The following is a 144,179-nucleotide window of genomic DNA, read 5'->3' as shown; positions in this document are numbered from 1 at the left end:
CAGCCAGCCACAGAGGACATGGGAACCAGCTAGCCACAGAGGATGTGGGAGCCAGCCAGCCACAGAGGACGTGGGAGCCAGCCAGCCACAGAGGATGTGGACGCCAGCCAGCCACAGAGGACGTGGGAGCCAGGCAGCCACAAAGGACGCAGGAGCCTGCCAGCCACAGAGGACGCAGGAGCCAGCCAGCCATAGAGGACACGGAAGCCAGCCACAGAGGACGCGGGAGCCAGACAGCCACAAAGGACACAGGAAAACAAGCCAGCCACAAAGGACACGGGAACCAGCCACAGAGGATGTTGGAGCCAGCCAGCCACAGAGGACGCAGGAGCCAGCCAGCCACAGATGACAGGGGAGCCAGCCACAGAGGATGTGGGAGCCAGCCACAGAGGACGCAGGAGCCAGCCAGCCACAGAGGACACGGAAGCCAGCCACAGAGGACGCGGAAGCCAGCCAGCCACAAAGGACATGGGAGCCAGCCATCTACAGAGGACGTGGGAGCCAGCCATTTACAGAGGACGTGGGAGCCAGCCAGCTACAGAGGACGTGGGAGCCAGCCAGCTACAGAGGACGTGGGAGCCAGCCAGCCACAGATGACGCGGGAGCCAGCCAGCCACAGAGAACGTGGGAGCCAGCCACAGCTACAGTACCCATAGTTAAGGTAAGAGGAGTGCTACACAGTGCCATTTATTTCTACTTTGTGAGAGGTTGGGGCAAGGGTGAGAGTCATGGCACAAGGAGGGGGTCCCATGAGGACCAGAGTGAATAAAGGTGTTCACTGTACACTCTGTAAGAAAGAGGCCCCCTCCAGGTCCCATTGCAGTCCTTTTCAGTCTCTAATGGGACCTGGAGGGGACTCTTTCTAACAGATTCTATAATGGACACTGAATGGGCCTCTGTTAGAGAGACTCCCCTCCAGGTCCCATTAGACTCCTTTGAAGCCTCCAATGGGTCCTGGAGGGGGTGTCTCTCTCTAACGGAGACTTTCTTATGGATACTGTTAGAGAGAGACCCCCCTCTTGGTCCCATTAGACTCTGTTGTAGTCTCTAATGGGGCCTGGAGGGGACACTTTCTAACAGACTGTCCAATGAACACTGTTAGAGAAAGACCTCCCTTCAGGTCCCATTAGATTCTGTTGTTAAACAGTGTTTTTTTTTTTAAAAAAGGCAAAAGTTGCACTTTTTGCAAATGAAGGAGCGGGGCCAGGGTGGGTCATGGGCAGGGCCAGGTGTGGGTTATGGGCGGGTCATGGGCAGGGCCTGACAGGGGGCCCTTGCTCTATTTGGTCCAGTGACCCTGGGTGTTGTCAGTTTGCCCCTAAGTGGCATGCATTGCTCAGGTGTGATTTTGGCCCATTCTTCCACACAGTCTTCAAATCTTGAAGGTTCTGTGGGCCTCTTCTATGAACTCTGATCTTTAGCTCTTTTCATAGATTTTCTATTGGATTTAAGTCAGGCGATTGGCTGGGCCATTCTAGCAGCCTTATTTTCTTTCTTGCTGAAATGTCCACCCTCGTTTCATCTCCATCATCCTTTTTATCAAGAATGTCTTGGTATATTTTTCCATTCATCCTTCTGTAACGCACCCCCTTAAGGGCCGCAGATCAACCCAAGATCCCCCACCCTGCACACCAAATTTTCACAAGCACTCCAGAGTCAGAGAACAGTGCGTGACTTTGTTTTTGTTATTTATTGAGGGATAATAACTTGGATAGGAATGGGAGGTAATGGGATGCCCACTTGACTTCAACAACAAACCTCAGGGACACTCTTCCTATATACAGTTTCTACATACAGCTGGGCTTCTTCCTCTAGCACTCACTTGCTTGCAGAACCTAGCTGCATCACTGTGTGTGGATCTGACAGTCAGATTAAAAGCAATGGCCCATTACAGCAGGAAACACCTGACAAGTGCTCAAGTCCCTGCTGCAAAGAAACATCCCCATAACAGGATATTACCACATCCATGCTTTACTGTAGGAATGGTGTTATTTGGATGGTGAGCTGTATTGGATTTCCACCAGACATATTGTTTGGTGTTGAGGCTAAATAATTAAATTTTAGTCTCATCTGATCATAACACCTTTTTATATGTGGCCTCGGAATCTTCAAGGTGGGTTTAAAGTCGTCAGATGAAACCAAAATTGAATTATTTGGCCTCAACACCAAACGATATGTCTGGCTGAAATCCAATACAGATCACCATCCAAATAACACCATTCCAGGGACTGTAGCACTTGTCAGGATAGTAGGAAAAATGGATGGGGCAAAATACCATCAAATTCTTGAGGAAAATCTGCTACCCTCTGCCGGATAGTTGTCAATGGGAAGAAGGTTTATCTTCCAACATGACAATGACCCAAAGCACACAGCAAGAATGACCACACAGCAGTCAAAGGAAAAAAATGAATGTCCTTGCATGGCCTAGTCAGAGCCCAGACTTAAACCCCATTTGAAATCTGAGGAATGACTCAAAGACTGCAGTCCACAAACGGTCACCATTAAATTTAACTGAACTTGAGCAGTTCTGCAAAAAAAAGGTGGGCAAATATTGCAAAGTCTAGATATGCAAAGTTAGTAGAGACATATCCCAACAGACTAAAGACTGTAATTAAAGCAAAATACTGACATTATGGGGGGCTTGGGATTCTTTTTTTAAACTAAGTGATTCTGTTTTTGATTTATTTTTTTCTTCTGACATGTTGGTGTTATATCTTTCACTTGGATGTTTTAAGTTGCACTGAGTAAATACAGCTGGATAAAACAAAAACCAGGTCTGTCTTCATTTCAGGCTGCAAAGCAACAAAATGTGATTATTTTAAAGGGGGTGATTATTTTCTATATCCACTGTATATTGCACACCCTGCACACCTGCACACTCAGTAGCGGAGTGTGCAGGACCCCCTGGATTGGTCACAGCAAAGTGGAAAAGGCACAGACAGACAGCAGGATCTTTGTGAAATAAAACTGTGTATTTACAAGTCTGTGGTTACAAAGTGCAGGTATTAAAACAGGAAAAAGTGAAACAAAACAGAAAATAAACCCTAGCCACCTTGGGCATCTAACTACAAAAAACTGGAACCTACCTACTTGATCTGGAACAACCTGTCGCTGCCCCAGACACCTGACTATCACACAGAATGAACTTTAGTTCTTTAGAGTCTTTAGTCACATAGACTTAAAGTGGCTGTAAAGGCAGAAGGTTTTTATCCTAATGCATTTTATGCATTAACATAAAAAACCTTCTGTGTTCATAACATAAAAAACCTTCTCCCCTCAGACCCCCTAATACTTACCTGATCCCATCTTGATCCAGCGAAGTTGCACGAGTGCCTCGGCCATCCGGGACTCTCCCTCCTGACTGTCTGAGACACAGCAGCGGCGCCATTAGCTCTCGCTGCTGTCAATCAAAGTCAGTTAGCCAATGAGGAGAGAGAGGGGGAGGGACAAAAGGTGGCTCCGTGTCTGAATGCTTGCTGTGGGGGCACTCGCAGGAGGGAGGGGCTAGGAGCGCCAGCGGGGGACCCAAGAAGAGGAGGATCTGGGCTGCTCTGTGCAAAAACCATTACACAGAGCAGGTAAGTATGACATGTTTGAAAAAGAAAAAAGACTTTACAATCACTTTAATCTCACCACTCAGAGAAGCAAACAGGCTCATACAGCACAAAAAGGAAAGTGATTAGTGTATAGCATGAACCTGGGACAAATATATCTCCCATCCTGGATACAACCCATAGTTTTTCCTGGCTTCCTGCCACCCACAATATACAGTCAGGTCCATAAATATTGGGATATCGACACAATTCTAATCTTTTTGGCTCTATACACCGACCACAATGGATTTGAAATGAAATGAACAAGATGTGCTTTAACTGCAGACTTTCAGCTTTAATTTGAGGATGTTTGCATCCAAATCAGGTGAATGGTGTAGGAATTACTATAGTTTGTATATGTGCCTCCCACTTTTTAAGGGACCAAAAGTAATGGGACAATTGGCTGCTCAGCTGTTCCATGGCCAGGTGTGTGTTATTCCCTCATTATCCCATTTACAAGGAGCAGATAAAAGGTCCAGGGGTTCATTTCAAGTGTGCTATTTGCATTTGGAATCTGTTGCTGTCAACTCAATATGAGATCCAAAGAGCTGTCACTATCAGTGAAGCAAGCCATCATTAGGCTGAAAAAACAAAACAAACCCATCAGAAAGATAACAAAAACATTAGGTGTGGCCAAATCAACCGTTTGGAACATCCTTAAAAAGAAAGAACTCACCGGTGAGCTCAGCAACATCAAAAGACCCGGAAGACCACGGAAAACAACTGTGGTGGATGACTGAAGAATTCTTTCCCTGGTGAAGGAAACACCCTTCACAACAGTTGGCCAAATCAAGAACACTCTCCAGGAGGTAGGTGTATATGTGTCAAAATCAACAATCAAGAGAAGACTTCACCAGAGTGAATACAGAGGGTTCATCACAAGATATAAACCATTGGTGAGCCTCAAAAACAGGAAAGCCAGATAAGAGTTTGCCAAACAACATCTAAAAAAGCCTTCACAGTTCTGGAACAATATCCTATGGACAGATGAGACCAAGATCAACTTGTACCAGAGTGATGGGAAGAGAAGAGTATGGAGAAGGAAAGGAACTGCTCATGATCCAAAGCATACCACCTCATCAGTGAAGCATGGTGGTGGTAGTGTCATGGCATGGGCATGTATGGCTGCCAATGGAACTGGTTCTCTTGTATTTATTGATGATGTGACTGCTGACAAAAGCAGCAGGATGAATTCTGAAGTGTTTTGGGCAATATTATCTGCTCATATTCAGCAAAATGCTTCAGAACTCATTGGACGGTGCTTCACAGTGCAGATGGACAATGACCCGAAGCATACAGCAAAAGCAACCAAAGAGTTTTTTAAGGGAAAAAGTGGAATGTTATGCAATGGCCAAGTCAATCACCTGACCTGAATCCGATTGAGCACGCATTTTACTTGCTGAAGACAAAACTGAAAGGAAAATGCCCCAAGAACAAGCAGGAACTGAAGACAGTATGCAGTAGAGGCCTGGCAGAGCATCACCAGGGATGAAACCCAGCCTCTGGTGATATCTATGCGTTCCAGACTTCAGGCTGTAATTGACTGCAAAGGATTTGCAACCAAGTATTAAAATTGAAAGTTTGATGGATGATTGTTAATCGGTCCCATTACTTTTGGTCCCTTAAAAAGTGGGAGGCACCTATACAAACTGTTGTAATTCCTACACTGTTCACCTGATTTGGATGTAAATACCCTTAAATTAAAGTTGAAAGTCTGCAGTTAAAGCACATCTTGTTCGTTTCATTTCAAATCCATTGTGGTGGTATACAGAGCCAAAAAGATTAGAATTGTGTTGATGTCCCAATATTTATGGACCTGACTGTATACATATATCATATATAGTGTATATATGAGGCTGTCACAGTACAGAGACAGAGAGCACTAAGCATCAATCAGCTCACAAAACAAAAGCCTGTGCACAACTGAGGCTAATAGTCTGGCTACCAGGTAAGGTCTGAACCTGAGATGGAGGCTTTATCCAAAGCTCTACAAAGTCTCCAGGACCCGGAAGTGGACTTATTAAGAAAAAAAAATTATCTGAAAACATTTATTTTCTCCATATCAAACATAAACACTGGAGCCCCTCACCATGTGTAGATACAGTATTACAGTATACAGTAATATATATACTGTATATGTAGGCAGGCCAGTCAAGTTCCTCAAACCCAAATTTGCTCATCCATGTCTTTATGGACCTTGCTTTGTGCACTGGTGCGAATCATTTGGTGGAGGGGGGGGGGGGGGTTATGGTGTGGGGTTGTTTTTCAGAGAGTATAGTTTGGGGTTGGCCCCTTCCTGTTCCAACATGACTGCGCACCAGTGCACAAAGCAAGGCCCATAAAGACATGGATGAGCGAGTTTGGGGTGGAGGAACTTGACTGGTCAAACATACCCATAGACAAACTCCTAAACCTTGTGGACAGCCTTCCCAGGAGAATTGAAGCTGTTGTAGCTGCAAAGGGTGGACCAACTCAATATTGAACCCTACAGACTAAGAATGGGATGCCATTAAAGTTCATGTGCGTGTAAAGGCAGGTGTCCCAATCCTTTTGGTAATATAGTGTTTATACATTGTATCAAAAAACAGGATTGGTCAGGTAAAAGTCTGACCAAAATAGAGCTTTTCCTGTTCATATCAGACTTCCTGTCAGCTTTGGCACTGATACACCTAACAATATACTGACGAAGTCTAAAATGGCTAATAACTGAGGGAAATACAGAGTGAGGGTTATAACATGGTCAAATCTAATTGTAAAAACTTTAAAGTATAACTATACCCTAAAATGGCAATGTACGTTAATAACTTCACTCTTTTAAAAGAATGTGTGTCGCTGTTTTAAAACTAACTTTCTTTAAAAAAAAAAAAAATATATATCTCTATCTGCATGGATTTCCTTCTTTGTGCTCCACCTCCTGCTATAGATGTATTATTATTGTTATTATACAGGATTTATATAGCGCCAACAGTTTGCACAGGTGCAGCACTTTACAACATTAGGGGAAACAATACAGTTACAATACAATTCAGTGCAGGAGGAATCAGAGGGCCCTGCTCAAGCTTACAATCTAAAAGGGAGGGTCAAGTGATACAAAAGGTAATAACTTTGGGGGATGAGCTGATGGAGAAAGTAAAAGTACAGTTGTTAGGTGGAGGCAGGATAGGCTTCTCTGAACAGAAAAGTTTTCAGGGATCATCTAAAAGTGGATAGAAGGAGGCAGTTGGACAGGTTTGGGTAGGAAATTCCAAAAGATGAGAGAGGCTCGGGAGAAGTCCTGGAGGCAAGCGTGGGAGGAGATGACCAGGGAACTAAAGAACAGGAAGTCTTGAGAGGAACGAAGAGAACAATTAGGTTGGTATTTACACAAAATATAATAATTCATGACTATAAATAGTCACGACTATAAATATCTTGACAACTTTACTCACAGTTAGGGATGGGCCGAACAGACCTCTGTTCTGTTCGCACCAAAACTTCCAAACACCTTGAAAGTTCGGACCCGAATAACGTACCCCATTAAAGTCAATGAGACCCGAACAACAAAAATCAAAAGTGCCCATTTTGAAGGCTCATATGCAAGTAATTGGGCATACAATGATTATAGGGGTCCGGCGCCTGCCCTGGGGGACATGTATCAATAAAAAAAAAATTTGTAAAAAACTTAATTTTTAAATGAGCAGTGATTTTTTGATTTTTAAAGTGAAAGCCTAAAAATAAAAAATACCTTCCAGTATAGTGCCTGGGGAGACCCCTTAGTCTACCTGTAAAGTGGCAGATCTGCTGCAGAAATAATTGCATTTATAAAGCCAAAAAAATGACATTTTCCCTACAAGCTGCCTTTATTTTGCTCAGCAACAGCTGGGGAGCCAGTGTGTATGATGAGGCCACAATGTAGTGCACTGGGAACAAGATTAGAAATTTTTTGGATACATTCTGGTGTCACTTTGACTTTGTATAGAAGTAATGGGTGCGTAAAAATTGGTCTTTGGGTGTCGGTGGCGCCTTCCCACCGTAACCCTATAGAGGTACTCTTGTTGAAAGCAAGAATTGGCCTTGCTGTAAAAAATTGCAATGAAATGCACCTGTTAAACAGGTGCAGAAAATTACTCTTTGGGTGTTGGTGGCGCTCTTGATGAAGGCAAAAAAAAAAATTGCAATGATATGCATAAGGTTGGTGTTTTTGCCACGTTTGATGTGCCTGAGACACAGTTTGTAGATGGCAACAGTGCGATCTGTTGCAGATGTGCTGAAAAAGGCCCAGACAGCTGAGGTTTGGGGAGTGGGCCGGGAGATAACAGTTGCAGAATGTGATGGAATAGGGTGGCTGCTCTCTACTCTTTCTTGATGTCGGCCTCCTTGGGGTTGTGCCACCTCACCTTCAGTTTCCTCCTCTGCTCTATCTGGCACGCAAGTCACGTCAGTGACCTCATCATCATCTCCATCTCCTCCATCTTCATCATTACCACTGGAGACAACTTGGCAATATGCTGTGGTTTGGGGAACATGAATGCAAATTTGTCTACCAGTGTTCCTCCCTCTCTCTAGGCTCATGTTCCTGTCATCCTCAACCTCAAAACCAACTTCTGAATCCAGTAATGGCTGGGCATCATCAAGGAGCAAGTGGCTGACGCTGTGGTCAAATAACTCCTGACTCCTCAATGGCTGATGTTGGGGCTATGGCAGAAATGTGGCTTGCATGACAGAGGATTAGGAGGATGAGGAAGGTTTAGTAAGCCAGTCCACCACCTCCTCTGTATGCTGTGGCCGAATAGCACAGGCAAACTCACTAAACAGAGGAAATTATGCCCTGCCTGAGGACTGAACACCACGTCCACCTTTGCCTGTGGACACATTTGTTGCTGGCCCCCTTACAGTGCCATTGGAACGTCTGCCTCTCCTTGTTGTCCTCCCAGATATTATTGGGAGGGAGGGGGCAGTGCTTATAAGCAAATGTTAAGAAGAAATTGAAATCGGTACGTGGATGTGCTTTAATCGATGTAAAGAGGTGCACTTTAATTTAATATAATTTAATTTAATACACTATAATATACTGCAATATAATGCGCCAAACATACAGTGATGCACAGAACTATATGGTGTTAAACTGGCAGTAATGCACACAAAAGTAAATGGCGGTAAACTGGAAGTAACGCACAAAACTATATGGCGTTAAACTGGCAGTAAAGCACACAGAACTATATGGAGGTAAACTGTCAGTAACGCACACAAAACTATATGGCATTAAACTGGCAGTAACGTACACAAAACTATATGGTGTTAAACTGGCAGTAATGAACACAGAACTATATGGCGTTAAACTTGCAGTAACACACACAGAAGTAAATGGCATTAAACTGGCAGTAACGCACAAAACGATATGGCGTTGAACTAGCAGTAACGCACACAGAACTATATGGTGTTAAACTGGCAGTAACGCACACAGAACTATATGGCATTAAACTGGCAGTAACGCACACAGAAGTAAATGGTGTTAAACTGGCAGTAACGCACAAACTATATGGCGTTAAACTGGCAGTAACGCACACAGAACTATTTGGCGTTAAACTGGCAGTAACGCATACAAAACTATATGCCATTAAACTGGCAGTAACGCAATCAAATAGATGGTGTTCAACCGTCACTACACTAACGCTATCTAAACTGTCCCTACTCTAGCTATACACTAATGTAAAGATTACTGACATGGTCTCACTACACTACACTGAAACTATGTGAGCTGTCCCTACTTTAGCTGCACACTATGCAAAGCTGAATGATGGTCCTCCTCACTACACTCACACTATCCCTACACTGACACTAAACTAATATTCTACACTACACTGACAATTGAAGCAAAATAGCACAGTATAGCACACTAACTAACTAATAGCACTGAACAGAGCCCTGTTCTATCTCTCTCCATGCCAAAATCACACTGAGAATGGCTGCCATTGAAAGAATACTTTAATACTGTGGAGCGGGAATGAGCCATGATTGGATAAAGTCATGATGACAGTGTCCAATCATGACTCTGAGAGTGCTCTGTGCCCTGATTGGCTGAAGCTTTCACTGCTTCAGCCAATCGGGGCTTGCAATGCACTGTTTAGCGCCGCAATGCATTGTGGTCGGTTCTGGGGGGCCGAACAAACGGTCGAACGACACATTTGTTCGGCTGTTCGGCGAACGTCCGAACAGCTAAAGTTCGGCCCGAACTTATGCTCTGGCTGAACCGTTCACCCATCCCTACTCACAATACTGCATGTGTTTAAAAAAACACTAATGCCGCGTACACGCGGTCGGACTTTTCGACCGGACTAGGCCGACGGACCAAATCCGGCGGACAATCCGATCGTGTGTGGGCTTCACCGGACCTTCAGCGGACTTTTCCAGTCGCAAATCTGATGGACTTTAGATTTGGAACATGCTCCAAATCTTTACGTCGTAACTCTGCCGGACCCAGAAATCCACTCGTCTGTATGCTAGTCCGACGGACAAAAAACCACACTAGGGCAGCTATTGGCTACTGGCTATCAACTTCCTTATTTTAGTCCGGTGTACGTCATCACGTACGAATCCGTCTGACTTTTGTGTGATCGTGTGTAGGCAAGTCCGGTCGTTAGAAAGTCTGTTGAAAGTCCGCCAAAAGTCCGTTGAAAGTCTTTCGAAAGTCTGTCGGACGGGCTGTCGGACTTTTGTAGCTGAAAAGTCCGACCGTGTATACGCGGCATAAGAAGTAGTGCTATGAAGACAGACAAGAAACAGGAAAAACACATAATAATACAAACACAAATTCAAAAGCAAAGTCCGGACACCAACTACCATTCACAGAAGAGCTGTCTTGCGACAATAATCACATTAGTTCAAAAATATAGAAAAAATTATTTAATAGTATTCATTTCAGCAGCTTCTTTGTGAATGGCCCCCAAGGGATATAGGTCACTTCCTAATCTCCCTAGAACTGATAACCTGCTAAGCAGTTACTGAATAACTTAATTGGAAGTAGTTGCTATATAGAGAGATGAGCGATGATCTGGTCCTGTTAGGTAAAATTGGTTAGATCATTAAGTTTGATGTCAGTCCACTGGTGCTATAAGTTGGAGTATAATTGGTAACCAAGATTTTTTGAACAGTACTCCTTAGGCTCATTTCACACTGCAGCGCTATTTGGCCACTAGCGGGGCGCTGTTACCCCCCGCTAGCGGGCAAGAAAGGGTTAAATCCAGCCGCGAAAGGGTTAAAACTACACGCAAAGCGCTGCTGCAGCAGCGCTTTGCCGTTGGTATAGCCGCGCTGCCCATTGATTTCAATGGGCAGGAGTGGTGAAGGAGCGGTGTACACACCGCTCCTTCACCGCTCCAAAGATGCTGCTAGCAGGACTTTTTTTAGTGTCCTGCCAGCGCACTGCTCCAGTGTGAAAGCCCTCGGGGCTTTCGCATTGGAGAGACAGGAGCGGCTCTTTCAGAGCGATTTGCAGGCGCTCTTTTTAGTGCTGTAGCGCCTGCAAAGCACCCTAGTGTGAAAGGGGTTTTAAACAAACTCAGTCCCACTTGCATTCACTGCGAACAATGCAAATCAAAAGATAGGGACATATCATCCCATTATAGACATGGTGAAAATGGCACAGTGGTTAGAAAGTGGTATTGATCAGGTACCAAGAACATTTAGCATATATTCCTATATGTTGTCCAATCCACTAGTAGAATCCTCAGCAATATACCTGCTAAATTGCTTATGCCCAGCTGAAGGCAGCAAGAAATCGAGAAATATAATTGTTCATTTCTTGCAGGTAATCACTGAGAAAATAAAGCATAACCCGCTCTGTCATTGGCAGGAAAATCAAAATTAGCTGTAATGTGGATGGACATAGGAAAGAACTACTGCACAGTCCTCACTAGAGATCAAGGCATTTCACATAACATGCTTCTGGCAGTCAGAATCAGCTGTCTCAGGGAGAGTTACATCCATACATTACCATCCCATGGAGTCAGCTGGTTAGCTTATCACGCTGAATCATTGCTGAGCCGAGGTTCGGTTTTCACCGTACCTGTAGTCCACGGGCTCTTTAGTAAAGGTGGGTAATCAGATGAGAAGCTGCTTGGTCAGTGGCAATCGCCGCTTGAAATGTACTGCAGGGATGGATGCCAGTTTGAACGGGGCATTCCGTAGCTGGCATCACATGACTGTGGTGATGTCAACGCGTTTCGCTAGGGGAGTAGCTTCGTCTGGACGGGGAGGTGCTAAGGGTTACCAGTCCCTTATAACAGCAAGTTCATTTTGGCAACGCCGCCCCTCTAAATACTTTTTTTTCTTCTAAAAGGGGACAGATGTGATTTTCCATCTTCTTTTTACCCGGAATACTCTTCTTAAGAACTGGATAGAACGACTCCTCCTCTAGGCTACCTCATCTGTTTAATTAATAAACAGAATACTGTATCTCTCTGAAATCCCTTCTTCCTATAGTTGAGTATCAAAATAAACTTTTTTAATTTTAAAGCCTTTAAACTAAAAAACTAACAAACTAAACATTGATAATACAGAGATGCAGATAAATTCAGCATTTCTCACATACAATCACAATATTTACTACATAGGAGTCATATCAATGCCAGTGAAAGGAATGGGGAGAAAGAAGGCAGAGAGGGAGAGGGTAGGTAGGGGAGAAGGTAGGGCGGTTGATACACCGTTACGCAACGATATTCACGGTGTGGGAGGCAGGAGGAGAGGTATTAAAATTGAAAATAAGAGATTCACGAGTACAGAGGAAAGAAGGAAGGAAAGGTAGAGAGGAAGAGAAGGAGGAATACACTCAGGGGACCAAGGGTAGACGAAGGGAAAAGGGAAAAGGGAAGGGGGATTGAATGTGAGCCTATAAATGGAAAGGGAATATGAGCAAAAGTTGATAGATGCGCCCAGGGTTCATGGCTATATATATGTGTGGTATAGCGTAAATAAATATTTTTTCAAGTTTCAAGGAAAACCTGGAGATTTAATTCAGTATTGAGTCCCAGGGGGATGAGGGACCCCAACTGATATATCCACCACTTCTCCTACTAATGAAGTATACAGTTGAAGTCCCCCCTCCTCACTGGCAATTTAAGCACATATATCCCCTTAACCCTTATGCCATCAGTTTTTCCTTCATGACACAAGGCAAAATGCTTCGCCAATGGTTTCTCTTGATCTTTCTCTGGGTCTCTTTAATTTTCCCTTTTAATGTCCCGTAAATGCTCACTGACTTTAAGGGGTCTTTTTGTTTTACCTATATAAATTTTAGGGCACGGGCAGGTGAGCATATATATCACTCTACTTGTGGAACAATTAATAAGATCTCATAGGATTTATGCCCCCTGCATCAGTAAAGGTAGCTGTCCTGTCTATGAAGGGGCAAACTTGGCATTTATTACAAGGGAACATTCCTTTGCTCCGGGGGTATTCAGATAACCAATTTGAACTCAGCTCTTTAACAAACTCTGAGCGTATCAGAGTATCCCCCAGGTTTTTGGCCTTCTGGGCAACCAGCTTGGGTGACATTCCTACAATGTCAGATAGTCCTGGGCTATTCATCAATATTCCCAAATGCTTTTTGAGTATTCCTCGAACCAAGTCCCACTGAGCACCGTAAGCTGTAATTATTCTCACCGGGCCTGGTTCAAGTTGTTTTTTGTTTTTTATGTTGGAGTACAGAGAGAGAAGGCTTTCTCTACTTTGGAGTGCTGCTCTACCTTTAGCCTTGCGGATTTGCTTATGGGAGTACCCACGTTCACGAAATCTAGTGTAAAGCTCATCTCCCTCCTTTCTCAGATAGTCTTTTTTGGTACAGTTCCTTTTGATCCTCGGGAATTGGCCCAATGAGTCGGCCCTCAGCAGGTTATTAGCCGCAGTTTCTTTGCGAAAGGTATGGGTACATAATCTACCATCCTCAATCGAAATCCAGAGATCGAGGAAGGAGATTTGTCTGTCATCGAATGTGTATGTCAAACAAATGTTGCGATCATTGTTGCTCAAATGATCAATGAATGTATGCAATTCTGCTGTATCGCCCTTCCATAATTCAAGCACGTCATCAATATATCTTAACCACGTGTGCACATGATCCGCCTACATTGTAGATGTGAATACATCCTCTTCCTCCCATAGGCCAAAATGTAGACAAGCGTATGTTGGTGCCCACGCTGCCCCCATGGAAGTTCCTCTAATTTGCTGATAGTAGTGTGAAGAGAATTTAAAAAAGTTATTAAGGCGAACAGTTCTATAAGGAATTCGTTCTGTGGGCCAAATTCAGGATAGTTTAGTTGGAAACGCTTTACTGCCTTTATACCACAATTGTATGGGATTGAGGTATATAAAGATTCTTCTACACATCTTTATAAACTGTAAACTCGTCCATGTTATTGACGGGTGAAAAGGACATTCCTTTTTGTAACAGCTTAATGTGTCTTGGGGCTAAGGGGAAGGCTGACAGGTAAACAACTTTCATGTCGGTTTTTGGTGGTTCCTGATCCTTAAAGATTATCTCTTTTGACTTTGTGTACGTGACCCCCCGCTCTACGTTTTTAGAACCTTCTCCTTGTTCTTGGTATTTGGCTTTGGATTTTGTGCCATCCTTTTATACAGGAGGCGGTCTTCTTGATCTTACACCCCCTCCTTCTCTAAAAAAGTCACAATTTCGGGGGCTCCTTCATCATCAAGATCACATGGTGATCTTTCCTGTCTGTTCTAGAATGAAAGTAGGAGAGGTCCAAAAACAGAACCTTGGGGGAGCCCGATGGAGAGGAGAAGAGGAGAGGAGGAAGTAGAATTGTAAGTGACACCGAAGGTGTGGGGAGATAGGTCAGATGAGAGCCAGTGACCAAAGGAGTAAAGTTTTTTGAAGAGGAGAGGGCTGTCGATCCCCTCATCGTATGCCTAATAGTGGTGGGCATTACAGAAACTGAAAGCTTGAATGCTGTGCAACAAGCTGGTCTCCCTCTCATGCCAACACACATATTCTAAATCTTACTGACACCAACGATGGGACACTATTCCTCCCAATGACAGCAGGATGAAACACTATTCCTCCCAATGACATCAAGCTGGAATTTTTTTACTTCCAATGACCACCTAGGACAGGGAGGTTTTTTTACTCCCACTAACCACCAACACAGGGGCATATATTATCCACTCTAGCTGTTGATGTTGGGGCATTTTTCGCTCTCAGTGACTATCAATGGTAGGGCATTTTTTTAAAAGAATAAAGATTTATTAGATTTGGAAGGAGGAAAAATACAGCTGACAGATCCAGAGAAGACATAGCCCCATATCAGGACAAAAGTGAATATACATTTGTTTCATCAGTTCAGTCACTTTTTTCAAAGGAAAAAACAGACAAAGTTTACATCCATTTGTCATCCTTTTTCCATTAGTTTTTTTTACATCTGCCAGCTAGAGTCTTTAACCACTTGAGTCCCAGAGCTATCCCTTCATGCAAAAGCAGACCGTTTGTCAGTTTACATCCGATCTGTTTTTTTTAATGGAAGAGGAATAGGGCTTTGATCCGTTCCAAAAGGCAGATGTAAACGGATGTAAATGGATAATCATCCATTTACATCTGTTTTTCCATTGCGATGCATTAATGTCCATTTTTTATCTGTCAATGGATGGATGATAAACGGACAAACAGTCCGCATGTGTGAAATGGGCCTAAGGGTATTAGGTGGACATAAGCATCCAGAAAGAGCTTTCATGATGGCACTAGGAAATTCATGTGCCCAGCCAAGGAATGTGGTAGGCTGAAGAAGAGATAGCCCAAGTTTTTTTTTTTTTACAAATAAAAAGAACTTTATTGAATTATTCACATGTCAGTAACATAACTTGGTTGCATGGTATAAGGAGATGTACAGACATATACGTTCACAGCACTAAGGAATACCATGTAAGGGGAGACCAGTCATACAAATGTAACAGGGCAAACTACAGAGTTGGAGCACCTGACAAGAAAACCAGGAGCACTGCAGCACCCAAACCAGTGAGTCCTGGACAGACAATAAAGGATCCCCAAAAAAGGAATGAACAGGCAGGGGAATAAGACAAGGGAAGAAGAGCAGCTGGAAAGAAAAGAGGGGGGGGGGTAAAAGTAAAAGAGAGTAAAGGCAGGGTAGCAGGGTGGGGGGGGGGGTGAAGGGGGAGAGGATAAAGAAAAAACGACAAAAGGAGATAGGGGGGGGGGGTTTGTAACCAGGCCAGGGGAGATCCAGTCAAGTAGCCCATGCAATTCTAAGAGTCCACTTCTGGACTAGGTGGAGAAATCTCCGTCTGTAGGGAGCCCCAAGGGACTATCCAGGATGACCAAATCTTGTCAAACTTACTCGGGCAGTTCCTGTTGATGTACGTTATTCTATACTAAGGTAAGACAGTATTCAGGGTATTTATCCAGAAGGCAATAGTGGGTGGCAATGCAGTCTTCCATTTCAGCAATATCTCTCTATGAGCATAGTATGTAGAGTATATTATGAACAGTTTGGTATATTTCCTCACAGCGGGGTCTGCAATCACATTCAACAAGGTGACTTCAGGAGTTAGTGTAAGGGTAGTCTCTGCAACTTGATTAATATCCTCTAGGGCCTTTTTCCAAAATTTCTGCAGAAGGGGATATGACCAAATCATATGCATAAAAGAAGCCTCCAGATCCCCACAACATGGATATGCAGAGGACCTATCCAGGTAGATGGCAGCTAGTCTCTGAGATGTGTAGTAGACTCTATGCAGAAGCTTTAACTGAATAAAGCGATCCCTAGCAGAGATCAAGTTTGTGACATATGAAGAGACACAGCCCTCCCAGTGCTCCTCAGTAAGGGAAGGAATGTCTTGTTGCCACTTGAAAAAAACTTTAGTCAGTCTAGAGGACGGGGCTATCGTAAGGTGTAGTACAGTGAGGACAAGGGAGCATTCAGGACTTTTGATGTTAACAGGCGTTCTATTGGCTCTGACTCGAGTGTGATTCCACCGGGAAATTGGTGTTGAAAGGCATGCCGCACCTCCAAGTACCCGAAGAACATCCAATTAGGAAGGTTATAAGTTATCTTGCGCTCTGGAAAGGTACTCAGCCTACCCCCTGTCACCAAGTGTTTCAGTCCTACCACACCTCTAGAGACCCATATTTGAGGGTCGGGTATACTGCGCAGATGTGGGAGGTTGGGGTTGCCCCAAGATAGCCCAAGTTTTAACTGCCTAATCTCAGATTCACAGAACAGCAGGAATACAGACAGGAACACGGGAAAGTGATGGACGTTCTTGAGGATGGACTCTTAAAAAGGGAACAATGGGGGAAAGCACGTTAGCAATGTCAACCAAGAGTTATTTTTGCTTTTGAAGATCCAATCGAAATTATAGGCTGGAAGGGCAGACCTATAGTAAAGGGAAACATGTAAGAGACCCAAGCCCCCCGATTGTTTCCTTTTCATCAGTACTTAATAACAAAAATGTGGGTGTTGTCTCAATGCTGTATCTTGGCATACATCAACAAGGCCCAGGCCTAGGGTGGCACTTTGCAGGGGGGCAGCATGAAAATAGTCACCGTCTGCTTGCGCTTCGCATTTAGTGTAGCGCCAGTCTCATTGGGTGGACTGGGCCGTGAGGCAAATCATTCTGGAGCCCCCATAAAGCAGCAGCAGTGCTGCAGGCAGCCGTCGTTCCACAACTGTGGGGGTCACTTCTAATTTTGACTGTCCCATCATTACAGCAGACCTCTCACCTGAGTTCTCAGCTACAGAGAGACAGATGCCATGTCGGGAGGATGAAACTGTCTGGAGGAGAAAGTGAGCTGAAGGGCAAGGGGCCAGTAGAGTGAAGGGGAGAAGCTCTCCACTGTGTGAGGTGACCCCATGTTGGGAGAGGTGCAGTGGAGACACGTGAAGGGAGCCAGGCAGGCTGAAAGTGTACCCAGGCTGAAAGGAAAACCGCACCAGTTGAGTGGAAATTGCAGGACAACTTCCTAGCTGCCACAGGGCTTCTAATCTGGGTAGTAGGGATGGTGCAGATGCATGGGAGACTGAGATGATCAGCTACACTTAGGAGGTAGGTAGTAAGACTTTCCTGCAAACCTTTGGGTGATCACAATCTAATATATATATATATATATATATATATATATATATATATATTATATAATGTACAGTATATACCAGAAACCCCTGAGGGCTTTCAAGCTTGTAATTATGCATGTGGCAGTTGAATATTAGGAATTCATCTTCTTATTTATTTGCCTTTGGCAGAGGAGTTTCTATATATTATAACAACTTACCATAGATATCAGCTACTGGTAATATATATGGGAGGTAGGTGTTAATGTTTATACAGTAGCTGACTAGATTATATAGTATGGAGTACCCAGGGTAGGAGGAAAGCTACACTATTTGGAGATAAACTTGCACCTTTACCTGGGCAGGTAGATAGTAGTACTGTTGATTGCTGAGCGACGAGGAAAATAAACAGAGGGATTTAGGTGTTCCTGTGTCAGGGCTGGGCTCAGCCCTTCCTTCTCTGAGATGGCCGCTCAGCTGTCGGCTAATTGCCAGCTCCTTTCTCTCCACAGTGACTCAGCTGTTGATGATCTGCTCGTCAATCCTGGCTACTTAACCACTTCTGGACCGCCGCACGCCGATGTACATACAAACTTTGAAGGGGTATATCGTTGTTATGGTAGTAGCTAGCTACCATAACCCCGGTATCCCTGTTTTCGTGCGGCGGTCCTCTTTCTGATAAAAGTGGTCCCTGCGGCGGATTCGCGCAAGATCACTTTTATCGGTGGCGGGAGAGGGCCCACCCCCCCTGCGCCGCTTACTGGAGCCGTCGGTAGCAGCGGAGGCGATCACGTCCTACTCCGTGCTATGCCTGGAGACGAGTGAGGCTAAGATGGCACCCACTCGTCTCCATGACACTGCTGGGCGGAAGCCACGTCAAAATGTCACTTCCGCCCACGCCTCTTAAAGGCATATTTTTTTCAATGTCATTTTTTTAAATGACTTTTTTTTTATTGCATTTTAGTGTAAATATGAGATCTGAGGGTTGTTTACATTCCTTGTAATAGGAATAAAAGTGACACAATTTTTTTTTTAAACAGTGTAAAAATAAACAAAATAATGTAAAATAAATAATAAAAATTAAAAAAAAAATTGTTTAAAACCCCCCCTTGTTGTGGAATCTCATATTAGCCAATGTATTTCATATTAGTCATATTGATTTGCATATATTTTATTGATAATTATTATTATTATTATTATATAGTAGTGGTTTTATCAATATCATTATTCAATAAGTAAAGCAACAATTATTAATTTTTAATAATGTATACTGTGTTTTCCATAGATTTAGAAAGTCTTCATTTTTAAATGCTGAACTTTGGATGACCTCTCTGCTTCTTTCTTATACTTTTATAGTTTACTGGGTGAAAGTTCATTAGAATAGATTCAAGTTATATAGAATTGTCTCAAGTCTGAAATGCATATAAATCAGACAGATAAGATAAGAAAACAGGTGGTTAAAATAATTAGGTGGAATACAGAGAAAATTGAGTACTGTCCGTGATACTTTTTTTATTTGCACTAACATACAATTTTTCAGGACAAGCTTTCGGGGTATGTCCCCTTCTTCAAGGTCCAAGCAGTACTGATTCACAAATTTTTAAGCAGAATGTTAAAGAAAAAAAAAAAAAAGGAAGAGAAAACCAAACACATACAAATCAATGGTAATAAAGATAGCAGCAGAGTTAGTGAGATAAGACAGAGGGAGAGCTAGGGGGGAATGCAGGGGGGGGGGATACTAATCACAGAGCGGTCGTAAAACTTTAGCATAATGTGTAAGGAAACCAATATCTAAATTCAGGCCATTATTCTTGTCAAAAAGAAGTATCATTCTTAGTTCAAACGTTTTCCTTTCCTGGATAGTTCTGAAATTCCCTTAAGGCTGGGTTCACACTGGTGCGACACGACAGCCGTCCTACTTTGGATCCGACTTTGCCCTGCGACATGAAGCCGGCATGTGTCCGATTTTCAATGAACGGGGATCCGACTTGGATCCCCGTCAATGCCCGGCACTGTGTTTGGTATGAATCTTTAGGGGGAACTCCGCGCCAAATTTTAAATAAAAAACCGGCATGGGTTCCCCCTCCAAGAGCATACCAGGCCCTTGGGTCTGGTATGGACCTTGAGGGGAACCCCCTACGCCCGATGACCACGCCCCCTTATGCCGTCACAGTCCCCCTCCCCCAAGGCACCAACCCCCCATGTTGAGGGCATGCGGCCTGGTACGGTTCAGGAGGGGGGCGCTCGCTCGTCCCCACCCCCATTCCTGTCCGGCCGGGCTGCGTGCTCGGATAAGGGTCTGGTATGGATTGGGGGCGACCCCCCACGCCGTTTTTTTCGGCGTAGGGGGTTCCCCTCAAGGTCCATACCAGACCCAAGGGCCTGGTATGCTCTTGGAGGGGGAACCCATGCCGGTTTTTTATTTAAAATTTGGCGCGGAGTTCCCCCTCAAGAACATCTGAGCACAAGTCGCGTGCCGAAGTCGGATCATGCAAGACGGCAATCCAACTTTGATCCGACTTCAATGATAGTCAATAGGCTGAAGTAGGATCAAAGTCGGACCAAAGTAGTACAGGGAGCATTTCTAAAGTCGGAACGACTTGTGTCGGACCAGTTAGGACGGCTCCCATAGGGAAACATTAAATTTCACACGTCATGCGACATGAGCTCTCAATGTCGGAGCGTTTGTCAGACCAGTGTGAACCCAGCCTTAAGAACTAAGACATTGAGGTCTTCTATAGTGTGGTCCGATTGTGAGAAATGATGTCCCACAGGTGTGCATAAACTGTCTTCTTTATGTTCTTTGATGGTATGTCTGTGCAAATTCATCCTCGCTTGCAACTTCTGTCCTGTTTCACCAACATAAGATCCTTTGCTGCACCTTTTGCATTGGATGAGGTACACATTACTTGAGGTACAACTGTAAGATCCCATGATATTGAAGGTCCCATTTGTGTGTGTAACACTTTTGGATAGATTTATCTGGTTGCATAGTTTGCAGCGTTTTTTATTGCAGGGTTTGCTACCATTATTTTTGACTTCATAATCAGAGTGAAGTTTCCTGCTGATTAGTTTGTGTCTGAGGTTGGGTGGTTGTCTGAAAGCCAATAATGGGGGTTGTTGGAATATTCCTTTCAGAGTTTCATCCTCTGTTATAATGGGTTGTAAATCTTTGATTATCTTTTTGATCCCTTCAAGTGCTGGGTTGTATGTGGTGACTAGAGGTACTCGGTTATTTGTTTTTTTCTCTGTGTATTGGAGGAGATTTTCTCTTTGGGTTTTCAGGGCTGTGTTTATGCTGTTGTTGATGGTTTTGTCTTTGTAACCTTTCTTATGGAAGGAGTCTGCCAGTGTTCTAAGATGTTTATCTCTGTCTTCTGGGTCTGAACAAATTCGGTGGTATCTGATGGCCCTTGGACACAGCCAGTCACAGATCGCTGAAAACGGCCAATCCTAGCGGCCGTTTTCAGCGCGATCGGCGGTGCCAATGAGAGACGATCTCATATGTAAACATGAGATCATCTCTCATCGCCGGCTCTCCCTCCTCACACAGAGACAGCGTGTGAGGAGGGAGAGCGAACCGCTGCGGCGGTAAGTGAAAAAAAAAAAAAAAGAAAAAAAGTGTCCCCACAGCCATCTGTCCCTGCTGTCATGTCCCTGCCATCTGTCCCTGCTGTCATGTCCCTGCCATCTGTCCCCAGTGCCACGTCTAAGTGCCATCTGTCATCAGTGCCACCTGTCATGCGTGCCACCTGTCAGTGTCACATGCCATCTGTCATCAGTGTCACGTGTCATCAGTGCCACGTATCAGTGCCATCTGTCATCAGTGTCATCAGTGCCATCTGTCATCACGTATTAGTGCCATCTGTCATCAGTGCCACTTATTAGTGCCAACTGTCATCAGTGCCATGTGTCATCAGTGCCACATATTAGTGCCATCTGTCATCAGTGCCACGTGTCATAAGTGCCACATATTAGTGCCATTTGTCATCAGTGTCACGTGTCATCAGTGCCACGTATTAGTGGCATCTGTCAGTGCCACGTATTAGTGCCATCTGTTTTCAGTGCCACGTATTAGTGCCATCTGTCATCAGTGCCACATATTAGTGCCATCTGTCATCAGTGCCACATCAGTGTTAGTGCCACGTATCAGTGCCATCTGTCATCAGTGCCACATCAGTGCCACGCATCAGTGCCATTTGTCATCAGTGCCACGTCAGTGTCACATGTCATTGTCCTGGTGCTCCAGGGCCTTCAAAAGTGTAATAGGTAGTCAACAAGTTAGATGTGTAATTTATGCTCCTAGAACACCTGATGGTGCTCCCTGCATGTTGGGCCTCTCTATGTGGCCAGGCTGTGAAAAAGTCCCACACATGTGGTATCGTAATACTCAGGAGTAGCAGAATGTATTTTGGGGTGTTATTTGTGGTATATACATGCCATGTGAGAGAAATAACCTATTACAATGACAATTTTGTGGAAAAAAACAATTTTCATTTTCAAAGAATTGTGGGAAAAAATGACAACATCAAAAACCTCACCATGCATCTTACTAAATACCTTGGATTGTCTACTTTCAAAAAAGGGGTCATTTGGGGGGTATTTGTACTTTCCTGGCATGTTAGGGTCTCAAGAAATGAGATAGGCCACCAGTATATCAGGTGTGATCAATTTTTTTATGATTTGCACCATAGTTTGTAGATTCTCTAACTTTCACAAAGACCAAATAATATACACTAATTTGGGTTATTTTTACCAGAGATATGTAGCAGTATAAATTGTGGCCAAAATTTATGAAGAAAAATTACTAATTTGCAAAATTTTATCACAGAAACTAAGAAAAATGTGTTTTTTTTTTCAAAATTTTTTCATTTATAGCGCAAAAAATAAAAAACCCAGAGGTGATCAAATACCACCAAAAGAAAGCTCTATTTGTACGAAAAAAAGGACAAAAAATTCATTTGGGTACAGTATTACGTGGCTGAGTAATTGTCATTCAAAGTGTGAGAGTGCTGAAAGCCGAAAATTGGTCTGGGCAGGAGGGGGGTTTAAGTGCCCAGTTGTCAAGTGGTTAAGTGGTTAAAGCCGTCCAGCTCACTTCATCTCTGCCTTCGCCTTTGGTCACATCTCAGAGACTTCTCCTGCGTTCCTGTTGAAGACTTGCTCGGCTGACGTCCATTCTGGCTCCTGATCCTGCTTGCTGTACTATTACGTTGCTCTCTGACATTGGCATTGGCTGACTACCCGATCTGGTTACTGAAATCTGGCTATGTATTGACTACGCTTACTCTGTTTACCTTTTTATTATTATTAAACAAGTGTGATAAACTGTACTTTTGTCTCAGTCTGATTCATGGTTTCTGACAACCTGCCCCCAATCCTTCCTTTGCTCAATGCCTGGACCGCATACCTTCATCACTGTCCTATATGTTTTTTGCTGCACCACTGGCATGGTTATATCCTCTTAGTCCTCTCCATAAATTTAGCATCAATTAGTGCTTAACCAGTAGCTGCCCGCCCACTGTCATATGACGGCGGGACGAGGCAGCTCTCGTTCTGGGCGGACGTCATATGACGTGACCGCCTTTCCGAGCCACTAGGCGGCGCGCGCCCGCCCGCCACGTCACTCGGGACCGGATGCGCGTGCCCGGCGGCCGCGATGTCCGCCAGGCACCCGCGATTGCCCAGCAACCGAGCAGGACCGTGGATCTGTGTATGTAAACACAGATCCACGTCCTGTCAGAGAGGAGAGGAGAACGATGTGTGTCCCTTGTACATAGGGACAGCGATCGGTCACCTCCCCCAGTCAGTCCCCTCCCCCCACAGTTAGAATCACCTCCCTAGGACACACATTAACCCCTCGATCACCCCCTAGTGTTAACCCCTTCCGTTCCAGTCACATTTATACAGTAATCAATGCATTTTTATAGCACGGATCGCTGTATAAATGTGAATGGTCCCAAAAATGTGTCAAAAGTGTCCGATATGTCCGCCGCAATATCGCAGTCATGATAAAAATCGCAGATCGCCGCCATGACTAGTAAAAAAAAAAAAATAAAAATGCTATAAATCAATCCCCTATTTTGTAGACGCTATAACTTTTGCGCAAACCAATCAATATACGCTTATTGCGATTTTTTTTTACCAAAAGTATGTAGAAGAATACGTATCGGCCTAAACTGAGGAAAAAAATTATTAAAAAAAAAAAAAAAATTGGATATTTATTATAGCAAAAAGTAAAAAATATTGTGTTTTTTCAAACTTGTCCCTCTTCTTTTGTTTATAGCGCAATAAATAAAAAACGCAGAGGTGATCAAATACCACTAAAAGAAAACTCTATTTGTGGGGAAAAAATTATAAAAATTTAATTTGGGTACAGTGTAACATGACCGCGCAATTGTCATTCAAAATGCGACAGTGCTGAAAGGTGAAAATTGGTTTGGGCAGGAAGGGGGTGAAACAGAGGCGTAACTAGAATCTTCAGGGCCCCGATGCAAGAAACCATGGAGGGCCCCCCTGACCCCCGGACAGGGCTCTTTTCTCCGAGCCCGATGGCGGAACACCAGGGTCCGGTCGCAAGTGGGTGGCTGCATGTAAAGGAATAGATTCCCCCCCCCCCCCCGCTTCTCCTCCTCTCCCTCCCACATGCATTCAGCGGCTGCAGGAGGAAAATGGAGAGATGGGTTCCTCTATGAGGAACCCATCGGTGTTTCTCAATCTTTTTCCAGTCAGGGCACCCTTGAAGTGGCTGCACTGCAACCACCCTGCAACTGTGTGCATTGCATGCAGTTGCAGCATAGTGATGATGCATTTAAGGGGTTAAAACAGGCGGTCAGGAGGCAACATATTGCTGTCAAATGCCTCTGAAAAGCGATCTGAGCATGGATCACTTTTCAGAGGAACAGCATTTTTTTTTTGCTGGTACTATGAACAAGCAAAAAAAAAAAAAAATTGGTTCCAATGGGACACATATAGGGGGTCAGGATTAAAAGCGCATACATAAAATGTGCATATATACATGTAAACACACACACACACATAAATAAATACACACACATATAAACCAGTGGCAGATGGTGCTCAAAATTTTTTGGGGGGCGCAAGCAAACTGAAAAATTCTTTAAAAAACGCATCAATTGCAGCCTCACTGTGCTCATCAAACGCAGCCACTGTGCACATCAATTGCCACCACTGTGCCCCTCATATGCAGCCACTGTGCTCATCAAATGCAGCCACTGTGCCCATCAAACGCAGCCACTGTGCTCATCAAACGCAGCCACTGTGCCCATCAAACGCAGCCACTGTGCCCATCAATTGCCACCACTGTGCCCATCAAACGCAGCCACTGTGCCCATCAAACGCAGCCACTGTGCCCATCAAACGCAGCCACTGTGCCCATCAATTGCCACCACTGTGCCCATCAAACGCAGCCACTGTGCCCATCAAACGCAGCCACTGTGCCCATCAAACGCAGCCACTGTGCCCATCAAACGCAGCCACTGTGCCCCCCCTGCCCGTTCACAGTCTGCCCGGCACTTACCCTGTCTCGGTGGGGCAGCGGGTGACGTCGACGAGCGGGGTCCTCCATGCGTCTCCTCCCATCCTCTCCTCCTGATAGGCATCCAATAGCGGCGCCTGTCGTTTCAGCCAATCAGGTGACGTGTAACAGACCCGAGCACCTGATTGGTGGAGAGGCGGTTCAGTGTTAGGAAAGCGAATATTTATTCGCTTTTCTAACACACCTGGGTGGACTGTGAGTGCCAAGCATGGCACTCGCAGTTCACCTATTTTGAAGCCTATTAGTGCTTTAAAAACACCCCTGCCGGTGTAATTCAGGCGCCCGGCGTCCAAAAAGGGGCCAGGCGTCTGAATAGGGGGGGCAGTGGCGGCCATAGATAGATTCACACTATGCATGAATCTATCTATTTGTGATAGAGGGGTGCCTGGAGGGAGGGGGCGGCGCATACACACACATGCACATATACATAGATGCACACACACTCACACATACATGCACATACATGCACATATACATAGATGCACACACACATACACACACACATGCACATACACACACATGCACATACAGTAGATAAAAAACGGCAGAACTTTACCTTAGCTCTTCCTGTCGGGTACTGCACTGTAGGGGGAGACAAAGAGCACAGCACACACTGCTTTCACTTTGTAATCAATGTGAGCAGCTCCCTGCACAGTGCCGAATACAGTTCGGCTTAGAATCGGGGAGCTTGTCTCCGCTCCCCTATCAAAGTAGTGTATACAGGGGGCCCTCAAGGGCCCCCTGCAGCAAGGGGCCCGGTCGCCATGGCAACCTCAGCGACCCCTATAATTCCGCCACTGCATCACTATCAGGACAGGAAGTGGTGAAAAATCTCCCTTCAACAGGGACACAGACAAAAACACATAGAGCCTCAGTGAAGTCTGTCTGTGTCCCTGTTGGAGATGCTTTCCCTTACTTTCTGTCAGAATACCTGGAAACTTTCTGCCTTTAAAGCGGTAGTAAACCACTGTGTTTTTTTTTGCAACCTGCAAGGTAAAGCCATAATGTGCTAGTATGTGAATTTACTTTAGAACAAAGCCTTCTAGCGGTGTACTGTCAATGCTGACAAGGCTTTCATCTCCACCCAGTCTTTCCAGGCTTCGCACAGCTGGAGCCGCGATGACATCACTCCTGTGCATGCACGATATTTACAGTACCTATAGGTAAGCCTTTTTATAGGCTTACATATAGTCCAAGTTATGCATGGGCATTTACTCCCACTTTAATTATTCTGGAGGACATGCCAGCTTTGTACTTTAGTAGATTACTAGATCTCCATGTTCCAGGGCTCAGTTCTCCTGTTTATTGCCAGTAGTGTCGGCCCTTGCATAGGTGCAACTGTGCAGGTGCAGGTGAATGGCCCCAAACGCATAGTGTCTGTGTTCTGGACTGTGCACCTGCATGGCTAAAAAAATTGGGAGCAGCGGCTGTGTCCTGACACGAATGGGACTGCCTGCACAAGGATACATGTGTAACACCTGTGCATCCCCATTAGAGTAAACAAGGTCCTTGCATGGGTGTACGCTGTAGTACACCCATGTGAACACTGAACAAGGCCTTAGCCCCACATTTTGCTGGGACAAAATGTGCTCCTCTATTAAACACTTTCATTTGATGCAGTGCACACAGTGTATCACAACTAATATTTCAATCTATTTTGGAGTGGTGTGTGCCGCTATTGGCACCACCTCTCTCCCCATCCCCACCTCAAGCCCTTTGACAGGGGGCAAACAATAATTAATTTTTAGGCTTTGTTCACGTGAGCGCATCAATATGTAGCCCTTGCAAGGGCTGTGTTTACCGGCATCCCCAGGCTGCATGGACACGGCATTGAACACCTGTACATCCCTGTGTGGTTGGGTAAACATGGCCCTCGCACCGGGTATTGTTACACCCAGGGCTTTTTTTCTCAAACAATAGGTGCTGGAACTTAACCACGGCCCCACAAAACCCCTCCCCCTACACACCCCCCAAATCACATCAAATAGTAGGTGTGTTCAGTCAAATTTCACGAAAACAGTAGGAGGGTCTGAAAGGGGGATTAAATACCAGGATTGCATTACACACAGAGTGCAGAGCTGTCACTTGTAAACACAGAAACCAGACTTCTGTGTTTACAAGTGATTGTGGTGAGCAGGCACCAAAGGGTCTGGGCCAGAGGTGGTGGAACTGAGTTCCACCAAGTTCCCCCTGAAAAAAAGCCCTGGTTACACCCCTTGTGAATGAAGCCATAGAGCATACCTCCCAAGTTTTTGAGATGGGAACGAGGGACACCTATTAGCAAATTATGTGGGAATAGGACACACCCCCTTAAAGGAGAATTATTTTAAAAAAATGATTATCTAAAGTGATTGTAAAGGTAAAAAAATAAATAAAAAATAAAAAATGTGTTTATACTTACTTGCTTTGTGCAATGGAATTGCACAGACAGGTCGCGAACCTCCTCTTTTCGGGTCCCCTGATTCTCCTGGCCACTCCCCTTTGTCCAGTGCCCCCATGGGAAGCACTTGTGTGTGCTCGCACATGAACCTCGCTGCAGCGTCCATTGACACACACAGTGGCCCTGCCCCCTCTTCACTGGCTTTGATTGACAGCACTGGGAGCCAATGGCTTCTGGTGCCCCAGCAAAACCAACGAGACCCAGAGGTGAGAGGAGAGAAGAGCTGCAGATGTGCACAGTGCTGGTTCGAATAAGAGCCCAGGTAAATAAAAAGGAGGGGGAGGGGTGCTGACACCTTTTTTACCTCAATGCAAGGAATGCATTAGGGTAAAAAATGTTTAGGCTTGACAACCACTTTAACCACTTGCCGCCCGCCCACCATGAAATGATGGAGGAGCAGTGCCGCTCTTATTCTGGGATAACATCATAAGATGTCGCCGCAGAATGGCTGCTCTCCTAGGACACGGCGTGACCCCAATCTCGGTAAAGAGCCGTGGGCGCGGCTCTTTAACCATGGGATGAACTGTGTCCAATCACAGCCTGTCAAATGTAAATGCGGAAGTGCCGTTTATTGCCTCTCCTCGCCTCACACTGACAGAGTGTGTGGCAAGGAGTGCCGATCAGCGGCATCTTCTCGCAGGGAGACCAGGACAGGTAATCAGGGCACTGATCATCAGTGCCCTGATTACAGTAAAGCCCCATCAGTGCCCATCAGTGACACCAATTAGTGCCCATTAGTGCCACCAATCAGTGCCCATCAGTGACACCATTCAGTGCCCATTAGTGATGCCAGTCAGTGCCGCCTATCAGTGCCACCTATCAGTGCCCACCAGTGCCACCTATTAGTGCTCATCAGTACTGCATATCAGTGCCACCCATCAGTGCTCATCAGTGCTGCATATCATTGCCACCTAATCAGTGCCCATCAGTGCAGCCTATCAGTGCCCATCAGTGAAGGAGAAAAAATACTTATTTACAAACAGAAACTAAGAAAACTTTTTTTTTTCAAAATGTTCTGTCTTTTTTGTAAAGAATAAAAAAAACAGCAGTGATTAAATACCACCAAACGAAAGCTCTATTTGTGTGAACAAAATGGTAAAAAAAAAATTTGGGCACAGTGTAGCACGACCGTGCAATTGTCATTCAAAGTGTGACAGCGCTGAAAGCTGAAAATTGGCCTGGGCAGGCGGGGGGGGTGAAAGTGCCCGCTAAGCAAGTGGTTAAACCCACAAGTGCTTTTTTACCACTACTATTCCTTTATACTTTCTTTTGAAAATTTACAAATGCTTTAGAAGTTGGATGAAAGGTTTAGCACTGGGAACAACTTTTTGAAAGATAAATAGATAATTTTTATATACAACTATATAGATCAGACCAAAATGAGGGACAAATGAGGAGGAAAGAGAGACAGTGGCGGCTGGTGGTTTTGAGTTGGGGGGGGGCGGCAAACAACCACCTCAAATCCCCCCTCACTGTCTGCCGGTCCACCAGCACTTACCCCATCTAGGCGGCTGGCACATCAAGCAGCGCCAGGAATCGGGGCATTGGCGGACATCAGACTGCGGTGGGCATCGGGCAGCGGCTCCTGTGTCTTCTACTCCTTGCTTCCGCTGGGCGTCTCCTCCCCTCCTCCCAGGGGTCCAATAGGATCATCTGTCCTTTCAGGCAATTGGGTGATGGGTATCAGACCCGCTTCCCGATTGCCCAGGAGGAGGATCAGTGTTGAAACAGCAAATATTCATTCGCTGTTGTAACACACCTGGGTGGGCTCATGGTGCAATGCTCTTTGACCCGGGCCCACCCTATTTTGAAGCCTATTAGAGCCCGTGGCTCTAATCAGGTGCTTTAAAAAAACACCCCCGCCGTTGTAATTCATGCGCCCGGTGTCCTGAAAGGGGCTGGATGCATGAATAGGGGGTAGCGGCATGTGGACCATAGAGCATTAATTAGGATGTGGTGGCCGTGGATAGAGGGGACAGGGCCCAGGCGCCCCTAATATACGGGCCGCCGCCTGGGCGCCCCTAATGGCCGCCACTGCTGGACAGAGGGACTTTGTTCCAAATCAGGCACAGTCATTCAAAATCAGGGTCAGTTGGGAGCTACGCATAGAGGAGTGTGGAAGGGTTAGAAATTGTACAAATGTTTTTTATTGTTCCTTTCTGTCCCAGTGACAATTGTACACCCCCATTTCCCCTATAGACATCACAAGCACAGGAAATGAGGGACAAACTCCTCAATGGGGTCACAGGCAGAAATAAACACCTGACAGAAATGCTATTCCTTCTTTATTCCATCCATCCTAACAAGCACACAAAAAATAGCAGGAACTAAAGTGTCAGGGAGCCATTTCCGGGGTGGGGGCAGAATTCCTGACGCACAAAGCGGTCCGGTTGCCATGGGGCCAGTCCGGAAGTGACGAGGGAATTTGTTGACAGCGGAGGCTGCAGGATGCCCTGTGAGGGGTTGGAGGAGGAGGAGGATCGGCTGTGAACTCGGCCCGGAACGGAGCGCTGCTGCACATCCCAGCTCTACCGACCGAGCTGGAGGGGGGAAGCCGGGCCCGGGGAGGAGGACAGGAAGTGCTGCACCGTCTTCTGCTGGGTAAGGTTATGTCCGTGCACAGTTCCTGGGGACTCTCTTCACAGCCATAGGTCCCTGCTGGCACTGATTTCCAGGGTCAGATTCGGGTTCTCACACATGTGGCCCGGAAAGCTCCACTATTGGTTAATCTTTAATAAAATGAGTTTTATTATATGAAGAGTAATAATCAGCTGCCTTGACTGATGTCCCCGGAAATGTCCCTGCTCTTCAGGACTGGAAAGTCACATTTTTTTTTTCTTCTTCAATGTTTTAACTCCTAATAAGGCAATTTCTAGTCTCTCATCAATGTAAAGATCCCTGTGTGCAGCTTGATCACAGCATTGAAATGCTCGTCTGCCTTTATGGTGTCGCTCCTCCGCTGGTCAGACTGCCACAGGATTGGCTCGCCAAGCGACAGAGTTAAGCAGGGGAGGGGTTTTGTTTTTCTTCTAGTGATCCTGACCCCCTGTAACCCATACAGCATGCTAGCTATAAACATAACGTAAGCCGCCTGAATGAACGATCTATTTCTTCCTGTCATTGGCGGCATGATGGCAAAATAGGACTCTTGCCGGCTTGTATGGTGACACCGGACAAAATGCTGCAAAAAAGGGGGTGACACCAAATAAACAGGCGTGATCCCATTTGTGGTAGCTCCTATAGACAGAAGATCACCACCTGAAAGATCTCCCAACCCTCTTCACGGCCACCGTCGTTTTGGGATTTTTTTTTTTGTTTACGTATTTAAAAAAATTGTGTGAATATTACATACACCCCCCCCCGAAATGTTATATATTTTCTGACAGCACAAAGAATACATTTTTTATGTCACACGATTTTAGTGCAGCAGTTTAGGAAACACAACATTTCAGTAAAAAATACACTAAGGTTTATTTTAGGGCACACCAACATAATAAATTAGCCTTCATTTTTTTTTTTTTGTGATAAAATATGCGGTTGTGCTGAGTAAATAGATACCCAACATGTCAAATCCAAAAAATGCATATGCCTGTGAAACCGCAAAAAAATGTCAGTACCCTATATTTTTCATAGGTGAAGCTTTAAAAGCCCCTACAGGTCATCAGTTTAGAGTTAACTATGAGTAATGGGCCTGGAATAATTGATCTCGCTGCAGCGTGCGCATCAATATGTTTGTGTAGCGCAATCCACAATTCTGTGCATAGGCGCCCCCGACATGTGCATTTACATTTGTACATGTATGTATGTATGTGCGGGTGGGGTTCCACATTTTTTTTTTTTTTTTTTTTTTAGGGGGGGTGGGGGTAACCTTAAGTGCTTGGGTGAAACTTTAATTTTTTACACTTTTTTTTTTTACTACTCACAAAGAGAACAAAAAATCCCCTACTGATGTTTTTTTTTTTTTTTTTTGGTCACACTTGCACCTTAATCTTGTGTCATTCCCAAGAGGCGGATCCCCTGCCACGGAGTCCACCTCTGGCCACCAGCTCAGTGGGAAATATCTCCGTTGATCTCTGCTGAGCCGGCGGATGACAGGTCCCTCTCTGCTCACTGAGTGGGGAAGGGCTTGTCGAGCGCCGCTGGTTGCTATGGAAAGATCGGACGAAAACGGACAGCATGTCCGTTTTCATCAGATCTCACCCGCTCCGATCCGCCAGGGACGGATGCAAACGTAGGGCCATCCGTCTAATTTTAGCGGATCGGACCGGGTCAGATGTCAGCGGACATGTCACCGCTGACATCCGTCGCTCCATAGGCTAACATGGAGCGCCCGTTCAGGTCCGCCGACAAAACTGACAAACCCGAGTGTATTCACACTGGGGCGGTGCGCTTGTGGGACAGGAAAAAAAAAAAAGTCCTGCAAGCAACATCTTTGGGGCGGAGTAGGAGCGCTGTATACACCGCCCCTGTCAATTGGAATGAATGGGCAGCTTTTCCGAAGCGCCGCAACACGGGCAGTTTTAACCCTTCTTTTCTTCGGCCGCTAGAAGGGGTTAAAAGTGCCCACGCTAACAGACCCGCCGCCCCAGTGTGATAGCAGCCAATAGACCCCTGATGTCTCATCTGTCCTCCAGTGAAGCTGAAGCAATGCAGATTATGTTCCATCAGCTTCTTCCCCATTAAAAATGACTGGGGACAGTGACGTGGGGACGCTAAAGTGACATTTTACACCTTGCTTCCAGATCAGTAAGGCTGCATTCACTCCTGAGTGTTTCGTTTTTTAGGCAGAAAGTTCCGCAATTTTTTTTACCGTGTTTTTGCCGTAATTTTGCACAGGTCAATGTAAAAAGCAGAAAAACGCCTGCCCAAAAAGAAGCTCATGTACTTTTTTGAGCTTCAGGCATTTTGCTTCAGGTGGCAAAATGCTCAGATGTGAACAGGTGCCATCGAAATGAAGGGGATTTTGCTTTTTGGGCATTTTATGAGCTGAAAACGCTCAGGTGTGAATGCAGCCTAAAGCCTCGTACACGCGCTTAGATTTTCTGATCACCGTCCGTCCGTTTTTTGTGGCATGCTAGTCTCATGTCGAAAGTAAGGAGGTTACTCACAATACGAAAATTTTCGTACAACAGAGTAAAACGTCAGAAGTGACGTAATGCGTTGAATAGTTTTGTATGTATTCTTTCGTTTCTGAGCATGCGTAGTCTTGCTCTTCTGATTTTTTTCTCATATGAAAACCATACTAATTATACATAAATGAACGTTGAGTTCACATCCGACAAAAATGTTAGTCTGCAAATCCAGCTTTTGTCTGACGAAAAAGCAAAATCGGCTGTTGAAAATCACCGTACTAATGGTCCGAAAATCGGACGCCAGCTCGTCGTACAAATTTTTCCATCCGATTTTCGTATTGTGTGTATGGTTAAGTCCTCGAAGAGGAGTGACAGGTTTGCTGGTTTGGTCAGTGAGGAAGCAGCAACACAGGTGAGCAGTTTATTTGCTCTTCAGGTGAACCTGCCACTGGCGAGAGCCCACCAGCAACAGAATCACTTGTGTGGCCTTAAAAGGTGGTCTATATAGGGGCAATTTCTTAATGATCAAACAGAAAAAGTTGATCTGTGAAGATGGAATTTTTCAGCTGCTGTTCTTCAGATGAATGAGCATTTCTCATATCCTCTCATGTTCTTCTGTTGTCAGATAATCCCCCACACAGGGTATGTATATTTGTTGTACAGGCGGTCCCCGGGTTACGTACAAGATAGGGACTGTAGGTTTGTTCTTAAGTCAAACTTGTTTGTAAGTCGGAACAGGTACGTTTTTAAGTGTAACTCTAGCCTGTGCAGTGATGTGGGATGTTCCGGTCGCTGCTGGGCATGCAGTCGTGTTATTTGGGGCTCTTGTGGCCATGCAGTACTGCATTGTGGGATGTGTCCGGCGCTGCAAGATGGCTGCTCTGCGGTATTCGGGACCAGTGTGGAGCGCAAGCAGACGGCAGTGACGTCGGATGTTCGTAACTCAGGGACTGCCTGTACCCGGTTGGAACATTTTGCCGTTGGTTGGTAACCTTGCGTGTGTATTTAGTGAACATATATTTTTTGATTACCACTAGTACTGATTTAGGAAAAATCGCTCTTATTTTGTTCCCAAGTCAGATGGATGGTGTGTTCCATCTATAGATGGACATAAACCGCTTGTTGTTACCCTTAATTGGATGCCAGGCAAGGTACAGGTCATTTATGGGTACACTTTGGGATGAATTTGGTCACTTCTGACATCTGAAACAATGGTTTTCATTCAGAGAGATTTTCGATTTTCTTACGACTGCCTATGATCCTTCATGGAGGAGAGAGAAGGAAGTAGTGAACCTCTTTCATGGTTTGATTCCAGAGAAGGGTGTTGTTGCAGTTGTGTAGGGGGCTGATGTTTCCCCCCCCTCTAGTTCACAGAGGGACATCTGCCTTGTCTATAGCTAGTCCTAAGCTGCTTACTAACATTAGACGCCCAGCCAAAGATCCTTTTAGAAGCAGGTTCATATAGCATGTTAGTGCCTATAGAGGGGGAAGCACTGCGAGTACCAGACTGTTTCGGTGGAAACAAAAGTGATTTAGCTGGGATTCTGGGAATATCCTTCCCAGCCACTCAACACCCAATAAAATGAATGCATCATAAGCCTGCATTCACATCGGGCCGTTTTGACATGCGATTTGACATGTTAAATCGCCGCCCATTGCCGGTGTTTTATTGAATAGTGCCCTCCGTCGAAAAGTGTCCACGCATACGCAGTACGGAAGGCCACTCCAGCTGATTTCCTGATCGGCTGGTGTGACGTCACCATAGCACATGCGCACATTGTAGGAGGCATTTTTCAACGGGAGATATCGTTTGACGGGCAGAATTTAAACCTATGCAAACAGCAGAGGGAGACTGTAGTTGTCAGATTGGGCCTCGCTGTTGCAGGGCGGGTTTTGTCTGTGTTGCAACCCGCCCTTACACTTAGGCAAAACCCGCCATTCAGCATACCAAACCCGCTGTGCAACACAGACAAAACCCTACCTTGAGCACACTGTAAACCCACCGCGCAACTGGGAGGCACAATATGACAACTATGGTCTCCCTCCGCTGTTTGCAAAGGTTTAAATTCTGCCCATCGAAAAATGGCTCCTATGCTGTGCGCATGCGCTATGGTGACGTCACGCCAGCTGATCGGGAAATCGGCGGGAGTGACCTTACGTACTGCGCATGCGTGAGCACTTTTCAACGGAGGGCACTATTCAATAGAGAAACGGCACCATCCGAATTGGTGCAACGTTGACTTTGCGGAGCTGCACCGATTCCCAAAAGTAGTTCCTGCACTATTTTTGGTGACATCGGGGGTGATTTGAATAGAAATCTGTGCATGAACCCGCACAAAAGTCTGTCTGTCTTTCAGTCCGACTTCGCCCCCGAAGTCGGACTGAAATGCTGGTTTAAAATCTTGCGAATTCAAACCGGCCCTCATGCCCCATACACACGATCGGACTTTCCGACAACAAAACCGTGGAATTTTGTTTGAAGGTTGTTGGCTCCAACTTGTCTTGCATACACACGGTCACACAAATGTTGGCCAACAATTACGAACGTAGTGACATACAAGACGTAAGACCAGCCAATAAAAAGGAAGTTCAAAAGTCATGTGATATCTCCATTACGAACGCTAGTTTTACAAGACTGAGCGCTTCTGGCTCGTACTTGATTCCGAGCATGCGTGGACTTTTGTGCAACGGACTTGTGTACACACGATCGGAAAGTCCAACAACAAAAATTTGTTAGCAGAAAATTTGAGAACCTGCTAGCCAACATTTTTTGGCGGAAAGTCTGACAACAAATGCCCGATGGAGCACACACACGGTTGGACTTTCCGCCAACAAGCTCACATCCAACATTTGTTGTCGGTTAATCCAATCGTGTGTACGCGGCATAAAGCCCCATACACACTATCAGATTTTTTGCTGATTTTTGTCTTCGGATTTACCAAAACCATGCAGTGCAAGGGCCTGCCTAATTGCATACAAATTGAAACTCCTAAGGTTTGACCTCATATTATATGGTTTTGGTAAATCTGAAGACAAAAATCAGCAGAAAATCTGATAGTGTGTATGGGGCTTAAGTGTGAACCTGGGCGAAGGCTTCATGCAGACAGGTACATGCAATGAAAATCCTGGTGTAGCTCCCCCACACAGAAAACCCTAGTGCTGTGTACGCTGTTTGTAAACACTTCTATTTCGCTAAATAAAGAATTAGAAGGAAAAAAAAAACCCTAGTACTGCATACAGCCACCCATAGACATCAATGGCTGTGCACAGTTGCACTCGGGTATATGCCAGGGCTCGCATAAATATAAGTATAGCATACATGCGAAAAGTTTCTATTTTTTTGCATACGCCTGTGGGCTATACTCATCAAGCACTAGCATATACCTGTGCAGTCACCCACATCCAGTCTGTGGGCGGCTGTACACAGCACCTGAGCTTCCCGGACAGGGGACGTTATGGCGGTATTTATGTTCCATGGGCTCAGATCTGTGTGCAAGAGGCCTTAGGCTGGGTTCACACTAGTGGGAATTGGATGTGTCTTTCCCCGCATCCAATTTGCATGACAGATGATTGTGACCGGTTCTCTATGGAGCCAGTTCACACATCTCCGTGGCGGTTGCGGTGCGGATTGCACAGGGGGTCCTGTGCGTCTTTGGCCCTGTTTCAGGGCCTAATTCAGGCAAAAATTCATCCCTTTTTCGTCCCTGAAACAGAGAACAGGGACACACCAGACCCCCTACTGCGAGCCACCTCTGGCATCAGTGTGAACCCAGCTTTACACTATACATTTGTACAATGTTTTAATGTCCTTGGGAGATAATGCACTGTTTGTTCTAATGCTGACTAACTTTAGCTATTGCAGCATTCCTTTGGAACATATCAGGGCTGTCTCTGGCTGTAGTACTTTTTGAGCCACTGACCTGGAACAAATCCGCCCCAGGTTTTAGATTTGCATACCTATTTTGGGTCCGGCTCCATTCACATTTGTGTGACTCCAAAGTCGTGTGATTTCCTTTGCAACTTTACATCTTTTGAATGGGTGTGACTTGGATACGACTTTGGCTGTTGACCTTGGCTTTGACTGTTGCACACCTGTCGCATTGATAATATTAAGATGTGACTTTCATGCAACTTTTGAGAGTTTACATTGCAGGCTATGGCATTCAAATCCCATGAAAGTTGCATCAAAATTGTGCAGGAACCTTTTTAACGTCACTGCGACTTTAAGGCGTATAGATTTGAATGGTTTCCATTGAAATATGGGCTGCAACTTGTCAGGCAATGTTGTGTCCAAAGTCGCAGGAGCTTTAGTGTTTCGAACATAATAAACCCACAGGGTTGCTATGACTGCCAAATGGCAGTCAGGCAACTAGCATTTTTAAAAAGGGGTTAGCAATGACAGTCCCCATATTTGCCTCTTTAAGATCCTATTTAATTTAAGTGTGTGTAGAGGTTAATTTTTATTTTTTTGTAGCGTTAGGTAGGTAAATTGCCATGCATCAACGCGTGTTTCCTTTGTGTGTTGACATGCGTTTTGATGTGCGTTGATTCGTTTACTTAGGTGTGATTTGTAGCTCTAATTTGAACTTGTTTTTACTTAGTACAGATCCGGTATCGCGGTACAGATAGTGTTCATTCCCTATCAATTATACATGGAGAGAGTGTTTCCCTATTCTGGCATAAATAATGAATCCCGGGTACAATTTGTGCTACTGCTTGTTTGCTTTTCGTTTTACTTTGTATTTTTTTTTTTTATCTATACTTTTAGGGAGATGTGATCTTTTAATTGTAAGTTAACTATACATATGAAAGCCACCTAAACTCCAAGCCAATAGCTGAATATGCAGATGAAATGTATATACGCTGTTTTACCTGCCAAGGGATTTGTTTTTCTGTCCATCAAGTCCTGAGACTCACACCTCTGCCACATAGCACAGCCCTGTCTTGCAGGGGACGAGACCTGATTTTTCCCTGATGCTTGACTGGACAGCGAAAGGAGAAGCAGCAGACTGATGTTCTATGCTTTTAAAATGATATTAAAGTCTTTGTTTTTTAATTACATGTTATACTTACCTGCTCTGTACAATGATTTTCCATGGAGCAGCCCAGATTATCCTCTTTTTGGGTCCCCCACCGACGTTCTTGACTCCCCCCAACCCCCTCCCGTGCATACCTTCATACATAGAATGCATGAGGGTAAAAAACCATGAGCCTTTAGAACCACTTTAAGGCACATGGCTGCCGGGGGCTTTATGACATAAAACTTGAGTGTATTTCCCCATCTGGGGCCTCCAGTTCCCATGATTTTGTGGAGAGGAAGTGGAAACTAAGGTAAACAGTGCAACTATGCACAAAAACATAGGAATTGGGGTTCAGAAAAATGGCAGCGGGTGCTCTGGACTGATGAGTCAAAATGTGAAATATTTGGCTGTATCAGGAGGCAGTTTGCTGGTAAAGGGCTGGAGAGCCGTACAATAATGAGTGTCTGCAGGCAACAGGGAAGCATGGTGGAGGTTCCATGCAAGTTTGGGGCTGCATTCCTGCAAATGGAGTTGGAGATTTGGGCAGGATCAATGGTGTCCTCGGTGCTGAGAAATACAAGCAGGTACTTATCCATCATGCCATACTATCAAGGCTGTGTGGTATTGGCCCTAAATTTATTCTGTAGCAGCACAATGGCCCCAAACATACAGCCAGTGTGATTAACCACTTCTGGACCGCCACACGCCGATATACATCCTAACTTTGCAGAGGAATAACGTTTTTATGGCAGCAGCTAGCTGCCATAACCCTGGTATCTTCTTCTTCGGCCAGCGGTCCGGTTTCCGATAATGGTGCTCCCTGCAGCGCATTCGCCGCAAGATCACTTTTATCGGCGGTGGGAGAAGGCCCCCCCCTCCCACCGCGCTCTGGTGCCCTCCGCCGCTTACCGGAGCCGTCGGCAGCGGCGGAGGCGATCAAATCCTCTTCATTGCTGGATATGGAGACAAGTGAGGGGAAGATGGCCCCCACCCGTCTCCATACCATTGCAGAGCGGAAGCGATGTCAAAACGTCACTTCCACCCATAGCTCTTAAAGGGCCATTTTTTATTTATTTATTTATTTTTTTTAATTGCATTTTAGTGTAAATATGAGATTTGAGGTCTTTTTGACCCCAGATCTCATATTAAAGAGGTCCTGTCATGCTTTTTTTTTTCTATTACAAGGGATTTTTACATTCCTTGCAATAGGAATAAATGTGACAATTTTTTTTTTTTTTTTTAAGAACTGTGTAAAAATAAAAGGTAAAATAAATAAGAGAAAATTTTTTTTTTTTTTTTTAAACACGCCCCATCCCGAAGAGCATGCGTGCAGAAGCGAACGCATACTTGAGCAGCGCCCACATATGAAAACTGTGTTCAAACCACACGTGAAGTATCGCCCCGATTGGTAGAGCGAGAGCAATAATTCTACCCCCAGATCTCCTCTGTAACTCAAAACATGCAACCTGTAGAATTTTTTAAATGTTGCCTATGGAGATTTTTAAGGGTAAAAGTTTATCGCCATTTCACGAGCGGGCGCAATTTTGACGTGTGACATGTTGAGTAATATTTTACTCGGCGTAACGTTATCTTTCACAATATAAAAAAAAAATTGGGCTCACTTTACTGTTGTCTTAAAAAGTGCATTTTTTCCCAAAAAAGTGCGCTTGTAAGACTGCTGCGCAAATACAGTGTGACAGAAAGTATTGCAACGACCGCCATTTTATTCTCTGGGGTGTTATAAAAAAAATGTATAATGTTTGGAGGTTCTAAGTAATTTTCTAGCAAAAAAAAACAAAACAGTTTTTAACTTGTAAACAACAAATCTCAGAGGCCCGGTCCTTAGGTGGTTAAGCGTAAAGAAGAACAAGGAGTCCTGGAAATGATGGTTTGGACCCCACAGAGCCCTGATCTCAACATCATCATAGTCTGTCTGGGATTATGAAGAGACCAAGGGATTTGAGGCAACCTACATCCACAGATCTGTGGTTAGTTCTCCAAGATGTTTGGAACAATCTACCTGCCGAGTTCCTTCAGAAACTGTGCACAAGTGTACCTAGAAGAATTGATGCCGTTTTGAAGGCAAAGGGTGGTCACATTTGCCTTTAATCTTTTGCACAGTAGTGTAATAAAAATGACAGGCTATCTGTTTAAACCTTTTGGGGGGTTTCTCCGACTGGAGCAACAATTGGCAATGCATCTTTTTACGGCAACCAAACTCACCATAGTGAGAGCCTGGAAATCCCCACACATTGTTTCGAGGTAGTAAAATGCAAGAATGAATGCCAAATGAGAAATTAACGGCCAAATTGCTAGATACTCGTGAAAAGAATTCCAATAACCCCCCCAATGCATGCAGAATGGTACCATCGTATTCGTCAGATGGCAGAGATGGAACCAATCGGTGTGGCGTGCGATGATCCCTCCAAAATTACACACACGTGGGCATGCTGGCTCAATTTCTAAGAATCGCTACTTGTTGATCACTCACAATCTACTCCCGGGGCCGGCACCAGACAGGTCCTCTAAAACATGCTACCCAGAGACAGAAACCGTGAGACGTTCCTCCTAGTGCCCACACTTTTACATAGCAATTGCTATATCCTGGACTATCCTGGAGAGTGTTGGGCTCTTCCTTTCCAGTTTTTTGTTCGCAACCCAAGCACATCTGTACTTCACAACCAAGCTCCCACTTTCCTCTCCCCTCGTTCCATAATGAGACATTCTATCACATCTCTTTAGAATAACGTTTTTTTCTTGTGATCAGTGAACATCGAAGTACAAGCCCAGTTACATAAGTACAAATTTAATATCATTTGCGCAAGATAAATATAACATTTCGTCTACATATTTGATAGACACGCTGGGGGTTATTTACTAAAGGCAAATTCACTTTGCACTAAAAGTGCACTTGGAATTGCAGTCGCTGTAGAACCGAGGGGGACATGCAAAGAAAATAAAAAACAGCATTTTAGCTTGCACATGATTGGATGATAAAATCAGCAGAGCTTCTCCTCATTTCAGATCTTCCCCTCAGATCTATAGCGACTGCACTTCCAACAAGTGCACTTGTAGTGCAAAGGGGATTTGCCTTTAGTAAATAACCCCCAGTGTTTCATTTGTTCATTTTGTTTTATTTGACAATACTCAAATATCCTGATATTGTTGATTTGCTATAAGTTACCTGTTCTCCTAAATATGTATGACTGTATACTTTGAGGGCCAGTTCACATTAGAGGCAGTTCCGTGCGCTTTTTTTCTGCACTAAAAATGCATGCAGTGTTTTCCATGTATTCCAATGGCTCTAGTTCACACCAGTGCAGTCAGTTTCCGGTCAGTTTCTGCACCAGAAACTGACTGCACTGGTGTGAACTAGAGCCATTGGAATACATGAAAAACACTGCATGCATTTTTAGGGCCAGTTCACACCAAAGAAATGCACTCATATGTTCCGGATCAGTTTTTGCTTACAGTTCACACAACACGCAGTTCCAGTACATTTTTGATACAATTTGCTATGTTCTGTGCAGAAAAAATGCAGCGCGCTCTACTTTGTTTCTTTTTCTGCATCGGAAACTGACTGCACTGGTGTGAACTAGAGCCATTAGAATACATGGAAAACACTGTGCATGCATTTTTAGTGCAGAAAAAAAACTAGCACTAAAGTATGCCCCATTTATGCCCCATTGGAATTTTTGTTGTAAACTTTGAAATTCTGAGAAAATTATAATAACATTCTTGACAACCAACGCCCATAGCTACTAATGCCCCGTACACACGATCCGAAAATCGTACGTAAAATGCCGCATTCGAAACGATCGTACGATAATCGGATCGTTAGTACAGAGCTTTCGAGAGCCGATCAGGACAGTTCATCCGATATTATTCTATCGGACATGCACGGAAATTTTTTCCGTACGATGCCAGATCGTACGATTTTCGTTTAATCGGTACAGCTATCGTTCGAAAATGCAATACAAATGCATTGCAACACATGACATCGCTTCCGAATTTTTATTCTGTCATACGGGAATTTTCGGGACTTTAGTAAACTCATCAGATTCGATGTGAGATTAGTATGCAAACAAAAACGGACGATCATTCGTCCGATATTCGGATCGTGTGTATGGGGCTTAAGTCAGTGCAGCAAGAGCAGAGCACAAGCTTGTGGAACCAGCAGACCTACAGCAGCAAAAGAAGCTGGTGGGTTGAACCTCCTCAATGTTACCGGCACCTGGCAAGGTCAGATTTACCATAAATAGCGGAAATTACAAGAGAGACCGCTGCAGGAGAATGGACACTCCATTAATCAGCTTCTTTCAGGCTTTCTCAGGGGACCTCAAGCAAGTACCCAATTGAGTGAACGAACACTATAATGGGACAGAGGGAGCGATCTGTACCATTTGAATCACCATCCCTATTGTGGTCATCTGCAAGCTTAGAGGCCTAGGCTGGGTTATAGCCATCTGCCTTTAAGCTTGCTGTTTGGTATGCAGAATCTACAGCTACGGTGGTCGGGCACTTTTTTTACATTTGTGTGTGAGCACTGCAGTGATATTAAGGATACAAACATTTTAAAGGATCTTTCTTGTTAACCCATATCATTTTTGTGGACATATACAGCCAATATCTTAGCGCAGCTTTTTTATTTTTTATTTTATTGGACTTTCTGTGTTATCGCACGGTATGCTGCTGCTTGTCTATAAGTCTATCCATTCAAATGATTTCTTTCTAGCGCGGTAACCTCCTTTGCATATTACATTGTACCCCTACCCATTTACCTAAAAAAAAAAAAAAAAAAAAAAAAAAAAAAAAAGTGTCAAAAATAAAACACATTTTTTTTTTTAAAGTAATTTATTAGGGCAGCTCTGTCGTCTCTTCTGATCTGTTTTCCCCTCTCCAGCTCTTCTGCCTCCTCCACTGACATCTTCTGCCTCCTATTGGTTCTTCTCCCTCTGCCCACTATCTTCTGCCTCTGCTGGGTCTTCTCTGCTATCTTCTCGCTCTTTTGCTGGGTCTTCTCTGCTGTCTTCTTCCGATGTTGACTCGACGCTCTCTCCCACTCTAATGCCTGGTGCGCAGTGTGCCACTAATTATATTAGCATATGGCGGGGTCACCGTGTGACGTCATCTGGAGGCCCCACCCCATATGTCACTGCTCGGGGCATGATGGGCGGTGACGTCATAAGGGGCGGGCCTCCTGTGACCCCGCCCCATGCCGATATAAGTAGTGGTACACCGCGCACCTGGCATTAGAGCAAGAGAGGGCATCGAGTCAACATCGGAAGAACAGAGGGAGAAGACCCAGCAAAAGAGTGAGAAGATAGCGGAGAAGACCCAGCAGAGGCAGAAGTACCAGAGAGAGAGCGGAGAAGTACCGGTAGAGGCTGAAGACGTCAGCGGAGGAGGCAGAAGAGCTGGAGAGGGGAGAACAAAGCGGAAGAGATGATGGAGCTGCCTTACTTAAAAAAACAATTGTAATGTGTAATGTGTTTTATTTTTGACCCTTTTTTTTTTTTTTTTTTTTTTTTTTTTTTAGGTGAATGTGTAGGGGTACAATATACCCCATACTTATTCATATAGGGTGGGGGGCCGGAATCTGGGGGAGATGAATTGTTAAAGGGGGCTTCCAGATTCTGATGAGCTCCTTGCTGGCAGACCCTGACAACCAACAGCCAGGGTTTTCGAGAAGATGGCCCTTGTCTTTTTTTCGACGTGGGGGTTTCCCCATAAATCCATCCCAGACCAAAGGGCCTGGTATGCTCCTTCAGGGGGAACCCGTGCCTTTTTTTTTTTGTTTTTTGTTTTTTTAACATTTTGTGTGGAGTTCCGCCTAAAGATTTATACCAGACACAGTGCCTGGTATTGTCAGGGATCAAAGTCGGATCCCTGTTCATTGAAGTCGGACTTCAAGTCGCAGGGTAAAGTCAGATCCAAAGTGGTACGACTGTCGTGTCGTACCAGTGTGAACCTGGCCTCATTGAAGTCGGATCAAAGTAGGATCCTTGTCCTAATCATCCGACTTGTGACATCCAAAATGGTGATTGCAGCAGCAGTAAAAGGAATTTTTGTCACACTGGGATCAGACTCCACACAACGTTGGATCAAAGTATCCTGTTCATTCAAGTCAGATGTCTCTCTGTCTCTCTGTCTGAGATTTTGACAAATTGGTGTTTGGACACTACATCGGCAACCAAATACAGTCTGGTGCACGATATTATGAGCAGAGATTGTTACTCCGCACGGATACTAGCCAACAAAATGTCCGACTCCGAGGTGGCGACAACTTTAGCCTCTGTGCTGTCAAAACAGTTAAATTTTCCTGTTCCGGTGTGCCAAACAGCAATTCATCAAAATCTCCAATTACTGATGGTTTAACTACTTGCCGACCAGCCGGCAGCGGTGTCTTGCGCAGATGCAGTTGTGGGCATGCCGCCGGCATGCTTCTGCTGCATGCTGCGGGAGTGTGCTCGCGGGTCGGGCGGACTCTATGTCCCTAGTACACAGGCAGAACGAGGATCTGCCAGTGCAAACAAGCGGATCCCCATTCTGACAGGAGACATGACAGAGATCTACTGTTCCCAGTGATCTGTCATGTCCCTGGCAGACCCCCCCCCCCCCCCACAATGAGTACAATTAGAACACGCTGAGGGAACACACTTACCCCTTGATTGCTCCCTAGTGTTAACCCCTCCCTTGCCAGTGTCATTTTTACATTGATCAGTGCATTTTTATAGCACGGATCAATGTAAGAATCAAACGCCGCAAGGTCGCAGATTTCCGCCACTACTAAAATCTATCCCATAGTTTGTAGGCACGATAACTTTTGCGCAAACCAAACGCCTATTGCGATATAGATATACATATAATTTTTGGGATATGTTTTATAGCAAAAAGTAAAAAAAAATTTTTTTCTTCAAAATTGTCACGCTTTGTTTATAGCGCAAAAAAGAGACACCGCAGAGGTGATCAAATACCACCTAAAGAAAGCTCTATTTGTGGGAAAAAAAGGACGTCAATGTTGTTTGGGTACAACGTCGCAGGACCACGCAATTGTCAGTTAAAGTGATGCAGTGCCGTATCGCAAAAAATGGCCTGGTCAATAAGGGGGCAAATCCTTTCGGTCCTTAAGTGGTTAAAGAAACCGGAAGTGACGTGGTTGGAGTTTCTGACGAGTCGGCTAATTTGACAGAACACCGGCTCTGTTTCTTATGTTTTAACAACAATAAAGCTTTTGTAAAAGAAAAATGACAGGCGATCAAATCCATATTAGCTATAGATACAAATGTTTGGCTGTCAAGGGGTTAAAATGAGCCCAAGGCTACAATAGCAGCTGTGAACTTGTATGAAAAGCACTCTCCTAGCTATGCACTGAAGGACTTGTACACAAGGCCTCCTGGGGCGGTATGACGTAAAATTCAGGTGTATAACCCCGCCTGAGCCATAGGTGCTGCATACAGCCGCCCATAGAAAGCTGGTCTTTCCTGAAGAACGGGTACCCACCCCAAAACCTTGAAACTGTGGAGACCACACTCCTTGATCTGGGCTGAGTATTTGGTAACTGATCTGTACGTAATATTGTTTTATTATGCTGTCTACACTAATTGTATGTTCTGTAATTCTGTGTTTGCTACAGGACTAATGTATTTGTGTGTAGTACTTGATGTTAAAGTGGTTGTAAACCCATTTACACTTGCCTATATTAAATAAACAAACAACAGATTCATATCATTATTGTGGTTTGAAATACCACTAGGTGATAAGATAAAAATGTGCAACTAATGAATGTGATAAAAATGGTGATCAGCGACAAGCTTAAATCGCTAGAATCGCGATGCAGTAAAAAGGCGACAAGCCTAAATCGCTTATGTAGTGAAATGTGCTACTGTGGTAATATATACCACTACTAATATCATAGAAAGAGCATGTGAAGGAAGTGTAATACACTAACCATAAGTGATAATGGCAGAGATAAATACAAGTAACTATATCCAGAAAGCGTGATACTCAAAAACATATACAAATATTCAAAATAAACCCAAAAAACACAAAAACAAAAAGGAATCCAGTCCCAATATATGTGAAAAATAGATGTGAGATATAAATAGATAGACCAAGTCCAAGTTGTAACATCCAAGCTCCTTCAAAGACCAACAAAACAAGAGTCTTTTATAATTCTTAGATGCTTGGTGACTTCCTATTGTGACTATGAACACAGGAAAAATCCAGGTGACTTTTGGTGCTCCCCCTCTTAGGTCCCCACTCACCAGCTCCAATCACCCCTACAGGGGTATCTCTCATGTAGGACAGTCTTAGTGCCTAGATGGTGTTTCCAGCATTGACATCCAATATCCAACTTCTATGGATCGCCCAAGGATATCTCTCGTTTGGGTCAGATTGGGTGCAGGTAGAATCTCCAGGGGTAAAACACCCAACTATACTTCTTTCTCTCACCACTTTCCAGTGCAGATAGGGGTATTCATGCAAAAAAATGAGATAAGGGCTCCCATAGTGTAGTATCAAAAATTTGGAAAATGTTTTTATTCAAAATAACCAGCGGGGAAAAAAAAAACAAATGTATAAACAGAATCTAAAAAAGTTTAAAAAATATAAATAAAAACAAGCATTCCATATGCTGAAATATCATCAAAGAAAATCTAAATCTACGGGAGAGTGATCGTTCCAGATCCGTGGTTCCTGTTAGCAGCGTGTATGCCAGCTGCATTCCACAGGCTTCCTAACCGCTTGTATTTATCGCTGCCATCATCATTTATGTAGTGTATTACACTTCTGTCACATGCTTTTTCTATGATATTAGTAGTGGTATATATTACCACAGTAGCACATTTCACTACATAGGCGATTTATGCTTGTCGACTTTTTACTGCATAGCGATTCTAGCGATTTATGCTTGTCGCTGATCACTGTTTTAGTAGTGGTTACTATTTGTTATCACATTCATTAGTTGCACATTTTTATCTTTTCATTACATAGGCGATTTAGGCTTGTCAGCTTTTTACTGCATAGTGATTCTAGTGATTTAGGCTTCTCGCTGATCACCATTTTTTTCACATTCATTAGTTGCACATTTTTTATCTTATCACCTAGTGGTATTTCACACCACATTAATGATATGGGTCTGTTGTTTGCTTATTTTATATTTATTTTTATTTACACTCTAGTCTCCTTTTGGGAACCTAGCACACCTATTGCCCTTTAGACCTAAGCGCGGATTTTTCATCTTATTTTATATTTCCATTTACACTCACCTGCCACTTTATTAGGTACACCTTGCTAGTACCGGGTTGGACCCTCTTTTGCCTTCGAACTGCCTTAATTCTTCGTGGCATAGCTTCAACAAGGTGTTAGAAACTTTCTCAGAGATTTTGGTCCATATTAACATGATGGCATCACACAGTTGCTGCAGATTTGTCGGCTGCAAATCCATGATGCGAATCTTCAATTCCACCACATCCCAAAGGTCCTCTATTGGATGAGATCTGGTGAGTGTGGAGGCCATTGGAGTACAGAGACCTCATTGTCCAGTGGTGAGATGATTTAAGCTTTGTGACATGGTGCATTATCCTGCTGGAAGGAGCCATCAGATGATACCTTGGTTGTATCGAGTGATTATTTGAGTTACTGTTTCCTTTCTATCATCTGGAACCAGTCTGCTCATTCTCTCCTCTGACCTCAACAAGGCATTTTCCTCCACACAACTGCTGCTCACTGGATATTTTCTATTTTTCGGACCATTCTCTGTAAACCCTAGAGATGGTTGTGCGTGAAAATTCCAGTAGATCAGCAGTTTTTGAAATATTCAGACCAGCCCGTCTGGCACCAAGAACCGTGCCACGTTCAGCTTAGGTTCACACTGATGCGGGTTTGACTGTTCAGCTGAACTCACACGATTTCAAAATTACATTTCAGTCCGACTTTGGGGGGCAATTTGTGAGACATCAGTGCAGGTTCATGCACAGATGTCTATTGAAATCGCCCCTGAAGTCACCAAAAGTAGTGCAGGAACTACTTTTGGGAATCGGTGCGGCTCTGCAAAGTCAGTGCCGCTGCCGGCAATAGGCGGCGATTTGACATGTCAAATCGCCCCGATGTGAACGGGGGCTAAATGTCACTTAAAGCGGAGTTCCAGCCATTTCTGTGTTTATTAAAAGTCAGCAGCTACAAAAAGTAGCTTTATTAAACACACACTCATCTGTCCCACGATCCATCAATGCGGCCGCCCAAAACCTCGGTTCTCTCCCTCGCCTCTCAGCATTGCCGGCATCACTAGTGTGGGCACTCGGCTGTGACTGCTTGCAGCTTCATAGCCAGGTGCACATTGCCATGTGCGAGTCGCACTGCGTGTCTTTAATGGCCGGGACGGGGACATGAGAAGCACCCCCCTCCCCTCAGGCGGACTGAGCAGAAGTGGGACCTGGGTACCTGTCAAAACTAGGTGCCCCCCCCCCCCCCCCCAAAAAAAAATGACATGCCAAATGTGGCATGTCAGGGGGTCAGATGTCCTTAAAGCGCAAGTTCCACTTTTGGGTGGAACTCCGCTTTAAATCCCCTTCCTTCCCCATTCTGATGCTTGGTTTGAACATCAGCAAGTTGTCTTCACCACATCTAGATGCCTAAATGCATTGAGTTGCGCCCATGTGATTGGCTGATTAGCAATTTATGTTACCAAGAAATTGAACAAGTGGTCTGTGTGGTAAGTGAATTTATATACCCAGAGAAGTGGACAGCCTCAGGTGATACATAAAGATGAAACAAATCCTCCTTCATACGTTGTACCTGTTTATCTGCAGTCTTCTCTTCTCTAAAACCATTTAAAGTCCAGAATTTATAAAGCTTGGCTGAGATGTCAGAAAAGGAGGGCAGAGAGCGGAAATTTACTAGCTCAGTGAGGAGAGCTCTGAGAGCTGATTGGAGGCAAGGGACACATGCCCCTTCACACAGGAACAGAGCTGAGGCTGTCTCTCAGCTGGAGATCCCTCCCCGTCACCATTTTTCTCTTGGTGTCAGGAGATTCATTCTGATAGCAGAGGAACGACAGACCTGACACCTAGTTCTCTGGATTGAGACACACTATAGAGGGATATGCTTTGTCTAGATTTCATGTCTGAGGTTTACAACCACTTTAGTTCCGTAAAATCATAGTCTGTATTTTCTGTTTATAGTGTGCTAGTCTGATTTACTTTCAAAGCCCATAGAAACCAGTGGCTGTAGGTGGCACTATGGGGGTATACCCAGTACCATCAACACATGTATGTGTACAATCCTGGACTCAGACAGTCTGTGTCTGGGGCCATACTTCCATATGCATGTATGCTTCTGCATAGAGCTGCACGATTAATTGTTAAAAAATCATGATCTCGATTCAACCCCCCCTCACGATCTCTATGCAGAATTTCTCGATTCATTCATGCAAGACCGTCTTTAATATTGATTGGACCCTGGGCAAACATTTCTCTCTCCACCTGCTCTGAGGCATACAATATGTAGCAGCTAGACTCAAAATCAGTTTACTGAATCAGATCAGGCAGCGATTGCGATTGGTTACCAGAGGTATCATTACTGCTCACTGACTGGCTGCTTTAGGTTGCAGCACACATTATGGTTCACTGATTTTTTGCTAGAGGTTATAGCACATGACTTCTGCTTGTTGATTGGTTGCTAGAGATTACTGTACATCAATACTGCTCACTGATCGGTTGCTAGAGGTTACTGCCAGTCTGCGACTATTTATATATTAATGCCACCGCTATTTACATATCAATGCTGCCGATCCGCGGCTATTTATATATTAATGCCACCGCTATTTACATATCAATGCAGTTTATTTACATGTAAACACAGGGTCTGCAGGTGAGTCATCTGTACACAGCAATAGGGCAGAGGTGGGCAGCATTAGTAACAGAACTTCACACTGATATATTGGGACACAGCACAGGACTAAAACTTCAAGGGAATTTAAACTGGGGTAGTTGGTAAGTATGAGGCAGCTGCTTTGGGACCCACAACAATGATGGGCCCAGGGCAGCTGCCCCTTTTGTTCTGCCTTAAAGACTGCCCTGCATTCATGTAACAAGTGCAGAGCTTCTCTGCCCACTCAGCTGTCAAAAGAAAAAAAACTGGGCAGTTGCCAAGTTTTTCACAACATTGTCAGTGCTGGTAGATAACTTTAAACATTGTAACTTTTCGTCCTTAGATGAAAGGAATGAACTTTGGTTTGTAAATGAGGGAAGTTTAACTACTTAAAGACTAAACCTTTTTTCTGACACTTGTTTCTTACAAAGTTAAAGCGGAGTTCCACCCAAATTTTGAACAATATCTGTATGTATTCTCTTCCTTGCCTAGATGCTGACATGCCATTTAAAAAAATTTAAATCGCCGTAATTACCTTTTATTTTTCTATTCTTCTTTGCACTTCCTGGTTCTCATCCCGTGGGAGTAGGCGTGTTTCTAGCCTCTCCCAGACTCCCGGGAGCTAGTCTCAGGCTTCCCAGGATGCCACTGAGCATGTGCGGGAACGAGCGTGGAATGCTGGGAGCACAGCATTCACCACATCCAGGAAATAAATGCTTGTGGGCTTCAAATGCCCACAATGAAGATGGAAACCGCCTGCAGTGAATAATATAAGTTATTCTTTCCAACGAAATCTGACACAGGCGGACATATTACACACAATATGTATGTAATGCTAAGAAGAAAAGTTTGTGAATGAACTCAAAAAAAAAAAAAAACGATAGATAGGTGGACCCCCGCTTTATTTTTTCCTAGAAAATTTACTTGGAACCCCCAAGCGTGTGATTATAAATTTTTATATATATATATATATATATATATATATATATATATATATATATATATATATATATATATATATATATATATATATATATATATATATATATATAAAATAAAAGCTCCCTGCGCCTGCTGTCACTTATGCTGGCCATACAAAAACCATGTCTCCCTTCAAAAAAAAAATTCCTTTTCTAAGAACGTTAGTTCGATTCTCTAATCGTTAGTGGGGTCAAATCGACGGTCGTTTTCGACCACAGTGACAGGAAAATTCAAAGGAGCGGAATAGAAAACTTCTTGGCCAATGGAATTTTTAGACAGTGTATGCAGTTTTTGTTCAGAAATTACATTCATTTTATAAACTAAATGTTAAAAACAAGTGAAATTTTCAAACAACATTCTTTCGTTCAGCAAATGTACAAAGATTTTTCGTAATGAATATTCTCGTCTGAAAATCGATACATGTATGGACAGCATAAGGCTCGGCTCACAACTAATGCAGTTTTGCTTTTGATCTGTTTCTACAGAGCTTTTTGCTGTGTGTTTTTGCACACATGAATTGTGTTTTGCATATTTTTATGCTTTCTTTTTTTTTGGCCAATTTATTGGGCAGATTAAAAAATGCAAATTGCGACAACAACGCACTACATGCTTTTCTGCACCTTCTCCATTGCAGTCTGTTGAACCAAAAAACACTGTTTTGCTTTGAAAAAAGTCCTTGACCTTTTCCAAATACGTAGTGGCTGAAAAAAAGCATAGATGTGAACGTGTCCCATAGGTAACCATGATGAACTGTAGTGCGTCTCTGCAAAAAACGCATAGGTGTGACCCAGGCCTAAGACGTCTAGTAGCAGCAGCATGCTTTTTTTTTTTTTTTTTGTATCACCTGTTATCATGGGGTTAAAAAAACTATTCAAGGGGTTTAATGTTCCCTTAGAGGTGTTTCTAACTGTCAGGGGGACGGACTGACTGGGATGAGAGAGATCGCTGTTCCTGATCACTAGGAACAGCTGATCTCTCTCTCTTCCCCTGTCAAAGTGGGGATCTGCCTTGTTTTACAAAGGCAGATCCCTGTTCTGCCACTCTTTCCCGTGATCGCATTGAGTCCACCGGACCCGTGGGCAAGCTCCCGCCGCCGGATTCTCCTTAGGTAAAAGCTAGTGCACAGACCGATGTACCGGTACGTCAATTTGCGCAGGGGAGCCAACCTGCCTCAGTATATCTGTGGCGCCTGGTGGGGAACTGGTTAAATCCTAATTTCTAAAGAGCAACTGTCATCTCTGTCCCCCAGCGGCTCCTCCTCTGACCCGCTGTTGACTCACCGACAGTCCCATTCACTTTAATGGGACGGCTGGTGATGTGGCAGTGACACAACAAGGTGAGGGACGAGGCGGCAGCAGGTGAGTGGATGCCCGCTAACAGGCGCTGCCATGATGGATGTGAAATGACAGGTGCTCTTTAAATTAAAGGACTCATTCTATCTGGTAGTTAGAATATTTAGTATTTGCAAACAAAATGAAGGCTTTCTATTTAGAATAATAAGCTGTCAGGTTAGTAAAACCGCGATATACGAACCGATTTTAGGTTAATCGTACATAGTTGGAGAACTACTAAAATAATTTTATTTAATTAAAACAATAACATTATATTACCTGCTTTACCCATAGATAGAGGAACTTCAAAATATTCCCAAACTGGGTCTCTTTTACAGCCTGCTGCCATTTTTCTCCTCAAGGGAGGAATAAAGGACTTCAAGATATGTGCAGAAAGATCACAAGATTTATAAGCCACCTGGAAGGTTTCACTTCACCCTCCATTTTAACTATTATGGTAATTTCTTCTTGTAATCTTGGGGATATTTTAGTTGGTAAACAGGAAATCTGTGGTACTAGCCCACAACAATGTGTGAGTGATTCCTTTCATTTTCTAGTCTGCTCAAAAAAATACCTGTAACCTGATTAGCTTATTGGAGGAGCCATCTCCACATACCCAGCTCTGGTTTGCTTGAGGGAAATCTGTAGTGATGAAGTTTGCAGGCTGCCATTGTTGACCTCTCCTTCTAAAAATACTAATTTCCTGACTGTCATGCAGATCCAGCAGCTACTTTTTATAGTGATTGGAAAGGAACATTTAAACTTTTTTTTTTTTTTAACTAACAATCATGTTTTACTTACCTGCTCTGTGTAATGGTTTTGCACAGAGAAGCCCTGATTCTCCTCTTCTATGGTCCCCTGTTGGCAGGGCTTTTTTTCTCAAACAATAGGTGCTGGAACTCAACCCCTCCCCCTACACACACCCTCCAAATCACATCAAATAGTGGGTGTGGTCAGTCAAATTTCACGATCAGTAGGAGGGTCCTAAAGGGGCACTACATACAGAGTGCAGAGTTCAGGGGGGGTTACACACAGAGTGCAGAGCTGTCACTTGTAAACACAGAAACTGGACTTCTGTGTTTACAAGTGATTGTGGTGAGCAGGCACCAAAGGGTCTCAGCCAGAGGTGGTGGAACTGAGTTCCACCAAGTTCCCCCTGAGAAAAAGCCCTGCCTGTCGGCACTTCTGGCTCCTCTCTCCCACCAAGTGCAAGCCACATGCTCTGGGGCACTCGTACTCACTCCTGAGCCGGAATTGCATTAGTGCATTAAGGTAAAAAACGTTCTGCCTTTAGGACCACTTTAATGTAATGACTTTTATTAACCACTTTCAGAACGCCGATATACGTCCTCACTTTGAGGATGGATATCGTTGTTATGGCAGCAGCTAGCTGCCATAAACCCGGTATCGCCGCGTTCAGCCGGCGGTCCGGTACAAGATGAGAGTGGTCTCTGCAGCGGATTCGCCGCAAAATCACTTTTATCGGCGGCGGGAGGGCCCCCCCCCTCCCGCCCCGATCCGGTGCCCTCCGCCGCTTACCGGAGCCGTCGGCAACGGCGGAGGCAATCGGATCCTTCCCGTGGCTGTGCATGGAGATGAGTGAGGGGAAGATGGCCCCCACCCGTTTCCATGACACTGCAGGGCAGAAGCGACGTCAAAATGTCACTTCTGCCCATAGCTCTTAAAGGGCCCCTTTTTTTTTTTTTTTTTTTTTTTTTTTTTGCATTTTAGTGTAAATATGAGATCTGAGGTCTTTTTGGCCCCAGATCTCATATTTAAGAGGTCCTGTCATGCTTTTTTTCTATTACAAGGGATGTGTACATTCCTTGTAATAGGAATAAAAGTGACACCATTTTTTTTTTTTTTTTTAAACAGTGTAAAAATAAAAAATAAAAGGTAAAATAAAAAGGAAAAAAAAAATGTAAACGTGCCCCGTTCTGCCTAGCTCGCGTGAGAAAGCGAACGCATACGTGAGTAGCACCCGCATAAGAAAACGGTGTTCAAACCACACATGTGAGGTATCGCCGCGATCGGTAGAGCGAGAGCAATAATTCTAGCCCTAGACCTCCTCTGTAACGCAAAACATGCAACCTGAAGAATTTTTTAAATGTCGCCTACGGAGATTTTTAAGGGTAAAAGTTTGTCGCCATTCCACGAGCGGGCGCAATTTTGAAGTGTGACATGTTGGGTATCAGTTTACTCAGCTAACATTATCTTTCACAATATAAAAAAATATTAGGCTAACTTTACTGTTGTCTTATTTATTTATTTTTTTTTTTAAAGTGCGCTTGTAAGACCACTGCACAAATACGGTGTGACAGAAAGTATTGCAATGATCGCTAGGGTGTTAGAAAAAAAATGTAGAATGTTTGGGGGTTCTAAGTAATTTTCTAGCAAAAAAAAACTGTTTTTTACTTGTAAACAACACATCTAAAAAAGAGGCTCGGTCCCTAAGTGGTTAAGGTAGATAAGGAGTTTTGACTTTCCTGATCTGCATGCTTTTTCCAGTCAACAGCTTGACATACTAACAACTTGACAGGTGTTGAGCATTATAACAAGGAAGTCACCAGTGGCATTCTGACAGGTATCAATCACATCACTGGTTTTCTTTGAAGCCTAACTATGGGTATTCACTAAATGATATACCCAAGCTGATCATTTGTCTTTTTTTCTTGCATTCCTTAACTTAAACCAGGAAGCCACTCTCCTCGCTGCCAGTTCCAGTTATGATAACCTGTCCTCTGAAGCGGCTCTTCTTGCTGATCTCCAAGCGGTTTTGGTGCTGCTCTCCTGCTGACAGCATCATGTACAATGTGGAACCAGCAGCCACTGCTGTCATGGTGTAGTAGTGCCCATTCACATTCCGTGGAAATAGAGAAGGATCCAGCTGCCGCAGGATCCTTGAATAAATGAGCGTTGATCCTTTATGATGTAATAGGGGCATTTAGATAGTTTAAAGGCCAAGTTCACCTTTAGGGAAAAAAATAATAAAAAGACATATTTTTGCAGTTAAAAACGTGTGTTTTATTATTTTCCCCCCAAGAGCCTGCAGTGGATCGCCGGTGCAATATCAGGCTCCGGCAGTGGTGTCTTCCAGCTTTCTTGCGAGTACCTTTTGTACGGGCTTTCTGTTCGAAAGCTCAAGGGAGTGTCAGTGGACTACGAGGGTCTTCATCAACATTTGGACCTGAGTGGCCAATTGCCAAATCTAAATACTATCACAAGGGGAAGGGCAGTGAGATAGGGCTGGGGAAAAAATCGATTTGAATCTTGAATCGATTTGAGAGCTCAAATCAATTCAAAATTTAAGCAAATCGATTTATTTTTAGACACTGCGCCGGTCCTGAGGAGCTGCGGGTAGCCGGACGCCGTGGACTAGGCCGAAGCCACGGCCTCGCCTAAAAACTCCTGCCTGCAGCTCCCCAGGACCGGTGCTGACACAGTGCAGGAGTGTGGATTGGTGAGTATACCTTGCTTGGGACTGAGGGACTTTAAAGTGGTTGTAAACCCACGGGGACAAAAAAAAAAACAACCTGCAAGACAAAGGCATAATAAGCTAGTATGCATAGCTCATTATGATATACTTACCTTAGATCCAAGCCCCCGCAGTGGTCCTGGCACACCGCTTTGGCCGGCGTCGTGTCTTCCAGAGTTACTTCTGAGTATCACAGGCTCCAGCGCTGTGATTGGCCAGAGCCGCGATAATGTTGCTCCCGTGCATGCGCGTGGGAGCCGATAGCTGAAGAAACGGCACATACAAGCCGTTTCTTCAGTGCGCATGTGCCGATGATGTTGGCACATGCGTATACAGGGAATATCTCCTAAACTATGCAAGTTTAGGGGAAATTCACAGTAGCTACACGTAAGCCTTATTATAGGCTTACCTGTAGGCAAAAGTGGTTGTAAAGGTTTTACAACCACTTTAACGGGACACTGTCACTGAGAGCTGTCACAACAGGGATGGCTATTGTTGCTGTCTCTGTCCCCACCAGGCAGATATCCCATCTCAGGAGATCTGCCACTTCCTGTACTTAGGACACCTTGTCACTGGAATAGAAAGTGAGGGTAAATCTTCCCAATGGGGAGACAACAATAAGAGGTTTTAAATAGAGGTGCACCGAATGGAAATTTTGGTGCTGAAAATGCAGGATGCACTTGGCAGAAAACTGAAAATGACAGTTTTTAAAAAATATTTATATTTTTATATATAATTGTATTATATTCAACTTTTAAATAACTATAATCAATTTAAATGGATATGAATTTATTGTCGGACATTATTGGCATCTTTAGCGCAAGAAAAGCTCAAGAAAAATGTATCCCTTTAAATTCTCTGTATGTCTCTGCACACTGGTCCATTGGGCTTCCATTGTGATGTTAAAAATCCAGCTTGGTGCATTTTTGGTCAGTTAAAAAAAAAAAAAGCACAAACGCACCTCCCAGTTGAAATGTATTAAAAATGCAGCAAGAATGAATCATTAACGCACCCGTGTTATGTTTTTGAGTCACATGACCTATGAAAAACACCATAAGCAGTAAAATCAGCCCAAAATCGCAGCGAATTTGCGGTAAAATCACGGTGCGTTTTCGGTGCCCTTATCGTCACCTTTTCTCTTATCGGTTGAATGCCGATAACCCCATTTTCGGCGGCTAAAATTTCTTCATCCTTCTGAAAAATAGGTTCTGGCTGGTGTTTGGGCTTATTGAATATCTCCTGTTAATACTTGAGATATGTACAGTATGTTATTATCTCTCTCTAAATTCTTCAAGCTCACTTGATTTGTGTAGTTGTGTAATTTCCCTATAGTACTTCAATTTATACAGAAAGTACCGAGAACATCTAGAAATGTTTGTAGAGCATGTTACAGTATGACGAATGAAGTTATTTGCAATGTTCCCCAGGAGGGGATTTTTCCCTCCTGGAGAAAGGTATAGTACAGTTCAGTATAGTTTCATATCTGTTAACCTGGCCAACCACAGATCCTTGTATGGAAGAACTTGCAGTCAATGGGGAACATTGTACTTGTGTTTCTTCATAGTGAACAATAATATTTTTAATCTGAAACAAAGCCCCAGACATTGTTAAAACCTGACAGAGGTTCCAATCCTTCCCCACTCTATACAACACTAAAAAAGAACATTTGGGCCAAAGATACACTTTAAATTACAGTTTTATTAATTTCTTCAAATACTGATCCAAATCTTTGTTGAACAGCATCCAAGTTCTGACCTCATGTTTCTGTACTACATTTCAAGTGATAGAGATAGCTCAGTTAAAGTGGCTGTAAACCTCATACATGACATATAAATAAAGCATATCCCTCTATAGTGTGTACTTGTCTTAATCCAGAGCTCTCTGCCTTTTTTTTTCTGAACTCTTAGACAAATTTTATAAATTCTGGATTTTGAATGAATGTAGAGAAGAGGAGACTTCAGATAAACAGTTACAACTTATGTAGGAGGATTTGTTTCATCTCTCTGTATTGCCTGAGGCCAGTCACCTCACTGGGTATATGCAAGGGTTTACAACCACTTTAAGGAATTACCTAGTCTGTGATTGGATAATGAAGGAGCAGCAACTTAATCATGTGGTCACCCTCTGCTCAGCTAGCTCCCTGCTCAATGTAGTAAAGTCTGATTGGCTTACAATGCTGCTTTTCCTGTGTGCATAACGTGGCCAGCGAGTATATATATATATGTGTGTGTGTGTATGTGTATGTGTGTATATATATATATAGAGGAGGAGCCACGTCCTGACGTCACCGCTACACGTCTAGTCCCGGAAGACATGGGCTGTTTTGGAGCCGGTCGGCTTGTTCTTTTATGCTGTCATTTATCTACTTACCTGTAAGTGTTCATTTGGCATTTTAACTCAATAAATGTAAAGGGTTTTATGCTATGTGGATTATCGTGTGTCTTTTATGGTAATCTTACCATCCTGCTGAGATCGGTGAAGGGGACTTTGTGGGACGTGATGGTATCTAGTGCCTGCCTTTGAGATCCCGGGCTGGGGTTGCAGCCGTCTGCCTATTGTGGTCCCCTATAATAAGGGACCAACATCATCTGGTAAGTGGCAGCATTTACTTTGTCTGAAAGTGGAGGTTTCATCTATTCACATCATTCTCCACAACAGAAGAATTTCTCACCTGTCACTTGGGAAGAAAAGTTTTTTATATTTGTTGTTTTTCACGGACATTTCTTTGGACTCCAGCTGTTTTAATTCACCTCAGTTTACTGTACATTATTAATTGATTTGCTCACATGTTGGGTATATTGGTGTATTCAATTTCACCTTGATATTATTCATGTTAGATTCATGCATGGTGTTCAAAATTATTTTGTTTATCACACTTTATTAGCGCGACTTTTTTATTTTATATATGTATGTGTGTGTGTGTGTGTGTGTGTGTGTGTGTGTGTGTGTGTGTGTGTGTGTGTATATTATACGCACACACAGTGCATCCAGAAAGTATTCATATCGCTTCACTTTTTCCACATTTTGTTATTTTACAGCCTTATTTCAAAATGGATTAAATTAATTGTTTCCCTCAAAATTCTACAATTAATACCCCATAATGACAATGTGAAAGATGTTTGTTTGAAATCTTTACAAGTTTATAAAAAAAAAAAAAAAAAAATCACATCTACATAAGTATTCACAGCCTTGGCCATGACACTCAAAATTGAGCTCAGGTGCATCCTGTTTCTACTTATCATCCTTGAGATGGTTTTTACAACTGGTTTGGAGTCCACCTGTGGTAAATTCAGTTGATTGGACATAATTTGGAAAGGCACACATCTGTCTATATAAGGTCCCACCATGTCGGAGCACAAACCAAGCCATGAAGTCCAAGGAATTGTCAGTAGCACTTCGAGACAAGATTGTATGAAGGCACAGATCTGGGGAAGGGTACAGAAAATGTTCTGCAGCATTGAAGGTCCCAATGAGCACAGTGGCCTCCATCATACGTAAATGGAAGTAATTTGAAACCACCAGGACTTTTCCTAGAGTGGGCCGCCCGGCCAAACTGAGCGTTAGGGGGAGAAGGGCCTTTGTCAGGGAGGTGACCAAGAACCCGATGATCACTCTGACAGAGCTCCAGTGTTTTTCTGTGAAGAGAGCAGAACCTTCCAGAAAAACAACCATCTCTGCGGCACTCCACCAATCAGGCCTGTATGGTAGAGTGGTCAGACTTAAGCCACTCCACAGTAAAAGGCACATGACAGCCCACTTGGAGTTTGTCAAAAGGCACCTGAAGACCTCTCAGAGAAATGAGAAGCCAAATCCTCTGGTCTAATGAAACAAAGATTGAACTCTTTGGTCTGAATGGCAAGCGTCATGTCTGGAGGAAAACAGGTACCGTTCATCACTTGGCCAATACCATCCCTACAGTGAAGCATGGTGGTGGCAGCATCATGCTGTGGGGTTGTTTTTCAGTGGCAGGAACTGGGAGACTAGTCAGGATTGAGCGAAAGATGAATGCAGCAAGGTACAGAGACATCCTTGATGAAAACCTCCTCCAGAGCGCTCTGGACTTCAGACTGGGGCAAAGGTTCATCTTCCAACAGGACAACGACCCTAAGCACACAGCCAAGATAACAAAGGATTGTCTATGGGACAACTCTGTGAATGTCCTTGGGTGGACCAGCCAGAGCCCAGACTTGAACCTGATTTGAACATCTTTGGAGAGATCTGAAAATGGCTGTGCACTGACGCTCCCCAACCAACCTGATGGAGCTTGAGAGGTTCTGCAAAGAATAATGGGAGAAACTGCCCAAAAATAGGTTTGCCAAGCTTGTAGCATCATACTTAAAAAGACATGAGGCTGTAATTGGTGCCAAAGGTGCTTCAACAAAGTATTGAGAAAAAGCTATGAATACTTATGTACATGTGATATTTTTTTTTTTTTTAATTTTTAATACATTTGCAGATTTGCACATTTGACGTGCAGTTTTCTTTCACATTGACATTATGGGGAATGGTTTGTAGAATTCTGAGGAAAATAATGAATTTAATAAATTTTGGAATAAGACTGTAACATAACAAAATGTGGAAAAAGTGAAGCAATGCGAATACTTTCCGGATGCACTGTACACACAGATATGTTTCATTTCAAGCATTTATTTCTTTAATTTTGATGATTATGGTTTACAGCTAGTGAAAACCCAAAATTCCAGTATCTCAGAAAATTTGAATATTGTGAAAAAGTTCAATATTGTGGAGTCATGGTGTCACACTCTAATCAGCTAATTAACTCAAAACACCTGTAAAGGTTTCCTGAGCCTTTAAATGGTCTCTCAGTCTGGTTCAGTAGGTTACACAATCATGGGGGAGACTGCTGACTTGACAGTCGTCCAGGAGACAGTCATTGACACCCTCCACAAGGAGGGTAAGTCACAAAAGGCCATTGCTAAAGAAGCTGGCTGTTCAGAGTGCTGTATCCAAGCATATTAATGGAAAGTGGAGTGGAAGGAAAAAGTGTTGTAGAAAAAGGTGCACAAGCAACAGGGATAACCGCAGCTCTGAGAGGATTGTGACGCAAAGGCCATTTAAGAATTTGGGGGAGATTCACAAGGAGTGGACTATGGCTGGTGTCAGTGCTTCAAGAGCCACAACACCCACACACACATCCAGGACTTGGGCTACAACTGTCACATTCCTTGTGTTTCAGGCCACAACATCAGAAGTGTGGGCTAAGGAGAAAAAAGGACTGGACTGTTACTCAGTGGTCCAAAGTCCTCCTTTTCGGATTAAAATTTTGCATTTCATTTGGAAATCAAGGTCCCAGAGTCTGGAGGAAGAGTGGAGAAGCACAGGATCTAAGTTGCATTAGGTCCCGTATGAAGTTTGCACAGTCAGTGATAATTTGGGGAGCCATGTCATCTGCTGTGTTGGTCCACTGTGTTTTATCAAGTCCAAAGTCAGCACAGCCCTCTACCAGTAAATTCTAGAGCACTTCAAGCTTCCCTCTGCTGACCAGCTTTATGGAGATGCTGATTTCATTTTCCAGCAGGACTTGGCACCTGCCCACACTGCCAAAAGTACCAATACCTGGTTTAATGATCATGGTACGACTCTGCTTGATTGGCCACAAACTCGCCTGACCTAAACCCCAGAGATAATCTGTGGGGTATTGTCAAGAGGAAGATGAGACCCCAGACCCAACAATGCAGACAAGGTGAAGGCCGCTATCCAAGAAACCTGGGCTTCCATAACACCTCAGCAGTGCCACAGACTGATCGCATCCATGCCACGCAGCATTGATGCAGTAATTCATGCAAAATGAGCCAAACCAACTATTGAGTGTATACTATACTGTACATGGACATACTTTTGAGTAAGCCAACATTTCTGTATTAAAAATCATTTTTTTATTGGTCTTATGTAATATTCAAATTTTCTAAGATACTAAATTTTGGGTTTTCACTTGTAGGAAATAATCGTCAAAATTAAAAGAAAGAAATGCTTAAAATATATCACTCTGTGTGTAATGAATCTATATAAAATATGAGTTTCACTTTTTGAATTGAATTGCTGAAATAAATTCACTTTTTGATGATATTCTAATTTCATGAGACGCACAAAAGAGACTCAAACTACTTGGCATACATCTTCCCATGAAGGAATTTCCCACCTTCCTTATCAGAGTGGTAACCACCATTAAGTATGCGTATTTACTGGGGATAGCAGTAAAAATTCCTTGCGTACTTGCCAGCAGTGCTCAGTTGTGGGGTGGAGTGTGGCCATTTGTAGGCTGGTTTGGAAGGTCCTGTTTTGTTCCAGAAGTCCATCCAATATTGTTGGAAGCGTGCTGCTTGTGTGACATTATAAGTTAGCAAATATTTGAAATGTAAGACATTGCTGTCTGTGAGAATAGACCGCACCTAGCAATGACAACTACCTCCTGCTATTGCCCTGATTTCCAGTGACAGCATTTTAACATCCATCAGTGATTTTATTAATCATCGAACAGGTTTACATATGGGAGCTCTTAACAGATGCTGTGATTGCAAGCCGATTCCTTCTTGTTGTGTTCTAAAATAGGTCAGGCAGAGTATTGTGCAGCCAAGTCCATATCATAAGAATGAGTCAGACTATATTGGTGGTATATGACCTTTATACCTGCCAGTAATGCACAATACATAATTTATTTCCTTATTGTTCTCTGGCATCTGACAGGTATTTCAATGGCTGTTCACAGTGCACGTTGATATCCTGTAGTAGATCTGCTGGGAGTAGTTAAGCCTTTATTGAAGTTACATGGAAGACTTGAAGAGTCCCTGTATACGTTTGTGTAAATTGTCTGTTTTACTGCAACACAGTGGAGTACAAAACCTTTCTGTAACCAAATATTTTTTCCTAATCCATGCAGAAAGTATCGTTAAAGAAGATCTTCAGTTCCCCCAAAAAATAATTCAGCAGCTACAAATACTGTTGCTGCTGACTTGTACTAAAAGGACACTTATCTGTCCAGGGATCCAGCACTGTCCTCACCCGAACCAATTCTTCAAAGCCATTTAGGTCCCCAGTGCTGGCATTTTTACCAAGGGAATCCAACTGTGACTTCTTGTGGCTTCACAACCGGCTTCACACTGTGCGTGAACAAGCTGTGCTTTGTGAATGGTTCCATAGCCTTCTGGAACCAGTGACGTGTCCCAGAAGGTTGCGGGCAAAGACACAATGGCCAAACTCCCTAGGCGATCTGAGCAGACGTGGGCACCAGTAAAAACTAAGTACTGATCGCCCACCCCCCCTCCAAATAAATAAATGTCCAAAAGTGGTAGAGGAGGAGGTGGAGAAGCAGAACTTCCCCTTTTTTGGGTTAAGGTCTACTTTAACCTGATGGCAAATTGATAGCTTAAATACATCAAGAATAGGAGGAGATGATAATTATATTTCTGTTTTTCCTGTAGGTCTCTATCATTGCCTGATGTTCCAGAAAAGTTAACCAAGGAAGGGGCAATTCTCTTGCCGGTGCCAACTGCATCCTGAAAGATTGCTCTTCAACACAGCAACAAGATGGCAACGGACAGCCCAGAGTCTTTAATGACCATCTGTACTGATTTCTGCCTCCGAAACCTAAAGGGGACCTTGTGCTACCTCTTAGACAATGAGGTCCTGAAGCTACATCCAGATATCTTCTTACCCAGCGAGATCTGTGACCGGCTGGTGAATGAGTATGTTTATGCACTTGACAATATAAATATTAGCACTTTGGGGCAGATTGGTGGCTGAAAGCGAAAATCTCATCTTCCTACATGTGCTAAACAGCGTTCCCCAAAATTTTTACAACCTTCGTAGTGTCTGAATATCATCTGCATTGATACCAGTTGTCCCTTGTATGGATGGTACAATCAGTTATGTTTGGCCAGATACAATGATGATATTATAAATATCAAATATTGACCTTACTGCATATAGGTTTGTTTAACTACTTGACCCCCAGACCAGTTCACTTACAAGAAATGTACAAATCTGCTTTTTTTGCTAGAAAATTACTGTACTTAGAAACCTCAAACATTATTATTATTTTTTTTTGTAAGTGGAGGCCCTAAAGAATAAAATCCTTGTTGCAATTTTCTATGTTGCACAATATTTGTACAGTGGTTTATCAAATGGAAAATTTCAGGAAACCATACACTTTAATGAATTGTAGTGCAGAAAAACATAATGTAAGACTGAATTGTTTGGTAAAATATAAAAGACGATATTACACCGAGTAAATAGATACCCAACATGTAACGCTTGAAAATTGTGTACGAGAATGGCGACAAACTAAAAATCTCCATTGGTGACGCTTTACAGGTTACCAGTTTAGAGTTACACAGGAGGTCTGGTGCTAGAATTATTGAGTTCGCTCTTACGTTTGCAGTGATACCTCACGTGTGGTGCGATCTCGCATTTACATATGTGCGGAACCTATATTTTATATATATATATATATATATATATATTTATATATATATATATATATATATATATATATATATATATATATATATATATATATATATATATATATATTTACATAAAGTAATTTTTTTCATGGTACCTATATTTATATATATATTTTTTTAATAATATTTTTTTTTTCCATCAACTTTATTGCTATCACGAGGGATGAAAAACATCCCTTGTGATAGCATGGGCCTTGACAGGTCCTCTTCATGGAGAGATCTGGGTCTTTTAGACCCCAGATTTCTCCTCTGGCCTCCAAAGCAGCTTATCAAACTGCAATTGGTTTGATTGGCTGCTTTACAAGCGGGTAAAAGTTTGTAAATAAACTGAAAGTGACAAAATCCTCATTGCTTACAGCTTGTGACCTCACAGACGGGGAGGGACAATGCTGGTTCCTCTCCCTCTGTCCAATGAGCCGATACTGCCAGTCGGATCGGTCCTGGGCTCCCTGATGGGATGGGAGAGCCCAAGAAAGGCAGCGGTAGAAAGGTGGACCACCTTCCACCACTTGTAAAACTGATTAAGATCACTTTTGCAAATAAGTGAATTGCCAACTGAAGAAAACGTAGCCTCAACCATGATCCCAGTATAACCACCTCAATATAGTATATATAAGTACAGCCGTATTAGGGTGGTCAAAGAGAACATTCACCAATGGGCATTTGTATTAATGTGAATCTCCACTTATGAATTGTTTTACTAGTAGATCCGTACCTCCCCATGATTTACTTGACTTTTGCTTAGGGTTGTCCCGATACCACTTTTTTAGGACCGAGTACAAGTACCGATACTTTTTTTTTCAAGTACTCGCCGATACCGATTACCGATACTTTTTTTTTAATGTCACGTGACAGTTTTTTTTTTTTTTGCTATTTTTTTTTGGGGGGGGGGGGGTGTGAACGGTGTATGTGTGTGTGTTTTTACAATTTTTATTTTTTACAATAATATTTTTTTATTGTGGTTTTTTTTTTTTTTTTTTTTTTTTTTTTTTTAATCAGCCCTTTTGGGGGGCTTTGGTGAGATATCAGGGGTCTTAACAGACCTCTGATATCTCCCCCTTGAGACAGAGAAAGACAGAGGATAGAGATTTCCTAGTCCCTTTCTCTGCAGCGTCAGCTGCACTGAGAATGAATGGGGAGAAGACAGCGGCTTCTCTCCATTCATAAACTGACACATCTTAATCACAGAAGATTACAATGTTTCAGTTATGTGAATGGACAGAGTCAGCTGACTCTATCCATACACAAAGGAAGGAGGAGGGGGACGGAGGAACTGAGGGAGAGAACGGAGGGGACAGATAAGGAGAGAGGAACGGAGGGGGAGAACGGAGGGGGACAGATAAGGAAAGAGGAACGGAGGGGGACAGATAAGGAGAGAGGAATGCAGGGGACAGCGGAGAGGCACAGAGAAACGGAGGGGGCACGGAGGAGGATGCAGTGACAGTCAGCTGTGACCGATCACCGCTGTATGTCACTAAAGCTGGTGAAAGCCGCTGGGGGAGAATCTTGTAACTCCCCCACGCGCCTATCACAGCTGTCTTCCAGGTATCGGGGAAGCATCGGGAGCATTTGCCCGAGTACAAGTACTTGGGCAAATGCTCGGTATCGGTGCCGATACCGATACTAGTATCGGTATCGGGACAACCCTACTTTTGCTATTTATTTGTATTCTGTCCCTGTCAGAGCAAAGATTTATCCTATGTCCTACCTGAGCTTAGCACTAGGGATGCACCGAAATTTTGGGGGTCAAAACATATCGGTAATAATTTAATTTTCAGCATATTGCTGAAAGAAAACAAGTGCCGATAATTGGACATGCGCAGTAGCGGTGGCCACGCTGCCGGGTGCCACTCATTGCTGGGTGTCAACCTGGCGGCTCAAGGTCCAGTCCTCCCAGTCCTGTTCTCCCCTCTCTCCTCCTCTCCCGGCAGAGCGGCAATGTTCCTGTGTCAGGGAGTTGAATTTCCTGGGCCACAGTAACAATGTCCCGCCTCCTGTGATAGACAGCACACTGATCCAATGCTGGGACATTGAATCAGTGTGACGTAATCACAGGAGGCAGGACATTATTACTGTGGCCCGGGCAATTCAAATCCAGCTCCGTGACATAGCGAGAGATCGCCGCTCTGATCCAGCCACAGGCAGGCTGCATCTGACAGGCACTGGTGAGAGGCTGCATCTTATGGGCACAGGCAGGCTGCATCCCCAGGCACTGGTTAGAGGCTGCATCTTATGGGCACTGGCAGGCTGCATCCACAGGCACTGGTTAGAGGCTGCATCTTATGGGCACAGGCAGGCTGCATCCACAGGCACTGGTTAGAGGCTGCATCCCACAGGCACTGGTTAGAGGCTGCATCCCACAGGCACTGGTTAGAGGCTGCATCCCACAGGCACTGGTTAGAGGCTGCATCCCACAGGCACTGGTTAGAGGCTGCATCCCACAGGCACTGGTTAGAGGCTGCATCCCACAGGCACTGGTTAGAGGCTGCATCCCACAGGCACTGGTTAGAGGCTGCATCCCACAGGCACTGGTTAGAGGCTGCATCCCACAGGCACTGGTTAGAGGCTGCATCCCACAGGCACTGGTTAGAGGCTGCATCCCACACGCACTGGTGAGGCTGCATCCCACACACACTGGTGAGGCTGCATCCCACACACACTGGCGAGGCTGCCTGACACGCACTGGCGAGGCTGCATCTGACACGCACTGGCGAGGCTACATTGATCTCTTTTATCATGTCTGCAGTCTCTGACTTCTCCTGTATCATGTCTGCTAGAGGTGCACCAAATGGAAATTTTGCTAATACTATTAGCAGTCTGTTTAAGTTTAAGTAAGAGATTGCAGACATGATACAAGAGATGGTTAGAGACCTGCATTTTTATTGAGCTTTTCTTGCACTAAAGGGGCCAATGATGGCCAACAATAAATTCATATTAATTCAAATTGATGATATTCATTAAAAATACTATACAATTATATATAAAAATATAAATATTTTTAAATTTTTTTAAAAAAACTGTCATTTTCGGCAAAGTGCATCCTGCATTTTCGGGTTTCGTCACCAAAATTTCCATTCGGTGCTCCCCTACTTAGCACCATAATGGACTCTCACAAAAATTATCCTATAATAAAGGAACTGTCAGGATTTTATAAAAACCAAAGGCAGCAACCTGGATAGCATGTCAGTTATCAGCCCCGAGCTCAGGGCACAGATCGGCTTCCTTGGGGCCTGTGACACCTACTGCAAAGTTCTTCTACTTGTCGAAGGACTTGGCCCACCAGGTAGATCCAGCTAATGATCCATGCATGTCCTTTCTGCATTGTTCATTGGGATGATCTCTTTCAAATCAAACAAGAAAACTTCTCCAAAAATTAAAGCTACATATTAAAAAAAAAAACATTTTAAATGAATAATTGTATTATAACTAATAAAATCAATCAAATATACATGACAGAGTATGAAAATCTAATATATCAGAATTGTCCCACGGTCGGGTCTGTGATGTTCCCCCGGGTTAATCAAATGACACAATTTTATGGTATAGCACAGTCTTTTTAAAGCGTTGGCATTTTATAGAGGAAAAGTGCATGGGCCTCGTAGCTGCTCAGTTTAAAGGAGTTGTAAAGGCAGAAGGTTTTTTATCTTAATGCATTCTATGCATTAAGATTAAAAAACCTTCTGTGTGTAGCATCCCTCCCAGCACCCCCCAATTACCTACCTGAGCCCATTCTCTCTCCAGCGATGTCCACGATCCCCTCAGCCATCCCGAACACTCCTTCTGATTGGCTGAGACAGAGCAGTGGCGCCATTGGCTCCCACGGCTGTCAATCAAATCCAGTCATCCAATCAGGGGAGAGAGGGGGTGGGGCCAGATTGGGGCTCTGGGTCTAAATGAATGAATGGATACACTCTGACTCGGCTTGGGTTCCCCCATGTAGCAAGCTGCTGGCTGAAGGGGCATTTAAGGGAGGGGCTAGGAGCAGCAAAGAGGGACCCTAGAAGAGGAGGATCTGGGCTACTCTGTGCAAAAGAAGAGGTAAGTACAACATGTTTGTTGTTATAAAAAAAAAACAAGCCTTTACAATCACTTTAACTACTTCCCACTCAGGCCATTTCTCTCCTACATGTAAAATTCATCATTTTTTTTTTGCTAGAAAATTACATTGAACCCCCAAACATTATATATGTTTTTTTAGCAGAGACCCGAGAGAATACAATGGCGGTCGTTGCAACTTTTTTATATTGCGCGGTATTTACGCAACAATTTTTCGAACATGTTTTTTTTTTTGGAAAAAAACAGTTTAATGCCAAATCATTAAAGTTAGTCCATTTTTTTTGCATAATGGAAAAGATGAAGTTACGCCGAGTAAATAGATACCTAACATGTCACGCTTCAAAATTGCACACGCTCGTGTAATGGCGCCAAACTTCGGTACTTAAAAATCCCCATAGGCGATGCTTTAACATTTTTTACTAGTTACATGTTTTGAGTTACAGAGGAGGTCTAGGGCTAGAATTATTGCTCTCACTCCAACGTTTGCGGCGATACCTCACATGTGTGGTTTGAACACCGTTTTCATATGTGGGCTGGACTTACACATGTGTTCGTTTCTACGTGCGAGCACATGGGGACAGGGGCGCTTTAAATTTTTTTTCTATTGTTAATTTTACTTTCATTTTTTTAGTTTGACACTTTAAAAAAAAAAAAAAAATTGGATCACTTTTATTCTTATAACAAGGAATGTAAACATCCCTTGTAATCGGACTATGGCACGATCGGTCCTCTTTACAGTGCGATATGAGGTCAATTAGACCCCACATCTCACCTCTAGGCTGGAAAGCCTGAAATAAAAAAATAAATAAATAAATAAAACGATCTCGGCTTCCCAGCCGAGGCGGCGCCATTTGTTTGAATACAGAGGCCGGGCGTGACGTCATAACATTGCGCCCCGCCTCCGAACGATCATAGAGGTTCTGGCGACCATCTGGTCCGCCAGAAATCTCTATGGTCACCATCCGGGGCCGGCGGATCCATTCTCCGATTCACCGATGGAAGCGGTGAGTCGGTAGAAGCACCGGAGTGGGGGGGCGTCCCCTCTTGCCGCCTGTAAGAACGATTAAGCGGAACAGCCACTATGATCATTCTTATGGTGTAGGGAATCGCCGGCTGAAGAAGACAATATCTGAATGATGCCTGTAGCTGTACCCATCGTTCAGATATACGCCCGCAAAGTTAAGGACGTCATGTGACGTACCTTGGGCGGTAAGAGGTTAACTGCAATAACATGTATTAATACTGTAATCTGAAGTAGTCCTAGATTATGAGATGCTGCCCCTAATAACAATCTAATATGCCCCAAAACATATCTAATATGTGGTGCTAAGGGCAGTATCTCCACTTTTTGAAGTCTCAGTTTTTATAGTGCAACAGTCAGTATAGATGCATTGTGACAGGGTGTACATGTTATGATCTAGGCCTTTTCTGTTCCAGGTACATCGAGTTGGTGAATGCAGACAGTGGTTTTGAGCCACATGAAAGCTTTTTTACCTTGTTCTCAGAGCCACAGAGCACAAGACTCACCCGGCTACATTTAAGGGAAGACATTGTCCAGGATCAAGACCTAGAAGCCATCTGTAAACAAGTAAGCATGGAACAGGAGTCATTAGGATGTCAAATGCACCTGCAATCAATTCTAAATGATCTTAGATTTGTCCAAATGTATATTCAATGCACAATGCATTTGCAGCCCAAATCCTGTTGGCTGCAGTCCTTAAAACAGTGGTTTAAAGGGACAAGGGACTACGTCAGGGAGGCATTCAGTATGGGTGACCATTGATCTGCTTCACCATCACTGAACGAGTAATCAAGCTTTTTGGACCCTTTTACCAAATAACTAAAGCTGGAGCTGAGCAAAAGTGCAGACTTACCTCAATGAGGTTAGAGAAGGCTTCCCCACTGGAGGGATGATTAACATTTGTTTGGATATCATGAATGATAGAGTAAGGATAGCTCAGGATTCTCTTCCTTCTCATTTAGAGCAAACATGAAGGCAGATAAATATTTAAATGGGCTGTATATTAAATAATAATGTCCTTAAAGTGTTTCTATAGCCAAAAAATGTTTCAACAGGTATTGCCTAAAACTCGTTTTCTTGATCGTACAGTAAACAGGCATAATCATGGATGACTGGGTTGTATCTTGTTACCTTCATGTGATTGGACACTGGCAAACAGAGCAAGCCCAGCATCCCATTTCTTTACAAGCCCTGGACTTCAAAGCCAGCTACGTCCGGATGCAAGCACCCCTCTCAGTGACAGGGGCACCCAATTCAAGTGGTTAGATGTCTCTTGGCGGTTTCAACCACCTAGATCCATAAAATGTATATCAGGGAGGAAAAAAAAACATCTCCACAATCTATGCACATTTCCCGTGCATTATCCCAATAAACCCTGCAGGTACAGAAACAATCCTGTTCTTAAAATGCACTCCTTTGCCCTGTTGTGAGATGACAACACTCAACAGTTGTGTGGATTAAGTGCTGTCAACCCTGCCCAATTTTCTTTTGCTAAACTAATGGAGACCCTCCCACTCCTACATTTCCACAACATAAAGGGTAATCATTCTGTAGTTCCAAGATCAGGACATTGAGGGTTAAAGGATAAGTTCACCTTTGTAAGATCAGCAGATCACGTGTGCAATGCAGGGCTCTTGCAGACTGTCAGTGTAAGCTGTCTGCTTGTACCTTGTATGGGCAGGCAGTTCCACAATCAAAGGAAGCATCAATGAACTACCTAGAGCGCTCAACAACGCCCTGGTAGTTCTTTGAGAACTACCAGCCTACTGCCACAAAGGCTTGACAGTACTTGTAGTCCTCACATTCACAGAACTCTGTGAATGAATGATGTAGCTGGGTGGGCGGAGCCCCACACGGTAACGGTTTTTAAATTTTTATTTTTATTGTGACAGCGAGTGTGGGGAAAAGATCCCTTGCTCACTGTCACAATGGAGGATCTGGGGTTGCGGGGACTGCTGCAATATGGGTATAACATGTTCCAAAAGGTAAACCTAATAATAATAATCATCTTTATTTTATATAGTGCCTTTAAAGGTGGCTTCTCAAAGCCCTTTACAAGGAAAACAGAAGGAATACACAGGATAACATAACATAAGGGAAAAAAGGGACAATTAAGTGAAAGCTTGTCTAAATAAAAACTCTTTAGATTTTATTTGATGTGAATGAGTTTAGAGAAGATGACTCTCTGACATTCTTAGGAAGTGAATTCCAGAGTTTTGGAGCATAGCAGGAGAAGGCTCTGTCCCCCATTGAGTGTAGGTGAGTAGGGGCGACACACAGTAAACCAGAATTTGAGGAATGGAGGTTACGAGGGGAGGTAAGTTGAAATAATTTGAACTTAGTGTTGTGCACAAGTCACAGGACAGCTCTGAATGTCTGACATTAGCAATAAGTATTTTTGCACTTCTTGAACAGATATAATAAAGTGCTTTCACTGATATATATTTAAAGGGGTTGTAAACCCTCATGGTTTTTCACCGTAATGCATTCTATGCATTAAGATGAAAAATCTTCTGTAGTGCTCTAGCTGGTGTCTCGTGTCCTGATTGGATAGATTGATAGCAGCGCAGCCATTGGCTCCGCTGCTGTCAAACAAATCCAATGACGCAGGCTCTTGGGGGCGGGGCCGAGTCCTGCATTCTGTGTAAATGGACACAAAAGCAGGACTCAGGAGCGTGCCCGCATGGGTGTCGACCTTAAGGAAGAGCCTTCTCAAACGTGGGCACTCGATGCGAGGAGGAGCCACCAGCGCTGCTCGGGGACCCCAGAATAGGTAGATCGGGGCCACTCTGTGTAAAATGAACTGCACAGTGGAAGTAAGAATAACATGTTTGTTATTTAAAAAAAAAAAAAGCGTTTACAACCCCTTTAACAGACCCAATAGGAAAAAAAATAGAAGTTTAGGGTTTACATACGCTTTAATTTTAGCTGATATAAAACCAGTTTTTTATGCATCTCCTCAACTTCAGACTGGTTGCCATTGGCAACAGCTCTGCTTCTTTTTTTTTTTCTTGCACTTTAAAGTGGTTGTAAAGCCTAAACATTTTTTACCTTAATACATTCCCTGCATTGAGTTGATCTTTCTCCTCATTTACCAGCTAGTACAAAGTGTCAAGTCAGATCACCGAAGTGCCTTTTGGCTATGTGATACTCGTTCAAACAGATTTGTTTACAGCTTGTGTTATAGTAGAACGCTTGTCATCTGATCTACGACCGGTGTATTTAGTGTTGCTTGTTGTCGATGGTATCCTTGCATAATAATGTGGCGCGGTGTCTTATCTGTGAGAACTGCAGCAGAGTATCTGTTAAAATACACCGGTAGCAGATAGACATCTACTACAGTACTTACCAGATGACAGATAATGGAGAGAGGCTTAGATCGTAATTAAAAAAATTAAACCGATTACTATATGTAGTGTTGTATTATATGCCAAAGTGTTCATACAATGTTGTGTGTCCTCGGACCATGCCCTTTGACTAAATAAAAGATTTGAAAAAAAAAAAGATTTAGACCAAGCACATTAAATACCCGACAAAGACTTATGGTATGTTAAAAGGTTGAAACTCGATAAAGGACACAATGTTTATTGTAAATGCATAAGAAGTAACTTAATTAATGTGTTTATCTGTAGTATGAACAAGTGTATTGCCTTCAAATAAAAAAGTAAAATATCTGCTAGGCAGGGTATGTCCATCTGTCGCATCTACAAATATGTGTGATCACATACAGTGACATTTCATTCAGCTTGCATGAATGGTTCTACCATTTGTGCAACAAATGTTTTCTAAAAGCAAATGGAATTCTAAAATGCATCGCTAGAGGGGTCACACAAGCAGAAGGTTCTTATTCCCCTGTATAGATCTTTAGTGAGATCTCATTTAGAATACTGTGTCCAGTTCTGGAGACCTCACAGAAAGATATTGATAATATAGAACAAGTCCAGAGAAGGGTGACAAAAATGGTGAAGGGTCCGGGGGATAAAACCGGGAGAGACTTCAGGAACTTAATATGTACAGTCTGGAGAAAAGAAGGAAAAGAGGAGATGTGATAGAAACATTTAAAGTGATATTAAAGGTTCACTTTAAAAAAAAAAAAATAAATAACAAACCAGAGTGGCCCGATCCTCCTCGGGTCCCGTGCCAGTGCTCCTGGCCCCTCCCCCTTGATGAGTGCCCCCATTGCAAGCCTCTTGCAATGGGGGCACTCATGTGAGCTGACTCCTGAGCCGCTTCTGTGTGTCCATAAGACACACAAAGTGTGTCTCGACCCCCCCCCCCCCCCCGATCACTCCTCACTGGCTGTGATTGGCTCCTGCTGCTGTGTCTTAGCCAAGATGAAGGGATAGACCCGGATGAGCCATTGCTCTCATCTCACTGAATCGAGATCGGGCTCAGGTAAGTATTCAGGGGGTGGGCTGAGGAGGATGCTGCACACAGAAGGTTGTTTACCTTCATGCATTGATTGCATGAAGGTAATAAACCTTCAGTCTTTACAACGACTTTAAATACATCAAGGGGGTAAATAAGGTGCAAGAGGGCAGCATTTTCAATCTAAAAACCAAGACCAATAACACGAGGACATGACCTCAAACTAGCAGGAGGAAAGTTTAAAACTAATCTTAAGCCTCATACGCATGATCGGACTTTGTACAAACTTTCCCATGGATTTTTGTACAAAGGGCGTTGGCCGTAAACTAATTAAGCATACACACGGCAGGACTTTTTCAGCAACAAACACGAACGTAGTGGCGTTTCAATGTACTGACGCCACTTCAAAAAGAGGACGTTCAATTCTCAGACTAAAAAGTTAACAAAAAACATGTATAAATTAAAATAAACGGGCAAACTTAGTGGACCACTTGGTCTTTTTTTTCTGCCGTTACTTTTCTATGTTTCCAAATAGACCCCTTATTATGTCATTGTTCAATTTTACACAAAACCATTTGATTATAATGAAATTATTTTGATCGGTCTGGACAGAAAGCCTGATCAGAGGAAAATAGATAGTGTAGATGTGTATGATCGTTAGATGTATGGTGCATAGAACAGTTGGACGGTTTGAAAGTACAGTATAAACATTGTTATCTTTTGAGTGAGAGACGTCCAGATAATTACAGGGCATTGCATGCACATGCATGGCTTTCTCTGAGACCCGCTCTCCTGATGGCCCCAAGAAGAAGCTTGGTGTTTGTATTCTCTTCTCTTATTCTCTCACAAACCAACCCAGTATTGGGACAGTTTGAACTGCACTTGGGGAAATCTGCAAAAAGATTATTCCTGGAGTATCGATTGGAAGGTGGCCTGTAATGAAACGTCTGCATGGCAGAACCTGGCTTCTTTTCACACCACTGACAGATAATTCTTTGGAGGTCTCCCACTTGCGATTAGTTACAATGTTTAAAAGTCCACTTCCACGAAAAGACTGAGAAGAAATACAAAAGTATCTGTTTAATGCAAGTTGTTACCAAAGCCTGATCAACTCTTTTAGCTTGTCAGAAGATTAGCACATAAACCTCAGCTTTGTTCTTTACATCCTTACCTGTTTTGGCTGTGATATAGAGCAGCAGTCATCAACCGGTGGTCCGCGGACTACTGATGCTTCACGAGAAAAGGGATGGGACCTGATTTAGACATGTGATTCCAACATTGGGAGGAAATAATTCAGTCTTAGGTCACTCAGGAAGACATGTGGCCACTCAGTGAAGTCGGATGAGAAACGGTTCAACCTTAAATAGCGTAGAGGGTTTTTCTTATTGTACATCACGGCACGCAGAGACATCATAGTTACTATGTGGGTTATAGGCCACCTTCAGGTGATTGACACTGGCATGCCCTAAGACAAAAAGTGCACTCCCTATGTAACCCCTCCCACTACTGGGAGTACCTCAGTTTTTTTGCCAGTGTCTAAGGTGTTGGTCACGAGTAAAGATGTGCTGTGCTGAGCTCCACTGGAGCAATCCTTGCTGGGGCTAGCCATGCTGACCGGATCCATTCAAAGTGTCTCTTCTGGCCATCTTCTGGTCTGGGCATTAATAGCAACAATTGTGCTGGACTATAGACCTAGCAGTGTATGCATTCCTTCTGGTAGTGCCTCTGCTTTGTGCATCAGGCTATGAGCGGAAGGGGGACAAGGAACACCTCAAAGGGTTCTAAAGGATTGATTGTTTTACGGCAACCTAAATCCATGTCTAAAAAAATGACATCCTCCTCTGAGAGTGATGCGACGGTCAGACTGAGCCATCAGGGGGGACTGGTGTTGCAGCAGCTCTGGACACTTCAGCCCCTATATTTATTACTCAGGAGGTTTTTTTCTTCTACCATTACCAAGAGAGACTGGTTGGTACACTCCCTTACTAAGTTGGTTCGCTCAACTTTTTTACTGCCTGTAGCGCAGTCTATTGCTGAGCCCACCTCTGGTTTGGGATTACTAAAGCCTCCCCAATCTGTGGATGCCTTTATCCTATGAAGGAGGAATTCTATAAGAAATGGGGGATTCCAGCAATGGATGCTGCTATATTCTCGGTAAATAAAAACCTCACTTGTCCTGTAGACAATGCGCAAATGTTGAAAGATCCAACAGATTAAAAGTTGGAATTTCTTTTTAAAAAGCAGGCCCAGCAATTGGCTGGCATATCAGAGGCACTGTGTTTCACAGTGGATGCTATGATTGATTCTATTATTCAAGCCTCATGGCTTATGCTAGGGCTGGTACATATGCGCAGAGTCCTATGGTTGAAGAATTGGTCAGCCGAAGCACCATGTAAAAAGCTCTTGGCCGGTTTCCCATTTCATGGTGAACAGTTGTTTGGCAACGATCTGGATAAGTATATCCAAAGAATTTCTAATGGGAAAAGTTCTCTTTTACCGGTAAAGAAGAAGTTTAAACATTTTTCCTTTTTAAACGTGCATCTTCTCCAGTGCCAGGAGCATCCGCCTCCAGACATTCTCGACGGCCTCCACCGTCGGGTTCAAGGGAAAGACCTCAGGGGCAGTCCCAGGGCCAAAATAGGACTTGGGGCAGGAAGCCCGCTAAGCAAAATACTAAAGCCTCCTTATGAAGGAGCGCCCCTGTTTGCTCGGGTGGGGGGAAGGCTTCTACAATTTTCAAAGATCTGGCAGGAACATTGTCAGGACAGATGGGTGGCTTCCTCAATTTCTCTAGGTTACAAACTAGAATTCCGAGAATTCCCGTCAACCCCGTTTTTTAAAATCAAATGTTCCCAGAGATCCAGGGAAAAGAAAATCTCTCTTTCTGGCTCTGCATCATCTCTTGTCTCAGAAAGTGATATCAGAGGTTCCCACAGAAGAGCAGGGGTCAGGGTTTTATTCAAACCTCTTCACGGTACCAAAACCAAACGGGGAGGTAAGACTCATTTTAGATCTCAAGGATCTAAACCGGCACTTGAATATCCATTCCTTTCACATGGAGTCAATCCGATCAGTTGTCTTCATTCTACAAGGAAGAGAATTTTTGGCATCGATCGATATCAAGGATGCCTATCTCCATGTGCCAATTTTTCCCGCTCATCAGAAGTTTCTACACTTCGAGGTAGAGAATTGTCATTTTCAGTTTGTGGCTCTGCCGTTTGGTCTAGCCACCGCACCGCAAGTGTTCATGAAGATCCTGGCTCCTCCTTTAGCCAGGTTAAGGGCTCAGGGTATAACAATTCAAGCCTACCTAGACGATCTGCTTTTAGTAGATTAGTCAGTCACCTGTCTAAACCAAAGTTTAATCTCAGCCGTTAGCTACCTAGAATTCCTAGGCTGGATTCTCAACCTAGAAAAATCCTCCTTAAAACCGTCAATGAGATTACAGTACTTGGGGCTGATCATAGATACCGTTCAAAAGAAGGTATTCTTACCCCAGGGAAGGATCAGCTCCATAAAGGAACTGATTCGACTTGTCAAAACAAAGAGAAATCCTTCCATTCGACTGTGCATGAAATTGTTAGGAAAGATGGTGGCCTCCTTCGAGGCCGTTCCTTATGTGCAGTTTCATTCAAGACTGCTGCAAAACAGTATTCTGTTGACCTGGAACAAGAAGATCAAGGCTTTGGACTTTCCAATGCACTTATCCCCCGAGGTGCGTCAGAGCCTTAGTTGGTGGTTGATATACAGCAACCTTCAACAGGGAAAATCCTTTCTACCAGTATCCTGGAAAGTGGTAACAACGGATGCCAGCCTTCTAGGCTGGGGAGCAGTCCTGGAACAGGCTTCTGTCCAGGGGAAGTGGTCCAAGTCAGAAAGGACCTTACCCATCAATATTCTAGAAATTCGGGCGGTACGTCTGGCTCTAGAGGCCTGGACGCTCAGATTACGAAATTGTCCTGTCAGGATTCAATCCAACAGTGCCATGGCTGTGGCTTACATCAATCACCAAGGGGTCTTGAGATGTCGTGCAGCCCAAAAGGAAGTGAGTCATGTTCTATCTTGGGCAGAAAGCAACATTCCTTGCCTATCGGTGATTTTCATTCCAGGGATAGAAAATTGGCAGGCGGACTTGAGTTGCCAACAGTTGTTTCCGGGAGAATGGTCCCTTCACCCCGACATCTTTCTGTCGATATGTCAAAGATGGTGTGTTCCGGATGTGGATCTGTTCGCGTCCAGATTCAACAACAAAATCCACAACTTTGTGTCAAGGAGAAGGGATCCGCTGGCATGCGGAACAGACGCCTTGGTCTTTCCATGGGATCAATTTGCACTGATATATGCGTCTCCTCCAGTTCTGCTGCTTCTGCGCCTTCTTCGCAGGATCAAGCAGGAAGGGAAAGAGGTGATTCTGGTGGCCCAAGTGTGGCCGAGAAGATCTTGGTTTGCCGAGATCATAAAGATGGCGGTAGGGGACCCTTGGACCCTGCCGCTGTGGCCAGACCTTCTCGCGCAAGGTATTCCATCCTACCTTACAAACGCTAAATTTAATGGTTTGGCTATTGAAACCCACATTCTAAAGGACCGTGGGTTATCTCCTTCAGTAGTGTCTACTTTGGTTAATGCTAGGAAGCCGGCCTCCAGAGTTATGTACTATAGAGTCTGGAATGCATAGGTCTCCTGGTGTGGATCCAGGGGTTGGCACCCCCAGAAAATATGTCATAGGTAGGATCCTTGAATTCCTGCAGATGGGACTGGAAATGAAGCTTGCCTTGAGTACTATCAAGGGCCAGGTCTCTGCCTTATCATTTATTGTTTCAACGGCCTCTTGCTTCTCACTCTCTGGTTCGTAACTTTATTCAGGGGGTAACACGGATGAATCCTCCCGTCAGGACACCCCTGAACCCTTAGGATTTGAATTTAATCTTATCGGCTTTACAGAAACAGCCTTTTGAGCCTATACGGGATATTCCCTTGGTTCTTTTGATGAGAGAGATAATTTTTTTGGTTGCCATATCCTCTGCCAGAAGGGTATCGGAATTGGCGGCTCTTTCTAGTAAAGAGCCGTATTTGATTATTCATAAGGATAAGGTGGTATTGCGGCCTCGTCCTGAATTCCTACTAAAGGTAGTGACAGGTTTTCATTTAAACCAGGATATTGTTCTGCCTTCTTTTTTCCCAGAACCTCGATCTAGGGAACAGAAGTCCCTACATTCCCTTGATGTAGTGACAGCGGTCAAGGCCTATTTAAAGGTGACTGCTCAGATTCGCAAAACAGATGTTTTGTTTGTATTGCCAGAAGGTCCTAAAAGAGGACAGGCAGCATCAAAATCTACTATTTCCAACTGGATTCGTCAAGTGATTGTTCAAGCTTACGGTCTAAAGAGGAAGATTCCTCCTTTTCATGTTAAAGCGCACTCCACCAGGGCTGTTAGTGCTTCTTGGGCAGTGCATCACCAGGCCTCCATGGCTCAGATCTGCAATGCCGCAACTTGGTCTTCAGTCCATACATTTTACCAGATTCTATCAAATCGATGTAAAAAGTCATGAGGATATTGCCCTTGGGCATAGTGTACTACAGGCTGCAGTATGAGTCATCAAGTCTCTTAATGCCCTACTTTTTTGTTGTGTCTCCCTCCCTTCAGTTGCCATTGCTATGGGACATCCCACATAGTAACTACTATGGCTCTGTGTCCCATGATGTACGATAAGAAAATAATATTTTTATAACAGCTTACCTGTAAAATCCTTTTCTTTGAAGTACATCACGGGACACAGAGGTCCCTCCCTTCTTTGGTATACACGTGTATTGCTTGGCTAGAAAACTGAGGTATTCACAGTAGTGGGAGGAGTTATATAGGGAGTGCACTTTTTGTCTTAGGGCGTGCCAGTGTCCATCACCTGAAGGTGGCCTATAACCCACATAGTAACTACTATGGCTCTGTGTCCCGTGAGGTACTTCAAAGAAAAGGATTTTACAGGTAAGCTGTTATAAAAATCCTATTTTTACTGCTAGAGTAGTAAGGGTGTGGAACTCTCTTCCACAGTCTGTGGTTTCAGCAGGAAGTGTCACTCATTTCAAAAAACTCTTAGTTGGGCATCTTCCTGAACACAAAATACAGGGATATGGGAAATTATACGGACAGACATACACACACCCACACAGGTTGAACTAGATGGGCTGGAGTTTTTATTCAACCTTACCAATTATGAAACTATCGATAACTTATTTAATTTAATTTTTCATTAATGTGCAATTTCAGACATGCATTACATAAAAGCAATAAACTATGTGTCTTCTAATTGTAATGGTGGTGTTCTCTTCCCTAGGACCTTGTAGAACTGTATCTTACAAACTGTGAGAGGCTAACAGCTAAGAGCCTGCAGACCCTGTCCCACTTTAAATCCACTCTGGTGTCCCTCAGCCTTTTTGGCTGCAGCAACATCTTCTTCGAAGAGGAGAACCTGGGCCGATACAATGATACCGACTGCCTGGTGAACCCCAGTCGTCAGATCCTGTCACGGGACTTTAGTTTTCAGGGATTCCATCATCTCCGCTTTCTCAATCTCGGTTGTATCACCAAAGGCGTAGATGTGGAAATGATGGTGCGTCCGCTGATCTGTTTAAAGGCTTTGAATCTGTCAGGAATTCAGATGAATGACATCAGCTTTCTGACTCAGTGGAAGGACACAATGGTGTCTCTTGTCTTGTACAACATGGACCTGTCTGAGGAGCATATACGAGTCCTTGTGCAATTGCATAAACTCCGGTAAGCCTCTTCTCAAAGCCCAAACTTTTTTTTTTTGTCCTTGTTAGTTGTTTATTTCTGTCTGTGTCCCTGCAGAGATCACCTCTCTTGGTCTCTGGAAAGGAAAGTGTGTGTGTGTGTGTGTGTGGTGGGGGTAGTGGGGGGACCTCTCCAAGGGGCACAAACAAAGAAAAAGCTGGCAGGTTTTAGACAATCCTTACGCTATTTGGACCATTTGCCAATCATTGTGGCTGACAGACTGATGTTCTCTATGCCCCAAATCCTTTTGTGAAAATTTGCTATCTAAAATGACAGCCACCAGCACACAGAACACTCTTTAGTCATTGCTGGTACTGTCCATGGTGCTGTGTGTGTGTGTGTGTGTGTGTGTGTGTGTGTGTGTGTGTTTTATTTTTATTTTTTTAAGCAATTCACTAAACTATATCTATTTCAGTTTACCCTCAGTTTTTACATGGTTTATATACCACTATACTATTGTTAAAGCCAGCTACCTGTATTTTTCCCACCACCTGATGGACCTGTGGTGCCTGAATATATACTTTCTTCTGCCTATTCCTCTTCCTACAAAGCACGCCTGTCTATTAGATTGGCCATAAATGGTTCAGGTCCCTGCTGAACCAACCGAGAGTCGATTCATAGATCGACTTTGGGTACAACCAGCATGTCGGATTTTCAGCATGCCATCATTGTCAGTGTCTATATCCGCTTGCAAAATTCATTGTGTACTACTGGCAGGCAGTGTTAATTTTGGCAGCAAATTTTGATTTAGTTTTAGTCTTGGTCTTAGGACTAAAATGGCATTTTAGTCCCATTTTAGTCTTCTGCAATTGTTTTTGTTTTAGTCGTATTTAGTCGACTAAATCTCCAGTACATTTTATTCGATAAAACTCGATTTAGTCATCTAAAATCTAATGGGTGTGTAATTAAATTGTATTGCATTAGTTAACATTTCTGTACAATTTCCAAACTCATATACTGCTGGAGTGAAAAATTTTAATATGTTATTATTTATGGCATTGAGGTATGAACAAGCACTACAGACCAGTGTTAATTTTGAAGTCAAATTTCAATTTAGTTTAAGTCTTATGCCCCGTACACACGGTCGGATTTTCCGACGGAAAATGTGTGATAGGACCTTGTTGTCGGAAATTCCGACCGTGTGTGGGCTCCATCACACATTTTCCATCGGATTTTACGACACACAAAGTTTGAGAGCAGGCTATAAAATTTTCCGACATCAAAATCCGTTGTCAGAATTTCCGATCGTGTGTACACAAATCCGACGCACAAAGTGCCACGCATGCTCAGAATAAATAGAGATGAAAGCTATTGGCTACTGCCCTGTTTATAGTCCCGACGTACGAGTTTTACGTCACCGCGTTCAGAATGATCAGATTTTCCAACAACTTTGTGTGACCGTGTGTATGCAAGACAAGTTTGAGCCAACATCCGTCGAAAAAATCCTAGGATTTTGTTGTTGGAATGTCCGATCAATGTCCGACCGTGTGTACGGGGCATTAGTCTTTTGACTAAAATGGCATTTTAGTTTTAGTCCCATTTTAGTCTTTTGACTAAAATTCCATTTAGGTTTTAGTCGTATTTTAGTCATCTCAGTTGTTTTAGTTTAAGGCCTCATGCACACGGACGTTTTTACAGCCGCTTTTTTGAGCGTTTTTTGCAGCTTAAAAAGGCCTGTCTATGTTAGTCTATGGCTTCATGCCCACCTAGGCGATTTTGAGCTGCAAATGGCATAGGCGTTTTGTAAGCTGTAAAAAAAACCCAGGACCAGTGGGTTCTGAGAGACGTTTTTCAGCTGTAAAAACGCTCTAACGCTGATAAACGCTCAAAAACGCTCAAAAATGTCACTCGCCAATGTTTTTTAATGTTTTTGATCCATTGAAAAAAAAAAAAAAATGTTGGGAAAAAAAAAATGCCAAAAAACGCTAACACTAAAAACCGCTATTGCAAAAACGTTGAAAAAAGCTAAAAAAAGTAAAAAAAAATCACTGCAAAGATACTGGTGTTTTCATAACATTATTTTAACATCCTGTGTGCATGAGGCCTTAATGGTATTTTAGTCGACTAAATTAACACTGCTGGCCGGGACGGCTCCCCATGTCCCCCCGATGGGAGAACGCAATAGCACCATGGGAGGGAACAGTCATTGTTGATGGGGGAATTGGCAGGTTGCAGGAAAGAAAATCGCATAATCTATGGCCTACCTAAGTAAGACAAGTGACCGTGCTTGGTGCTTGAAAACTCCATTGTCAGCTTGGCATTGGCCAAAGCCCAATTGGAGTATCAGCCGTTATTGCAAGGGATTCCCCAGAATCTGTTATTGCCACTGTACCTCTCTTGGTGTAGACAGACGTGTATTGTCTATCTAGGGAAAGTGTTTAGAAGTTCACAAATCTGAGTCCTCACAGTGGAGCTGTTGATACCCGTATAACACCCTACCCAGATTCACCTTTATAGTTGAGGTCACATTTGTGTTTAATTCATGTTACCAAAGCAAATCCTTTATTTCTGTATATGATGATTTGTATTTCAGGCACCTGGATATTTCCCGTGATCGACTATCCAGCTATTACAAGTTCAAACTCACTCGCAAGGTGCTAAGCCTATTTGTTCAAAATCTTGAAGAGCTTGTATCTTTAGACATCTCTGGTCACATGATGTTGGAGAACTGTGCTATTTCTAAGATGGATGATGAGTTGGGCCCTGCAAGGTATGGGCAGCATAGAGAATAGGACTGTCTTGGAAATATTCCTGCTTATAAAAGTAGATTTGTAGTAAAATGGAAAAATCCCATCAGCTTTTGCTCCACCGTGTAGTTAAGCTAATGCTTAGCAGAGCACATTTTATATATTGCATTTGGTGAACGGAAATATAGCAGTTTAGACAAGGTTAAAAGAGAAGTTCACCTTTTGTAACATGTTGCATGTTACACCCATATTCAGGGTGTAACATGTTACAAATGTACATTGAACCATGAAGCAGATGGGCTACAGCAGCAGAAGACCACACCTAATTTCCTAATTTTAGAAAATCTAAAGGAGATTCTACAGAGATTGTTTAAATTTTCCTAATGGTACAGTACAGGACACAGGCTCCTTTAATCACAGATCCAGGGTTATATGCAGCCACCATCAGGTGATTGAACAGTGGCAAACAGAATTGTGGGACAGCCCATATGACCTGTCCCTCTCCCAGCAATCCTCAGTTTTTTGCTAATGTCCTTGGGTGAAGTACAACCTCCCTCTACTGGGAGCAGTAGCCTCAGGGACTGGACCCTGTTGCATGAAGACATGGTAAACTCATCCTTGGTACAGTAGTACAGTGAGGTTTAGTTAGCTGCATGGTGCTCTACAGGTCCAGGGAAGTTTCGAACCACACCAGTTCATCTGTTGAAGCCTTACTCCCCAATGAGAAAGAGGAGGAAGATGGAAGGAAGAAGTAGAGGAAAAATCAGGTCAGGTCAGGAAGGTCAGTCAGTTATAATATCTCCCAAACTGAAGGAAACCATTATGGTTTTGGTAGATGCAGTACACACTTGTTTGAAATCAGAGCTACCTATTTTATGAGGGCCTAAAGTCACCAGTATGGGTTCTCTATCCAAATCCAAAAAAGCCTATGAGGACTTTTCTGGTCCACCCACTAGTACAGGGTGTTCTGTATGAGAACTGGTTGCAGCCTGACATTGTATTCTCCCCCTCAGCAGTGCCCTGTTGAGGAGGTCTACTACAAGAAGTGGAACGTTCTGGTGACGGATCTAGTTATTGAGGAGGTCTGCCACAAGAAGTGGAAAGTTCTGGTGATGGATCTAGTTATTGAGGAGGTCTATCACAAGAAGTGGAAAGTTCTGGTGATGGATCTAGTTATTGAGGAGGTCTGCCACAAGAAGTGTAAAGTTCTGGTGATGGATCTAGTTATTGAGGAGGTCTATCACAAGAAGTGGAAAGTTCTGGTGATGGATCTGGCTACTTCCTGCCCCAAAAATGTTTTATTGTTTCCAGTTGAGGATATCCCAACCTTTAAAAACCCTGTGGACAACAGTTTAGAGGCCCTCCTGTCACTGAAAGAATGCTTTAACTGTTCTGCAGCTATGTAAATGCTGAGTTATCAGTTTCACATACACAGACCCTTTAATGCAGCCTACTAAATATTAAAGAATGTTGTTTAATTCTTATTTTTCTACATAGCACTGACCCCAGCAAGAGCAGTATCACTCCATTCCGCTCTTTGAAGAAACCTTTGCAGTTCTTGGGCCTCTTTGAAACTTCTCTCTGTCGCCTGACTCACATCCCAGCTTACAAGGTGAGGCCCCAGCTCTGCAGGTAGTTTACCATTCTGATCAACAAGGAGTGTATACTGTAATGAGTTTCCTTTTCATATAGGTGAGTGGAGATAAAAATGAGGAGCAAGTTCTCAATGCCATAGAAGCTTACACGGAGCATCGTCCTGAGATCACCTCTCGTGCCATAAATCTGCTGTTCGATATTGCTCGTATTGAAAGATGCAACCAGCCACTGAGAGCCCTGCAGGTAACCACAGCTTATATTTACTACTTTTGTAGGATTTGCATTGTAGGGTTTAGTAAACTACTGAAAATTGATATTCTATATAAAGAAGGCGCCAACCTATAATGGTTCTATAAATAACTGCTGCCCCTTTAAGTGTGAATCACACGAAGGATATTTACCGTATTTATCGGCGTATAACACGCACCGGCGTATAACACGCACCCCAATTTAGGAGGGAATTTTAAGGAAAAAAAACTTTTAGAAGGGAAGTTGAAGGAAAAAAAACTTTCATTTAAATGCCCATCATTGCAGCCTTCTCAGTGCAGCCTTCTCAGTGCAGCCTTGTCAGTGCAGCCTTCCCCAGTGCAGCCTTGTCAGTGCAGCCTTGTCAGTGCAGCCTTGTCAGTGCAGCCTTGTCAGTGCAGCCTTGTCAGTGCAGCCTCCCCCAGTGCAGCCTCCCCCAGTGCAGCCTCCCCCAGTGCAGCCTCCCCCAGTGCAGCCTCCCCCAGTGCAGCCTTCCCCAGTGCAGCCTTCCCCAGTGCAGCCTCCCCCAGTGCAGCCTTCCCCAGTGCAGCCTTCCCCAGTGCAGCCTCCCCCAGTGCAGCCTCCCCCAGTGCAGCCTTGCCCAGTGCAGCCTTCGATCCCCTGTCTTCAAAATCGCCGACCGCGATTTGAAAATGGCGCCGCCGGCGCCGAAATACACAGAGCCGGTCCTCGGCTCTTTCCGGCGGCTCTCGTTCACTTTCGGCTCCACTCGTAGTCCCGAGCGGAGCTATCCGAACCTAGCCGAGTAGGTTCGGATAGCTCCGCTCGGGACTACGAGTGGAGCCAAAAATGAACGAGAGCCGCCGGAAAGAGCCGAGGACCGGCTCTGTGTATTTCGGCGCCGGCGGCGCCATTTTCAAATCGCGGTCGGCGATTTTTGAGTTGTGCAGCTCAGGGGATCGGCGTATAACACGCACCTGCGACTTTCCCCTGATTTTAAGGGGAAAAAAGTGCGTGTTATACGCCGATAAATACGGTATATATGGTAAAGTCAGGCTCTGTTATTATCAAAGGCAATAAAATATACCTTAATATGTGCTCCCAAAAATTATTTTAAACATTGATTAATAAACCAATTATAAAATCTTATACATTTCATATCAACATGTCTTGTAATAATATTATTATTGTAGTAATATTATCAAAGTGAGCCTTAGAATATAGGATTCATAAATTAAAAAACCTATCAAAAATACGTGCCTATGTGTCAATAAGTTCCATAAACGCGAAAACAATTATAAAATTGTCGCCCTATCAATGCTGTGGATCAAAAAATGAAGAAACCAAAAATCCCCAAAAAAAACAAAAAAACAACCCAGTTCCCTGTGAAATAATGACCGTCTTTATGGCCATCTACCGTGCTGTATGCTAAAACAATAATCATGCTCTTCTTCAAATACATCAAGTGTCCACCACGTGCAAATATTCTAAATGCACTCGCCAGAGCCCCCAGGTTGCAAGGACCAATCATGCCTTTTATCAATTTAAAGCTGTAAGGTTTTTGACCTCTTCCGCAGTCCTATTACTGAAAATTGTTGCTTGTGTCTCTTTTGGGGAGATCTTCCCTTACTTCCTGTTCAGGCGAGATATGATTGTGGGACAAAAAGTGGGGCGCAATCTCCGAAATGTGCACACAGATAGCAGTGAAATCCTGAGGTTATAACCCTTGCCCTTGTTATTGAAAAAGGTTTCCATTGCTCTCTGTATCCCTGTTGCAAAGACATCCTCTCACACCCTCTTGCAGTGATATTGGTCACAGGAAGTAAGTGTACACTTCCCCTTTGTTCAGCTGACACTTTAATTTATTTAGTCCTAAATGATGATTTACTACTACCTGAGTATTTGGTTCTCTTATACCTCTTTGTGTAAGTAGCTCTGCCTCAACTTGCAGGGATATCAGTTTTGACTCTCACACTCTGGAATGCGAATGGAGCTCTGCCACCTTCTGGCTGCAAAACTGGGTGGGAGGGCCACATGGCAAGGCCTGGTGGGCTAGATTCGGCCCACAGGCCTTGTTTTTGACATACGTGGTCTAGAGTGATCTCTGATGCTTTCCTTCCTCTCAGTCCTGGTCTGAAACATGCTGCTCTACACACTTTTTCAGTGCAGATGCTGGCTGAATCTAAACAAAGCAATGCTCACACTGACCTGGGCCTGTGATGACACAGCTCTCAAACCACAGGGAATGAAAAGGCATAGGTAATAGGTTGTATTCACCAAGCTGTTTGTGTCCCCGAGTATGATTAAAGAGCTAATATGCTATTATGAGTACAATTCTCCATCAACTGTATAAAATCTACATTCTCTCTTGCTCCCTTTTCACAGCTGGTAATTGCTGCCCTCAAATGTCACAAGTATGATAAAACAATTCAGGTGACAGGAAGCGCCGCCTTATTCTACCTTACGAACTCTGACTACCGTACTGAACAGAGTGTCCGGCTCCGGCGGCAGGTCATCCAGGTGGTGCTAAATGGCATGGAGTCCTATCAGGAAGTGACGGTGAGGCTCTGTTATAGTGTTTTTTTGTTTTTGTCTTTTTTAACTTGATCAGCCTGACACTAGACCTTCTTTATAGCTGAGATGGGGATGGTGGACCAGTGAGATTTAGATTTCAGCTGCTGAATTTCCAAAGCAGCATCATGCATGATGATTGGTAGAATGTTCCCCTAAACAGGCTAAGGCACCAGAATTTCTTAAACACCTTTCATCAGCACTAGATCATGTGGAGGTGTTACAGGGATATTGTTTCATTTTTGCACTCCTCTATCAGACACACTGCTTACTGGTGACTAGGAAATTCCTGGAAGACCTCACAGCTGTAACATTAGCGGTAACATTAACTTTTAATGCAGTAGCTGATCTTTCCTTAAAACTATGAATAAAATATAGAGCTTGAAATGTATACAAGGTGCATTCACCATTGCCTTGAGATAACCACAGACAATAGAGAACCCAGTCCAGTGATTTCTCTGTTGTTTCCCCACAACCCTGGCTGAGTTTTCCTGGAAGCCTAATCACTTGATTGTGATGGGTGTTCCCAAGTGCCCTAAAAAAGCCTGTGCCACCATTGCCACAACCTTTTTTATTAAAGGTGAATGTGAGAGAAGGATTTTGTGCAAGCCTAGGGTCCTGGCACTTGTTTATTAGGAGACCAGTATCTTCAACCGGGAGAGGATGCAAGCCTGAGCCAGTGGATGCTATCAGAGACAGCAGCACAGATCTCAATTCAGTCCAAAATACAGTTAAATGATCATTTTATTTATTTTTTTATTTTGATTTGATTTTTTTTTTTACTTACGTGCTTGCAAAGATTAAAATTAATTCATGAAATTATTTAATTCATTAAAAAATAATTGAATTAAAAAAAAAGTAAAAATTTGAATCCATTAAATAAATAAGAAAAATAAATTAGAATTAAAATCAGAAACAGTTGTTCTGTCTAATCACTTCCTTTTTAACTTTTTTTCAAGAAAATCAATTGGAATTGTTGAGACTGTCCATACAGATTATCCCTTTTTTTTCCTTTACCAGAAACAATTAAAATATCAAAACCTTGAATTGAACTGTATGCAGGCTCCTTAGTGAACCTGTTGCTTGGACTTCCAGTGAAGAGGAACACCCTTACATTTTGTAATCAATGGAGAAGGGCCTTTTACATTTTGTAGTCCGTGGAAAAGGTCCCTCCTATGTTTGTGCATGGGGAGGCTCCTTCATATATTTACGGTCCTAATGAAGGATCCCCTTACAATGATGGTTAGTTGGAAAAGACTCCCTTACATTTGTGGTCTGTGGAGAAGAGGGCCCTTACATTTATGGTCCATGAAGAAGGGTCCCTTTACAATTGTTCTCCATGGAGAAGGGTACCCCTACATTTGTGCGCCATAGAGAAGGGTCCCCTTACAAGTGTGGTCCATGGAGAAGGGTCCCCTTTACAAGTGTGGTCCATGGAGAAGGGTCCCCTTTACAAGTGTGGTCCATGGAGAAGGGTCCCCTTTACAAGTGTGGTCCATGGAGAAGGGTCCCCTTTACAAGTGTGGTCCATGGAGAAGGGTCCCCTTTACAAGTGTGGTCCATGGAGAAGGGGTCCCCTTACATTTGTGGTCTATGGAGAAAGACCACCTTAGGATTGTGTCCTGGGAAGGAGCTCTCCCTTACATTTGTAGTTCATGGAGAAGGGTTCCCTTTAATTTGTTGTCCATGAAGATGGTTCCCCCTTAATTTGTTGTCCATGAAGAAAGGTCCCCTTACACTTGTGGTCAATGGAGTTGGGCTCTCTTACAATTGTGGTCAATGAAGAAGTGCCCCCTTACATTTAGGGCTCATGGATAAGGGGGGACCTCTTACATTTGTGGTCCATGGGGAAGGGCTCTTTTACATTTGGTGTATCTAAATCGGTGCTGACCCCTTATTTGGACCATCTCTGCCCACCAGTGAAGACATCATCCTTTACATTATATGTCAGTAGAAAACGTACTAATATTGATGGTCAGTGTTGTAGAATATGTATTTTGTACGTATTTTGTATGTGTAATATACAGACATACAGTGTGTGTATATAATATGGGTGTGTTTTTGAATGTACAGGCATAGACAAGTAGCAGTCCATTTACACATTAAAAGGGAAGTCATCAAGACTAATAGAATTGGCAGACTCTTCCTATGATTCTATTCAAAAGGCAAACGGTAACTGTAATGAGAAAAATGTCGTAGGCAACAAGGGTTGTAAACACTATAGTGGCTTAATTGTTATTTTCAAAGACTACAGGTAGGGTTCTTTTCACCTTGTTTAACCACAAGATCAAAAGGGTTTAGTCAGCCCGACAGAAACCCCTCCAGCTTTAGTTACTGATATTAAACTGTGTATATATATAGGGACGTTTTTACTTCTCACCAGGAAGGATTTAGGATATAATTTACTTTACTGCATGCATGGAAACCACTTAGGTGCATAATATAGTGTGGACATATACTGTATGTTAGATGGGTGGTGTGTCTATATGATTGCTAGAATATGACAGGAAAACTGGGGCCTCTGGAGGCTTCTGATCATTATATTATTTTGCAAGTACTCTGTTGAACTTTGTCACCTATTTTGGGATCCAATAAACTCTACTGTCTGGAGAGAACCAAGTCGCTGTGGTAGTAATGTTATCGTGGCTCCGGACAGTCACGGAGCTGGAGTCCACGAACCCAGAAGCAAGACGGGTGAAGATGGAAGCGGCCCTCAGATCTGACTTCTCTGCGTGATGTGATGCATACTAGTACAATATGCCTTTACCTTGCAGGGTAAAACATTTTTTAAACGACCAGCGGTTTACAACTTATTAGTCCTCAGCAGGGTGGATTTCATTTTCAATGATTTTTATTCAGATTTTTAAAGTATGCAACTTCAACAATAGCCGTTATATCGATAGACAGTAGTTGGCTATATACATGGGTATTAGTCTTTGCAACAATTAAGGATACATACTGACATAAACATACTGAATTACCATTTACCTTATGAACATATAAGGTGTGGTTCAGAAAGAACAGTATAAAGGAAAATCTGTAATAAATGATATGTATACATCATGACTCTTGTCGTCTTCTAAAGGAAAGAGGGCGTGGGAGTAGACCATCTAAAAATGCTATGTTAGATCTAAGAGGCTCGCCTCTTACTCAGAAGTCAGTATGCATGGGATAGCATGTAGAAAGGAAAGTATTACGCTAAATTATGAGGAACTCATGATACCGGTCTGAGGTACCGGCCAGTCTGAACTTTCCAGCAGTTGTGGATACCCCAGTAGCAGGGTGGATTTGATAAAATCACAATTTAAATCACTAGTAAAAAGGCTTGATTTAAATCAACTCGATTTAAATCATAATTTTTAAAGGGCAGCTGTCATCTCTGTCCTGCAGCGGCTCCTCCTCTGACCCGCTGTTGGCTCACCGACAGTCCCATTTAATTTAATGGGATGGCTGGTGATGCGGCAGTGACACAACAAGGTGAGGGATGTGACGGCAGCAGGTGAGTGGATGCCCACTAACAGGCGCTGCCATGAGGGATCTGAAATGACAGGTGCTCTTTAAATATAAGGACTCATTCTTGCTGGTAGTTAGAATATTTAATATTTGCAAACAAAATGAAGGTTTCCTATTTAGAATAATAACCTGTCAGGTTAGTAAACAGCAATATCAGAACCGATTCAATCATACAATTTGTAGTGTACATAGATTTGAAAAACAATGGGATAAAGGAATATTCCTGAACTTTGTGTTATCTCATGGTTACTGTGAAATTGTATGAATGCATCCGTGCAGTGCATGTTATCCCCAGCTTGCAGAGCTTGGATTCATTGAATTTGGTTCCCAAAAATGTACCTATTGCAGAATATACAGCCTCATGCTACATAACGAAGCTCCATTTCATACTGAATAAAGTAAATTATTAATGTATCCTAAATAGAAAACTATTTTTAGATTTTTACTCCAAAAGCATTTCATTAAAATAAATTTGATAAATCAAAAAAATCAGATTTTTATTTATTTTTATTTTTATTTGTTTAATTCTTTAAAAAAAAAACATTGATTTTTATCCACCCTGGTCCTCAGTATTATTTACAACATATTAGTGCTGTGACTAGGATCAGCCTGCCTCTCCTTAAGCAACCCTTGGCAACATCTGGAGGAGCCTCAAGGTTCCATGAAAGGCTAGTTAGGCGCTCATTAAAATTGCATCTTCTTTTCTGGTAGACGCATGTTCTTTATTAAATTTTGAGATTTGGGATTGATACAGTGCATAATTCCCCATGTAAACAGTTGTATATAATACTTGGTATTGCTGTGTTGTTAATCTCAGCATTCCCTGAACCTCACCAGATAATGAAAAGTCTTTATGCATGTTTCCTCAGGTGCAGAGAAACTGCTGTCTCACGCTGTGTAACTTTGGCATCCCAGAAGAGCTAGAATTCCAATATCATCGGGTGAATGAACTGCTTCTGAACATTCTGATCCCAACTCGTCAGGATGAGTCCATCCAACGCATTGCTGTGCATTTGTGTAACGCTCTAGTCTGTCAGGTGGATAATGACCACAAGGAGGCAGTGGGGAAGATGGGCTTTGTCATGGTAAGAGTTAAAGGCCTTCCTTTTTTTTATAGCACTTTAAGTGATCATCAATCCCTTGCTCTCAAGGAGTGGGAAAAAGTCATACATGACTAAATGCTGGACTGATGTAGAGGGATGCTGCAGGGGGCAATTATATCTATTTAGCTTATATTTTTTTAATACATTTATTTATTTGTTTTTTATATTTGATTTTGAAGAGATCCGCTTGATTTAATGTGGATGTAAACCTGATTCATGAAATTTGAGTTAGGCACATATATTTGCAGTGTTTATCTCTCTTCAAAGCCCTAGTGGCTTTCTTCTGCTTCGTTCTTCTGTTACCAACATGATAACTTTTGTCAAGTTCTCTGTCAACTGTGATAAAACCAGCCTGAAATTTGTGTCAGGGTGGGTGCTATATAAAGATTAGCAGAATGCTTGTCTATTCACTGCACAGCTCTGCAAGTCTTTGCCTATGTGGAGGGAGGTGTGTGCCTTTCCTCCAATCAGCTGTCTCACAGTGTATGGCAAGAATCCACACCCACAGGTGAATCAGGAAGAGAACATTTAAACAGGACGTGCACTTTGTAAACAGTTTATAAAGATGAAGACAGCAGATATACAGGTAAAACTTATGTAGGAGGATTTTTTTCATCCCTGTGTATCATCTGAGGCTGTTCACTTCACTGGGTATATGTGAGGGTTTACATCCACTTTAAATAACCTTTTTGTTTGAAAACCTAGTTTATTTGTATCGTTTTAATTATAGCTGTATATATTTATTTGTTGTATACGCAGACTCACGCTTTGCTACACAATGGTTGTGCTTTAATGCTCCTTCTCACTATGAAAGTCTGAGTTGGACAGCTTATAAAGAGAATATATACAGTGCAAATACCAACAGGCACTACAAACTTGCAGGAGTCTCCTTTATGGCAGACTCTCAGACCATTCTGACAGCCAAAGCTCCCACAATTTTTTAGATCACGTCAAAGCTTTCCACAGCCTCTCGCTTCCCACACATTCCTATTTTCCCATCACTATGTTGGGCTGCCTTAATGGCTAAAAGGTTTGTGCAGAAGGTAGGAAGGGATGGAAAAATTCAGTACCATTTGGGAGTTCCAGAGCTTGGCCTGTCAGCACAGTAGGATATTAAGCTGTAATAGTGGGGGGGGGGGGGGGGGGCTGCTAGAATTAAAGGGACTTTTTTATCACAGAGAGCAGATATTGCTATTTGGTTGTTATTAACCACTGCGCTATGCACGCTATGGCCTATTACATTTTTAAACAAACGTTCAAGGCGTGTAGCCAATGGTACCCACGAAGTCCTGTCTGTGCAATGTAGCAGGGAGAGGTCATGATTGGAGGAACAATAAAAATCGGCCAACGTTCGGCCTGTGTGTACAGCTGCTTGCTGATCTGGCATCTGTCAAAAGAGCATACTGAAAAACCAGCAACTCAACTGCATCTGATCAGCACTTGCAGCCAATGGCTCTGAGCGCTGGCCGGTGTGTTCTGGTGGGCAGACCCCCTGTCAGAACACACAGCGGGAAGATTGCTGTACTAATATTGCACAGTTAGTACAATGACCACGAAAAATCGAAAAAAATACTTAGTGTGTAGCAGGCTTAAGACTGCCAATCACAAATCAGATTAGGAGGATTGAGGCAGCCTTTTGTTCTGCATACACAGGGGCTTTGCACAAGTTAGTGAAATCGGAACAACACAAGAAAGTGGTGAGTGATAATGGAAAATATTTAAATATTACTGATTAGGGTTAAGTTCACACCTAAATGCATGTTTTCTGGAGAACAAAAATGTGCATTTATTATTTTTTTCCCACAGGAGCCTTGAAAGCATTGCATCCATGATCAGTAGATCATGGGTGCAATGCCAAGCTCCTGCAGAACTCTCAGTATAGCTGTCTGCCCATACGGGAGGTTTGACAGTTACTAAGGCTCCATTCACATTGGCATTCTGTTTTGCGGGCAGAATCGCAGCAATTTGCCCTTGAGATCCCAGTTACTTTTAATGGCACCCAAATCGCAGTGCGATTGACGCGGACAAATCATGGTAAAATCACGCAAACAGAATCGCGGGATGCCTGGCGCCTAAAAGGAGTACAAGAACAAGCCATTGTGTGACTGGAGCCTAAAGAGCAGGAAGGTCAATGAACTACAAGAGCGCTCACCAACGCCCTCACAATTCATTGAGAACTACAAGCAGTCTGCTACAATGAACTACAACGGTAGTTGTTCGTTCATTCATTCACAGAACTCTGTGAATCAATGACACAACTGTTTTAGTTCATTTCAAGAGCAAGCAACATAGGTGGAACCATGGGGAAGCTCTCTAACAAGAAAAGAAAAGAAGGGGGCTTAGTCAATAGAAGGTACTTTTTTGAGTTAAATCATAACTATACCCATAACAACTTGATAAAAAATGATAATATTCTTTAGCAAGGAACATACATTCCAAATAATAATTATGTTACCAAAATTAGTGTGTTCTGTAAATTGCCTCCAGCATTGCTCCTGTATCTTCTTGCTGGAGGCTGACATTTTGCTGAAGTCAGAGCCCCTGAGCAGCAGTAAATCATAAAGTGGAACTAAGCCTATCAATTTAATAGTTTCAAAAAACAGTTCCATTCCTGGAATGCTGGTATTGCTAACTGTCACATTTGCTTGTGTTCTCAACCGAAATGTCAAACCATCAAATGGCTGGTGTCTTGTGCAGCACCATGGCAGTTGCAGATCACAAAGAAGCAGCTTCCTTGACTGTAAGGGATATAAGGGTTTAATTCTGCTTTAAGGCTAGGCTGTCAGCAGATCAGCCTCTATAAATTTGTCACTGCCTAAAAATGCCTATAAAATGAAGAGCAACTGAGCATGCGCCAAGCAGGGTGAGACAGTGTATTACTGGATTTTAAACAGTAAGTATAAACACTTATTTTTAATGTTTTACATAGCTATACCTACAAAAGGGACCAGCCTGAACTGATCTAGCAGGACCTAATTTTCTGGCTAAAGTTCCACTTTTAAAATACATACTTGAATAGATTTTAAACCAGAGCTTAATTCACAGTACCGGAGTACTTTATTTCCTGTGTTTGACAAGTGCATATTCATGTTTCTGTCTGTACAGACTATGCTTAAGTTGATCCAGAAGAAGCTGCAGGACAAAACTGTGAGTACCCATTTTGTGCATTAAATTATTTTTTTTTTCCCCACTTTGATACAGAAATTAAAAAACAAACATAAAGTTGGTGATGGTCATAATCATAATTCAGCATTGTGTTAGACAGCAGAGTGGTAAAGTCAGTACAGCCCTGGCCAAACATTTTGAGAATGATACAATAATTTTCACAAAGTCTGCTGCTTCAGTGTTTTTAGATCTTTTTGTCAGATGTTACTATGGTATACTGAAGTATAATTACAAGCATTTCTTAAATGTCAAAGGCTTTTATTGACAATTACATTCATTTTATGCAAAGAGTCAATATTTGCAGTGTTGGCACTTCTTTTACAAGACCTCTGCAATTCGCCCTGACATGCTGTCAATCAAGTTCTGGGCCACATCCTGACTGATGGCAGCCCATTCTTGCATAATCAATGCTTGGAGTTTGTCAGAAGTTGTGGGTTTTTTTATTTTGTTCACCCACCTTAAGGATTGACCACAATGTAGTGATATAGTAGCAGCAACTGGGTTCATCCAGATAGATGCATTTATTGAGTCCCAGCACAGAATAAAGTCCACAAGATACTTGCAACAGATGGCCAAATCCAACTTTTATACTGTAAATATTACAATGAACATCAGCCTTCAGAGTCCGATTTGTCATTCATTTCCTAGCAAGCATAGAGACACTACAATCCAGCATATGTCCAGTGTATAATATGCACCTATATAGCTTTCATGCATGCAATAATGTGTGTTACAATCTAGACCTATGCCTCTATCATGAGGAAGACAAAATGTGTGTAAAAGAATAAATGCCTCCAACAGCTCAAAACGTCACCTGAAATACTAGTCTGACACTGAAGGGGTTCCTGATTGGTTGACCAAATGCATTGATCTTAACATGAAAAGACCCTACTTGTAATTACAGGCAATAGCATTTAAAGGTCTCTAAAATATTTACTAGGCCAATATATCACCATTTCCCCAGGAATACCCCCTCAAGTCTAATTACTATAAATAAATATTTCTTCTATGGCTCTTTATCATCCTTAAGTATGTAAACAATGTCTACTTTGAAATACCTAATTAGATAAACAGGCTATTCCCCCAATACCGAGGTGACCTTGCATAAAATTAACATAGCAAAGAGTCATCAGTCCTCCTTTTTGTTATGTAAAATATAGTTGGCTTGTATCATAACATGGCCTGCATGTCTTGACACAGAGAAAAGAATGTGTGAGACATACACACATACATATTATCCTACATAAATCATAGCCTACAAACAAGTTCTCAATAGGATTAAGGTCTGGGGAGTTTCCTGGACATGGACCCAAAATTTCAATGTTTTGTTCCCCTAGTGATCACTTTTGCTTTATGGCAAGGTGCTCCATCATCCTGAAAAAAGGCATTGTTCTTCACCAAACTGTTCTTGGATGGTTGGGAGAAGTTGCTCTCGGAAGATGTTTTTGTACCATTCTTTATTCATGGCTGTGTTCTTAGACAAAATTGTGAGTGAGCCCACTCCCTTGGCTGAGAAGCAACCCCACATATGAATGGTCTCAGGATGCTTTACTGTTGGCATGACACAGGACTTATGGAAGCGCTCACCTTTTCTTCTCCGGACAAGGTTTTTTTCTGGATGCCCAAAACAATCGGAAAGGGGATTAATCAGAGAAAATTACCTTTACCCCCGTCCTCAGCAGTCCAATCCCTGTATCTTTTGCAGAATATTAGTCTGTCCCTGATTTTTTTTTTTTTTTTTTCCTGGAGAGAAGTGGCTCCTTTGCTGCCTTTCTTCACCACAGGCCATCCTCCAAAAGTCTTTGTCTCACTGTGCGTGCAGATCACTCACACCTGCCTGCTGCCATTCTTAAGTAAGCTCTACACTGGTGGTGCCCCGATCCCGCAGCTGAATCAACTGTAGGAGATGGTTCTGGCACTTGCTGGACTTTCTTGGGTGCCCTGAAGCCTTCTTCACCACAATTGAACCTCTGTCCTTGAAGTTCTTGATGATCCGATAAATGGTTGCTTTAGGTGCAATCTTAGTAGCAGCAATATCCTTGCCTGTGAATCCCTTTTTGTGTAAAGCAATGATGACTGCACGTGTTTCCTTGCAGGTAACCATGGTTAACAGAGGAAGAACAATGACTTCAAACACCACCCTCCTTTTAAAGCTTCCAGTCTGTTACTCTAAGGGCACTTTCACACTGGCAGCGCCCGGGCGTCGGTAAAGCGCCGTTATTTTTAGCGACGCTTTACCATCGTTTTTGTGGCGCTTTTCGGCTGCTAGCGGGGAGCTTTTAACCCCCGGTGACAACCAAAAAGGGGTTAAAAGCGCCTGCAAAGCGCCACTGCCCATTGATTTCAGTCGGCAGGGGGCGCTTTAGGAATAGTGTATACACCGCTCCTACAACGCCTCAAAGATGCTGCTTGCAGGACTTTTTTTTAGACCCCTTTCACACTGAGGTGTTTTTCAGGTGCTTTTGGGCTAAAAATAGCACCTGTAAAGCGCCTGAAAAACGGCTCCCCTGCAGTCTCAGTGTGAAAGCCCAAGTGCTTTCACACTGAGGCGATGCGCTGGCAGGACGTTAATAAAACACCTGCGAGCAGCATCTTTGGAGAGGTGAAGGAGCGGTGTATACACCGCTCCTCCACCGCTCCTGCCCATTAAAATGAATGGGCAGCGCCGTCGAACCGCCAGCTTGCGGGTCGTTTTAACCCCTTTTCGGCTGCTAGCAGGGGTTAAAAGCGGCCCGCTGTCGCCCCGGAAACCCCCGCACAAACGACGGCAAAGCGCCGCTAAAAATAGCGGCACTTTACCGCCGACGCCCCAGCCTTAGCGCCTGCCAGCGCACCGCTCCAGTGTGAAAGCACTCGGGCTTTCACACTGGAGTGAGGGTCGCTTTGCAGGCGCTATTTTTAGCGCTATAGCGCCTGTAAAGCGACTCAGTGTGAAAGCAGCCTTACTCAATCAGCATTACAGAGTGTTTTTCAGCCTTGTCCTCATCAACACTGACACCTGTGTTACCAAGAGAATCACTGACATGTCAGCTGGTCCTTTTGTGCCAGGGCTGAAATGCAGTGGAAATTTTTTTTTGGGGATAAAGTTAATTTTCATGGCAAAGAGGGACTTTGCAATTAATTGGAATTCATCTGATCACTCTTCATAACAATGTGGAGTATATTCAAATTACCATCATAAAAACCGAGGCAGCAGACTTTGTGAAAATTAATATTTGTGTTATTCTCAAAACTTTTGGCCACGGCTGTACATTTTCACTGCTTATCTTGTTCAATTATTTCCTATGGTTGCTATTAGTTAAGGGAACCTTACCTATTGGCCCGCTGAATTTTTTTTTTTCTCTAATCTTAATACAGCTTCAGTGGTTCAGAGATGGTTTTGGATTGGCAGAATAGGGACAGGGTTCCTATTGCCCTGCCAAGTTGTTGTTTTTTTAATTTTTTTATTATTTTTTTAGTAGTGTCATTGTTTCTGGGATAGCATTAGTGGAATAGGGGTAGGCTTCCTTCTGACCCACTGATTTTTTTTTTTTTTTTTTCAGCCTTAGTGGTTCTGGGGTAAAATAAGCAGAATGGGGACAGAGTTCCTATTGCCTAGGGAGTCTTTTTCTCTTTGATTGTAGTACAGCCTCAGTGGTTTTGGGATAGCATAAGCGGAATAGAGGCAGGGTTCCTATTGGCTGGCTCCCTTTTTTTCTATAATTTTATAACCGCAAATTTTGGTTTGCAAATGCACCTCTTTTACAGCTGGTGAATATATAAGTAAAGGCTCACGTTTATACATCATCTTCTTTTGCCTTGCCCAACAGTGTGACCAAGTCATGGAATTTTCCTGGAGTGCGCTGTGGAATATTACTGATGAGACTCCAGATAACTGCGAGATGTTCCTCAACTATAGTGGCATGAAGCTGTTCCTAGACTGCCTGAGGGTAACTGCCTATTGGATTATTCCTGGCTACATTGTGCGTTTTTAGGCAAACTTTTAAATGTACAAATTCCCTTCTTTCATCTGCAGGAATTTCCAGAGAAGCAGGAACTTCATCGCAACATGCTGGGGCTTCTGGGTAATGTGGCAGAGGTACGCGAACTGCGGCCACAGCTGATGACCTCACAGTTTATTACCGTTTTCAGGTGATTGTAAGGCCTTAAATAATTTGGGTGCAAATCTTTAAAAAAAATGTTTTAAAAAGAAGTGTCCATGTAGCCTCAAGCAAAATCGGTGACTCAAACCATTTTTTTTGCTATTCCATCTAAAGCCGCAGGGACCGGTTGAAATTCTATCCCTGTATGGGCAGGGTGGTTGTGTCAGTTGAGAGATTGACTTCTATACAACCACCCTGTCAAATTGTTGCCACTTGATCAGCACCACTGGCCATAGCTGTCACTCCTGATCAGTGTATTCTGATGGCAGGTAAGTCTCCCTGCTATCAAAATACAAAGGCTCAGCGGGAGGATTCCCTCATCCACCTTGAATGCTGAGCCTTTGTATTTTGATAAAAGTACCTGTGCGTAGAGGCTGTGGTAAGCTTTTTGTGTTGCCTCTCATGTCACAATCTCTAGATAGCAGCTGTAAAAACTCTGTAAAAGGCAACTAGTTCCATTCATCCTCCCTTTCCCCATTGTCTTGAAATATATATTTTTTTCTATTTGTTAACCTCAGCCAGTAGACAAAAAATAATAGTCCCAGCCAATTTTGAAAAGGAGGGATGACGTAATTGAATTTGGACAGACTGTGTAAAAATCAATATCTCATTCCAAAGCCTGATCTCCATTTTTCACAGCTGCTATATAAGGATTGTTAGAGAGCTGTAACTTGAGAGACAGAGCAATTAAGGGCTCACAACAGTCTCTGTGTGTAGGACCTGTTAGATTAGATAGCAAGAAGGTCATACTATTTCATAGATCTTCCAAATATACAGGCATAAGTGCTAAAGGGGTATGAAAAGATGTAAAACACATTATCTGTTACCATTTTCTACACTCTTGTACACCTAAGCGTTTCTTACACAGGCTTATTCATGCATTTAAAAAAACTCTCACTTAGCACCTCTTAAATGCTGACTCTCTACACACAATTGCTGTGTTCCCTTTGCAGCAAGTACAATTTCAGGCCCATTTGCACACATTTCTCCTCGGCTGCTCTTCTGGTGTGGTTGGAATGTGGCCCAGAGTCACAGCGAAGCTGGGTCAACTATTACATCTGGGCATCCATCCTATACCAAGCTTAACGTTTTGTATGGGGTTCCTGGTTGCAATGTGCAGGTGGAATGACTTTGATGCAGCTGACCTGCTTAGTTTGTATTTTAGAATGTGTAACCAATGATTCCTAATATATTTGCATGTAGACTGAAGTTTTGTATTCTAAAATGTCACAGCTTAATAATAAACAGGTAGAACCTTTTCCTTGTTAAACGGCCAGTCTATTAAAAATATATATGTTTTAGTTTTTGTTTGAGTTAAATCCCAAAAACAAAAAATCGAATATATTGCAGTTTACCATTCCTTAGGTGCAGTGGATGCATTTGTTATCTTTTTTTCAGGATTTGTTTCCTTTATTTTCACCTGTGATTCTGCTAGTGACACATTTCCAATCCTGGGATGACAGTCCTCACTCACTCTACAGTATCAGAACAATATAAACAAGAAGGAACTACAGGACAAAGCCCCTCTCCTCTTATCCTTAAAATAGAGGGTAGGGTTTCAGTAGTACTGAGAGATACCTGAGAACAATGTAATTGACAACCTCACAGTAAAAGAGCGTAGGAAGTTATTAGTACTTTTTGACCAGATCAAAAGGTATTTGTTTGCAAAATACAACAAAATCTGGTGTATATAAAACAGACCAAAAGGTTCATTGTTCAGATTTGCATACCCTTTTTTCCTATATGTCATGATGACTGTATTAGTGAGATTGCTATGCTGAGTTTTTGGGCCTGCACACCTACCCTGCCTCATTAAGAGAGGTCATGTTATATCTTTCATTCCCTAAAATGGTATTAAACCAAAATCCAAAAATGTAATATATTGCAGCTTACCATTCATTAGATGTGGTGGCTGCATCAGTTTTCTTTTCTTTGGCTTTTTCCCCTCTGTTTTCACCCAGGGATCTGGCCAATAACACAGCTCCTGTATATTCGTGAGGCACACTGGATGAATGCAGCAGACAGCAGCATTGTCAGTCTAGGAAGGGGGGGGCGGGAATAGTGGTAAATGTATTAGCATTTTAACAAATTAAACCTAAACTCAAACTCACACTTTATATCCTTTTGGGATAAAGATTTTACCTAATTAAACGGTGTTCATTTTAATCACCCCTGGCAGTATTAAAGGAGAAGTCCAGCCTGAGCTTTTTAGGTTGGGCTTCCCCTAAGGGTCACAGGAGTGCAATTCATTTTGAACTCCTGTGACCCGTTTTCAGCAGAGAGCGGTCTGAAGTTCACTATCCGCTGACGTCACTGCAATCAGTCGAGGCAGCTCGTCATCCCAACTTCCGATGTCTGGATGACATGCTGCCTCGACTGATTGCAGTGACGTCAGCGGATAGCGGACTTCAGACCACTCTCCGCTAAAAAAAGGGGCCCCAGAGTGCAAAATGAATTGCCCTCCTGTGACCCTTAGGGGAAGCCCAGGCTAAAAATCTCAGGCTGGACTTCTTTAATACTGATGCCTTGACTAATGGCAGTCTCAGCGAGCCGCTGAGACAGCCGCTCCCTGCCCCTCCACAGCTCTGCGCTCCAATGAGTGTGGAGGACCAGAAAGGAGAGATGCTGACTGACAGCCACTCTCCTCTCGGGCATCTGTGAGAACCGAGCCATCTGCGGTGTTCGATGGCTCAGTTCTCAGTGCAGAGACGCCAGGGGACAGCTGCAGTATCGGTCTGATGCTGAATCCACCTAGGTAAGTATAAATATCCCAAAACAAGAAAACCCGTACTTCTCTTTTAAGTGGTTTGTCTCAGCCATGTAAACTGATACATTCTGCTGGAGAGCTTGAACAGACTTACTGGCCAGATACACAGATCAAAATAGAAGAAATAAAGGAAACAAATGCAGCCATCACATCTAAAAATTGGTAAGCTGCAATGTAATGATTGCTTTTGGTTTTAATACAGTTTTAAGCCAAAATGGAAAGCTAGAAACTGGTTACTGTCGGCACCTCCCACAGTATCCAGTTCCTCTAAAATAGTTTCAAGTTCATCTAAAACTGCCTTTGTTGGTTAATCGTTATAGCATTTTTCAACTTGCTTGTGCCCTTATACTTACCAGCAACCTTCTGGACAGCAAAGCAGATGGGATTGAAGTGTCGTATAATGCCTGCGGGGTACTTTCACACATCATGTTTGACGGCCCAGAAGTTTGGTTTATTTTGGAGCCATCACGACAGGAGGTTGAGGAACGCATGTGGAGAGCCATCCAGAGCTGGGATATAAGCTCCAGAAGAAACATTAATTACCGGTCAGAGGATACACACATATACTCCCTTCCATGACTCTCCCTCTTCATGAACTTGTTCTCAGTGTTTGATTAATTTTACTGCTAGATAATGGACTAGTCAAAGTCTGAAACAAAAGTGTTTAATAATAAGTTATACTATGTAATGAATGGAAGAGACTGGGCATAAACAAAACAATTCAGGAAGTTTGGAATGCTATTCTGTTCCCTCCTTTATTTGTAAAAAAAAAAAAAAAAAAAAAAAAAAAAAAGCAACGTATAATTCAAAGTTTTGCAATTCTTACAAAAAGAAGAAAAAATAAAACAGAAATCCAAAACATAGCACAATATACTTTGATTGGCATGACTTTAGTATTAGTACAAATGCTTGTTAGTATTATACAAAGACTATAAGTTAGCTAAGTATCAATTAATCAGTTCAATATACAAACTTAAAAGGTTTGTTATTATAGTCTTATTACAATCATGACTATTACGCAAAGCTTTCTTGGCTTAAAAACTTGAATCAAAACAAAACCGCAATACTTAGTGGTTTAACTTAGTGGTTTAAGCCACTCTAACATGTATGCACCATCAGCACTGTCTCCTATTGTAGTGTCCCCCTCTGTGATTTATAAAAAAAAACAAAATGCTGTAAATACCTTATTTCAGAGCCGAGTTCCACGATCACATGACCAACCAGCTCTCGCCTTTCCTCCTCTGACAAATGCAGCGGAAGGGGCCAAGATTCCCCTGCTGACGTCAATCGGGAGGACGAAGTTGGCTGGTCATGTGATCGTGGAGCACCGCTGTTAAATGAGGTATTTAAAGCATATTTTTAAATTTTTTTTTTTTAAATCACACACAGATGGGGACACTACAACAGAAGACAGCGCTGATGGTGCATACATGTTACAGTTATGCAAGCAGCAGGAGGGGGGCCGCCCTGTCACGAGCAGACAGGCAGGGAGGGGACTGGGGAGGAGGACACAGGAGCAGAGAGGAGACAAGATAGCAGGGCTGCGGATGACGGAGGCACATAAACTGACCACAGTGTCAGGGCTCAGCAGCCACGATGCACTGTGGTCAGTTTACATAGGGGAGGGTAGAAACTGGCAGGATCAGCCAAGTTTTTTTAGGTGATACAGGGGGCCAAATTACACAGCACAAGCACTGTATAACATGCTTTAAGGGAGCAGGGTCCATTTTATTATTTTTTTTGGGTTAACAAATGCTTTAAGAACAATAGCTCTGCTTTTTCCTATGCCGCATACAATTATGGCATTAGAATAAGATATGTACCCACTAAGCGACTGCGGTACCCCATTTTCTGCATAACCCACCCATCCAATCAACGAACAGCCACTTCTACAATTAGTTAATATTGAAAGATCTGTAACAACATTAATGACAAGAGAGCCAATCCTGGAACCTAGAACCATGGATCTCACAGCTTGTTAAATTTAGGAGGAGTACCTCTATGTAACAGAATTTGTCATTCTTTCAGCAGGCTAGATTTAACTTGCTCTCACTAATCTTTGAAAGTAGGGGGATCAAAGATCTTCATTTTAATAAAATACATTTGCGGGACAAAAACAGTAACCTAGAGATGGAGGTCCGGACCAGAGGAGTATATAATTCCTCATTTAGGAATCCTAGTATACAAGTCAAGGGGTCATTATGTAGCAGAGATTGAAAACCCCAATTAATGGTAATAATAATACCCTGCCAATAGCGTACTAACTTTTGGCATTTCCAGAGCTTATTTAGAAGGTCCGCAGTAGAACCTCCACATCTAGGACACTCCGGACTCTCTTCTGTGCCACTGGAATAATTTGAGCGGTGTTCTATGTATTATAAAAAGTTGAGATAGACGTTGGGTCAGTGATATAGAAACCAGAAGAACCTGTTCCAAAATAGCCTGTCACATCTCCCCATCCTAGTGAATTATTATCCTTAGCCCAGCCTGTCCTACCTGGCACCTGTATGTTTCCAAGGGAACTATTCATCAACAAAGCATAAAGAGAGGAAATGAGACCTCTCTTTTCTGTAGTAGACGCAAGCTGGTCTATAAGTGGAGCAGTAATCTAACTAAAATTAGTCTGCTTAGCTTGTAGTGAGAAAACATGACGGAGCTAAAGGAACTGAAACATGGTTCCCTCTTTTATTGCAGTAAATGTGTCTGCTTGTTTCTGTGGAACCAATCAGTTTGTTTTTAGAGCAGGGTGTCGGCCGCAAGTAAGTTTTACAGGGGAGCTGAATTGCTCAGTCACTGCTAGGAAGGGAGGCAAGGGTAGATGAGATGCCCAATCACTGCTTGGAGGGTAAACTGAGTTGCTAAGTCACTGCTGAATGCTGGGGAAGATGGGCCGCTGAAAAGCACCTGGAGAACCTTAGTGCTTCAGTTGTGAGTTTTAAGGATGAATTGCTCCAGGTGCCTGCAGTTACAGATGGCTTGTTTTTAAGCTTTTTTACTGCTTGTTAAGAATATAAAAAGGACAGGAAACCAGAATGGTCCCAAAGCAATTCTTCAAAAAGGAACCGCCAACTGTTAAGAATATGTAAATAGTTGATTGTCCATGGCATGGCGCAGGTTCACTTTAACCTATCTGTCCCTAACACTCAACCTCTAACCCATAAAGTCAGCTTTAGCATCCTTCATAGTTTTAAACTTATGTATGAGACAACCTGTATTCAAACTTACAACAGTATATGAATATTCCAAGAATGTATAGCTAAGGAAGCTCTCTAGGCTTGTAGGGAGATTGGGAAGATTGCTAACCTCTGGATATTCTGACCTCCTTCCTCAGTGATGTCACTGCTTTTTGGCAAATATATGATCTAACACTTTCTGGCTTCCATATGGAATATCTGTATGCTGAACAGTCCATGTTCACTCTGAAATTATGCTTTGTACTTGGCACTTGCTTTGAACATCATCAGCATCATGCTTGAAGTGATTGCAGTCTTATTAGTGCTCTTGCAACAAAACAATTGGGTGCGGTGTATGTGTATATGTGTGTGTGTATATATATATATATATATATATATATATATATATATATAATTTTTTTTTTTTATTTATTTTTTATTTTATTTGCACTATCATTCTAATGCTGAATTCCCCCCCCCCCCCCCCCATTCCATAGTCCAAGTCTTTAATTACCTTTGCTGTGTATCTATGCGGTTGTGGTGTTCTGTTTTTTTTTTCTCCTACTTCTAGGTATGGATATTTTATACATAGTTACATTAGTCCAGCTTGAACCAATTTAACTATATACCGTGTGTGTGTGTGTGTGTGTGTGTGTGTGTGTATGTGTATATATATATATATATATATATATATATATATATATATATATATTATAAAAAATACCTGGCTGATGCCCCTGGAAGCTGGAGATCACTGAAGTAGACACCGCTACTCCGTTGATCCCCACTTGCTTCTGGGTCCTGTGCCAAACGCTGCTCTTCTGCTTACTGAAAACAGGAGGTTGGCCACTCGGCACAGGCTTTAGTCAAAGAATGCTTTGAATGAATAGAAAATGTTCTGTGATTTGAAGAGGTGGAGAACTGGGAACAGTGATATCACGCTGTTCACCTTGTCCAATCAGAGGACATTTTGCATTCATTCAGATAATATAAAGCATTCTCTGAATTGCACCCTTGACAAGCGGCCAACCTCCTGTGTTCACAAGCAGCAGGGACCCAGAAGCAAGTGGAGATCACTAGAGTAGTGGTGTCTCCTTCAGTGATTTCCAGTTTCCAGGGGGATTGGCCAGTCATGGTATATACCAGGGATATGTAATTAGTGGACCTCCAGCTTTTGCTAAACTATCAGAACTACAAGTCCCATCATGCCTCTGCCTCTGGGTGTCATGCTTGTGGCTGTCAGAGTCTTGCTATGCCTCATAGTACTTGTAGTTCTGCAACAGGTGGAGGTCTGCTAATTGCATATCCCTGGTATTTACAGTTACATAGTCCAAGATGGACCAAAGCAACTATGCATAATATGTCTTTACCTGGAGTTCATGTTTAACATTTTGCTAAAACTTTGTGTATCCATACTGCTTGGACCCTAGAAGAAGCTGATACACCCTGAGTGCTTGTCCTGAAAATTTGAGTTAAAAAAAAAAGGAAAAAAAGTATCATGGACAGGACTCAATTTTTTTTAAAGCATCATGATAATGCATATGGGGCAAAAATGTAAAAGAAAAATGCGTAAGTAAAACCTGTGCTCTCTGCATTCTTAACAGGTCATTTGAGCCAATTCTTCGTCTTCTGCCCCAGAGCGTTTCCCCCATCAGCCAACACTGGGCAACGTGGGCTTTATACAACCTTGTATCTGTATATCGTAAGTATAACTGCTCCCTTTTTCTCTCAAGGCTCAGAGACTGGAAATGAAAAGCATTCTTTATAGGGATGTGTACCAGCATGTAATAGATACAGTGGGGGAAATGTGTGGGGTTGGACTTAGCGACAAGCTGCAACAGTGCTAAGAAGTGGTGGAGCCCTTCCTATTGGAACGGTCCAATATTTGCCCATGACCAGTTTGGGAGGCTGCTGTAGATATGTGCAGGGACTTCTAGGTGCTACCTGCAGACAGTCTCCAAGTCTCAATATTGCATCCCATATTGCAATGTGGTCCTTGAAGTTTGTTATTTCCATGCAGCATTCCCAAGGGTTCCCTGGCTGTAAGGGCATATGGGAGCTTCATTTACCAAAACCAAAAAGCAATGTTTTTAGCACATGGTGCTGACTATTACATAATTATCTAGATAGATAATTCCAAAAAAAGTCAGGACACTTTGTAAAATTTGCATAAAAACAGAATGCAATGATTTGTAAATCTTATATACCCATATTTTATTCACAGTAGAAAATAGAAGAAATATCAAATTCAGTTTTTATTGAAGTTTCTAAATTCCAACAATGGGCTGTAGCATAAACCTCCGTAATACAAAACTGAAAAAAAAAAACCTCTAAATATTGCTCTGTAATACAGCCTCATATTGGTGCTTCAACTACCAGCTATGGGGTGCCAAGAGGCCTTGTAGGAGATTATAATCATTAACACAACCATACAATAAACACAAGTGACTGAATGAGATATGACAGAACTCCAAGCTTCCACAAAAGTAGAGGGTAACAGGCTGTAAAACAAGCAGTGGTACACCGTCGGGGTTTGGAGTATCACCCCCAATAAGTTGAGAAACTTTGCTCAAAACACAATGGGAAAGGAACTCAGGAAAACAGGCACACGCACGTGTCCATAATAGTGTCCAAGTGGCCTAACCACGGGTTCCAAATATTGTCAAACTTGGTGGGTCTAGTATTGCAGAAGGCCTTATACAGGGGAATCACGGAATTAACCAGAGCTTTCCATTGCTGGATAGAAGGGGGGGTTTGTCGATTTCCATTTCAGGTATCAAACGTTTAAAGCAGATCTTCACTGCATCTGAGCTCCACAAACCGAAAACCACTATTGAATCCATTTTTAATATTCAAAGCAAACTCCGCCATCCATCCATGCTTAACAGGAGAGTGTGCTTAGCTGAGAAATCCCCCCCTCCTCTCCTCACCTCCTGGTGACTCCTGGGATGTATGACATAATTTGCCTAGGACTGGCGACCGGGAAGTAACTGAAGAAATTTAAAAAAATAAAAGTTTAAAACAAGTAAATATGATATACTTTCCTATCTATTTACTAATACTAGCAGCATGAAGATTACAAATAAGTGTTGATGGGGAGAGTAATGTTCTACTTTAAACTGCAAAAATGTACCATTTTAAGAAAAAAATAAGGTAATTTTGAAATTGATGACAGCAACATGTCTCAAAAAAGTTGGGACAGGGCAAAGCTTTGGAATTGGGGTTATATAGAGGCTTGAGTTGAGAAGCTTTTGTACACATCAAATGTGTTTTGCAGTCCCATTTAAGTCTATAGGAATGGAAAATCTTTTTGAAGCAGGTCAAATGCAGGCCAGAAGGAGGTCCGGTGCTCCTGTCATTTTAATTCTGAATGGACTCTTAAAGTGGAGCGCCACCAAAAAGGGGAAGCTCTGCTTGTCTGCCTCCTCTGCTGTCACATTTGGCACCTTTTGGGGGGGAGTGGGCAGCTGGTACCTGGTTTTGACAGGTACCCTCTCCCACTTCTGGCTCAGTTTGTCATGGCAAAGTGAGCCGAGCGTGCGCCCCCCCCCCCCCCCCCCCCACAGGCAGCCCATTCACAGAGTGCAGCACGCTTCGAACAGTAGGGAACTGGCTGTGAAGCTGCAAGACTTCACTGTCGGTTTCCCTTAGCTGAGATGGCGATGCCAGCACCCAAGTCCAAATGCAGTTTCAAGAATCGGCGCAGGTCAGGACACCGCTGGATCCCTGGATATAGGTAAGTGCTACAGTATTTGTAGCTGCTGACTTTTCTTTTTTTTTGGGGGGGGGGGGGCGACGACTCTGCTTTAAGTCTTATACTGATGCCATTGACACAGGCCCTAATGTCTAAAGTCAGGTTCATGCTAAACAATGTTAGTCTAAGGGTCCATGCACACTGGGCTTACAAAACACTGCTTCTATGGGAGTTTTGCGTTTTGCCTGTAGAAGCAGCTCAATGTTATCCTATGTTGAACTGGATGGACTTTTTTCAACCAGAGTAATTATGTACCTACTGTATATATGCACATTAGGATGTTTAGAGGCATATTTTAAGCTCAATATTTAGAGGCAGAAAAAAAAACCTTCTGGTTTGCTTTTTTGATAGTTTTCTGGCAGAAGAAAACACAAACGCCTGTACAAAAACGCTCTATATGAGAGGACTTAAGCCCAGTGTGCATGGACTGTTATGCATTTAACCAGGGGTCTCAAAGTGGTGGCCCTCCAGCTGTTGCAAAACCTCAAGTTCCATGAGGCATTGCAAGGCTGACAGTTACAAGCATGACTCCCACAGGCAGAGGCATGATGGGACTTGTAGTTTCGCAATAGCTGGAGCGCCACCAGTTTGAGTCCCCTTTTAGTTAACTGTAAATGACATGTTGGGCCATAATGTAGAATATGTTGGATTTCTGCAATGTTTTTTTTTAGGCCCTCTTTGCTAACAATATTTTTTTTACTTTTAATTTAGCAGACAAATACTGTCCTCTTCTAATCAAAGAAGGTGGGCTCCCTCTGCTGGTGGATGTGGTCAACATGCCAACTACACGCCAAGAAACCAAGGATATGGCTAGGTAATGCACAGCACAGCTTCAGTGTGAATGTGTGATGACCATTGCAGCAGCTGGTGGTATTGAATCATTGTGCCTCCTCTTTTTTTCCAGAACCGGAGGTAATAAGTGGGAACAGTAAATGTTTGTTTAGCTTCCTTACCAAGGTGTTAAAGCTGAAGTTTAACTTGCTTATATTTTGTCTTCCCTGATTCCTCTTCATCAATATGCCAGTAACATTTTTACAGTGTACAAGCTTGGCGGCTGCAGCTAGCCAATCACAGCTGACAAACCCAGCAGTAGGAATCGGTAGACTCCTGCCACTGAAATTTGCACTGTGGCAAAACCCCCTTGCGAATATACCCTTGGGCCATTTTTTAGAGATATGCATTACATTATTGTGCATTTTTCTGCAGTGGTAACACAATGGACACTATGTGGTTAGTTGTGGTGCCATTCATTTAAAATGCACCCCAGTGCACAAGTACAATAGGTGCCAAGAGACTTGCACTGCTGCACAACACACAAACCTTGCACTGCATTAAAAATAAAAGAGAGAGGGCAGATCTGGGGTTTTTATTCAGTTGTTGAGAATCTGCAGGCCGTTCTTGATGAAATGGCTGCCTTAATGCAACACACGTTAACTTTTATGCAGTAATGCACTGCAATGGAACCGTATAGTTTGATATTCATTACATCACTGCTGCCCCTGTGATGTGAGGATTATGAGGACTTAAGATAGGGCAACCCAGAATGACAGGGTAGTATGTTCTTTCCACCTGTTTTAAGAAACTTCCAGCTTATTAAACCTGAGCTGTTTTACTTTGTTTGAGATCGTAGCACCCTGGTGCAAAACACATGGCCCGCTGGCTTTTTATTTGCACCCTACTGTGTCTTGGACTGCATCTGTCAACTGCTGGGCACCAGGGACTGTGCAGAACTGCACCAGGGTGTTGCCCAATGAACTCTTTTAGGAGCGAACTTTGCTTGACAAAAATAGTCCTGGCCTTGTTTGTGTGCGAGGCACAGGATCGTGTGATCTGTTAAAGTAAAATCTCATTGCCGCTGCACTGATCACCACCATTCAGGGGGGAGTTAATAAAAAAAAAAAATCCTACTAACCATGGAGAGGGGATCAAAGAAAAGCAAAACAAAAACACTGTGCCAAACCACCATTTGGAGGTGAAGATGCAGCAGGAGTCCAAACGAAGGTGCGTCCATTAAGGGCGCACTGGCGCCGCCCCCTCTCTCCAGCCACCACCTCTATCACCAATAGATTTATGCATTGCATGAATCTATCCATGGCCCCCCACTGCCACCCCCTATTTAGGCACCCGGCCTTGGGTTGCCACCTTTTCTTTGAGCCAAACCCGAACACTTCAGCGGGGCTTGGCATTTTTTTTGTAGCATACACTATGAGATTGTAAAATACCTGGCACACCTCTGTGTGCCCTAGGGGAGAAGTAATGCGACACGTGCAGCCGTGAACAGTGGGTGTAGCCAATTGCACAAAGTGCAGGTGTGTGTAATGTACATTATAGTGTATATAGTGCAGGTGTGTGTAATGTACAATATAGTGTATATGTAGTGTGCAATGTTTGGTGGAGAGCCTCCCAGTGTAATTTTTTTTGGGGGGGAGGTCTCCTGGTGTAGTATGGGGCCTGTATATAAGGAAATTATTAGTAATTGTATGAATTATCAGATGTTCACATCAATGAAGGATAATAAATTACGTACGCAGATACAGTATATACACACACAATCAGATACATGCATTATATATATATATATATATATATATATATATATATATATATATATATATATATATATATATATATATATATATATATATATGCAGATATATATACAGATACATGCATATACACAATCAGATACATGCATAGACACAATCAGATACATGCATAGACACTAAGATCTATTCAATCAGATACATGCATACACACACACACACAGATATATATACACAATCAGATACATGCACTTAGATGCACACAAACAGGTATAAATACACTAGACACAACCACAACATACTGTGAGATGAATACTTACATATGTAGCCTGGTAATGGGCAGCCAGCTTCTCTCCTCCCCGCTCTGTCCTGCTGTCCTCTCACACTCCGTGCAGCTCCTTCCTCTTCCCTCCACACACACTTACAGCTCCTCTCCAATACATCAGTTTGTCAGAGTGAACAGTCCTGAGAGGGCTCCAGTAGCCGGAACTAGAAGCAAAGCCTCGGAAAATGTGGCCAGAAGGTTCTGTATCCCTCCACAGAAAGAAACGAGTCCCTTGTAATTAGGGCTGTTTCCATCCTGACAATTACAAATATGTGAAGATAGGTGAACATCTGATACATGTTATGGAAGCAAGATTCTGATTAAGCTTTTATGGGGTTGTTATGGGGGTGTTGGAAGAGTTTTTGGGGGTGCCCTGGTGACTGGTGGGTGTCAGGCAGTGAGGAGAAACCCGGGCAGAGGATGTAAAAACCGGACTGTCCGGGTGAATCCCGGACAGGTGGCAACCCTAGCCCGGCCCCTTTTCGGGCGCCTGAATTACAGCGACGGGGGGTGTTTTTGAAGCACCCGATTAGAGCCATAGGCTCTAATAGGCGTCAAAAAAGGTGACCTGCAAGTGCCATGCTTGGCGCTCGCGGTTCACCCAGGAGGTGTGTTAGAAAAGCGAATGAATATTCGCTTTCCTAACACTGAACCTCCTCTCCGCCAATCAGGTGCTTGGGTCTGTTACCCGTCACCTGATTGGCTGAAACGACAGGCGCTGTGCTTGGACGCCTATCAGGCCTCCAATCATAGGAGAGAACGGGAAAGGACATCGAGGCTCGCCGCCGTCACCCGCTGCCCAACCGACACAGGGTAAGGGGTGGGCGGGGGAGGGGTTCACACTGGCAGCATTCGATGGGCACAGTGGCAGCATTTGGCACAGTGGCGGCATTTGATGGGCACAGTGGCGGCGTTTGATGGGCACAGTGGCGGGCAGGACTTATGACAACACCTTAACTCCTGTACTGCTGGCTCAGCATTCCACCTCTGACAGAGACCACATAACATGTCCTAACAGAGAGCAGTGTAATAGTTCTACAACTCTTTAGTCTGTTGTTATTATTAAAGAAAATTATGGAGGAGCTATAAATGTACTTTGAAGTAGTTCCAAGCCAAACCTTTTATTATGCATTGGGTAGAGTAAGGAAGGGTTACGAGAGCCATTGAGTCCCGCTGCTGTCAATCAAATCCTGTGAACAGATTGCAGGGGTGGGGCTACGTCGCACTGTGTATCAGATTTTTAAAGTATTTTAAAAGTGGATGCAGTAACATAGGATGTTCCCAAGCAATACTACATGACATGTTTTTGTCGCGCTGGTCCCAATCGTACACCCCTGAAGAAGAGTAACACTTGAAACGCATCGGGTACTCCCCCGTAAGTGTGTTCCATATGCAACGGAGTCAGTAATTGTAACCTTATGTATTGTATTGCATACCCACTGTGTCACACATCCTGTATTTTTTCTTTTGTATTTTCTATTTGCAATGTAGATATGTGTACAGCTACACCCTTTGTTACTAAAACGTTATATTTATGATCACCACAGAGTAGCTTTTTCCCTTTAAAGCACCATAAGAGGAAAAAATTTCCCTATGTATAGACTATTGGGGATGTGGGTTAATCCTACTCTCTAGATCAACCCAGCACCACCCCTCCATGATTACACTGTGTATCAATAGACACACAAAGCCTGGTTCTGGAGCTAGCCCACAGTTGCACCCCCATAGGAAACGGCATCCTATGGCGGCGCCCTGAAAAGGGCAGGAACCAAAAGCGCCTGCAAGGGTCCCCAGAAGAGGAGGTTCGGGGCCAGTCTGTGCAATACCAATGCACAGAGCAGGTAAGTATAACATGGTTAATATTTTAAGGGGAAAAAAAAAGCTTTACAAATGCTTTAATTTCTACTTGTGAAAGTAATTTCTACTTGGTTGAACTAGATGGACTTGTCTTTTTTCAATCAGACTAACTATGTAACCAGCCTTTTAATATATGACAAAACCATGATATAGTTATTTATGCTCCCTTTCTTTCTTAATCTTGTTTTCTCAGGAAAGTGCTTCAGCATTGTGGCAATTATAATGAAGAGAGCATGGACACTTTACTATAAAAGGGAGACAGCAAGCAACGGTCTCCACCTGTACTTCAGACCTCTCTATATAAAAGCCCGGTGTCCAGCTTTACACCACAGGCAGCCATATGTGGCTTCATTTGCACAGGAAAATATGAAATATTGTTATCCCTGATTTATTAAATTTTTTTTTCCCCCTTGATTTCACATATATTTGGATGTAATTTCCGTGAGAGAATTCAGTATCAGCAAAGGAAACGGGAAACGTATGTCTGTTCCGGTGATTACCCTTGGATCTCATGACTCTTTGGAACCCGCTAAGCCGTTATCCTGGCGCTAACAGAACAATATGGTCTCCAAATGTTTGCTTTCCCTTTCTTACTGATGGATACTGCCGAGAATCTTGCAAACAGTTGCGTGGAGAAATTCAAATATATATATGCATATTCAAAGTACATTTTTACTAGTAGTTTGCCCCCAGTGGTTAATGTGGATTTTTTTGTTTAATCAGCCGAAAGATCGTCCGCTTTGAGAACTGTGGAAGGATATCCATGGGTTGCACAAGTTATCTGATCACACTACAGTGCCCTCTGGTGGCCAAAAACTACTTTGCTATGTCTTTTCAAAAGACTGATCCCCTAAAAGTGATGAAATTAAAAAGAAAGTGATGATTCCATTCAATTCTCATAAGTTGAGGAAGATTTAAAAAAAAAAAAAATGTTAATGGAAATCACCTATTGGATGGGTCAGCCTGATCACTGAGTTTATTTATTCGGGTGCTAGACGAAAGGCTTCACTTTTGTGAGACAGATGTGGAAAATTCCATATTTAGTGGTTAAACACAAAGTCACCTTAAGACTGAATATGTCCACTCTAAGCTTGCTTATGTTTTCAATATTCAATCGTGGCAAATTACAACTGGAAACATAGAGCAATAATTCTGTAATTATGTAGAACCTGGATGAACAAGATGGATTCTAAGATTTCTCACCCACAAAATTAATAGAAGCAAAGTTCATTTTTAGACTGTCACTAAAGTTTTCATATAGTTCATTTTGGGTTGATGTTGGCTCAAAGCTGATATTGCATAAGCTGGGAATTAGATTTGCATTTGTCCTTTTCTGTGTGTGTTTTTTTTATGTCCTGTCCTGTTTGTTTTATAGCTAAGACACTTTTATTATCTCATATGTATATTGGAAGACTTTAGTTAAATGTTTTCTTTCCTTATATTGTAGTGATTCTAAGAGGAACGCCAACTTAGTATAATTAGCAGAGGAATTAAAAAAATGGACAACCAGATCACCAAAAAGAAATCATGGATACTTGAGATGTTACTGCAGGGATTTAAAGTAGGGATGCGCCGATAGCGAGTATTTTCACGAGTAGGTGACACTTCCCTTTCTATACACACACAGGAGTGGTGGGGGAAATCAATAAGGTTTACTGGTGCTGTGATTTAATTTTTTATAAATCTCTTGATTTAAAGCAGAGAGGTTTTGATTGGCTGTAGCCCAAGTCCTACCTCGTAATGAATTCAGCAGTGGGCAGCCTAAAAGGGATTGCTAGACACGGGAAAGGCAGGCTAAAGAAATTCAGCAAGAAGAGTGAGACTGCACCTATAAAAGTTGGGTGGCAATCCAAAATATTTCTGTTTTTGGGTGGATAACGACTTTAAAAAAAAAAAAAACTGCTCTGCTTATTAGATTATACTAAGGTCATTGTGCCAAACCAGCTTGCTTTCATGAACTCTATTTGAATATCAAATGATGACCTTTGAGTCGATTAGTCTTGCAGACCTTAAAGTGTTACTAAACCCACAACAGTAAAATCAATTTGTATATGTAGTATAGCATGCTTGGTATACTCGCTGTGGAACCGAAGGGGTTAATCCTCATTGTGTAAAAAAGCTGTTTGATCCTGTCTTCTCTGATCCTCCCCTTCTTCCACAGTCCCCAATCCAGCTCCTGATAGAACAGAGCCTTGGGGGGCACTCTGCACATGCTCAATTTGGTGTATACTGCTAGAGAGTTTTTTTTTTTTTTTTTCTTGGGAGGGTGCATGTGATCGGCACAGCGCCAATCCGCACCTTCCAGACAGAGGGTCAGGGGTCCTGCATCCTGATAGGGCAGCCGGTACAGTATCAAAACTCCTACAAGCTTTAACCAGGCACTGATAGAAGTCATAAGACTCCTATATACCACTGATGAGAAAAGGTATTTAGCAGTTTATATTTACTAAAATGATTTTATGTCCATGTTCTCTATACTGTGGGGGACCATATATAGTGAATGCAGGGTCCTGGTTTTAGTAACACTTTAAGTGGCCCCATTACCTTCACAGAGACGGCAGTAGCCATATTGTGGTCTGGGCCTCTACATTTGGGAAGATGACCTGTTGCTTGGCTATGAGCAGGTGAGGTCACTAAGGCACGTATCTCCGTTTGACACAATATGGTTTCCTCTCCACGTTGTTCAGGCAACAGGCGCACTTTATTCAGAATATTCACTCAGAGATTGTAGTATGCTCCAAAAAAAATGAAAAAAACCTCACAACTTTAAAACAAAGTGTTGGACTATTGTCTTCTGTCCCAAGCAATATAACATCCTTTCCTTGGTAACATGTATGTATATTGAGTATTTTTTTTTTTTTGTTCCTTTTGGACAACTTCTTCCTTCTTTCGTACCATTTTTTTTTTTCTTTGCTCGTCCTCAAGTGTTCCTTATAGAGTCAACACTTGTGTCTTCCCAATAAGGACTGGCAACAGCAAATCCAGTAAACCAGGGACTTCTGGGAAATGCATACACCTCAATATTGTGCCTGAGGTAGAATGGAATGGCAGATGGTGGAGTGGAGTCATCACAAATAGCCAGTATCATACAAACTTTCATCTGTAGTGTATATCGGCATCCCACGTTCATGCAAACAGGATTTTGACTGCGCCCCAACACCTTCGATGTGAAAAATTTGCCATATTTCCTTCTCCTTTATCACCGCTCAGTGAAAGCATTCATAAATTGATTCACTGTACCCATCAGACCCTTACAAGGACTCTCACTGCCTATAGGAATTCTTCTCCGCTCATTGGAATGTGTGTAATATCTGGATTTGCGTCCTCGCACACCCTACAGGAGGTGTGGGTGAATGGGGTGTATTAATGGCTCTGTACATCTGTGCATTGTGTTTTGTAAAAGCTTCATCTTATGACCCAAAACAATAAACTCCCATGTACAAGTGAACAGTCCTGGTTTTTTGTATTCATTATCGCACTGATATCCAAGAACGCATGTAATGGGGAACTGGAGGTTTGTAACCATCATTCTTTTTTCCTGCATCAGAAAAGTGACAACATTTGAATAATGCAATAGGCAGCAGTTTAACCCCCTCAGCTGCTGAATGACCAGGCCATTTTTTTGCGATGCTGCACTGCGTCGCTTTAACTGACAATTGCGCGGTCGTGCGGTGCTGCACCCAAACAAAATTGATGTCCTTTTTTTCCCCCACAAATAGAGCTTTCTTTTGGTGGTATTTGATAATCTCAGTATGACAATTAAAAAAAAAAAAAAACAATATTTTGTACTTTTTGCTATAAAAATATCCCCTTAGCTAACTTTTTCTCAGTTTAGGCCAATATGTATTCTTCCACATATTTTTGGTAATACAAATCGCAGTAAGAGTCTATTGATTGGTTTGCGCAAATGTTATAGCGTCTACAAAATAAGGGATAGATTTATAGCATTTTTTATTTTTTACTAGTAATGGCGGTGATCTGCGATTTTTATCGGGACTGCGACGTTATGGCGGACACATCGGACACTTTTGACACATTTTTCTGACAATTGGCATTTATATAGCGATCAGTGCTATAAAAATGCACTGATTACTGTAAAAATGTCACTGGCAGGAAAGGGGTTAACACTAGGGGGCAATCAAGGGGTTAATTGTGTTCCCTCTCTGTGTTCTAACTGAAGGGAGGGAGGGGACTGTCTAGGGGAGATGACAGATTGTGTGTTCATACTTTGTTTTCCATTTAGAATAATAAACTGTCAGGTTAGTAAAACAACGATATCAGAACTGATTCAATCATACAGTTTGTAGTGTACATAGATTTGCAAAACAATGGGATAAAGGAATATTCTTCAACTTTGGTTTATCTCATGGTTACTGTGCCATTGTGTGGATGCATCAATGCAGTGTATGTTAGCTCAGCTTGCAAAGCTTGGATTCATTGAATGAGTTTACCAAAATAACTTAACTTAACTAAGCTCCATTTCATGCTGAATAAACTAAATTATTAATGTATTTTAAATAGAAACCTATCTTTAGATGGATTTTTACTTCAAAAACATTTTATTGAAATAGATTTGATTAAAAATAAAAAATCTGATTTAATTTTTTTTTTTAATTATTTTTTGTTAAATCTGTGAGCTACGTGAAGAGGGGTCGTGTCTCCTCCCTCCAACCAGCTTTCAGACCTCTCCTCACCGAGCTCCACAGGGTGTAACTTCAGCTCTCCTCCTTTTTTTCTGAACTATTAGACCAGCTTTAAATTTTCAGCACTTTGAAATAATGTAGAGAAGACAGCAGGTAAACACCTGAAGCCATTATTTACAAATACATTTAATAATCGGTTAATAAATACAAAGTAACATTATTTTGTGTCTTCTGTATCTGCATGGAGTTCAGCTGTAGGTAGTACATGGTTATAATTCAGTTGGGATGTGTCGAGATGCCACTTAACTGCGCTTTTCTCTAGATGTGTATTTTTTCCTCAAAGATGAACTCTGCTTATGCATTGCTTTCATCATATGCTCTGTTTGAATTTCCTGGGTTTCTGAAAAGTTTGCCATAAAAAGGATTATAAATACAAATACAGGTTTTCAGTGAAATGTTTTATTGTGCCCAGTGAGTGTAATTTCTTTGAACCAGAATATTAGCGTGATGGTGATGTACAGTATCCCCGGCATGATTTTTTTTTTTTTCCCTGTTGGCTGAAATCAGACGGAAAAAGAAAAATAGCTCCAGCCAATGGAAAAATGAGGAACAAAGGAAGCTAATGTTGAAAGTAAGGAAAAAGAGTTTACAACATCCAGGTATTTATTTTATGGGATGGCATTAGGTAACTTTAAAGTTTAATTTTGAGGTTAAACGCTTCAGCCCCGGAAGATTTTACCCCCTTCCTGACCAGAGCACTTTTTGCGATTCGGCACCGTGTCGCTTTAACTGACAATTGCGTGGTCGTGCAACGTTGTACCCAAACAAAATTGACGTCCTTTTTTCCCACAAATAGAGCTTTCTTTTGGTGGTATTTGATCACCTCTGCAGTTTTTATTTGCACTATAAACAAAAAAAGAGCGACAATTTAAAAAAAAAAAAACACAATATTTTTTACTTTTCACTATAATAAATATCCCCCAAAAATATATAAAAAAAAATTTTTTCCTCAGTTTAGGCCGATGTGTATTCTTCTACATATTTTTGGTTAAAAAAAAAAAATTGCAATAAGCGCTATATTGATTGGTTTGTGCAAAAGTTATAGCATCTACAAAATAGGGAATAGTTTTATGGCATTTTATTTTATTTTTTTTTTTTTTTACTAGTAATGGAGACGATCTGCCATTTTTATCGGGACTGTGACATTATGGCGGACACATCGGACAATTTTGACACATTTTTGGGACCACTGTCATTTATACAGCGATCAGTGCTATAAAAATGCATTGATTACTGTAAAAATGTCACTGGCAGGGAAGGGGTTAACACTAGGGGGCGAACAATTGTGTTCCCTGGTGTGTGTTCTACCTGAAGGGGGGAGGGGACTGTGTAGGGGAGATGACAGATTGTGTGTTCATACTCTGTATGAACAGACGATCTGTCTTTTCTCCCCTCAGAGAACCGGATACTGTGTGTTTACACACAGATCCCGATCCTCAGTGTGTCAGCCGCGATCGCAGGAGCTCGTGACAGCCGGGCACTTGCATCGGCTCGGGGGGAAAGCAGGGGGCCCTTGCGCGCCCCTAGTGACCACAGGGCACATTCTGCCCCCCCCGCACTTAACTGGAGCGCTGGGCTGAAGGGGCGGGAGCGGCCAGCTCTGGCTCTTAACCGGGGTGCTGGTCCAGGGATTTGGGTGGATCCTGAGCATATGATCGTAATCTTTCCCCAGCCTGGACCTGCTCTATGACTTCAGCCCGCTGTCTGCTGAAAACGAATCACAGGAGAGGTACATCCAAACAAGCTTTGGCTGTACGTCTCCTTTAAGTTTTAGTGGATCAGGGTGGGGCTAGGTTCACACTTTTTTTTTATGCTTTAGGTGTGGAGGAGGAGACTGTTTTTTAAAACAAAAAAAACCCTACCAAAAACTCAGGTACATGTGTTTTTCATGCGCTTCCATTGAAGTCTATTTTCCCCAAAACACACCTTCCTGCATGAAAAAGTCCCTGCACCTCTTCCAAAAACACACAGCAGGAAACTGCTTAGAACGGGACCTATTGTCGAAATCGATTGTCTTGCATTCCTGTGCTTCTGAAAATATGCTTAAAAACACATAGGTGTGAACCTAGCCTAAGGGTGTGGAGAAGAGTAAATGCCAGGGCACCGTAGTGTCCTCCCACCACACCAAACACTACTTGTTTATTTCAAAAGCTAATTTGATAAGTAACAAATGCAGTCTTTCTGTTCTCGAATCCCAGTTGCAGTGTACACAAGCATACCTATACCAAGCGATGTGCCTTCAAACCTCATAGTCCTTTCTGGGCTCAAGAAACACCATAATCCCAATAAATATGCATGTCCAGAACACCCTCTAGTGGTGTACTTCTTGTAAAACCAGTATAAGGTCAGTTCTGTACTAAAACGTCTTTCTACCAATCGGATTTCACCAAGGTCATGTGGTTTTCGGTGATGTAGCATGTGTTGTAGAGTCCATCCCTGTTTTGTTCTTGATATGTGACAATAACAAGTCTATACCATGCTCCAGCGCTTGAGGTAGTATCTCCTGCTCTGGTTTGGTAAAGCGTCCAAGCACATGTGCTGTTACTGAGGACTTGCAATCTGGACGTCCGATCCCAATCAAGAGCCTGGTCATCGTCTGTTTAAAAAAAAAAAAAAAAAATCATAAATTAGAATGGGCATAAACTCAAAAACCGAGGATCTGCTGTTACTGAGAACATCTACAAAGGTCAATACTAAGCAGTACCCCAAAATGTATCTTGTTTTGAATCTCTCTTCAAAAATGGTGCACTTCTTGGTATGCGAGGATACCTACAGCCTCATAGTTGTGTATCTGCAGTGTGAGGACTAAGGTACTGCTGCCTCTGGCCGATATTCTTATGAAATTTATAGTGATATTTGTATTGAACTGCTCACTGTTCTCCTTGGAAGATCTGACATGAGGAAGCAAAGCTTTGCCTCTACCAAAATGGCCACCTCCACATAGAGCATGCAGAACAAGGTAAATAAAGTAAGGCCCCTTTCACACTGGGGTGGTAAAACAGCGCTATTTTTAGCGCTGTTTTACCACGGTATTCGGCCACTAGCGGTGCGGTTTTAACCCCGCGCTGGCGCCCGAAAAAGGGTTAAAACCCCTCGTATACCGCGGTATAGCCGCGCTGTCCCATTGCTTTCAATGGGCAGGAGCGGTGAATACACTGCTCCTTCACCGCTCCAAAGATGCGGCTTGCAGGAGATTTTTTTCTTCTGCCAGCGCACCGCTTCAGTGTGAAAGCCCTCGGGCTTTCACACTGAACAAACAACGGAGGCTGTTTAGGGGCGGTTTGCAGGCGCTATTTTTAGCGCAATAACGCCTGCAAACCGCCCCAGTGTGAAAGGGGCCTAAGTCAGTAATTATTAAAATAATGAAAGATCAGCTACAGGCAGACCACAGACCATACTACCGACTAAAGTACTTTTTCCTTCTTCCTGACGTTTTTTGGGCATAATCTACAGAGTTTAGTTCTTCGTCAATCAATAAACTTGGACTATTATAAATAACACCAGCCAAAAGGCATCATAAATGGTAAACTTACATCAGAGTTTAGATAGTCAATGCAGGAACGAACACCTTTGTGGCCTCTGAAATGTAAAACAAACAAAAAAAAAGACAACTGATCAACGAACAAATAAAAACTACAGCGGAGGAAGTGAAGACACTGGCTAAACCAATAAAGGAGACTTCCACATATCGGAAAACTTCAAAGGGTAGGATCTGGTCTATTAAAATTACTCTCTTATCCTGGTCCTGTGCTGCAGCCATACATTCACATATTCTAATTCCAGGGTAATGATAGTCTAGACCCCTGCCATTGATCCCCCCCCCCCCCCTTTCACTATAATTACATAACACCTTGGATGGCAGACACTACAGGGGTAACCTACTATATGTCTTTGAAGCTACACTCCAGTTAAAAACCTAAAACATATACTTACTGTTTAACCACTTGACCTCTGGAAGATTTACCCCCTTTCCTGACCAGGCCATTTTGTGCGATACGGCACTGCATTAATTTAACTGACAATTGCGCGGGCATGCGACACTGTACCCAAGTAAAACTTTGTCCTTTTTTCCCCCACAAATAGAACTTTCTTTTGGTGGAATTTGATCACCTCTGCAATTTTTATTTTTTGCACTATAAGCAAAAAAAACCCCCCAATATTTACTTTCTGCTATAAAACATTTCCAATAAAAAAAATTGAAAAAAAATCAAAAGTTCTTCATCAGTTTGGGCCAATATGTATTCTGCTACATATTATTGGTAAAAAAAATCCTAATAAGCGTATATTGTTTGGTTTGCGCAAAAGATATAACTTCTACAAACTATGGTATATTTCTACTGTCATGGTGGCGATCATCGACTTATAGCAGAACTGTGATTGACAGTTGGGACACTGACACTTTTTGGGGACCAGTGACACTAATACAGTGATCAGTGCTAAAAAATATGCACTGTCACTGTATTAATGACACTGGCTTGGAAGGGGTTAACATCAGAGGGGATCAAAGGTTTAAATGTGTTCCTAGCCTGTGCTTGTGTACTGTGGAGGGGGTGCTTTTACTAAGGGAAGGCACAGATCAGGAACACAGGATCAATACCTTCTCTATTGACAGACCGGTGATCTGCTTTGTTTACCTAGGCAGATTGCCGTTCTGCCTGTGTACTAAACATTGAGTCCATGGTACCCGCCGAAAGAGCCGGATCACATATACACACACAATATAAATATATATATATATATATATATATATATATATATATATAAATAAATAAAATATATACACATACACGCACATGATGCGGCGCACAGCTGCCACCCTGTAGCATTAAAACAGGTATAGGAAGGTCAGCAAATGGTTAAAGTGACTAAACACGCATTGTTTAATTTACATTGGCCCTTCTATTTCTGTATGGGGATGATTGCACTATATAATTATTTTATTTTAATTTGAAAACAAAAAAACAAATAAAAATAAATAATATTAATAAGCTGTTTTAAATTGACATACAAATATACAGTATATTTTAAATCAAATCTTTATTATTTTATGGAAATAACATGGTGTTGGGTATTCCTGCCAGTAACAGGCTGTGTCACGCCCTCCCAGGAGGGAGGGAATGGGCTGTCATTTTACCACTGTGTATACGTCCACATGTGTGACTCTATAGTCACATGAGCTGCTCAGATGTGATGGGGAGCAAATACTCAGCATAGAAACTCACTGAAAATGAGCATGTGCAGCGTTGCCACCACAGCCGCAAAATCCCTAGCATGGACAGAAGGTAGAGATGGAGAACAGCAGGATCAACCAGGTATTTTTGCAGAATACAGAAAACGAATCTCATAGTGACTGAGTGAGTATGAACAGCATGTAATACACCATTTATTGATAGTTTTTTTTATAATGTAGGTTTAGTGACACTTTAACCGGCCAAAGGAACCATAATTCTGTTTAGCCAATCTTGTGACTGGCACACTTGTACGACACTGCTTGAGCAGGAACATTACTATTTCCTGTACAGTCTGGGAGGGGTGTTAGCAGTGGCAGCCCGTCCATAGAGGGCACACGGACGCTGCCCCCCCTATCCTTGCGTCCAGCCCCCTGATCTACATGCAGGGTGCCGGACGCATGGATTCCGATCGGGGTTTTTTTTTTTTTTTTTTTAAGCATATGATTAGAGCAAGAGGCCCGGATGTACTGAGAGAGATAAGGCTGTCAATGCTGACCTCTTCCTGAAAATACTTGTTAGCTGGCTGTCTTGGGTTTCAGTACTTTTCGAGTCACTGATCCAGAACAAGAATTTGGCAGGTGAAGACAAATCTCCTGATTTGCATATTTGTTCCAGGTCAGTGATACAGAAAGCTACAGGAATAGCAAGAAAGGGAGGCAACTAGCTTTTTTTCAGAGATCAGGAATGGAAAGCCTACATGTTCACGTCAAGTAGCAGGTGATCAAATAACATCATCGTGTTAAACAGAAGTATACTACGCTCTGTAGCTAGCTATACTGAACTTAGCCAACATTTTTTTTAAGAGCTGCGGAAAGCTAAGTTAACATATACAGAATTTTAGCATAATTTACATAGTCTGGTTGAAAAAAGACACAAGTCCTTCTAGTTCAACCAATAAAAGGCAAAGCAATTTAGTATAAACTAAAGCTGCACCATTCTGGTTAAAATGAGAATCACAATTTTTTTGCTTGGAATAAAGATCACGATTCTCGTGGTGTCATCATCTTTCACATTATACAAAAAAAGTTGGCTAACATTACTGTTAAGTTTTTTTTGTTTTTTTTTATTCATTGAAGTGTATTTTTTCCCCAAAAATTGTTTTTGAAAGACCACTGCGCAAATACAGTGTGACATGAATTAACGCACCAACCGCCATTTAATTCACTAGGGTCTCTGCTTAAAAAAAAAAAAAAAATATATATGTGTGTGTGTGTTTTGGAGGTTCTAAATTTTCTAGCCAAAAATAATGTCAGAAAAAGGCTTAGTCTTTAAGTGACCTCATTTAGGCTTGATGTACACGGGACGTTTTACAACCTTCCCTGAACGATTTAACTTGACAGATAGTAAACGACGTTTGAAAACGTCTGTTTACCACGTTTACATGTTGTGTTTGCGTTTAGAAGCTTCTTTTTTTTTTTTTTTTTTTTTTAAATAGTCAAAAATTAAAAACTCCTGTAAACGAAACGCGGCTAAATATGAGTTACCACATTTAGAGGCTGGTACAGGCGTTTCACATGCCTCTGAACATGCATCCTGAATGAATTTATTTTTTTTGCTTTCCAAAAAATGCTTCCAAACTCAACTGCCTAGAAACTACTTTAAACGACCCTGTGTACATGTACTGATAAGATAACAGAGGAGAGTTCAGGGGCAGCTGAAAAAAATGCCCAACTGCTCCTAAACGTCCGTTTACCAGCAGCAGTGTACATGAAGCCTGAAGCCCCCTTCACTGTCGGACTGTTCAGGTCCGCCTGTCAGTTTTGACGGCGGACCTAAATGGGCGCTCCATGCTAGTCTATGGAGTGACGGATCTCAGCGGTGACATGTCCGCCGACATCCGACCCGGTCCAATCCGCTAAAAGCAGACGGATGCCCCTACGTTCACATCCGTCCCTGGCGGATCGGGTGAGATCTGATGAAAACGGCCATGCTGTCCGTTTCGTCCGATCTCTCCATAGGAAGCAGCGGCGCTCGACAAGCCCCTCCCCACTCAGTGAGCAGAGAGGGACCTGTCATCTGCCGGCTCAGCAGAGATCAACGGAGAGATCTTCCGCTGAGTTGGCGGACTCTGAGGCAGCGGACCGCCTCATGAGAATGATGCCTTACAGACCGAAGTTCATCCCTTTGATCTCATTCTAAAAGAACCAAATGATACATGTAAGTTTATAGTTATCATTCAGCGCTGAGCAATGTTGATAAACATTTGTTGGCTTTTTTTTTTTTCTTCTTTTGACAGCTCTGAACAGAGAACATCTCTGCACTTGTTACATAGAATCGTGGAAATGCCGGATCAAGATCGTGAGAAGAGTAAATCGAGATCGCGATTTATTTATTTTTTTAACGACTAATTGTGTAGCTCTAGTATAAACTGAGACTCCAACCACAAGACCTGCGTGAGGGTTAAACCCCCATGTCAGGTTTTTACTGCTGGTTGCCTCTCTGGAGTGCGTTTTTCACAGACTGCTTTGTAGAGTTCAGTGGGGACTTGTCATGTGGATAGATTCCCCACAGGAATATATCATTAAGGCACTCCACAGAGGGGACGTAGAAAGTTTCATTTAGTGGAATTCCCAGGACACCAGGTAAACCTCTTTAAAGGGGAGACCGTAACATAAACCTGAGGGATGGTCTACCCCTTCTCCATGTTATCCTAATAAACATATTCTTAATGAAAAGTAACTACTTAACCACTTCAGCCCTGGAAGAATTTACCCCCTTCCTGGCCAGAGCACTTTTTGCGATTCGGCACTGCGTCGCTTTAACTAACAATTGCGCGGTTATGCGACGTTGCACCCAAACAAAATTGATGTCCTTTTTTTCCCACAAATAGAGCTTTCCTTTGGTGGTATTTGATCGCCTCTGCGGTTTTTATTTTTTGCGCTATAAACAAAAAGAGCAACAATTTTGAAAAACAGCATTATTTTTTACTTTTTGCTATAATAAATATCCCCCAAAAATATATAAAAAACTATTTTTTTCCTCAGTTTAGGCCGCTATGTATTCTTCTACATATTTTTGGTAAAAAAAAAAAAAAAAAATCACAATAAGCGTATATTGATCTACAAAATAGGGGATAGATTTATTGCATTTAAATTTTTTTACTAGTAATGGCGGCTATCTGCAATTTTTATCGTGACTGCGACATTATGGTGGACACATCGGACACTTCTGACACATTTTTGGGACCATTGGCATTAATACAGCGATCAATGCTATAAAATTGCATAGATTACTGTAAAAATGTCACTGGCAGTGAAGGGGTTAACACTAGGGGGCGATGAGGGGTTCACTATGTTCCCTGGGAGGTGATTCTAACTGAAGGGGGAGGGGACTGACTGGAGGAAGTGACGGATCATGGTTCCTAGCTAATGGGAACACACGATCTGTCACTCCTGTCAGAACAGAACAGGGAAGTGTGCTTACACACACTCGTCCCTGTTCTGTGTCTCCAGCTCACAATCGCTCGTGCTGTGCGGCGGCACGTGCGCGCCTGCTATCCCGACCCCGAGAGCCGACGTATAGCTACGACGGCTCACGCAAGGGAGCCAACCTGCCACATTATAACTGCGGCAGTTGGTCGGGAAGCAGTTAAAGTGATATTAAAAGTCAGATTTTTTTTTAAAATAATAAACATGTTATACTTACTTGCTCTGTGCAGCGGTTTTGCACAGAGCAGCCCTGATCATCCTCTTCTCATGTCCCCTGCCTGTGCTCCTGGCTCATTCCTCCTGCCAAGTTTCCAAGCAGGCTCGCTCCTGAGCCGTTGCTCTGTGTATCCATCCACACACAAATTTCTTGGCCCAGCCCCTGCTCTCTCCTCATTGGCTCACTGGCTGTGATTGACAGTAGCGGGAGCCAATGAGAAGGAAAGGACCCAGGAGAGACGCTGCGCTTGTGCACAGCGCTGGATCAAATTGGGGCTCAGGTAAGTATTAAGAAGGGCTGGGGGGGCTGCTACACACAGAAGGTTTTTTTACTTTCATGCATAGAATGCATAAGGGTAAAAATACGTTGCGCCTTTACAACCACTTTAAGCCTTACGTGGCCCTGATTAACACTATAAAGTTCCTCTAGTAATCTATTCTCACTACACACACTGTTGTTTCTTGTCTGGGACAATTACCCAGTAAAGTATAAAGGTCTGGCACCAAATTTAAACAAGACAGGAGAACCAGTTGAAGATAGATAGATCAGGGCTGTAAAGATGCCTACAACCATACACCCCCACCTCCTTCCATGAGCTACATTTAACATTTTGGAAGAGTTTGACTTTATTGTTATTTTTTTTTTATTGTCCACTTACCTTGCACTCCCACCAAGCTTAAGAGACACCTTCCCAAGAGGCTTGTCTAGCTCGTCATGCAGCAGATAAATATTCTCTGGGGTGAGATGGAATTTTCCAGCTGGAGAAGAAAAATTATTTTACTCAAAGCAGTTATCCAAGTAAAATTGGATTCAGATGGATATTTTGAGTGCCGCAGTAACTTTTAACTGTTAATCAGTGATGGCTAACCTTGGCACCCCAGATGTTTTGGAACTACATTTCCCATGATGCTCAACTACACTGCAGAGTACATGAGCATCATGGGAAATGTAGTTCCAAAACATCTGGGGTGCCAAGGTTCGCTATCACTGCTCTAAGCCAATCAGAATTCTAGTGCTTTGCATAGTATGGTCAGGTCGACAGCCCACATGGAAGAATACACTTGTGACAAAACTTGCCCATAATTCAATTGAAAACTTTTCTACAGAGTAAGCGAGTAGTTTTAGTAGATGTCCTACCGGCATTAGCCACGCTTGTGCCATTGACATTCATGAACTGACGTGGTTTTAGTAAAACTAGCTGCATTCCATCTTGTTTGGTGGTGATGATATCGGCTCCAGTCCTCCTGTCTGTCTTCCACTGGTCTGCAACTTTCAGCCTTCGTGCCAGCAGATTGACAGCTGTCATTCCAACACTGTGTCTGGTACCCGACATGCCATGGTTACCCAAACCAACCACCTGCATAGAAGAAAATGCACAAGTTATACATTAGCAGAGTGATTGCTCATCTGTATTTTTTTTTTTTTTTAATATAATTTATTAAAGCGGAACTTTACCCATAACAACTTGATAAAAAAAATACTGTTCTTTTGCAAGGAACATACATTCCATATTAACCGATTGTCAACCGTATAACAGATACTGTATGTTACCTAGTACGTGATCTGGCACTTCCGGGTAGGGGGCTCGCGCTCGCTGCCACGACCTTGCTCTACTGAGATTTTATACAACAGATGCCGATCAGTGGGTGCCGGCCACCAGATTACTGCCGGCACCTGACAATCATCCAGAACACACAAGGACAGGGCTCTGTCTTTGTAAACAAGGCAGAACACTGTCCTGTCAGCGGTGAAGTAATAGATTTACTTTCCCCACAAAGCAGGTAATTAAACTGATTACTTCCCTTAGGAAAAGCATCACACTGTGTACACATAACAGTGCTAGGCACACATGTAACCCTTTGATCAGTGATGGTGAACCTTGGCACCCCAGATGTTTTGGAACTACATTTCCCATGATGCTCATGCACTCTGCAGTGTAGTTGAGCATCATGGGAAATGTAGTTCCAAAACATCTGGGGTGCCAAGGTTCGCCATCACTGCCCTAGATTATTAACCCCCTCCCAGCCAGTGTCATTGGTACAGTGAAGGTGCATATTTTTAGCACTGATCAGTGTATTAGTGTCACTAGTTCCCAAAAAGTGTCAGTGTCCAATTGTCCGCCACAATATCGCAGTCCCGCTATAAGTTGCTGATTGCTGCCATTTACTAGTATAAAAAAAAAAATTCCAGTATATATACCATGTAGATATCTGTAGACGCTATAACTTTTGCGCATACCAATCAATATACGTTTATTGGGATTTTTTTACCAAAAGTATATAGCCGAATACATATTGGCCTAAATTTATGAAGAAATTAAATTTTTTTTGTATTGGATATGTTTTATAGCAGAAAGTAAACAATAATGTGTTTTGTTTTTTTTAAATTGTCGGTCTTTTGTTTATACCGTAAGAAATAAAAACCGCAGTGGTAATCAAATGCCACCAAAAGACAGCTCTGTTGTGGGAAAGACACAATTTTATTTGTGTACAGCATTGCATGACCGCGCAAATGAAGGGGGGGAAATCTTCCAGGAGTCAAGTGGTTAATAATTATGCCACCAAGATTAGTGTGCTGTAAATTGCCTCAAGCATTGTTCCTGTTTCTGCTTGCCGGAGGCTGCCATTTTGCTGAAGCCCAGAGCCCCTGAGCAACAGTGATGCCCCGTACACACGGTCGGATTTTCCGACGGAAAATGTTCGGTGGGAGCTTTTTGTCGGAAATTCCGACCGTGTGTAGGCTCCATCACACGTTTTCCATCGGATTTTCCGAAACACAAAGTTTGAGAGCAGGCTATAAAATTTTCCGACATTCCGACAATTTCCGATCGTGTGTACACAAATCCGACGCACAAAGTGCCACGCATGCTCAGAATAAATAAAGAGATGAAAGCTATTGGCTACTGCCCCGTTTATAGTCCCGATGCATGTGTTTTACGTCACCGCGTTCAGAATGATCTGATTTTCCGACAACTTTGTGTGACCGTGTGTATGCAAGACAAGTTTGAGCCAACATCCGTCGGAAAAAATCCTAGGATTTTGTTGTCGGAATGTCCGATCAATGTCCGACCGTGTGTACGGGGCATGAGTCTTTGGGCTTTCAGCAGATTCGCCCCTAGTGGCTCGGATTTTCAACAATGTGACAAAAAATAGAGATCCACTGAGCATGTGTAGAGCACGGTGAGACAGTGTATTACTGGATTTTAAACAGTATAGGCACTTATTTTTTATGTTTTACATAGCACTACCTGCTCAAAGGGCCAGCCTGAAGTAATCTAGCAGGACTTAAAGTGGTTGTTAACCCACTATAAGAACCTTATATAATCCTCCTTGTCTCCTAACAATATTTGCTCCTGTGTCTGTGTTTTATAAAAAAAAAAAAAAAAAAAAAAGCTGATTATACCTCATTTCAAAGTGGCGATCACCTGACCAGGCCAGCTCTCTCCTCTCCCTGTCTGACAGATGCAGCGGGCGGGGCCATGATTCCCCCGTTGACATCAGCCAGGAGGGGAGGAAAGAGCCGGCCAGTCGGTCACGTGATCGTTGAGCTCCGCTCTGAAATGTGGTATAATCAGCTTTTTTTTTTTTTTATAAAACACAGACAGAGGAGCCACTATTGTTAGGAGACCAGGAGGATTATATACGATATAAAAAGGTTATTCAGCACAAGGGGAGGTGGCGGGCCCTGACACAGGAGCTGACAGGCAGGGAAGGAGGGGGGAGAGGAGAGCTGTGGATGACTGAAGCACGTAAACGGACCACGGTGTCAGGGCTCAGCAGCCATCATATACCATGATCAGCTTACAGGGGGAGGGCAAAAACTGGCAGGATCAGACAGGTATTAAAGGGGGCCAAATTACACAGCACAAGCACTGTGCTGTATAACATGCTTTTCTGACTAAAGAGAGGAAAGTACAGATGGGGTCCACCTTGTGCCAGGAAGTGCAATATACTGAAGAGAGTGACAGTTGGAACTGATGCCACCCAGAAAGGGCAGGAAGACAGACTTTTGCAAGTACATCTTGCAATGGTTCAAAATTGGGACCCTGTTAGACTGATAAAACCCCTCCAACATGTGAGATGACTTTTGAACCCAGAGGCAGTCACCACATGTAAAAGCTGTGGAGGGCATGGACACTCAAGCCTGACCACTCCCAAAGCTGGACTTGCAGTGGGTACAGGAAGAATCATTTTTGGGTAGAAAAGATCTGCTACGTTCAACCTGGGGACTCACCTTTTTCCTAACTTCACACACGTTGTGTGTGTTAACCCAGGGCCAAAATAAGCACAGCAAAAACCACCGCTATCTGACTCGATACACTATAGACGGAGGCCTTGCTGTGTACGAAAGGTTATAGCAGAGTAATGCAGCACCTTAAAGCCCTTCAGATGGGCACTAGGCTGCCAGGCTGAGCTTCCAGTGTAGAGATCTGCAGGAAGGGAGGTGGTCAGGAACTGCAGTACAGAGGTGAAACAGCAGGGAAGTGTAGATATGCAGTAGGGATGGTGAGAGACCTGCACAAAGCCTTTTAGATGCTGAAATTAATCCTTGCACCCCTTCTACTTCAACGGCTGAGCAACGGGGGGGCGGGGGGTTTGATCAATCGAGTGACCGATCGGGGGGGGGGGGGGGGGGAGGTGGCTTGTTTGTCACCACCACCCCCACCTCCCACCCCCAAAAATGGAACACCAGCGGCCACTGATTAAATGCGTTTTACCACCCTAGTCCGTTTACATCTGCCTGACCATAGACTTGCATGGAGCTTCCAGTCGGTTCCCCCTGAAAAACTGACAAGTGGACCTGATGGCAAAGTCCTTGTGAACGGGCTCCAAGTAATATTTTATAAACCGTTATGAAAAGTTTTATGTAAAAGTCAATTTACAAGGATTACCACACAGCTTATAACCCATTTAAATAACACCAGCTTCAGGGGGGATTATAACTGGAATCTTCAATAGCCATCTATGGAGGAGAGAAGGAAAAGGAACTATTTGAGGTGGTGAGAAAATAATTCACAAGATTAACAATTTATGAGAAAATAGGGCTTTTTCCACAGATTATTCACTTTGTGAGAAAATAGCATGTCTTGTGAATTGAACATTATTCGGATAAATGTAGCATGAGATAAATAGTGGTTTTATAATAATTTATTCATTTTAGGGAATCAAGCCTACTGTGCTTTAGAGGATTAGTCCATCTTTATACTAAAATTTGCAGAGCAGTCAAGGGGCCCTGGTAGTTTACAAATCACGGTGTAGCATTGAGATTTCAAGCCTCCTTTAACCTCTTGCTGCCCACGTAATGCCCATGTGCAGTGACTTTAACGCCCGCATACCTTACATCTTCATCCATGGCAGACTGAGGTTTCTGTGCCGAGAGTGTGCTCACTACGCACTCCAAGCACAGTGTCATGGACATCTTTCTGTGTCTAGTCTTGATCGGGAGCTGTCGGGATTGGATTCTGATCGTGTGACCACTATGACAGCCAATCACAGCAGTCACAAGATTAGAAAGTCTGAGCCACTGCAGGGCATAATCGTAAAGACCCACTTAAAGGGGTGCTTGGGCTAGGCGGGAAGGGATTAAATGACATGCAGGCCAACTGCCTGGACAAAAAAAGTACCATTCTAATTGATTGGTGTCATCTTGCATATAAAAGCTAGGATGGATGGATGGTCTGTTGAGTGCTCCCCATTATCAGGGGGCCTGCTGTATTGCTCATCCACAAATCGGCATTGCTGTAACAGGGGGAGGGAGAGCACAATGTGCATTTGTGGACCAGGGAGAGCACACTGTGCATGTATGGATTGGTGGGCGAGGGAGAGCACTACATGTGTGGACGAGGGGGAGCACACTACATACGTGTGGACGAGGGGGAGCACACTACACACGTGTGGATGAGGGGGAGCACACTACACATGTGTGGACGAGGGAGAGTACACTAAATATGTGTGGACTGGTAGACGAGGGAGAGCACACTAAATATGTGTGGACTGGTAGACGAGGGAGCGCACACTACACATGTGTGGACGAGGGAGAGTACACTAAATATGTGTGGACTGGTAGACGAGGGAGCGCACACTACACATGTGTGGACGAGGGAGAGCACACTACACATGTATGGATTGGTGGATGAGGCAGAGCGCACTATGCATATGTGAATCGGTGGATGAGGGAGAGCGCACTACACGTGTGGATCGGTGGACGAGGGAGAGCGCTCTACGCACGGGTGGATGAAAAAGAGCACACTACGCATGTGCGTATCGATGGACGAGGGAGAGCGTGCTATGCATGTGTGGATCAGTGGATGAAGGAGAGCACACTACACATGTGTGGATCGGTGGATGAGGGAGAGCGCGCTATGCATGTGTGGATCGATGGATGAGGGAGAGCCCACGACGCATGTGTGGATCGGTGGACGAGAGAGAGTGCACTACGCATGTGTGGATCGACGAACGAGGGAGAGTGCACTGCGCATGTGTGTACGAGGGAGAGCGCAGTGCGCATGTGTGGACGAGGGAGAGCGCACTACGCAAGTGTGGACGAGGGAAAGCGCACTACGCATGTGTGGATCGATGGACAAGGGAAAGCGCACTACACATGTGTGGATCGATGGATGAGGAAGAGCGCACTGCGCATGTGTGGACGAGGGAGAGCGCACTGCGCATGTGTGGATCGGTGGATGAGAGAGAATGCACTACGCATGTGTGGATCGACGAACGAGGGAGAGCGCACTGCGCATGTGTGGACGAGGGAGAGCGCACTACGCAAGTGTGGACGAGGGAGAGCGCACTACGCAAGTGTGGACGAGGGAGAGCGCACTACGCATGTGTGGACGAGGGAGAGCGCACTACGCATGTGTGGATCGATGGACAAGGGAAAGCGCACTACACATGTGTGGATCGGTGGACAAGGGAAAGCGCACTACACATGTGTGGATCGATGGACGAGGAAGAGCGCACTACGCATGTGTGGATGAGGGAGAGCGCACTGCGCATGTGTGGACGAGGGAGAGCGCACTGCGCATGTGTGGACGAGGGAGAGCGCACTGCGCATGTGTGGACGAGGAAGAGCGCACTGCGCATGTGTGGACGAGGGAAAGCGCACTACGCATGTGTGGATCGATGGACAAGGGAAAGCGCACTACACATGTGTGGATCGATGGATGAGGAAGAGCGCACTGCGCATGTGTGGACGAGGGAGAGCGCACTGCGCATGTGTGGATGAGGGAGAGCGCACTGCGCATGTGTGGATCGGTGGATGAGAGAGAATGCACTACGCATGTGTGGATCGACGAACGAGGGAGAGCGCACTGCGCATGTGTGGACGAGGGAGAGCGCACTACGCAAGTGTGGACGAGGGAGAGCGCACTACGCATGTGTGGACGAGGGAAAGCGCACTACGCATGTGTGGATCGATGGACAAGGGAAAGCGCACTACACATGTGTGGATTGGTGGACAAGGGAAAGCGCACTACACATGTGTGGATCGATGGATGAGGAAGAGCGCACTACGCATGTGTGGATGAGGGAGAGCGCACTGCGCATGTGTGGACGAGGGAGAGCGCACTGCGCATGTGTGGACGAGGGAGAGCGCACTGCGCATGTGTGGACGAGGGAGAGCGCACTGCGCATGTGTGGACGAGGGAGAGCGCACTACGCATGTGTGGACGAGGGAGAGCGCACTGCGCATGTGTGCATTTCTAGACTAGCAATACAGTAGCTCCACACTGATTCCTGTGATGATGGGATTCCTGTGATGATCGGACCTCATCTGTCAGGATGAGGTCCGATCACTCTGAAAGCTGGGTTTTTTTTTACCAGGCTTTGGGGAAGCCGCTGTTGGGCTATGTAATTTTAAAAGAAGCTCAATTTTTCTACATTGCACCACCATTTGTAAACTATTGTGGCCCCTTGACTGCACTGTAAGTGAACTAGCCCTTTAATTCTTCATGGTCCATACACATGGGTTCAAAGCAGAGGATGTTCCACATACAGACTCGGCCCTGCTGTGTACAAAAGAGATTACAGACACATTCTCTGCACTTGCTGGAGACTGAAGTGTTAAATATTTCCCCGCCATAGCTTGCTGTTCATTATGCAACCCTGCAGGAGAAGACAAGACTTTCTGGAGAGGATTATTAACAAGTCTATTTTATACCATCACAATGATGATCTAAGAACAGCTGCCACATTGAATGCAGTTCATTACTCACCATGAAGACCTTTTCTCTGCTGTGACCCTGAACTGCTGCCTGACTCATATACCGACCGAGCACACACCATGTCCACATGATCCCTGGGTGCCTGTAACTTCCTCCCATCTATAGGCAGCTCTGACATGTGCCTGGCATAAGATCAGCCTCATGTACATTCAGCTTTCCCTGTTGTTGGAAAACAGGCATATTATAGGACAGCCCAGGGGGGCCTTCCATTTCTATGACAACAGCACTGCTTTCTAAACAACATGGCGATTCCCTAGGGGACCAGAATACATTCAAATCCTCCTATCTGGCCAACTTTGGAAGGTACAACTCACTCTGAACCTGGTCACCTCTCCTCCTTTCTGCCTCCACTCACCTGAGCTCAGCCACTGGACTCTTGTGAGGGGTTTGCTTTAATTTCAGGCGAGTGTAATCCAAAAGTAAGAGAGATGATCAGGAGCTGCACACGGCTCAGAGGTGGATGTGCACACATCTGCCAGCAACTCTGATTTAAAGTGGAGTTCCAAACTAAAAAAAAATAAAAACTAAAAGTCAGCAGCTACAAATACTGCAGCTGCTGACTTTTAATAATCGGACACTTGCCTGTCCCAGGGTCCAGCGATGCGGGGGAACGAAACCCCGCTTGTCTCCCCCCGGCGCCGGCATTGTCACTGTGGGTGCCCAACTGTGGCTTCACAGCCGGGCACGCACTGCGCACGTGCGATCCGCGCTGTGACTGGACGGGCAATCATCTGGGACCTGTGACGTGTCCCAGATGATTGCTGAGAGGGAGGGGGTGGGGAGCTGAACTTACTTCTGGCGCCGCGGTGCCCTGGGAGGAAGTGGGAGCTGGAACTCTCTAAAAAGAGCGTTTATGCCCCCCCCCCCCCCAAAAAAAATGACAAGCCAAATGTGGCATGTCAGGGGGTCACCTTCCCTTAACCACTTAAAGACCAGCCTCGTTTTGGATTGTAGGTGTTTACATGTTTAAAACAGGTTTTTTTGCTAGAAAATTACTTAGAACCCCCAAACATTATATATTGTTTTTTTTCTAACACCCTAGAGAATAAAATGGCGGTCATTGCAATACTTTTTTTTTTGCACCGTATTTGCACAGCGGTCTTATAAGCGCACTTTTTTTTGGAAAAAAAATCACTTTTTTGAATAAAAAAATAAGACAACAGTAAAGTTAGCCCAATTTTTTTTTATATTGTGAAATATAATGTTACGCCAAGTAAATTGATACCCAACATGTCACGCTTCAAAATTGCGCCCGCTCGTGGAATGGCGTCAAACTTTTACCCTTAAAAATCTCCATAGGCGACGTTTAAAAAATTCTACAGGTTGCATGTTTTGCGTTACAGAGGAGGTCTAGGGCTAGAATTATTGCTCTCGCTCTACCGGTCGCGGCGACACCTCACATGTGTGGTTTGACCACCGTTTTCATATGCGGGCGCTACTCAGGTATGCGTTCGCTTCTGCGCGCGAGCTCGTCGGGACAGGGCGCTTTAAAAACATTTTTTTTTTCTTATTTTACTTTATTTTATTTATTTTTTCACTGTTTTTTTTAAAAAAAAAAAACATTTGGATCACTTTTATTCCTATTAAAAGGAATGTAAACATCCCTTGTAATAGAAAAAAGCATGACAGGTCCTCTTAAATATGAGATCTGGGGTCAAAAAGTCCTCAGATCTCATATTTAAACTTTAATGCAAAAAAAAAAAAAAAAAAGTCGTTTGAAAAAAATGACACAAAAAAATTGTTCCTTTAAGACAAATGGGCGGAGCTGACGTAATGACGTCGCTTCCGCCGTCCTATGGTATGGAGGCGGGTGGATCTCCACTTTAAAGCAAGTAGCAATAAATGAGGATGACAGCACTCTACAACACTCTACTATGCAGTATCCCCACACAATATCACAGATGGGGTGAAACCAGGACCATCTAAAAAGCATTATGGGCTCCTGGGCAAAGTAATGCACTGAAGCCTCTATCAGCCTGCCCCAATTTACACACCTACTCTGAAGAATAAAAGTATAAATAGTTGATAGAATTAAACATATTATTTATTAGTACTTTCAATAAAATCGATTTGAAACAATAAGAAAACATGCCATAAATCAAAGACTAATCAACACAAAGAGCACAGTTCAGGATGAGGCAGAAGGGCACAGTACAGGGGAGTCAGGAGAGCACAATACTAGGATCAGGAGGGCATAACACAGTTTATGGGATGCTGCCCGAGATACGGCCGTCCCGGGACAGCTTAGTAAAGAGCGTGACTGTACCGGCAAATCCAGGACAGTTGGCAAGTATGATGTAATGCAAGATTATCATAGGGCCCCCATGCATCTGGGGCCCCTGGGTAGTGCCCAGGGATGCCCATGCATTAAGACAGCCCTGGGTGAAACCACCATTCACTACAGTTCTTTAGATTTCTGAGAAAGCTTTTTGTTTCTAAGTGTGCTCCCCTCCAGTGGTCATCCTCCATTAAAGCTCCCTTTCAACTACCTGATGCCAAAATGTCTTTTGGAAGACAGCACTGTTCACTATTTAGTGCCACGGTTCTGGCACTGGGGATTATGGGATAGTAGGAGAGTAATATTAGTGTTTACAAAGCAGGTTCAGTCACTTTTTTAGTTGTGCACAGAGTGGGCTAGTGTTAGAACCCCTGTCAGGTTTTTATTGCTTGTTAGATAATATTTGGTAGATTAATTATGGCATTAAAGTCAATTTGTTCATTATACTTTCCTGCTCTGTGTAACCATATTGCACAGAAAGGACCCTCTTCTCCTCTTCTGCCAGTCTCCCACCAGTGCTCTTGGCTTCTCCCTTCCACAAGTGCCTGCATAGCAAGCCGGGTGCTAAGGAGGCACCCATGTGTGTGTGCTCGTGAGCCAGGCTGTGTGCATCCATAGACACACACAGCACAGGTAAGCCACACTCCTCACAGGAGTTTGACTGACAGCAGCAGGAGCCTATGGCTTTGCTGCCATTGATGTCTCCTGGGAAAGCAGGTAGTGAGGGGAGTAGTGCTGGACTGGTGAGAGGAGTAAGGTAAGTGGGGGGGCTAGGACAGCTAGTGGGGTGTTTTTACCTTTTTGCAAATAATTATTTCTTCTCTTTACAGGAAGGCCATTAGGCAGGTAGAGTTTAACGCTGCCCCAGCCAAGAAGGTTAATGTTAATTGTGTTTCCTGTTTTTTTTCTTGGCAGGCATTCCTGTGTCCAGCCCACTGGTTCTGTGTACAGTATTATAAAAGGGGTAGGGGGCCATACCCAGGGGGCTCGGGGACTCACACGGGATGAAATTCTTGAAATTCTGCAGTTGCTGTTGGTTCCTGCTGGCCTGCTGAATATGCCAAGTCCAGAGTGACAATTATTGCACATCTGCCCTCAGGATCCTGCTACAGCTGGTGGAGCTGCTGGGACTTGCAGTCCCCTCTGAAGATGTCAATCCTGGATACTGCCATCATGGATTCTGCCAAGAATGTACTCTTTTCTGTGCAGGTATACTGGGGCAGCCACAAGCAGTGCCTGGACAAAGTCATCCAGTGCCCATGGCAAAGATGCCAAACTCTGCCCCTCTACCCCATTCATGATGTGCAAGCTTAGGGGATCCTATGGCCAGCAGTCACTCGCTTGTAAAAATCACTGCCGCTATCAATACTCCTGTCAGCCTTGTAATAGAAGGAAGGCGCCCACATCCCTACAGTAAACCATTGCATCTAGAGCAGCTTTCCCTCCTGCCCACCCCTTGTCCTGGCCCTGGCCACAGGTCTGAGTTAGGGACTAGGGATGTTAGCAAAAGACTGCACCTAATGTTAAACTGTTGTGTTAACTTATTCTTCAGTAAAGCTTTGGAAACTTTGCCTTTGCCTGGTCTGAAGTTAATTGAGGGGTGCATTGCAAGTAACCAGCACATTGGGGTATGAAGATCACGGTACAAGAGTTCATACAATGTGAAGACACAAGTGGTTACCAAGGGTAATAATGGTTTCTCTAGTGGACTGTAGTAAGCGCGTACATGTGGTAGGTGAGATAACGTCTTGCAGGAGTTGTCGGCACTCTCCCCGTAAGCAGGTCGGTCTTCCATAGCAACAGGAGCAGATCAGCACTGCAGACGTCCCCATCCTGGGCACAGGTATGGAAGAGGTAGAAATAAGTAAAGTACATGCATGGAGTCAGTGCTAGGTACATGGTGATATGGTGGACAGGTGGAGAAGACAAGGGCTCTGCTTGTCCCTTCTAAATGCACAAGTGACCATGGTGGTGCATAGCGTTTATTAGAGACCAGTCGTCTGTTCCAGTAAAAGTACCCCATGTGTAGGAGAGTGACCTGTAATATATTGCTTAGCGTAGCCCAGAAGAACCCACCCCGGGGTAGGCCTCTCGTGTGACCCTTACTTGGCACCCAACGAGGAGGGGAACATGGATGACATGATTAGACTTGCCACCTCATCCCTTTAAACCCGAACACATATGAATTACACAGGTTCTGTGGATGATTAAGGTGGTAATTAAACTCACTTTGTGCCTTATCTGTATTAAATTAGCCTCAGAACCTGTGTAATTAATATGTGTTTGGGTTTAAAGGGATGAGGTGGCAACCCTACACAACCCACCTACCCTTACAAAAGGCTTAAAAAAAAAATAGCGTCCGAGTCACTTTAAAGTGGACCTTGCACTAAAAATAGCAGATCCATATCTCTGAAGGAAGCCTTGCTCAACTTAAAACCTGAAGCCTGTATGAAAATTCAATTTTACCTGCTTACTTTTCTGTTCACTGATGCTAAACAAGCCCTTGTCAGCATACCCCCCAACTTTTGAGAAGGGGGCAAAGGAACACCTATTAGCAAAAGTATGCAGGTATAGGACACACCCCCTGCCATGTCCTCTTAAAGGAGAATTATACACAAAAAAAGATTAGTTAAACCCCCAAGTGCTACTTTATACTTGCTTTTGAAATTTACAAATGCAGCAATTTAGAGTGAATGAAAGGTTTAGCACTGAGAAACACTTTTTGTTAGATAAATAGTGAATTTTATATACAACTATATAGTTCAGACCAAAATGAGGGACAAATGAGGAGGAAAGAAGGACAGAGGGACTTTGTTCCAAATCGGGAATAGTCCCTCGAAGTCAAGGACAGTTGGGAGCTATGTTGTCAGAGCATGGTGGTCTTCAACTCCCATGACCATACAAGTCAAACGGAAAATAGTCTGCTTCCTATGGACTCTGATCACAAATTTGAGGAATTCTGGACTCCATGAATAGTCTACTATTTTCCTGATAATTTGGATCACACCTTGTTACCTCTGATAAACTGTAATTAATCTTACTTAGGCGATGATCCTGCCAGAATTCACACCCCAGCTCTCCCGTTCCTTCTCTACTATTTTCCCTCACTCTTTGGATGTGACAAGATAACCTTTCTTCCTTACCATCTTGCTTGGTCCCTTTCTTCTACTCTATCCCTGTTTTTATACATGTAGTGTCAGATTCAGACGCATGCACCTAACCATATTGCTCAAACAATTCCTTTACCTTACTCTGTACTCCCAAGAGCTTGTACTTAAATATTGCTATTACTATTATTTCAACCACTGAGTTTTTTCCCCCAAAGGCTCTAGGAAATCTATTGATACCTCTGGGAATAACTGCTTGCGTCTATGGTTAAAATGAATGTCTCTATAGTTAATGGATATAGATCCACAGTTGACCTTAACTTCTGATATGAGAATTGTTGACTAAATTGCTGTATTTATTCTGTATCAGTCTTTTTATTAAGATTTTTAGGTAACAACAAAAACATTACAAGGTAGCTAAATCAAGTACAAAAAGGAACTGTCATCATAGTGAATATATCGGAAAATATATGTCCACGAGGTTTAGGAGTGTGTCTATGGAAATGTCTGACCATTCTTCCAGTAGCGCATTTGTGAGGTCAGGCACTGATGTGGACGAGCAGACCTGGCTCGCAGTAAACATGTTAACTCCCCTTCCTGTTACAACATGACTGCGCACCAGTGCACAAAGCAGGGTCCATAAAGACATAGATGACGAGGTTGGGGTGGAGGAACTTGACTGGCCTGCACAGAGTCCTGACCTCCACTCGATAAAACACCTTTGTGATGAATTGGAGTGGAGACCGCAAGCCAAGCCTTCTCATCCACATCAGTGCCTGACCTCACAAATGCACTTCTGGAGGAATGATCAAACATTCCTAAACCTTGTGGACAGCCTTCCCAGAGGAGTTGAAGCTGTTATAGGTGCAAAGGGTGGGCCAACTCAATATTGAACCCTACAGACTAAGGCAGGGTTCACACTGCAGTATGAAGCAGCTCACAGCAGGGGTCCAGTGCGTCCCTATTCACGGTTTCAGGTCTGATTTTGGTCCAAATTTTTGGCTGAATTCAGACCTGAAACGGACCAGAAGATGCACAGGACGCTTGTGCAATTTGCCCCAGAGCCGCTCTGGAGATGTGTGTAGCGCTGGTAGATTTTTAATCTACTGCTGATAGGTAAATTTAGTGGGTTACTTCTTAGGTGAAGTTAGGTTTGCCTCTGTTCCAGCTTGGCTGAGTTGCGTGTGATTCCACACTGCGCCGGTGGGTGTCATTGTCACCATGGGCCAGTGTTGGAAAGACAACATGTTGAAGCGTATGGGTGCTCCTCTGTCCCGGAGACAATTCGGTGGAGGTGGTCCTCCGAGTTGCATTCTGGGAGAGGGTATTTGTGGGACAGATGCCATGCTTGGGGGTTCGTTTTCAGCCACCTGCTGGCCCTCCTGGCCAACAGGTATGCATTAGTAATACCACCTCGTGGCCCTCTGTTCCGGAGGCTCACGTCGCTGCGGCGTGTGGGTGGGCCCAGAAGCCTGTCTGGGGCCTACCACAGCGGCAGAGGAATGGTCCTGAGCTGTCTATCCTGAGTGAAGAAGCTGGACAACCGAGGAGATCCCAGGGGAGGACCCGTCATGGAAGGATCATGCGTAGTGCTGGTCTGGAGAGGGGCCTGGTGACTCGGTTGGAGGACGTATCCTGAAGTAATCTTACTGCATAGTACTGCCGGGTTGGCTTAAAGGTTCAAGTGCTGTGTCTGATACTCATCCTAAACCATTACATCCCATGACAGAGAATCGTACGGGTTTTGCTCCAAACAAGTCTGTGGCAGAGACTTTTGTTCGTGCTACGTACTGGCTGCTAGGCAAGTGAGAGAGGCCTATCCAGGTGGGCAAAGATTGAATCCCACAAGGGGAGTGCATTCAACTACAAGTGTTCAATTCCTAATAATATTCTAAAGAATACTCAAGAAAGGTATTTGAGCTTCCCTGCAGCTTTCCTTCTGCCTCTTTCCTGCTACTTCCTTTGTTACTTGTTCATTAAAGCATTGGAAAACATACTCAAGTGTTTGATGCTTACATCGTCCAGAGGTAAATTCAACGGGACCCTAGACCCGGTGCCGGTGAAACAGAGGTGGCGAGAGTGAAGCAACAGCCCGCTTTAAACCAGCAGCTCCACCGAGAGTTATTGCTACATGTGTAAACAGGCTCCATTGAGAGCTGATCACAATCTCCTGACATGCGAATTGGATTTAGAGAAACCCGCATCCAATTCGCAATAGTGTGAACCCAGCCTAAGAGTGGGATGCCATTAAAGTTCATGCGCGTATAAAGGCAGGTGTACCAATACTTTTGGTAATATAGTGTGTATTCGGCCATGTTCTAAGAAAAGGCCTTGCATCAGACCAACATTGTAGGCCCAGCAGAAGGGTCAAGCAGGACTACACCCACCCTACCACCTGGGCAGGTGATAACCATAATAATGCAAAATTAAATATAACAAATATAGTAGCCACAATGGCACCAAACTATAGGCTTGTACATCTACCGTATCATGAGATCATAAAAAAGATGTATTGAAATCAGCATCATATCCTTTAAGGTAACTTGTCACATATAAAACCTAGACAGAAACCTTAAATCGGGAATACAGGTCCGACTAGAGAGCCAAAATTGCACCAGAGTAAAGGGATAGGAAAAGGGAACACAGAAAAGGGAATCCTGTATTTATCCTATTATTACAGTGTATTTTTTAATACATGTTTATGTATATTGTTTTATATTTTTATTATTATTATTTGTTTTATTCTATTTTAACTGAAGGCCTTCAATAACAAATGTACTGAAACTGAAAAAAATCCAGATTCCTTTATTGAGAACCCCTCCCTATTAACAAAAAGGTTCAGGAAATATATAAAAAAAAAGAATAGGCAGAATTCAAATAAAAGTTAGGTAATATACTTACTTACCTTTATCCCCAATTCCACCTATGCTCCTAGGCAATGGTGGGCCATCCTTCCTGCAAAATCCTGGGGAATGCTGAGTAGCCAAAATGTAAAGATGCTCTGGGCTATTCAGCCTTTTTTGAGATCTCATTGGAAGGATGGTGATGTCTTCCAATGCAGTACAGAAATTGGGAAGAACATAAGTATATTTACAATTTTTTTTTCTCCTTTTTACTTTTTTTTGGTGCAGAATGTTGGCATAGGAAAGAGGGCCCTGAGTAAATAAGAGAAACTTCCTTCTAGTGCAAGGTCCACTTTATTTTTTTCTCTGTACTAATTTTTGACTCATAAAAAAGTGTGCTTACTTATATTTTAAATGACCACTAGTAAACAGTATGTACAGTACATTTCTCTATTTGTCCAGGAGGAGGTGGACAAACATTTATTTTGGAAGTTGCACTGAGGAAAAACTTAACGTGTTATAGTTATAACTAGGAGGCGTCTAAGACGTTTCTTTCACCACTTCTTCCCTCTCCCTAGAGCTGAGATTCCTGGAATTCCTAGGAGGAAGCACAGGCTGGCACCTCCTGCC

General features: G+C 43.3%; 2 protein-coding genes across 3 annotated transcripts; one reads left to right on the top strand and one right to left on the bottom strand.

The window, feature by feature from the left end:
* The first annotated feature begins 30,036 nt into the window (after window positions 1-30,036).
* Window positions 30,037-116,966, top strand: ZER1 (zyg-11 related cell cycle regulator). Of its 2 annotated transcripts, none has more exons than XM_073600087.1 (16): window positions 30,037-30,249; window positions 62,839-63,102; window positions 69,376-69,526; window positions 79,658-80,097; window positions 82,649-82,825; window positions 84,300-84,414; window positions 84,495-84,641; window positions 86,991-87,164; window positions 91,559-91,774; window positions 94,898-94,939; window positions 98,767-98,886; window positions 98,973-99,088; window positions 102,223-102,411; window positions 106,644-106,741; window positions 109,505-109,607; window positions 113,712-116,966. In XM_073600087.1, exons 2-16 carry the CDS (start codon window positions 62,945-62,947, stop codon window positions 113,767-113,769), a joined length of 2,304 nt encoding a protein of 767 aa, XP_073456188.1. In that variant the 5' UTR covers window positions 30,037-30,249; window positions 62,839-62,944; the 3' UTR covers window positions 113,770-116,966. The 2 variants fall into 2 exon arrangements, with proteins under 2 accessions (XP_073456188.1, XP_073456189.1); XM_073600088.1 differs by lacking the exon at window positions 30,037-30,249 and adding an exon at window positions 45,198-45,309.
* A 1,365-nt stretch (window positions 116,967-118,331) lies between these two features.
* PTRH1 (peptidyl-tRNA hydrolase 1 homolog) lies at window positions 118,332-135,520 on the bottom strand. The gene is made up of 5 exons (XM_073600089.1): window positions 135,313-135,520; window positions 128,235-128,454; window positions 127,756-127,855; window positions 121,755-121,800; window positions 118,332-120,817 (listed from the first exon to the last, which is right to left on the bottom strand). The coding sequence occupies exons 1-5, from the start codon at window positions 135,418-135,420 to the stop codon at window positions 120,614-120,616; spliced, it is 678 nt and encodes a 225-aa protein (XP_073456190.1). The 5' UTR covers window positions 135,421-135,520; the 3' UTR covers window positions 118,332-120,613.
* Between the last annotated feature and the right edge of the window lie 8,659 nt (window positions 135,521-144,179).

This window comes from Aquarana catesbeiana, linkage group LG09, assembly GCF_042186555.1.
Source record: "Aquarana catesbeiana isolate 2022-GZ linkage group LG09, ASM4218655v1, whole genome shotgun sequence".
Classification (NCBI taxonomy): Eukaryota; Metazoa; Chordata; class Amphibia; order Anura; family Ranidae; genus Aquarana; species Aquarana catesbeiana.
Note: the sequence above shows the minus strand (reverse complement) of the source record. Positions and strands in the feature narration are given on the sequence as shown.

What these genes read in the sequence shown, in the direction of transcription:
- PTRH1 (XM_073600089.1), bottom strand. Translation starts at nt 135,420, where the DNA reads ATGGGAGGAAGTTACAGGCACCCAGGGATCATGTGGACATGGTGTGTG. An exon ending in GCAGAGAAAAGGTCTTCATG is followed by an intron (nt 128,455 to 135,312) that starts GTGAGTAATGAA and finishes TCTTCTATGCAG; the next exon opens with GTGGTTGGTTTGGGTAACCA. An exon ending in AAGCTTGGTGGGAGTGCAAG is followed by an intron (nt 121,801 to 127,755) that starts GTAAGTGGACAA and finishes TTTACATTTCAG; the next exon opens with AGGCCACAAAGGTGTTCGTT.
- ZER1 (XM_073600087.1), top strand. Translation starts at nt 62,945, where the DNA reads ATGGCAACGGACAGCCCAGAGTCTTTAATGACCATCTGTACTGATTTC. An exon ending in TGTGACCGGCTGGTGAATGA is followed by an intron (nt 63,103 to 69,375) that starts GTATGTTTATGC and finishes TTTCTGTTCCAG; the next exon opens with GTACATCGAGTTGGTGAATG. An exon ending in AGAAGCTGCAGGACAAAACT is followed by an intron (nt 94,940 to 98,766) that starts GTGAGTACCCAT and finishes CTTGCCCAACAG; the next exon opens with TGTGACCAAGTCATGGAATT.